Here is a 138,846-nt window from a genome sequence, read left to right as displayed (position 1 = left end):
GTCATTGTCAAGAAAAAGTATCTCGGAATTACTTGAAATTCACCATCATAATAGTCGGCATCGTCCTGAACAAGGATCTGTAGAAAATATTTGAAAATCTCTTAAGGAATAATTTTAATGAATATTTTAAAATCATGAAATGATCCATTTGTCCTGATGCACTTTGACAGTGAACTGACTTTCTTCTCATTTTAAGTCCATGTGAGTCCAGAGGTCAAAGGTCACAGAGAGGTACTTCAGTCTTTGCTGCTGACTGTTAAAATTGTCCAAGTAAAGTATGTCTTTAAAAAGTGTTGAAACATAAAGTGTCAAAATGTCTGAGTATAGTTTGTTTATGTCCAAGACTGTTGACACTCAATGTAATAAATGTGTGAGCAGAGAGTTTGATTTAGAGAACATTTAGTTATTTATTTACTGTACAAGAAACATTTCACAGTTCATTTGACTTCAATGTTTAACACCTTTTTTCTTTGTCATTGTTTCACAGCAGCATTTGGGAAAAGAGCAAAGAAAAAGGGGAAGCGTTGCATCATGGGAAGTGGAGGAATATCGCGCATCCCTAAAAATGTATTTTTTGCAGGTCAGGTATCTGATGAAGAGCCACAAACCAGAGAGAGTCTCACACATTTGTATTGAAGAGAATCATATCACACTGTGACGTTAGTCAAATGATGACTAAATACTAAACAATGACTCATAACTTGGTACGGTCCGCGCTCTCCCCTCTCAACAAATCCATTTGGAATCTTCCGCTGTCTGTTTGTCACCCGGAAGTTCCGCGCACGCGAGACTAGCAGGAGCAGGAAGAGGAGGAGGAAGAGGAGGAGGAGACACGCGGGAGCACGAGGAGGAACAGCCAGGACAAACACGTGGTGATAACCGGTGATGAAGAAGATCCACACATTGTTTTTAATGTTGAAAACACTGACGATGATCGTGTTTGTGTTTTGTTTAGGAAACTGTTGTTTAGTGTCTGAGAGACACGAGAGTTCATGGATGTTGTGACGATGAAGAAGAAGAGCCGCCATGATGAAGAGCCGCCATGAAGAAGAAGAGCCGCCATGAAGACTCGGTGAGTCAATGTCGTTTCTACACATTTATTTTGACCAAATCTGTACAAAAACAGACAGTTTAACACCATATTATTGCGATAACAACGATTAGAAAAGTAACTCCATTCAAATGTAATGTAAGTCTATGGGGAAATGCTCACTTTATTCAATTAAATCAATTAAACCTAATTAAAATGATAAAGATAAGATGAAATAGTCCTTTATTCGTCCTGCAGTGGGGAAATTTCCAGTGTTACAGCAGCAAGACAATAAAGAAGGATAATAAATAATAAACATGCATTACCAAAAAGAAATAGAATATATAAAGATATTTACACTGACTATAAAAATAGGTTTTTTAAAGTAGAATGTACATTATAACCGGTCTGCAGAATATACACATGGTATTTATAGTATAAGGAAACAAGGCTGAGCTATTAAATATGAATATTAAATGTATGTATTATTAAAATCATATATAATTAGTGTCACTAGACAACCTTAACCTGGCAAATAAAATGATTAAAGAAATGTTTTTATATACCATCTCCTTAATATTTAAAATAACTGAAATGTCACTTTCTACAATTTGTGTAAAAATAAAAATAAAAATAAAAAAAATGTATAAAATTGACTATGTTTTTATCACGTGTTTTTATCACATACAATTTTGCATCATTCAAACACAATAATCTTGTCTTTTAAAAATTGCGGAGTTTCTTGATTTAACATATTTTAACCAAGTATTCACAAAATAAATTTAAAACTAAGATAATCTTGGGGAGTTAATAGAGAACAATTTTGGAAATGCATAAAATCTTTATCGAAAAATGTAATTATAACGTATTCTATTAAAAAAAGTCAGTCATTTTAAGCGATTATTAGACCAGAACTAAATATTGTCATTTCCTCTTCACTGAACATGAACTGTTAACAGTTCTGCAGTGACTTAAGTTAAGATTTGGATCAATAATCAATAATAGAGTAATTTAACAGTTAAAGCTCTAACAACCAGAGACACAAGCTCAGTGTCACAGTCTGTGTTAGTCACCAAACTAAAGTAAATCAACATTTAAAAGAGAAATTAATCAATTACAAACTTGTTCGTGTCTTTAAACAAACAATCAATTGATCATCGAGGAGGAAACAAAATTAAGTCAGTTAATGAAATAAATGCGTGATCACAAGTTAAACTGTTAATGTAAAATAAAGTGCATTATTTATTAAATCATCTAAACAAGTCTCTTTGGGATCTATTTTTAAACTCATTTATTTATTTTCAAAATAACGTCACATTGTTCATCAGTCTAAAGAAAATGTTCAAAGTGAACTGTAAACTAACACTTGTACATGTTTACAGAGACTTTAACTTATCACTGAAGAACTTCTTTAATGATAAGTTAAAGTCTCTACAATTGTTAGTTAACAGTTAACTTAGCATTTTATTTTGTCTGAAACAGATGTTTGTTATATTGATTTTATTCTTGTAATGTGTCCAACTTGTCTTCTTCATTTAGTTAGTAATGTTTTCTCCATGTAGTTCTAATGTGTTCTTTGCTTGTTGTACTTAGTATATTTTTTGAAAAGTTTAACTTAGTTGTGTTTATAGTTAATGTTTCTTCTAATGTTGTTTACTTCCTTCAGCAGCTCCTCTGGTTCTTTATTGTGTTAAATATATTCTTCATCCTCAGCTCCAGTCTTCACTGGCTCATTGAATGTATTTTGTAAATGTTTTTACTTATAGTTTCTTTAAATAAATTTACTCATGATTTAAAAAAACAAATTGTATGTTTGATTTTTTGGAAAAAATATTTGAAACAAAGTATAGTTGAAGTTTTTATTTTTGAAACACAAAAACCCCTGCATTGCACTATCTAAACACATGTTTCTCTCCAGACATTTAGTGAAAAACGCTCGAAGGCTTCTTCTTCTTCTTCTTCTTCTTCTTCTTCTTCTTCTTCTTCTTCTTCTTCTTCTTCTTCTTCTTCTTCTTCTTCTTCTTCTTCTTCTTCTTCTTCTTCTTCTTCTTCTTCTTCTTCTTCTTCTTCTTCTTCTTCTTCTTCTTCTTCTTCTTCTTCTTCTTCTTCTTCTTCTTCTTCTTCTTCTTCTTCTTCTTCTTCTTCTTCTTCTTCTTCTTCTTCTTCTTCTTCTTCTTCTTCTTCTTCTTCTTCTTCTTCTTCTTCTTCTTCTTCTTCTTCTTCTTCTTCTTCTTCTTCTTCTTCTTCTTCTTCTTCTTCTTCTTCTTCTTCTTCTTCTTCTTCTTCTTCTTCTTCTTCTTCTTCTTCTTCTTCTTCTTCTTCTTCACCAGTTTTAACAAAAACAGAAAATAAAGACACACAAAACTCAAATTCCTTTGACCTTTTATTTAACTTAACAAATGCAAACAATGGTGAAGACTAACTAAACTAGGGAGTGAAAGGGGTTGGCCAGATCTCTTACTATTTGTAGTACAGCTTGGAGGAAACAATTGTTGCATGACTCCATCTTCATCCTGGAACACAAAGAACAACAAGTTCAACACAAACACCACTAACGTGGTGACATGCTGCAACACAACATACTCGCATGATGGTGCACTTGTCTCTTCAAGGAGCTTCTGGTTCTTCAGCCAAGTGGAGCAGCATCAACAGATCCTGCAGAAGACACAACATAAGTCACTCTGACATGGGGGCAATTTCTAAAGCAATTCAAGTTAAACATGGGAGATAAAGGGCTACAAGAGTCACTCAGCCAGGATATGAGATGTTAGCAGCAAACATTAGCAGCTTGTTGCATGAATGAGTGGAAGCTGCTCAAGGGTATGAGACACATGGACCCTTGTTTAGTAGAACACTAATAGAGATGAATGACAGTCATAGGGCTGAGTATTCACAACAAGTCTGCAGTCAAACAAATTTGACTTTCTTCAGATGTTAGCAAACATTAGCACTAAAAGATGAGTCTTCTAAATATCCAGCATGTTGCATGCATGACTCAAAGCTAATGGCCTTTTTGGATTGTTAGTAACAGGAAAGACACAAGGACTATAGTAGTGAAGGGAAGATGCAATTTACTCCAAATTTAGCAAGGGGATAATGGAAGACATTTAAAAATGGCATCTTCAGATATTAGCATTAGCTTCTTCCAAATTAGCAGCTGTTGCGTGAATGACTCAAAGCTAATGGGCTTTTTGGATTGTTGGTAACAGGAAAGACACAAGGACTATAGTAGTGAAGGGAAGATGCCATTTACTCCAAATTTGGCAAGGGGATAATGGAAGACATTTAAAAATGGCATCTTCAGATTTTAGCATTAGCTTCTTCCAAATTAGCAGCTTGTTGCATATCAAAGCAAATCACCTTTTTGGATTGTTAGTAACAGGAAAGATGCAATTTACTCCAAATTTAGCAAGGGGATAATGGAAGACATTTAAAAACGGCATCTTCGGATATTAGCATTAGCTTCTTCCAAATTAGCAGCTGTTGCGTGAATGACTCAAAGCTAATGGGCTTTTTGGATTGTTGGTAACAGGAAAGACACAAGGACTATAGTAGTGAAGGGAAGATGCAATTTACTCCAAATTTAGCAAGGGGATAATGGAAGACATTTAAAAATGGCATCTTCAGATATTAGCATTAGCATCTTCCAAATTAGCAGCTTGTTGCATGAATGACTCAAAGCTAATAACCTTTTTGGATTGTGACTAACAGGAAGGACTAAGTCACTCCAACTTCTGGACAATTTCTAAAGCAGTTAAAGTTACACTTGAAGCAATTTAAACCTAAATTTTGCAAGACTACATTTTAAAAAGGAGATCTTTACATGTTAGCCTACAGCATTAGCACTAATGTTCAGTGTCTTTTGGATTGTGGCCAACAGGAACGACTAAGGTAGCGAGTGAAAAATAGATTGCAAACTGCCTGACCTAAAATAAACACCAACAAGTAACTTTGTTTAAATGCCTTTGAGCAAATGTTTATTCAACACAACTGCAAACACTTTCCATGACATGTACCTGAGAGGGTTCACTTCCTGCATGACTCCTTCAAACATCAGAGTCTGAAATAAAGACAAAAAAGGTTCAAGCACATTTTGTCCAGGTCAATTAAGGTAAACAGAACATTACAATCTCTCCTCTGGCGCCATCTTGTGGTAAACAGATGAGTGATTTATCTGCTTCTGTCAGATTGTTGGCCAAGCTTCCACTGCTGCAGGAAAAGTCAGCACATGGATCAGGAATCCTGAAGAAAGACAAGTTTCAAAGAAAAATACATTGCAAGAGGAGAATGTGAAATTTAAAAACAAAACTGAGTTTTGCAGCTCATACCTCTGGCTGCAAGGACTTGAATAGATGGATTGTCTTTAGAATCATTCTTTGGCACCTGAATGAGATCAAGAGAAAAACATGAATACAGAGGAAATGTAGCTTAACCTGTCATTAAAATTAACTTTATTAAATGGTGATTTAATGCCGTTAAGGAAATCCCAAACATTTAAGTCACTATTCAAGGCAGCAGTGGATTAACACCTGTGTGCCATGATGTAAAAACAATCATTTCTCTGTGGAAAATGGTGCAGGGAGTAAGTTTAAGATGCTAAAAGCCACATTAGCTTCCATTGCTGTGAGCACATGGGAAATAGTCACCTGATGAAAGTCTCCTGCAGTGACTCAGGATGGAGCTTCTGAAACCTGTGAGAGAGTTAAAAACAAAGATAAAGGTTAGAGAACACACCGTTATGACAGCAAACGTGATTAGAACAAAACATGCAGACAATGCTGTAGTTACCTGGAGCTAGAGTTGAATGGTGGACCTTGTTTATCACGGCCTTCAGTTTAACCAGGATTCTGAAACTGAGCAAAGAGAAGACGTTAAAGACAAAGTTTAAGAATTATTACAATATAAACATTTTGTCATTCTCACCTGTGTGCAGTCCGTCCCTTGTTCAGGTTCACTTGAACAGGAAGTGACGCCGACTCTGGGCGGAAGCGGAATAAAAAGAACCGGAAGTGAGGAGGCTGGATTCAGGCCGTGTGTCATGGCGTCTTTCCTTCACCTGGTGAAGAATAATGATGTCAGTTAGTGACAAAAACACACGTAAACAAAAGTAATTCCACTAGTTTTCTATCTAAAGTCATTTTCTACACACCTCCTTCGTGAGTCTCGGTGTTACCGCTGGAGTTTGGACTGGTTCGTCACGCTAACCGAACCTGTTAAGAGATGAACGTAATAAAAGTTAAAATGTTCCTAAAAGGTGGGATTCTTTCACAAACGTCGAGGAGACAAATTGTTCAACTTGATCCAACGGAGCCGGAACAAATCCTAGATACAAGGTTTTTGGAAAGAAAGTCACTAATTAAAGCGGAAGTTGACAAAAGCGGCAGAAAAATATGAACGGGGTTTGGTTTCTCGCACTCACCGAGCAGACATCACGCCGGGTTGATGAGCAGTATTTCAGTCGCAGAGTCTGAGAAAACACAAAACGACACGTTAAAATGTGAAGAGGATTAAAGACAAAAGGATCAGATCAGTGTTTTTACTTCACCTTCAGTTCAGGCTCAGCTGCTCAGGTGATGCTTCACTGAGGCTCAGCAGAGAATGAATGAAGCATCTGAAGGAGTTGACTTATATACACACACCACACACACACACACACACACACAGGTGTGGGTGGTTGGCCTAATCACCTGCTCATTTACGTCACCTGTGACACCTGGCCGCCTGGGGGGGCGTGGCCTCCGCTCCACGTGACCTCACGTGCTTCTCTTTTTAAACTAAAACCACTTCCAAACAAAAACAATATAAACTCTATTTATCACTATATTGTAAACGTGTATGTTATTGTTGAAATAGTTCATTCACTGTGTAGAAAGTATCAGACTTTTTTATTCGGCTGCTTCCAAAACACAACTTTGTAAATGTGTTCAGTTTACAGTGATCTTCATGTGAGAAATGAGAAAGACACAAACACAAACTCTCATTTAAACACCAATTACACATGGTTTTTAATTCAATTTAAATAAATAAGCAGAATTGTAAAATTACAACATAATGAAAGAAGAGCTAGTGTTTATTTCTTGATGAACACAAGAAATAAACGAGCAGGGTATGAACAAAAGAGACTGTTATTTAACTCACGTTAAGAGCGCTGTAAACATTCGTACAGGAGTGAACGTTCGTACAGTGACGGCAGTTTAAGAAGAAATGACCTTATGTACGCGACAACATTTACGTTAATACATTTTCTGTTTAAAAACACGTAAAGTCACACGTGCAACAGTTTACCAAAAAGTCAACATTTACGTTTGAAAAATCATATATAAAGTAACATCTTAGACATTTCATTACAGCAAAAATAAGTTACAGTCAAATGAAAACACTCATTAATTTTGTACATTTCCCTTATACGGCCAGGAGGTGGCAGTACAGGAGGTGGGGGTCACGCGGACCCCGTGGCGTCCTGCAGCTCCTCTCTGATGTCCATGTAATGGAGGCTCTTCCCGATGTCCTGCAGGTGGACCGCCGGAGAGCCATCGTGGGTTCAAACGTCGGGAAAAGTGAGTTGTTAATGAAAACGTATGATTGCGCAGATGTAGAGACTACGTCCATACATGGGCGCGAATGCTCGGGGGCCCGAAACTGCCAGAGATGACGACTTTCTTGGAGCGTGACGATGGCCAGACGCAGGAACTCGACTCGCTCTGTGAAGACCTGGTGGAAGACGTTGTTCGTACATTCTTATTTACACACACATGTTCATTGTGTCTCAAAGACGAGGCATGAGTATGGTCATAAATACAGGATATCCCTCTGTTAGGGTCTTATTTATCTTATCTTATTAGTCTCTGGTTCCAGATGTGGGGAACGTGTCCCATCCTTAACGCCACATTGACTCATTTCAACAGTGATATTTGATCGTGTGTAGACGACTGTCGAATATGACGTCAACAAACTCATTTGTTGGGGGTTGAGGGTGCTAAAAACCATACTTCCCCTTTTAAGTCTTGAAATGTTCTTGCTATTCCTATGACTTGAAAGTCAGGCTGTGACTAAAATATAACTTTTCCAAATGTAATAATAAGTAATATAATAAGAGTATAGTAGAGTATAGTATAGTATGTTAGACTATGGTATAGTATAGTATGGTAGACTACAGTATAATATATTATAGTATAATTGACTACAGTATAGTATAGTATGGTAGACTACGGTAGAGTATAGTATAGTAGACTACAGTGTAATATATTATAGTATCATAGACTACAGTATAGTATAATAGACTACAGTATAGTATAGTATGGTCGACTACGGTATAGTATAGTTTAATATACTATAGTATATGTGGTACACCTTAATGTGAGTATATTTAGTCACCTTTTGTTTCATACCGTCCAGGTCTGTTGTTTACATGAGTGTTTAATATTACATATTATTTTATTAACCAGCTCAATGACAATTTAATTTCGGTAACATTTTATTAATTATTGCGGAAGATAAACCGCTGGGGGACCAAGGAAAATGAGGCGGAACCAAAGTATGGGTACCTGATCACCCCGGAGCTCAAAGGTGAGGGACCGCTCCCTCTGCCCTCAGATCTCTGTTTTCCCAGGTCGGTACTCGGTGAAAGTTTAAAAATGGGTCCTCCTATACTGTATGTAACTGTATGTTATATCTGTGAGAGGTCCGAAGTCGGATTCTCGAGGTGAAAAACCGGGTTTTAGAGCCACGTTTCTAATCGCGTTAGAGAAAAAAAAGGGTAAACGACGCGAGCGACCGTTTGTGTGTGTCTGTGTGTGTGTGTGTGTGTGTGTGTGCGTGTGACAGTGTAAGTGTAACTTTCTGTGCAGGTGTCCCCACCCCCGGTATTATTTATTTTGTTTTATTTACTAATTGCACATATTATGTTTATCCGGAAGTTAGGCAGGAGTAGATTCTGTCTGGTTTGATTTAATTAAATTGAACATGTTTTCCCTATGTGTAATATATTTCATGTCATTAATTTAAAGCGGGTTTGCTATATATTATATGAATATAATGGTAGATTTATTTTGTTTAACAGTACATGGGTATGAAAAATATAGTTATTTAGATAATACAAATATAATACAAATAAGGCCTAGTTGTTGCGGATTGTTGCACCTGAAGCAAGAGGGGTGTTTATTTTCATAAAATGATGGTTATTTTTGGCATGTGTGTGTGAGGAAAATGTCACCGACTGAAACAGAGACAATTGTTGTAGTGTAATGTTATATGAACCAGCTAACGGACATTGAAACGTGAAATGTGACTACATGAGGGAATGTTTATTGTTTATTCATTATGTTGATTTTGTAATGCATGAGATCAATATTCAGAGGAAAAGATGGTGGTTCGCTCTCTTGACTTATGACTCCCAAAACTCTGTTTTCCCAGACTGGAGAGAGAGCGGAACACTGAAGACAATTATCTTTTGCTGCTTCAGTTTCACAAGCTTGAAACTTGTAACATATATGGTAGACTACAGTATAGTATAGTAGACTAGGGTATAGTATAGTAGACTAGGGTATAGTATAGTATAGTTTAGTATGGTAGACTACAGTATAGTATAGTATAGTATGGTAGACTACAGTTTAGTATGGTAGACTACAGTATAGTATAGTATGGTAGACTACAGTTTAGTATGGTAGACTACAGTATAGTATAGTATGGTAGACTACAATATAGTATAGTATGGTAGACTACAATATAGTATAGTATGGTAGACCAGGAACCAGTCGGGACCAGGAAACAGAGTTGCAGTTTAACACGCTTCTCTGTGCTCCCACTCGTTCAGTCGCCCCCTATAGATAATGACTATGCTATATATAAAGATAAAGCTATATATGAACATAGATTTAGGATTAACACAGTGTCTGCCTCTAGGGCTCCATACATTAGACAGTCACGGAGAAACAGGAGAGGAGTCATTCATAGTAACCTCGTTAGAATAAACACGAGGACATTCTCCGAGCCGAGAACGAACAGTTTTAAGTGTGGTTTGTTAAATATTCGAATGAACTGATACACGAACAGGATTTTGACTTGCTCTGCTTAACAGAAACATGGCTTCAAGTGAATGATTATGTATCTATAAACGAAGCAACGCCTCCTTCCCACACCAATGTTCATACCCCTAGAGGAAATGGCAGAGGTGGAGGGGTCGCAGCTATATCTGACTGTATACTTTCGCTCACCTCTCGACCCACGTGTACTTATGAATCATTTGAGCACCTTACTCTAAGTCTGTTAGACTCAAGTATTAAACAGAATAACAGACTCCAGCTTATCGTTGTATACCGACCACCGAACTCCTACTCCGACTTTTTAAGTGATTTTGCAGATTTTTTATCTGATTTAGTTCTCTGTTCAGATAAAATCATCATAGTAGGTGATTTTAATATTCATGTGGACGTAGCCAATAATAGTCTTGGCTCGTCTTTTAAAGCTTTGCTTGAATCAATTGGCTTCAAGCAGCAGGTTAACAAACCAACACATCGTTATGGACACACACTTGACCTTATCTTGACGTATGGTATTGACATACGTAACTTGGTAGTATTTGATGAGAATCCTTTGATATCGGACCATTGTCTGATCTCATTCGAGGTTGTACTTACTTATGTTACTGATCCTAAACAGCAGCATTATTACAGTCGCTGTTTATCCGACAGTTCAGTTGAAAAATTCACTGAACAGCTCTCGTCTGCCCTCCAGCCATGTTTTATCACAGAGGATGACTATAGAAACATCACTCCCACGGAACTTAATGGAATAGTGGATAACACAAATTTAACCTTGCAAACAGTTCTAAACACTGTTGCTCCTCTTAAGAGAAAGGTTATCACCCGTGACAAGTCTGCCCCATGGTACACAGCCCAAACTCGAGCGTTAAAGCTCAGTACACGGAAGTTAGAAAGAACGTGGCGTTCCACACATAATGACAGTCACTATGTCTTGTGGAAGAACAGTTTTGATATATATAAAAAAGCTCTTAGACATGCAAGAACTTCTTATTACTCAGAGTTAATAGAGAAAAATAAGAGCAACCCCAGGTTCCTTTTCAACACTGTAGCCAGGCTGACGGAGAGCCATGATACAACGAATCCATCGATCCCTCGATCGCTGAGTAGTAATGACTTTATAACATTTTTTAACGATAAGATAGAAACGATCAGAGATAGAATTACCAACCAGTTTAGTACAGCGAGCCTAGACTTAATTGCGGCTCCAGCTTTACATGTATTGAATCATTTTATTCCTATAAGCCTCCGGGAGCTGACCTCACTGGTCTCCTCCTCTAAACTAACTACATGTCAGTTGGACCCTATACCAGCTAGACTCCTTAGAGAGGTTCTACCACAAGTTGGAAATATTTTACTAGATCAAATAAATATGTCTTTACTGAGCGGCTGTGTCCCAAAGGCCTTTAAGATGGCAGTAATTAAGCCATTACTTAAAAAGCCTTCTCTCGACAGTAGCATTCTGAGTAACTATAGACCGATCTCAAACCTTCCTTTTATTTCAAAGATTTTAGAAAAAGCTGCAGCCACACAGTTTTGTAATCACCTGTGTAGCAATAATGTATTTGAAAAGTTCCAGTCTGGGTTTAGAACCCACCACAGTACAGAGACTGCACTACTTAGAGTAAAAGATGATATTCTTATGGCCTCTGAAAAAGGACTGGCTTCTATACTGGTTCTGTTGGATCTCAGTGCAGCATTTGATACGATAGATCATGAGATCCTGCTACATAGACTAGAACAAGACGTTGGGATTAGAGGATCTGCACTTGTCTGGTTCAAGTCCTATTTATCGGACAGATTTCAGTTTGTTAGTGTAAACGAGGAATCCTCCATACTCACTAAGGTTAACTACGGAGTTCCTCAGGGTTCTGTGCTTGGACCTATTCTTTTTACCCTGTACATGCTGCCATTAGGCAACATTATCAGGAAACACAACATAGATTTTCATTGTTATGCAGATGACACTCAGCTATATGTATCTGCACGACCGGACGACCCAAACCCATCTATTAAACTCCAGGATTGTCTCATAGACATACAGACGTGGATGACTCGTAATTTTCTGATGCTTAACACAGAAAAAACTGAGGTCATGGTCCTTGGGCCAAAAGATATAAGAGCAGCACTTGGAGCTCTAAACCTAGGCAGTAACACTCCAGTCCCTTGCACTACAGTAAGGAACCTAGGAGTCCTGTTTGACCAGGATTTATCGCTGGATGAACATATTAAGCATATATGTAGAACAGCCTTCTTCCACCTTCGCAACATCAAGACAATTAGAAATATTATATCAAGACAAGACTCTGAGAAACTTATCCACGCCTTTATAACCTCTAGGCTGGATTACTGTAACTCCTTACTGTCTGGATGTCCTAGTAAGTCCCTGAGAAGCCTTCAACTGGTCCAGAACGCAGCAGCACAGATACTGACTGGAACCAGACGACGTGACCATATAACTCCTGTCTTGGCTTCTCTTCACTGGCTCCCAGTGAAAAGTAGAATCGATTTTAAAATACTTCTACTTACATACAAGGCCCTGAACAATCAGGCACCTTCTTACATTTGTGACTTAATCACTTTATATCAGCCGAATAGACCGCTGAGCTCCTTGAACTCAGGTCTACTGGTTATTCCTAAAATAACTAGAAGTAGAATCGGTGGTAGAACATTTATCTACCAGGCTCCTCTCCTGTGGAACCAACTTCTGCTTTCAGTCAGACAGTCTGACTCGGTCTCTGCCTTTAAGGTGAGACTGAAAACCTACCTTTTTAACATAGCCTATAGTCGAAGCTAGATCAGGTAGTCCTGATTAGAATAGTCTATCTTATGCTGCCATAGGCTTAGACTACTGGGGGAATTTCCCATCATGCACTTAGAATGAGCACACAGACTTTGCACGAGCCGCACTTTCTCTACCCCGTCCTCGATTTTTCATCCCTCACCACTTACCCGATGTTCCCCAATGAGATGTAGCACATAAATCTACATATAGCTCATCTCTAACTGATTTTAGTCTCTTACAGTTCTGCTGACACCAGTGAACGACATGAGGTCAGGACAGGAAAGAAGACTCCGTCATCCTCAAGTCTCTGACCACAACAGTCTTCACTACAGACTGTGATAAACCCAGTGATCCAGATGATCCTGGCATTTAAAGACTTTTTTTTTCACTTTTTATTCTTGTCATTGTGTATTGTATGTTTTGGGTAACATCTACTGCACGTCTGTCCGTCCAGGGAGTGGATCCCTCACCTGTGGTTCTCCCTAAGGTTTCTACCCTTTTTCCCTTTTACAAGGGTTTTTTTTTCCCTGGTAGTTTTTCCTTACCCTGGTCGAAGGTCTAAGGACAGAGGATGTTACCAACCCTGTGAAGTCCCGTGAGACAAACTATGTTTTGTAAACTGTGGGCTATATAAATAAAGATTGATTGATTGATTGATAGACTACAGTATAGTATAGTATAATATAGTAGACTATAGTATAGTATAGCAATCTATGGTATAGTATAGCATAGTATAGTACTTCAAATATAATGCATTATTATTATTATAGTATAGTATAGTAGACTACAGTACAGTAGATTTGGCACAGCAGGCTAATAGTTGTAGTGACAGCTTCAACAGGTAGTCGTTGTTGTTGGTAACAGAGCTATATAATAAGTATTGTTGTTGTTATTATTATTATTATTATATATGTTATATTGCTGTAAGCACCTAAGACTAAGTAAATCAGTAAAGATTTTTTTATTATTATTATTGCACATTTAAAAAACAACATAATCTGACCAAAGTGCTGTACCGACAACACAAACGCAAATAAAAACAACTATTAAAACTGAAATCAAATATATGCTAAGATTATTAGCTGCTGCTGCTGATGGTTGATCTGTGACTGCTGCAACCCTGGAGACACGCAAGGCATCTCGGGAAATGTTGTCCGCAGTCATAGTAGCAAACAGTGGTCGATGGGCGAGACAAGGAAGACGGAGGTTTGATGACTCAAGTCAACCACAGTGACCACAGTGATACCGGATGTAAGGTAATTACACCTTCAGAGTAAAAGAAAATACCACAGTCAGTAAAACTGATAGGATTATATTGTATTGTTAATTAACCAGACAATTATACATAGTTTTTTTGTCTGAGAATTGTCAAATAATAGTGAAATTATTTCAATGTCGTGACTGCTTCCATATATATATATATATATACATATATGAAAGATGTTTATACTGCATAGTATTATGGGAGCTGTAGGATTCAGTGTGTTTGAGGCACAACACAACTCTGTTGTCAGCTCAAACTGAACTCCTTTTTACAGCCTTAGGCAGCTCCATTCAAGGGAATGAGATCAAATAAGACGAGATAAGATTTTATTGATCCCCCACAGCAGCACAAAGGGAAGCAGTATAACGTAATGAAAGGTAAATAAAAAATAGAAATAAGACCAGGAACAAAGTGAAATCAAAATACAGGATAAATAAATGAGGCAACAATGTACAATGCTAGAAAAAGTGACAGCACATGTAGTAACAGACAGCACAGCAAGTGATTAATTGCTCTTAAAAACCTGTGTTAAAATAGGTCTATGCTGCTTTAAGGCGTGCGTTGACCATAAACTACATTTCCCACAATGCACGGCGATTGCGTTACCCGCAAAGTGACGGCATCCCTTTTGACATGTTCATTGTACTTTGTAATAAAATGCGTTGCCTTTATTTTGACATGTTCCGCTACTACACGGTGTTTCCGGTTTAGTTTGATCTCATTTTCTTAGCTTTACTCGCTGTCAGATGTTCTTCTAGTCTGTGATTGGTCACTTTCTACCTGGGGCGGTTTTTTTTGTTTATAAATACCCCCTGTTTACGCCCGCCTCCAGTCTTCTGGAGGTCTGCTAGCTGTCTCCACGTTGGCATCGACATATGAGCAGCTGTTAGCAGCGAATGTCATCTCTGCCAGCGACTTTAAACGAATTTGCAGACCGTCGTCATCGTGTGGCTCCGACTTCAGCAGCAGCAGCAGAGCAGCAGCATGAACAGCGGAGGAACTAAGGTTAAATCGTTTTCTGTCCTTAGCACGAGGCTCCAGGTGGCTAGTTAGCATGCTATTAGCTTATTAGCTTCACGTCGCTCCCCATATACGCGGTGAAAAAACACCAGATAAAACGATGTAATTGAACGAATCATTAAAAATAAGAGTGTGGCCGCTAGTCCTTAAAAAGTCGTCAATCTGTGTTCCTAAAAATAAGGCCTTAAATATGTGTGTGTCTTGGCTAAAGCGTCTACAGGTGGCGGTTAGCATTGATTAACCACTCGACAACATGGAAAAGTGCATGTTTAATCACAAATGGCTTAAAAATAATGAGTATTGTTGGTTGAGGTCGGTGCCTTGCAGCGCGTATGAAGCTAGCTGCATCATATGTCGTAAAAATGTTCCCCTTTTGATATGTATTTCCATTGTAAGTTTGGTCTTTCGTTTAGAGGTGGTATTAAAAAGGCTTACATTTAACTTGTTTATACCTGTAGACACCCGGATTTTAAATGACTGAAATGTCACTTTTTAAAATTTGTCAAAACATAAACATTTATAATCAATTTTACTATGTTTTTGTATATATACTTTTGCAACAAAACAACAAAATATCCAAATTAAAGTGTAAAAATGGGCCGTTTAATGTAAAATCGAAATAATGTGAGCCTCTAAACTATGACACAGTAGATGTAGACAAACTGATGTAGCGAGTCTGTTCTGACCTTTTTTACTTGACTTCTGAAAGAGCACAAGTTAAACCATGTCCTGTCTTCTCATCTGCAGAAACTGGAGACGTCCATCATCTTCTCCATGACGTCGGCTGCTTCTTCCACCGCTCTGAGACAATGAGTATTCACGTCCATTTATATTGTGTTTAGTCTGCTCCATGAGCGTGGAGATGTAGCCAAACAGTGGAGAAGAAACTCTGTTCTTCCTCGCTTCCCTACATCTCCATAAACTAATGCACATGTTTACTGTTGTAGTGTGATTTGTTTATCTAAATAAAGCTAAAAAATTAATGACAAACATTTCGTGTTGGTAATATTTTGTGCTAAAAGTCCATTTCTGTTTTATTAGCTATATTGATTTGGTTTAGTGAAGTTGTGTCTGTCAGCAGGTGAACACAGATTATCAGCTGAGACGACAAAGTTTAACCTCAAAGTAACAGTTGTAACCTTTGACAGAGACGTCTTCAGTGATCATAGTGACACAACTTCAGAGGTGGTGTAGTCTTACACTTATCACTTAAGTTGTGTCACTATGATCACTGAAGATGTCTCTGTCAAAGTTAACTGTTGTGGTTTCTTTGTCGTCTCAGCTGATAATCTGTGTTCTCTGCTGACTGACACTAGCTGTTTGTTATATTGAGCTGGTACTTAAGCTTTTTTTTTAACTCCGTCATTGTCTTTCTTGGTGTCACTTTAGTAAATGTTTACTTTATAATTTTTCCACTTTGTGTTTAACTTCTTTCAACAGATCCTCTGGTTGTTCTTTGTTAGAATGTATTCTGTCTTTAGCTCCAGTTGTAACTGGTTCATTGAATGTTTGTACTTATAATATATAGTTTGTCTTTAAATAAATTTACTCATGCATAAAGAAAATTGTGTGATTGAATTGTTTAGAAAGAACAATTGAAACAAAGTATAGTTGAAGTTTTTATTTTTGAAACACAAAAACCCCTGCATTGCACTATCTAAACACATGTTTCTCTCCAGACATTTAGTGAAAAACGCTCGAAGGCTTCTTCTTCTTCTTCTTCTTCTTCTTCTTCTTCTTCTTCTTCTTCTTCTTCTTCTTCTTCTTCTTCTTCTTCTTCTTCTTCTTCTTCTTCTTCTTCTTCTTCTTCTTCTTCTTCTTCTTCTTCTTCTTCTTCTTCTTCTTCTTCTTCTTCTTCTTCTTCTTCTTCTTCTTCTTCTTCTTCTTCTTCTTCTTCTTCTTCTTCTTCTTCTTCTTCTTCTTCTTCTTCTTCTTCTTCTTCTTCTTCTTCTTCTTCTTCTTCTTCTTCTTCTTCTTCTTCTTCTTCTTCTTCTTCTTCACCAGTTTTAACAAAAGCAGCAAATAAAGACAGACAAATCTCAACTTCTTTTGACTTTTTATTTAACTTTAAACACAAACACTGGTGCAGACTAACTAAACTAGGGAGTGAAAGAGGGGGTGTGGCCACATCTCTTACTATTGTTGCAAGAGTCCATCTTCATTCTGGAAGACAAAGAACAACACAAACACCACACAAGTGGTGACATGCTGCAACACAACAGACTCACATCATGGTGCACAGTTGTCTTCTTCTGGTTCTTCAGCCAAGTGGAGCATCATCTCAACAGCACCCCTGCAGGAGACAAATGGACCCTTGTTTAGCAGAACACCAATAAAGATTGTCCATGTGAGACAATGACAGTCAACATAAGTCTGAGTGTTCACAATAAGTCTGCATTCAAACAACATTAGCACAAGTACTTAAAGACTATGGTCTTCCAAATTAGCAGCTTGTTGCTATGACTCAAAGCTAACAGCCTGTTTGTATTGTGGCTAACATGAAGGACACGTGGACTATAGTATTTTAGACACAACATGAGTCGCTCCAACACTAAAGAGTTGAAACAATCACAAATCGTGTTTTAATCATGAAAAAAGCTTCAAACAATTATCAAAGTAGTTGGCGATTAATTTAGTAATCGATTAATCGTCTCAGCTCTACATCTACGTTATTCAGATACTCCAAATTTATCAAGGGCACAATGGAAGACATTTAAAAGTGACATCTTCAGGTGTTAGGTGTTAGCCTACAGCACTAGTGACATGGACAATTTGTAACACAGTTAAAGTTAGACCTGAGAGTCAAGGAGATGAAACACGACTAAAGCTCGATACACATTGAAGCAATTTAAACGCAACTTTGAGTCAGTTACTCCACATTTAGCAAGGAGACAATGGAGGAAATTTAAAATTGACATCTTCAGATGTTAGCCTACAGCTTAGCATCTTCCAAATTAGCAGCTTGTTGCATGAATTGCATTTGTGGCCAACAGGAAGGACTATGTGAGTGAAAAAAAACCCATCAGATTAAATATGAGCTAAACACTTGACCTCAAATCAAACACCAACAAGTAACTTTGTTTAAATGCCTTTGAGCAAATGTTTATTCAACACAACTGCACAACAGTTTCCATGAAATGTACCTGTGCAGATTATTGGAGGGTTCACTTCCTGCATGACTCCTTCAGACATCCTCAGAGTCTGAAAAAAGACCAATAAAGAAAAAAACAAGGTTAAAGCCCGTCCTCTGGCGCCATCTTGTGGTCAAACGAAACAGTGGATGGGGATTTACCCGATTTTCTGGCAGATTGTTGTCCAAGTTTCCACTGCTGCAGGAAAAGTCAGCACAGGAATCCTGAAGAAGAAATGCACATTTAAGAAAGTGCAAGAGGAGAATGAGCCATAAAAAGCTACGTGTTGCAGCTCGTACCTCAAACTGCATGGACTTGAATAAACGTACTTCCTGCATCACATCATTGGCCTGGATTTTCTCTCTTGAGGATCATTGTTTAGCACCTGAATGAGAGAAAGACAAATACATAAATATAGAGGAAACATAGATTTACCTGATCATTAAATGGTGATTTAATTATGTTAATGGAATCAAACATTTAAGTCACTATTCAAGGCAGCAGTGTCTTAACACCTGTGTGCCATGATGTAAAAACAACCATTTCTCTGTAGAAGTTGGTGCAGGAGTAAGTTTGGCAACCATTGTTGTGAACAAGTGAACACATGAGGAAAAAATAACATCAAATACCTGATGAAAGTCTGCTGCAGTGACTCAGGATGGAGCTTGTGAAACAAAACACCTACAGCTTAGCATCTTCTAAATTAGCAGCTTGTTGCATGAATTGCATTTGTGGCCAACAGGAAGGACTATGTGAGTGAAAAAAAAAAGAGCCAGATTAAATATAAGCTAAACACTTGACCTCAAATCAAACACCAACAAGTAACTTTGTTTAAATGCCTTTGAGCAAATGTTTATTCAACACAAGTGCAAACAAACAGTATTGGTGAAGCGTACCTGAGGTGGTTCACATCCTGCATTACACCAAACATTCACAGAGTCTGAAGTAAAGACAAGAAAAAAGGGTCAAGGACATTTGTAAGAGGTCAATAAAGGAAAACAGCAGATTAAAAATCTGTCCTCTGGCGCCATCTTGTGGTCAAACACAGTGACAGATTGAGATTTACCTGCTTCTCTGGCAGATTGTCCAAGTTTCCACTGCTGCAGGAAAAGTCAGGAATCCTGAAAAAAACACAAGTTTCTAAGAATAAAGAGCAAGAGGAGAATGTGAAAATAAATAAAGTGAGTTACAGCTCGTACCTCTGACTGCAAGGACTTGAATAGATGTACTTTCTGCATCATGTTCATTTGGCTGAATTTCTCTCAAGGATCATTTTTGGCACCTGAATGAGATAAAAAGAGAAGATAAATACAGAGGAAATGTAGCTTTACTTGTATTAAAGTTAACATTAAAACAGTCAAGTCACTATTCAAGGCAGCACTGGCTTAATGCATGTGTGTCATGACGTAAAAACAACCGTTTCTCTATAGAAAATGGTGCAGAGACTAAGTTTAACATGCTATAATCACCATTTGCTACAATTGCTGTGAGCAAGTGAGCACATTTGAGAATGTGGTTTTTAAAAAACATTCACCTGATGAAAGTCTGCTGCAGTGACTCAGGATGGAGCTTGTGAAACCTGTGAGAGTGAAAAAACAAAATGGTCAGAGAAGACTCCATTATGAAGCTAACATGTGATTAGCACAAAGGAAACATGCAGACGATGATGTGGAGAAGACGTTAAAAACACAAAGCTTAACAACTATTACAATATAAAGATGATATGAACAAAATCAAAGCCTGTTCTGTGTCCACTCTCACCTGTGTGCAGTCTGTTCCTCGTCCAAGTGACGCTGAACCGGAAGTGACGCCGACTCCGGGCGGAAGCGGAATAAGAAGAAGCGGAAGTGAAGAGGCTGGATTCAGGCCGTGTGTCATGGCGTCTTCTTTCAGCTGCTGATGAATAATGATGGAAGTTAATGGATAAAGTCATTTTCTACAAACCTCCTTCGTGAGTTTGGACTGTTTTGTCACGATCACTGAACCTGTTCAGACATGAAAGTAATACAAGTTCAAATGTTCCTTAAAAGGTGAGATTCTATCACAAATGTCCATGAGACCAATTGTTCATCTTGATCAAACGGAGCCGGAACAAAGTCCTAGATACAAAGGTTTGGGAAACAAAGTCACTTATTAGAGCTTTAGTTGACAAAAACCTTGAGAACATTGAACAGGGTTTTGTTTGTGTCTCTGACCGAACACACATCATCATCACAGGGTGGATGAGCAGTGTTTCAGTCACAGAGTCTGTAAAAAAGGAGGAAAAAACAAAGAGGTTAAAATGTGAAGAAGATTAAAGAGAAAAGGATCAAGTGAGTGTTTTTACTTCACCTTCAGTTCAGGCTCAGCTGCTCAGGTGATGATTCACTGAAGGAGTTGACTTATATACAGCAGGTGTCACAGGTGTGAGTGCTTTGGCCTAATCACCTGCTCATTTACGTCACCTGTGATACCTAACCTGGCCGCTGGGGGGGCGTGGCCTCCGCTCCACGTGACCTCACGTGCTTCTCTTTTTAAACGTAACTTTTGTCTTTCATAGTAAAACTACTTCTAAACGACAGTTACTATGTTTCTGCACTCATTTCAATATAATGCATTATAATTATTATTATTATTATTTCAAGTCATTAGGTCACATGACCTGGAAGCTATTGAGCTTTAATGCTCATATTTACTGTATCTTGTGTAAAGCATTAAAAAGCCATTTAAAAAAAAACGTGTTCTCCACTCGTTTTTAGCCAATAGGAAGATCATGAGGTAATATTGACATTATAATTTATTACAAGTTAACACAATAATTCAATAAAAACAATACAATACAAAATTTTGATAATAATTTTTTTTTTTCTTCTTTTTTTTAAAGCAGCATTAACTCTGGGTGTTATTTTTTGTTTTTATAATTAACCTATTTACAGAAAAAGAAAAAAATTTGGGACCAAAATTTGACAAAACGTTATTCTATAAATGTCATCTAAAATTTGACAATTTTGTGGGAAAAAAAATTGTTCCAAAATTTGACAAAAACGTCATCCTATACTATGTCTCCAAAATGTGACCATTTTTTGAAAAAAAAATAATTTGGTCCAAAATTTGACAAAAACGTCATACTATACTATGTCGTCCAAAATCTGACAGTTTTTTTGAACAACCTTTTTTTGGTCCAAAACTTGACAAAAACGTCATACTAAACTATGTCTTGCAAAATGTGACAATTTAAAAAAATTCCAAAATTTGACAAAAACGACATACTATACTATGTCCTCTACCTCAATGTCATTCTACACTATTTTATAATTAACCTATTTACAGAAAAAGAAAAAAATTTGGGACCAAAATTTGACAAAACGTTATTCTATAAATGTCATCTAAAATTTGACAATTTTGTGGGAAAAAAAATTGTTCCAAAATTTGACAAAAACGTCATCCTATACTATGTCTCCAAAATGTGACCATTTTTTGGAAAAAAAACATTTTGCTCCAAAATTTGACAAAAACGTTATTCTATACTATGTCGTCCACAATTTGACAATTTTTTAGAAAAAAAAATTTGGGACCAAAATTTGACAAAACGTTATTCTATACAATGTCATCTAAAATTTGACAATTTTGTGGAAAAAAAAAATTGTTCCAAAATTTAACAAAAACGTCATACTATACTACGTCGTCCAAAATTTGAAAAATTTTTAGAAAAAAAAACTTTGGACCAAAATTTGACAAAACGTTTTTCTATACAATGTCATCTAAAATTTGACAATTTTGTGGAAAAAAAATTTTGTTCCAAAATTTGACAAAAACGTCATGCTATACTATGTCGTCCAAAATTTGACAATTTTTTAGAAAAAAAAATTTGGGACCAAAATTTGACAAAACGTTATTCTATAAATGTCATCTAAAATTTGACAATTTTGTGGGAAAAAAAATTGTTCCAAAATTTGACAAAAACGTCATACTATACTATGTCTCCAAAATGTGACCATTTTTTGAAAAAAAAATAATTTGGTCCAAAATTTGACAAAAACGTCATACTATACTATGTCGTCCAAAATCTGACAGTTTTTTTGAACAACCTTTTTTTGGTCCAAAACTTGACAAAAACGTCATACTATACTATGTCTTGCAAAATGTGACAATTTAAAAAAATTCCAAAATTTGACAAAAACGACATACTATACTATGTCCTCTACCTCAATGTCATTCTACACTATTTTGTCCAAAATCTGACCATTTTTTGGAAAAAAACATTTTGCTCCAAAATTTGACAAAAACGTTATTCTATACTATGTCGTCCACAATTTGCCAATTTTTTAGAAAAAAAAATTTTGGACCAAAATTTGACAAAACGTTTTTCTATACAATGTCATCTAAAATTTGACAATTTTGTGGAATGTCATTCTACACTATTTTGTCCAAAATCTGACCATTTTTTGGAAAAAAACATTTTGCTCAAAAATTTGACAAAAACGTTATTCTATACTATGTCGTCCACAATTTGACAATTTTTTAGAAAAAAAAATTTGGGACCAAAATTTGACAAAACGTTTTTCTATACAATGTCATCTAAAATTTGACAATTTTGTGGAAAAAAAATTTAGTTCCAAAATTTGACAAAAACGTCATGCTATACTACGTCGTCCAAAATTTGAAAAAAATTTTGAAAACAAAAATTTGGACCAAAATTTGACAAAACGTTTTTCTATACAATGTCATCTAAAATGTGACAATTTTGTGGAAAAAAAATTTTGTTCCAAAATTTGACAAAAACGTCATGCTATACTATGTCGTCCACAATTTGACAATTTTTTAGAAAAAAAAATTTGGGACCAAAATTTGACAAAACGTTATTCTATACAATGTCATCTAAAATTTGACAATTTTGTGGAAAAAAAAAATTGTTCCAAAATTTAACAAAAACGTCATACTATACTACGTCGTCCAAAATTTGAAAAATTTTTAGAAAAAAAATTTTTTGACAAAACGTTTTTCTATACAATGTCATCTAAAATTTGACAATTTTGTGGAAAAAAAATTTTGTTCCAAAATTTGACAAAAACGTCATGCTATACTATGTCGTCCAAAATTTGACAATTTTTTAGAAAAAAAAATTTGGGACCAAAATTTGACAAAACGTTATTCTATAAATGTCATCTAAAATTTGACAATTTTGTGGGAAAAAAAATTGTTCCAAAATTTGACAAAAACGTCATACTATACTATGTCTCCAAAATGTGACCATTTTTTGAAAAAAAAATAATTTGGTCCAAAATTTGACAAAAACGTCATACTATACTATGTCGTCCAAAATCTGACAGTTTTTTTGAACAACCTTTTTTTGGTCCAAAACTTGACAAAAACGTCATACTATACTATGTCTTGCAAAATGTGACAATTTAAAAAAATTCCAAAATTTGACAAAAACGACATACTATACTATGTCCTCTACCTCAATGTCATTCTACACTATTTTGTCCAAAGTCTGACCATTTTTTGGAAAAAAACATTTTGCTCCAAAATTTGACAAAAACGTTATTCTATACTATGTCGTCCACAATTTGACAATTTTTTAGAAAAAAAAATTTGGGACCAAAATTTGACAAAACGTTATTCTATACAATGTCATCTAAAATTTGACAATTTTGTGGAAAAAAAATTTAGTTCTAAAAATTTGACAAAAACGTCATGCTATACTATGTCGTCCAAAATTTGACAATTTTTTAGAAAAAAAAATTTGGGACCAAAATTTGACAAAACGTTATTCTATAAATGTCATCTAAAATTTGACAATTTTGTGGGAAAAAAAATTGTTCCAAAATTTGACAAAAACGTCATACTATACTACGTCGCCAAAAATTTGACAGTTTTTTTGAACAACCTTTTTATGGTCCAAAACTTGACAAAAATTTGACAAAAACGTCATACTATACTATGTCTTGCAAAATGTGACAATTTAAAAAAATTCCAAAATTTGACAAAAACGACATACTATACTATGTCCTCTACCTCAATGTCATTCTACACTATTTTGTCCAAAATCTGACCATTTTTTGGAAAAAAACATTTTGCTCCAAAATTTGACAAAAACGTTATTCTATACTATGTCGTCCACAATTTGACAATTTTTTAGAAAAAAAATTTGGGACCAAAATTTGACAAAACGTTATTCTATACAATGTCATCTAAAATTTGACAATTTTGTGGAAAAAAAATTTAGTTCTAAAAATTTGACAAAAACGTCATGCTATACTATGTCGTCCAAAATTTGACAATTTTTTAGAAAAAAAAGATTTGGGACCAAAATTTGACAAAACGTTATTCTATACAACGTCGTCCAAAATTTGAAAAATTTTTAGAAAAAAAACTTTGGACCAACATTTGACAAAACGTTTTTCTATACAATGTCATCTAAAATTTGACAATTTTGTGGAAAAAAAATTTAGTTCCAAAATTTGACAAAAACGTCATGCTATACTATGTCGTCCAAAATTTGACAATTTTTTTTAAAAAAAATTTTGGGACCAAAATTTGACAAAACGTTATTCTATACAATGTCATCTAAAATTTGACAATTTTGTGGAAAAAAAAAATTGTTCCAAAATTTGACAAAAACGTCATACTATACTACGTCGCCCAAAATGTGAAAAAATTTTAGAAAAAAATTTTTTGCTCCAAAATTTGACAAAAACGTCATGCTATACTATGTCGTCCAAAATTTGACAATTTTTTAGAAAAAAAAATTTGGGACCAAAATTTGACAAAACGTTATTCTATACAATGTCATCTAAAATTTGACAATTTTGTGGAAAAAAAATTTAGTTCTAAAAATTTGACAAAAACGTCATGCTATACTATGTCGTCCAAAATTTGACAATTTTTTAGAAAAAAAAATTTGGGACCAAAATTTGACAAAACGTTATTCTATACAACGTCGTCCAAAATTTGAAAAAATTTTAGAAAAAAAATTTTGGACCAACATTTGACAAAACGTTTTTCTATACAATGTCATCTAAAATTTGACAATTTTGTGGAAAAAAAATTTTGTTCCAAAATTTGACAAAAACGTCATGGTATACTATGTCGTCCAAAATTTGACAATTTTTTAGAAAAAAAAATTTTGGACCAAAATTTGACAAAACGTTATTCTATAAATGTCATCTAAAATTTGACAATTTTGTGGGAAAAAAAATTGTTACAAAATTTGACAAAAACGTCATACTATACTATGTAGTACGTCATACTATACTATGTCTCCAAAATGTGACCATTTTTTGAAAAAAAAATAATTTGGTCCAAAATCTGACAAAAACGTCATACTATACTATGTCGTCCAAAATCTGACAGTTTTTTTGAACAACCTTTTTTTGGTCCAAAACTTGACAAAAACGTCATACTATACTATGTCTTGCAAAATGTGACAATTTAAAAAAATTCCAAAATTTGACAAAAACGACATACTATACTATGTCCTCTACCTCAATGTCATTCTACACTATTTTGTCCAAAATCTGACCATTTTTTGGAAAAAAACATTTTGCTCCAAAATTTGACAAAAACGTTATTCTATACTATGTCGTCCACAATTTGACAATTTTTTAGAAAAAAAAATTTGGGACCAAAATTTGACAAAACGTTATTCTATACAATGTCATCTAAAATTTAACAATTTTGTGGAAAAAAAAAATTGTTCCAAAATTTAACAAAAACGTCATACTATACTACGTCGCCCAAAATTTGACAGTTTTTTTGAACAACCTTTTTATGGTCCAAAACTTGACAAAAATTTGACAAAAACGTCATACTATACTATGTCTTGCAAAATGTGACAATTTAAAAAAATTCCAAAATTTGACAAAAACGACATACTATACTATGTCCTCTACCTCAATGTCATTCTACACTATTTTGTCCAAAATCTGACCATTTTTTGGAAAAAAACATTTTGCTCCAAAATTTGACAAAAACGTTATTCTATACTATGTCGTCCAAAATTTGACAATTTTTTAGAAAAAAAAATTTGGGACCAAAATTTGACAAAACGTTATTCTATACAACGTCGTCCAAAATTTGAAAAAATTTTAGAAAAAAAACTTTGGACCAACATTTGACAAAACGTTTTTCTATACAATGTCATCTAAAATTTGACAATTTTGTGGAAAAAAAAAATTGTTCCAAAATTTGACAAAAACGTCATACTATACTACGTCGCCCAAAATGTGAAAAAATTTTAGAAAAAAAATTTTGCTCCAAAATTTGACAAAAACGTCATGCTATACTATGTCGTCCAAAATTTGACAATTTTTTAGAAAAAAAAATTTGGGACCAAAATTTGACAAAACGTTATTCTATACAATGTCATCTAAAATTTGACAATTTTGTGGAAAAAAAATTTAGTTCTAAAAATTTGACAAAAACGTCATGCTATACTATGTTGTCCAAAATTTGACAATTTTTTAGAAAAAAAAATTTGGGACCAAAATTTGACAAAACGTTATTCTATACAACGTCGTCCAAAATTTGAAAAAATTTTAGAAAAAAAATTTTGGACCAACATTTGACAAAACGTTTTTCTATACAATGTCATCTAAAATTTGACAATTTTGTGGAAAAAAAATTTTGTTCCAAAATTTGACAAAAACGTCATGGTATACTATGTCGTCCAAAATTTGACAATTTTTTAGAAAAAAAAATTTGGGACCAAAATTTGACAAAACGTTATTCTATAAATGTCATCTAAAATTTGACAATTTTGTGGGAAAAAAAATTGTTCCAAAATTTGACAAAAACGTCATACTATACTATGTAGTACGTCATACTATACTATGTCTCCAAAATGTGACCATTTTTTGAAAAAAAAATAATTTGGTCCAAAATCTGACAAAAACGTCATACTATACTATGTCGTCCAAAATCTGACAGTTTTTTTGAACAACCTTTTTTTGGTCCAAAACTTGACAAAAACGTCATACTATACTATGTCTTGCAAAATGTGACAATTTAAAAAAATTCCAAAATTTGACAAAAACGACATACTATACTATGTCCTCTACCTCAATGTCATTCTACACTATTTTGTCCAAAATCTGACCATTTTTTGGAAAAAAACATTTTGCTCCAAAATTTGACAAAAACGTTATTCTATACTATGTCGTCCACAATTTGACAATTTTTTAGAAAAAAAAATTTGGGACCAAAATTTGACAAAACGTTATTCTATACAATGTCATCTAAAATTTAACAATTTTGTGGAAAAAAAAAATTGTTCCAAAATTTAACAAAAACGTCATACTATACTACGTCGCCCAAAATTTGACAGTTTTTTTGAACAACCTTTTTATGGTCCAAAACTTGACAAAAATTTGACAAAAACGTCATACTATACTATGTCTTGCAAAATGTGACAATTTAAAAAAATTCCAAAATTTGACAAAAACGACATACTATACTATGTCCTCTACCTCAATGTCATTCTACACTATTTTGTCCAAAATCTGACCATTTTTTGGAAAAAAACATTTTGCTCCAAAATTTGACAAAAACGTTATTCTATACTATGTCGTCCACAATTTGCCAATTTTTTAGAAAAAAAAATTTTGGACCAAAATTTGACAAAACGTTTTTCTATACAATGTCATCTAAAATTTGACAATTTTGTGGAATGTCATTCTACACTATTTTGTCCAAAATCTGACCATTTTTTGGAAAAAAACATTTTGCTCCAAAATTTGACAAAAACGTTATTCTATACTATGTCGTCCACAATTTGACAATTTTTTAGAAAAAAAAATTTGGGACCAAAATTTGACAAAACGTTTTTCTATACAATGTCATCTAAAATTTGACAATTTTGTGGAAAAAAAATTTAGTTCCAAAATTTGACAAAAACGTCATGCTATACTATGTCGTCCAAAATTTGACAATTTTTTTGAAAAAAATTTTTGGGACCAAAATTTGACAAAAACGTTATTCTATATAGTGTCATCTAAAATTTGACAATTTTGTGGAAAAAAAATCTTCGTCTAAAATTGGAAAATTTTTTGAAAAACAAAAATTTTGAAAAGAAAATTTTAGTCCAAAATTTTACAAAAACATCGTAGTATACTGTGTCGTTAAAATAAGCCGCGGTTATTTGACTCGTAATACGGCTTTCCGGGTTGGAAATTCCGACTTTTTACGACAACTGCGAGACTCCGCCTCCTCCGTGTGTGAATGGGCGGGGCCATTTGTGTGGATAACAATGACAGTTGCTGCTTTGTTGAATAAAACGTGTCGTTAGCCTCTTTAGCTCGTTTGTGTCTCTGTAGCTGTTGACTGACGGTGTCGACGTTGACGGAGTAAACAGAGAACAACATGAAAAGTTAACGACGCTCATGGTTTCATTAACGATTGATATAAGATCATTCATTCATTCATTCATTCATTTACAGGTGAACGGCTGCGTTCCTTCACTGTTCCGCGGCAGAGACAGGAGGAGTGATGTCATCACGAGGGGCGGAGTCACCTCAGAGAAGGAGGCGCTGCTGCTGGGTAAATATGATCCACCTGCAGTACCGTGTCCATCCACCAGAGGTCACTGTGGCACTGTTCTACATGATCTTCTTCTTCTTCTTCTTCTGCTCAGGCGTCATCTCCACTTTCCTTCACGTTCATCCTTTCGGTGCAAACCTGGAATATCTGGTGTCTTATATTCACAGACTGGACTCAAAGGTGAAGCAGGTTCTGGTTCTGGTTCTGGTTCTGGTTCTGGTTCTGGTTCTTTGTTCTGAGGCTAACACCTGTGTCCATGTTGTGTCTCAGGTGTCGGGGGCGGAGCTGGAGCTGGAGCGCCTCATGGTCCGTCTGCCCTCCATGTTCCGGCAGGAGTTGAGCGGCGTCGGCCAAGTGCACCTGACTGCAGCACGCAGATCGAGGAGTGGCTCAACGTGGGTGGAGCTAAACGTGAAGCTAAACGTTTGACTCCGCCCGTTGCGCGAGTGACATCTGGTGGCGGAGATCAGGCAGCACATACTCAAACGTCAATGCTGTATAATAACAATAAATATATATATATTATATTATATATATTATATAATTTATTATAGTATATTATATTATATATAATATTATATTTTATTATTGAATTATTTAAATGCAATATTATTTAATTTATTATAGTATATATATAGCGAGAGATAATATAATTATATAATTGTTGTTTTGTAAATCCCTTTTTAAACTACAAGCATTTATTGATGGATTAATACATAATTTACAAGTTGTTGATATAATTTCAATTTTTATTACCATTTACAACTGCAAATTAATAACATCTTGTATTACTTTTTCTGTGACACCTGCAGTCCTCTGTACTCACAATTCACATACTTCTTACGGCTTCTTACTTATGTATACAGTACATATGCACATATATATGTACTGTACATAGAAACATACACATATACACATGTTTTTTACACTCAATTATATTAGCTAAGTCAAATGAACCAAAGACAGAAGACTTTGCGTCTTTTTACCACGGTGTGCGACAATAATAGAGACGAATAAAATACTCGCTGACATTTATGAACACATAAGTGTACTTTGTATGCAATTTATGAATAATTAAAGCCACTTTGTAAACTATTAAATAATATAGCCAAACTGCTAAAATATATAAATGCAGATTATACACATACACATAATTATCACGTTTCTGATATAATAATCACGTTTACAAATAAAGTATCACGTTCATGAAATATAATTATAACGTTTATAAAATATAATGATCACGTTTATATATTACAGTATCCCATTATAACGTGATACTGATCCCCAAAAAACATTTCCACTGTGACGGCAATAGCTTCTGTAACATGTAACGTTTGTGAGTAATTTAATTTATTTCTGCAAACTTCCATGATCACAGCAAACTGTAGGTTATAAAAAGTTGTGTTTAATAGCCTACACTTTTTGAATGTCTTATTAGTCTGTTTGACAGAAAAAGTATTAGAACTATAGAAGTCTACTTGTTCTGTTTTTACACTCCCATGAGGTACAACAAGAAATCACTCAACAAAGCTTTCAACAAAATCAACAATAAACTAAATTATTGCTGATTATGTCATTAAGGAGTTGTTACCTATTTCCAGGTAGATATGTGAAACTCTGGTATCTGAATCAAACACAGTTGGACATCAGTGGATATTTTGATGAATGAAGTCATACAAAAGCTCTGAAACACTTGATTCTGCACAGAAAGTTGTATAATTTTCAAATCCATGTAATGAGTACAAGAAATTAATGATATATTATTTTTATTTGTGTAACACAAAATAAACTTTTTACACTTTTGTTTTTTGTCCAAAAACGGTCACATTTTGGAGACATAGTATAGTATGACGTACTACATAGTATAGTATGACGTTTTTGTCAAGTTTTGGACCAAAAAAACGTTTTTCAAAAAAAATTGTCAGATTTTGGACGACATATTATATAGTATGTCATTTTTGACAAATTTTGGACCAAATTTTTTTTCTCCAAAAATTGTCACATTTTGGGGACATAGTATAGTATGATGTACTGCATAGTAAAGTATGAACTTGTTGTCAAGTTTTGGACCAAAAAAATGGTGTTCAAAAAAATCGTCAGATTTTGGACGACATAGTATAGTATGTTGTTTTTGTCAAATGTTGGACCAAAACTTTTTTCCCCAAAAATGGTCACATTTTGGAGACATAGTATAGTATAACGTACTACATAGTATAGTATGACGTTTTTGTCAAGTTTGGGACCAAAAAAACGTTTTTCAAAAAAAAATTCAGATTTTGGACGACATATTATATAGTATGTCATTTTTGACAAATTTTGGACCAAATTTTTTTTCTCCAAAAATGATCACATCACAAAAGTGAAAAAGCTTCTCGTCGTCTTCATTTATTCACATTTCTGATTGTTTTTGTATCCTATCCTGACAACAGCGCCGTTCTCCAGACGTCACATGACTGGACCAACCCCAGCAACACAGAACCAACACAGAACCAACACAAGACCAACACAGAACCAACACAAAACCAACACAGAACCAACACAGAACCAAAACAAGACCAAAACAAGACCAACACAGAACCAACACAGAACCAAGTGTTCCTCATCACAAGCTTAGAGAGACGCTTCACAAGTGGACTTTAAGGTTCAAAAGTGCATCAATACATTTTATTTCTTAAATTATTTATGAATCAACCTGATAAACATTTACAGATAATAAGTTAATCAAACACAATGTAAAAAAAAAAGTTCAGATATATAAAGTTTATCTTGTGTTGCACTGAAACACATCATGTAGTGAAGCTGTGACGATGTTGCAGGGTCCTGGTCCTCCTGTAATGCTGCACGATGACCAGCAGAGGGGGCTCTGGCAGAATCAGTCAAATGTCCCAGTAACAGATGCTCAGTTTTCACACTGGTGTAAAAAGCATCGTTCCTCCTCCTCCATGTAATCGTTTCCTCCAAAGTGTCCAAGAATCTTCCAGTGGCTCAGACTCAGTCCTGAGAAACTCTGGTCAGTGACGACAGTGTTCGTCTGTAGCTGTGACGATGACGTCCATCCAAATCCTCATGGACACTGCGTTAGAGGCCACGAGGAAGAAGAGGCGGTCGTACGTCTTCACACAGAACGTCAGATTGGGCCGAGGAGACTGAAGACGAGACACAAAGTGACACTGTTAAGAATTCAGGAGTTTAAATGTATCTGTTCATATCAACGGGATTATAATCCCTAATGAAAACAATGTCATTGTCAAGAAAAAGTATCTCAGAATGACTTGAAATTCACCATCATAATAGTCAACATCGCCCTGAACAAGGATCAGTTGAAAATATTTGCAAATCTCTTAAGGAATAATTTTAATGATTTTTTTTTTTAATTCATGAAATGATCCATTTGCCCTGATGCACTTTGACAGTGAACTGAGTTTCTTCTCAAAAACAAAAAGTATCTCGGAATGACTTGAAATTTACCATCATAATAGTCAGTATCGCCCTGAACAAGGATCCGTCGAAAATATTTGCAAATCTCTTAAGGAATAATTTGAATGAATATTTGAAAATCAGGAAATGATCCATTTGCCCTGATACACTTTGACAGTGAACTGAGTTTTAACAGAGTTATTGACGGTTGTGTCTGTGCTCATGTGATGTGATGAGCTGTGATTCTACAGATTGAGTGAAGCTGATGTACGACAACTTACAGACGTGGCTGTTCGTAAATGGTCGTAGTAAACTTCCTCTATGGCCTGGAAGTAAATCACTCCTTTGAGCTTCCTCTCATCACAGTCTGCAGCAGAAACACAACAGAAAAGTTAGCTGTGACTTTGTTATGGGGAAAGGTTTATTAAATTATTATTATTATTATTATTAATGATTTACAGTGTCAGTAGAACAAAATACTAATTACAACATCGTTAGAGTGTGAAGGATAAAAAAGTGAAAAGTCTTTTGTACATTTGTATAAATGGTTGAGTGAATGTGACTCTGGTTCTGGTTCAAGCTGAAATAAGAACCATGTTTCATTAAAGACTGATATATATTAGATGTTTACATGTTGATGAAGCTTCATCCTCGAGGTTCATTAGGATTCATTAGGACACCAGGGAACTACCTTCACTTGGAGAAACAGGCTAATATGTGAGTCCTTTAGAAATCCTATGTTATGGTGAATATGTTTTTGTGAGTCATATAAAGACACCAGACAGGTTTCAAACAAACATGCATGCACACGCTGCAGCTGCAGCCGGTCTAACCTGTGTAGTAAGCCAGTCGTTTGTGCTCCGTGTCAAACAAGAACCATCTCTTCTTCCAGGTCTTGACCCTCCCTCCTCGTTTGGTCAGGAAACCGGCGCAACGACGAGATGTGAGCCTCAGGTCTGAGCAGCCGCTCACGCCGTGACCCAGAGACTCCACGTGAGCCCGGAGGTCAAAGTTCACAGAGAGGTAAAGGGCGTGGCTGCACGGCTGCACACAGGAAATGACTTTATAATGAAAGTAGTGACTCAGAGAAACTTTGATCATTTACACCATGACAGACACTGAAGTGAACAGGAAGTGTTGTGACTTTAATACTTCAGTCTTTGCTGCTGACTGTGTCTTTGTTTTATCAATGATAATCACTGAGTTATTCACTGTTTCAATAATAGAAGAAATATTTTGACAATTGCCAGAAAATAGAGAAAAAAACAATGTTTCACGACTGTTTCAAGATCCTAACTGAACAATGATAAATATGAGGTTCTTCTGTGTAAAGTGTACAGTCAGTGGTCTTAATGTGACATTTACTTAGACACACACTTATTTAAACACATTCTTAGATTAATGCTGAGGTTAATCAGCTCCACATGACTCTCTGTGTGTTTCTCAGATCACATGTTGCCTGGTGACATTCCTGCACTAGACAATGATGATGATGATGATGATGATGAAGACAAACCCAGAGAGGTGCTGACATGTCATACATTTGAGTGACAGCTCAGTCTCTGCTGCATCAACTTTAAAATGACAACCTCATCAGTCACAGAAACATGTGTTTTTATGGTGATCATCAGAACAAACCTCTTGAGGCTTTAGGGGAGAACCGGCCTGGACGTCCCCCTTTGGTTCTGGTTCTGGTTCTGGTTCTGGCAGTTCTGTGATGGAGGAGATGGTCTGGTTCTGCCTCCTCTCCTCCAGCCACTGCTCTTCCTGAGTGAACACATTCATCACAGAAACTCTTTATCTCTAACATCTATGTTCTAATAATCTTTATGAGAACTGTTCCAGTCTGGTGTTCAAACCTTCAATAGCACAGAAATATCTTTGGTAAAAGTAAAAGATTCTAGACGATCGGATCATGATGATGCTTTGACACAATCTCTCCCAGCATCCTTCACTCTCAGCCTCTGATGGAATCACTGCAGATCTCAGTCATGTCATCAGTGTGGTGTCGTCCAGGGTTTAGTTCATGATCATTTCCTCCTCTTTCACTTGAAGCAGTTGAATAAAGGATGAACAAAGTATTCCTGAGGTCATGTGACTCACCCTCTCTCTGATCAGCCTCTCTCTCTCTGCTTTAGCTTCTCTCAGTTTCTTCTCGATCTCCACCAGATCCAACAGACCTGGACTGTGAGAGGAAGAGTGATGTTCATCAGTCACTGTGTAGATCATCATGGTTTTACATGACACTATAACATTAACTCATACCGACGTGTTTACTAACTACAAATGTACGTTTTTAAAGGTCTGTCATGTTAAAAATAGAGATCTCTCCATCAAAATACGTCACATATGTGACACTGGGCTCAGAGTAACAACACTGAGCAGACGCTGCCTCAGAAGATTCTAGATAACAGTATGTTGAGGAGATGCAGTGTTAACGGAGGTCAAGGAGGTCAGGGAGGTCATGGAGGTCATGGAGGTCATGGAGGTCGTCCACAAAGCAAGGGCAAGCTCGAGTGGAACTTCATACAAAGAACCCAAACTGCTGTGAGTCTTCTGGAGAAGATCCCTGATCAATGATCAGTGTCTGAAGGGGTTTGGATCCTGAAACCAGGTCTTATTGCTGCAAGACAACAGTATTAGACACTCCTCCTCCCAACGTATTAGTGGCACCATCATTGTTTTTTAACAGGAATATGATCTCAAACACAACTCCAGGGTATGACAAAGATATTTGAGGAGGAAGTCGATGGAGGTCGATGGAGGTCGATGAAGGTCGATGAAGGTCTGCTGTGTCAGATGACCACATCACCAGACCTAAGCTCCTGACATAAACTGAGCTGGTTTGGGATGAGTTGGAGTTAGAGTTAAGGTAAAGCAGTAAACAAGTGCTCAGCATCTCTGGGAAATCCTTCAAGACTGTTGGAGAATCATCTCATGAAACTGACTGAGAGTCTGTCCAGAGTGTGCAAAGCTGTGGTCATGTGTTTTGTCTTCAGTATTAGAGTGACTGACCTGGCAGCAGGAGAGTGTGTTGCAGATGGAGTGAGGAAACTCTCAGGTCTTTGTCCACTGATGAAGCCATTACTGAGTCTGTGGGACACAGGTGAAGCAAAGAGCTTCTGAGTGTCTGAAGGTGGTCTCACCAAACCTGACAGAGGGAGGAGGTGGAGACACCAATGAGTCAAAGTCAGATATCACATCACATCAAGGATATACTGTTACAGTAGTTACAGCATTCTACAACGTTGCAGAACAGCCTGTTTTTAAAGGGATAGTTCACTGAAAACATGGCTGACAACGGGGACGTCTTAATAGGCCTCATGAGACTAGTTTCTATCAGTATCACATGTTTATTTGCAGCTGTATATTATAGTTGTGTGAAACATGAGCTAATGCTTAAATACACAAGTGCTTCTCTGGATCATCCAGTCTGTCCAGGTAACTCCTGCTTCCTGTTAACACAGAACAACCTGCTCACTCTGACACACCTTTGATTTGACTAAAAGGAGCTGAACACACAGTTGGACAATGAGGACATAGATGTAGAGAAAGAGAGAGTTTATTCTTCTCTATCACAGTCAGCAGGTTTGTAATAATCGTCTGTAATCGTCTGTATTCACCCTGAGCTGAGAGCGGTCTGTCGTTGTGTCTGTGGCTGCGATGTGAACTCCGTCGTCTCGGCAAACTGGAAGATTCTTTGCACGGTCCCTACAAAATAACATAGACACATCATACTGAAATAGAAACTGTCTTGGTAATCAGTACAAAAATCTATCTGAGATGTTTTAATGAACAAACAAATTAACAAATTTTATATTGTTCTAATAACAATAAAAACATGCTGTATTCATGTTACCAGGCTGCATACCTGTGGGGGGGAAAGTGACATCATGCAGGGGACGGAGCTAGTAATGTTCGACCAATCGGTGAACGGCTTCTTTTCTTTATGAACCTGTTCAAACACAATCATTTCCATCAGAAATACAAACAATAACAATAATAACAGAGTCATGTCTTCACAGACGTGAACAATAAGAGCTTCTGTGAAACACGTGACATGAAAACAGACCATAATAAAGTTAAAGAACTTGTTGCCTCATCGTCTCTCACTGTCTTCTCTCAGTTTGACTCACAAACACATGAGTGATTCACTCACTGTTCATTCACTACAGTCTTTAACTTTATTTAACTCTTATCTGAGTCGACACAGTTCTCTGACATCTGGACAAACTCTGAGTAAACTCTATCACAATGTGTGATAATCTGGATTATTACACTGTCAGTGGTTATAATCTGTGATGAGTGAAGATATGAACAAACATATGAAGTGACTCAGTCACAAATGTCACAGTCTAAAGCACATGTCAGTGTCTGTTCGTCTGTGCTGCCACTCCCTTCAGTCCTCTGAGCTCAAGCCTGGATTATTCTCTTCTTCTTCTTCTTCTTCTTCTTCTTCTTTATTAGCAGATGAACTAAATGTTCACAGCTCTTCTCAAACCCAAACCCTCATCACTCAGCTGTGAAAATCAATCTAAGTCAAAGTTCTTACCACTCGCTGTGAGGATGAGGGATTGTCTCAGTTCGTCTTCTCTCCTGGTCTCACATCAACACATTTCACATGTTCACACACTCACAGCTTAATCCCTCCCACCACTGACTCCTCCCACTACTGACCCCTCCCATCACTGACTCCTCCCACTACTGACCCCTCCCACCACTGACTCTTCCCTCTACTCACTCCCTCCCTCCAGTGTTAATGAAGCTCACTCACTCAGAAGCTTTCCTTCATATAACACTAGAGGGCAGGACAACGAGCAACAGTTGCCTTCTCACACTTCCTGTGATGCTTGGTGTGTGTGTGTGTGTGTGTGTGTGTGTGTGTGTGTGTGTGTGTGTGTGTGTGTGTGTGTGTGTGTGTGTGTGTGTGTGTGTGTGTGTGTGTGTGTGTGTGTGTGTGTGTGTGTGTGTGTGTGTGTGTGTGTGTGTGTGTGTGTGTGTGTGTTCTTACTGTTAATGTTCTGTGTAGGAGTTCCTTCTTCTCTCTCCTCAGAACATTCAGCTCCTTCTCATTGTCTCTCTCCATGTCCTTCAGTTGTTTCTCCAGCTGCTTGATTCTCTCCTGAGAAGACAAAACATCACTTACATCATCATCATCATCATCATCATCATCATCATCATTATTATTATTACATTATGATAAAGAATAATCTAAATCTGAATGTTCAGCATTTGTGCTACAGTCAAAATAAACTCAGTCTTGGTGCAGAAACACTAACATGAGGCAGATGTTGACACTGATCTGTAAAATACAGTCAAATAAAGTTGTTCACCTGTGATGTGTTCACCACATGCTGTTGACAAAGGATTTGCTTTTCCAGTTCTCCCTCATGTTCCTCATGTTCCTCATGTTCCTCCTCATGTTCCTCATGTTTCTCATGTTCCTCATGTTCCTCCTCATCCATACAGATCTCTTTCTCCAGGAAGTGAAACTCCCGGTCCTCAAAAGCCCGAACAGCCAGTTCCATCGTCTCTTTCTCCTGAAACAGACATTTAAACACTTAAAATCTCTTTTTTTCCACTTTTAAAATCCATCTTCGACTGCTTTATCCTCCACAGGGGGCGCTGTGATATTCGAGAGTTGTTCAGTGCTTTTCTTTTCTTTTCTGGTGGTTTCTCACCTGCTGCAGCTGCAGGATCATCTGTTGTCTCTGACTCTCTGGTTGACTGAGGATGATCTTCTCCTTCTCCTCACACCTCCTCCTCAGCTCCTGCAGCCTCAGACTCTCCCTCTGCAGACTCTCTAGCTCCTCCAGTGGTGAGAAAAGAGTGAAGACACAGTCACAACATAAAGTAAGAGCGTCACGTGTCTCTAGATTTCACTACATCGACGGTGTTTATTATTATTTCTGTGTAGTCACTTAAACCAGACTGTTGAAAAACCATCTCCACATTTAACTGATTGAACCAAAGAAAAGGCCTCAGAGTCTAAACATCAACATTACAATATAAACCTATATTATTCACATGTATTAATACATGATCTCTCACTCTAATCTTCTCTGTTCCTGTTCAGTAACACAACATAAGTCTATGATCACTCATTTTAATCTGCACATACTTCATTTAGAAAAATACCAAGAAGAAGAACATTGACTGAGGACAAAGATGCTGGAGAGGAGAGTTCTGCTGAGAACATCCAACAGTAGTTCACTAAGCTCTGCTATGTTCACCTGGTCGTCTACTGGACACAGATGATGATGATGATGATGATGATGAGCCCGTATTCAGAGAACCAGATAAGTGACACTCAACATGGAGAAGGTTCTGGAGCAGATTGTCCATGATGTGATGTGAACACTGAACACGAGGCAGATGGAAACTCTCTTTGTGAACATTGACAGTCACGTATTGTTCAGGTTCTGTTGTTAGTATAATGTGACTCATGGTGTTTTTCCAGCTGCTGACAGAGCAAACACTCTCTGACTGTCAGGACCATCTGCTCCACACTCCTAAAGGGTTCTTCTACAAGGGCTGAGGTTCTACCTGGAACCATTTGCTTCTGAAAAACCTTTTTCCCTAACCTTTCCCTATTCTATGTATAAATATATATAGAATATAGATATATATAAATATAAAGAATATGAGTAAGTGACGTGTTTACCTTCTGTCTGTTGCTACGTCTTTGCTGGTCTTTGCGTTGAACCTCCTGCTGCAGAAGCTGCAGCTTCTCCATGTGTCTGTTCAGCTGCTTCTGCTCTGTCTGCAGCTCGCCCTGGAGCAAGGCATTCTCCAGCTGCAGCTACACAACAACACACACAACAAAACACACAACTACAGCTGAATCACACTGAGCAGAGCTGGTTTATCACGACTGTGAATGGAGATAAAAAACTGGAATAATTTCAGCGTTTTACATGAAAGTTAAAATGAAAGAAGAAGAGAAACTTTCTCACATTAAGTCAGAAATATCTTAGAATATATCATCGTCATGTTTTGATGTAAAAAAGCAGCATTTTTCATCCATTGACTTGATGAATAGATAAACTCTACTTTATCATCATGTTTTTCTGTGATGATGTTCACCTCAATCTTCAGCTCCTCCTCCTGTCGATCCATCTCTGTTAATCTCTGTTGGAACATGGAGGATAAAGTCTGGATCTTCACTGAGGACACGTCCACATTTCTACTGCAACACTGATTTAAGAAGAAGAAGAAAAAGCCACTGAACATCTCAACATCTCAACATCTCAGTCTGGAAGTCACATAATAATCAGACTTTTCATTTAAAGGCGTTTTTCACGTACAAAAGACATAAAGATATAAATCAATGAAGAACAAAACTCAAGAGTCATCACAGTAAAACAGAATAAACTATATTAAAACAGAAGTGAAGTGAGACAGTGATGGAGATTCAGGTCCAGATTATAGTTGTTTTTATATATTTGTTCAGTGCTAAAGTCTCAGCTACAGATTTGTATTTCGCACAAAATACTTTTTTGTGAAAAGATATTATTTTAAATATGAATTTAAATTAGCATTATGCTACTTTACCCTTCATACACCTAACCCCACTGGATATCATCATCATCATCATCATCATCATCATCATCATCATCATCATCCTCATCCTCACCCTCTCACTCTCTGTGCTGCTGCTCTCTGTGTCTGACTCCGCCCCCGAGTGGGCGGAGCATGGAGCTCCTCCCTCTGTGGAGATCCATGGTGGTTGTCGCCGTGGTGACCAAAGGCTGCAGGAGTTCTCCGTGTTATTACGAGGCATTTTTGACCCTGTTAATGAAAGTTAGACTAAGTTAGACTAAGTTAGACTAAGTTAGACAAAGTTAGACTCAGTTAGACAAAGTTAGATAAAGTTAGACTAAGTTAGACAAAGTTAGACAAAGTTAGACAAAATTAGACAAAGTTAGACAAAGTTAGACAAAATTAGACAAAGTTAGACAAAGTTAGACAAAATTAGACAAAGTTAGACAAAGTTAGACAAAGTTAGACAAAGTTAGACTAAGTTAGGGTAAGTTAGGGTAAGTTAGACTCAGTTAGACAAAGTTAGACAAAGTTAGACTAAGTTAGACTCAGTTAGACAAAGTTAGACTAAGTTAGACAAAGTTAGACTAAGTTAGACTCAGTTAGACAAAGTTAGACTAAGTTAGGGTAAGTTAGACTCAGTTAGACAAAGTTAGACAAAGTTAGACTAAGTTAGACTCAGTTAGACAAAGTTAGACTAAGTTAGACAAAGTTAGACTAAGTTAGACAAAGTTAGACTCAGTTAGACAAAGTTAGACTAAGTTAGACAAAGTTAGACTAAGTTAGACTCAGTTAGACAAAGTTAGACTAAGTTAGACTTAGTTAGACAGCATGAGAGGGAGGCTGTGGCTCTCTTTAGTCCAGGGTATGGGTGTAATCTAATCTAATCTAATCTAATCTGAACGGTCTATGACAGTGATCATGTGACACAGTGACACAGTGACAGTGTGAGATACTGACCTTTAGCTCCTGTTCAAACCTGATCCTCTAGACTCAGTTTGGAGTTTCAATATTCAGCCGCTCTGAGATTATCTGTAATCTTAACATAATCTGAACATAATCTCCTCCTCCTGGTCGTCTGAGGCGCTGCATCAACAAAGACTGAAGGAGAAGAGACAACATTTAGTTTAATACACATCAATAATCCTGAGACTGTTTTAAAGTTAAGCTTCTGTTGTTCTAAATGTTAACATTTATTTAACTTATGTCTTACATTCACTTTTGTTTATATCTGTTTTCACATTTTATATAAATGTATTAATTTATTATTTATTTATCCACTTACTGGATGAATCGATGGAATACTCAGTAGAATACTCAGTAGAATACTCAGTAGAATACTCAGTAGAATACTCAGTGAGTAAAGTAACGTATACTTCTAGTGTGTATTATTTCAGCTGCTCTAAGTCTTTAACGACGTCTTTGTCATGAAGCTGTTTTTCCTGTTTCTTTGTTCTCAGTCAGACGAGAAGCTTCATGAGTCAGACTGCTTCAGTCAGTACTTACAACACATACAAGTACACACAAATACTCCAGAGTATTCCTTAGAAACATCCTCTCAACAACAACATCAACAACAACAAGCAGCAGGTTTCATTCTGAGGAACATATCTCAGTACATAGGAAGCAGCAGTGCATCATGGGAGAGGAAACAGGAGATGGATGGAGTTTGTGTTTCAGAACTTTCGATTGATGAAGGACTAATGATGAGACACATGAGAAATTAAAACTAATATATATATATATATATATATAGTAAATATAGTAAAGGCAAAGGAAAACTCTGGTGCTGCTGAAAACAGCTGTGATATATTAATAATGATGTTTAAAGAAAACTATAATGATGAAATATCAGAGTGATTATTATTTAAGGATCAAAACTCTCTGCTGGAAAATTCCTCATATTCCAAACTGCTTCATGATGTCATCACATCCCTCTTGTGGTTTAAATACTGTGCATTTCAGATGGTTTTGTTCAGCGTCTACAGTCACTTTCTCTAATGTCTTTATCTATAACATATATGTGTGTCAGTCAGCAGAGGTGACATGTAAACAGATAATTCAGCTCCTGATACAAACACTCTTTAAAAACACAGATACGTTCTAACATCTGCAGAAACATCAGCTCCTCTCTGATAATCCAACAGTCATTCAGAGTGTGATCCTCAGTCAAAGTCCAGTCAGAGTCACTTATCATCCTGAGAGTAAAGTCCATGTTTCATGTTGAACTTTGTCAAATAAAAACCTCAACAAACAAAGAACGAGTCAGAAAAACAAAGAGACGAGAGAACTTCAAAGTTTGACCTAAAAACATCAAGGAACAAAGATCTGCTGACACAATGGTTAGCTCTGTTAGCTCTGTTAGCATTGTTAGCTCTGTTAGCTCACAATAATGACAATAAAGATCCTTTCACTACATCTCAAAGCTAACACACCAACTCTCCTGAGGATCTGACGACCATAGATCGAGACTTGTGCGTGGGTGTGGGTGTGTGTGTGTGTGTGTGTGTGTGTGTGTGTGTGTGTGTGTGTGTGTGTGTGTGTATGTGTGTGTGTGTGTGTGTCAAAGTTATCACTGAAATACAGTTCATATTTCACAGAAAACATAAATCAGTGTAATTAATAATGAGTCATTTTCTAACAGTGATTATTTTAATCATAAATATTCTGATTTCAGTCCAATGAATTAGCTAATGAAGCTAATGAAGCTAATGAAGCTAATTAAGCTAATGGAGCTAATGAACTAAAGTCATTGGACTGAACATGAACCTCTTCATGTCAGTTTCTAACACACTCACTCTCACACACACACACACACACATGGATAAAGACTTAAAGAATACAACTGTTAAATTAGCAGAGGATCAACTATTGGTGCAGGGAGTGAGTGTTGACATATGAATGTGTGTACAGGTATGGAACACTAACGCATAATATATCAATACTACATACACATACTATGTAGTAGTACACACACACACACACACAGCAGAGATTGACACAGACTGAGTAACATTTACAGTTGTTTTGAAGCAGTTTTTTCACTGATTTACAACAACAACACAAACAGAGAGTAAACAAACAAACAGCTCACCTGTAAACTACACTTTGTTCCGTCAGCTGCAGCAGATTTGACTGTGATGACGTCACACTCTGATCCAGGAGCAGGAAACCACACTAACGCGCGTCTATTGACGATCAGATTCACTCTGAGGTTTTCTTCTTCTTCTTCTTCTTCTTCTTCTTCTTCTTCAAAAACAAACAAACAAACAGAGAAAAGAAAAACTGAACAACAAACAACAGGTGAAAGTGAAAGAGCTGCTGCTGTTACTGCTGTTACTGCTGCTTATGATTCTGCTGCTGTTACTGTGGAATAAACACGAGAGTCACTGACAGAGAGCGCCCTCTGTCTGTGTGTGTGTCTGTGTGTGTGTGTGTGTGTGTGTGTGTGTGTGTGTGTGTGTGTGTGTGTGTGTGTGTGTCTGTGTGTCTGTGTGTGTGTCTGTTAAAATAAAACACATTGTATAATAATAATAAGAATAATATATGTACGTATATATATATATATATATATATATATGTACATATGTATACATATGTTTTTGTTTTTTTAGGCTTGTTTGAGAAGAGATTTGTTGATGTTAAGAATAAGAAGCTATAATAATAAAGTGTTGTCTGTGCTAATGACAGAAACCTTTGATAAGAAGTTGATCATCAGTTAAAAACTCTTTCAGATCTGATGTAACAGTCGTCACTTCTGTATCAGCTGATATCTGGATATTGATCAGTGTGTCGATGGAAAAAGGATTTTAACAGTTTCATCTGTGAATGTCCTGTTTGTGCTGGTCATAGTCAGTGGTTAAGAGCTGAACAGCCTGGTTAGACTGGTTTAAACTGGTTAGTTTGGTTAGTTGAGTTAGTTGAGGAGTGTCAGGGTTTGTGACTCATGTGTCTGAACCAGAGAAACTCTATCATGTTACAGTGAACAAACATGAACTGACTCTCAAATCTCTTTAGAACAGCTGAGATTTTAAGGGTTCAGTTCAATACAGAGATCTGCTGAGTTAACGATGAACAGTTAAGTTAAGTTAAATTAAGACTAACCTAACAAACAGATTTAGAAAGACAGATTTTAATCTGAGGCTGTGATCAGAGCTCAGAGCACGTCTTCTCTCTCAGATTACATTATTAATGAAAGGTCGATTTGTGTTCATGAGTGTGAAGCTGCTGCTGCTGTTACTGTTACTCATGTTACTGTTACTCATGTTACTGCTGCTGCTGCTCATGTTCATAATAATCTTAGTCTGTCAGCAGTTCAGATTAACAGCTTTATTGGACAAAGCTCTAACTCTCACGTGTTCTCGTTGACTGACCATTGTTTTACATTCAAAACAGGAGGTGAGTGTGTGTGTGTGTGTGTGTGTGTGTGTGTGGAGGGGGGGGGGGGGTTGTGTGTGTGTGTGTGTGTGTTCACATGTTTCTTTTCAAACCAACACCTGATCACATTCTTTCAGAGCGTCTGTATCAACATTTACCTGCTGATTGAGACAGAATCTGTAAAGAGTCAAGGGTGTTAAAGGTCTCAGTGAGGAGGTGAAGGTCTCAGTGAGGAGGTGAAGGTCTCAGTGAGGAGGTGTGAGGAGGTGAAGGTCTCAGTGAGGAGGTGAAGGTCTCAGTGAGGAGGTGTGAGGAGGTGAAGGTCTCAGTGAGGAGGTGAAGGTCTCAGTGAGGAGGTGTGAGGAGGTGAAGGTCTCCTCAGTGAGGAGGTGTGAGGAGGTGAAGGTCTCCTCAGTGAGGAGGTGTGAGGAGGTGAAGGTCTCCTCAGTGAGGAGGTGAAGGTCTCAGTGAGGAGGTGAAGGTCTCCTCAGTGAGGAGGTGAAGGTCTCCTCAGTGAGGAGGTGAAGGTCTCCTCAGTGAGGAGGTGAAGGTCTCCTCAGTGAGGAGGTGTGAGGAGGTGAAGGTCTCAGTGAGGAGGTGAAGGTCTCCTCAGTGAGGAGGTGAAGGTCTCCTCAGTGAGGAGGTGTGAGGAGGTGAAGGTCTCAGTGAGGAGGTGAAGGTCTCCTCAGTGAGGAGGTGAAGGTCTCAGTGAGGAGGTGAAGGTCTCCTCAGTGAGGAGGTGAAGGTCTCAGTGAGGAGGTGAAGGTCTCCTCAGTGAGGAGGTGAAGGTCTCCTCAGTGAGGAGGTCTCACACTAACTCACCTCTGTGAACAGTGACTTCAGAGTTCAACTATGTCAAAGTGTCTTTTATCACTAACACGTCAACAGAACACTTCAGTGTCAGGAATGTGTTCATGTTCACACTGTTATCATTCAGCTCATGAGGTTAATAACAGTTCACTAACAGTCAATCATATAAGTCTAGATTTAAGTCAACGGTTTATACTTGAGTTTCCAGTTAGTAAAGACTAAAGAGTGATAAAGTCTAAGATGAAGAAAGTATTGAAGATATTCTTAAAACACAACTAAAGCTTCTGCAGCTAACTGTGAGGGAGGGAGGGGCGTGGAGCAGTGAGGGGGCGTGGCCTATGATGAAGGAGGTGTGGTATGTGGTGAAGGAGGCGTGGTCTGTGGTGAAGGAGGCGTGGTCTGGTCTGACACGGTGGAGAGAAAAAGGCGACAGAGGCAGGGGGAGGAGTCTGGGACGAGGAGCTTTGCACTGATTGGACGAGAGGATGACGACAGAGTTTTCAAACATGGACTCAAAGAGACGATTTTATCACTTTAACACTTTAACACTTTATCACTTTAACACTTTAACACTTTAACACTTTTACACCTGAGACTTTAACAAAACACACTCTGATTTACACAAGATATCATAGACACTAAAGTCTGTGTGTGTCAGTGTTTGATGATTGATTTACATATATTATAATTATCTTTTTAATCATATAGAGATTTTTCGGTCAGTAAATCAAACCTGTAAAAAGTAGGTGGAGCTTGTGGTCCAGGTGCATTGTGGGTACACTTCTAAAGACTGTGTGATGCCGTTTCCACAGCCTCACAAACAAACAAAAACACACATTTCCAACAATTGTTGTCACATTAATTTAATAAAATTAAAACTTAAAAAAATTTCATGACATAAATTTGTGTGTGGATTAAATCCACATTATATACACTCATTAACAACAGCCTCGCCCTTCACATAAAGCTCTTTCTGTTCAGACTCTAGTTCATGATAAATATCTCTGTGATCTGATGTAAATCATGTGATTAGAAATTAAAAAACCTTCAGCAGAAACTCAGACTTCATGTAATCCACACACCAGATTTGCAGGGACTGAGATATCTGCAAAGACAAAGAGAAAGATGTCTGTGATACGACTGGACAAACCCTGGACTAACTCTGGACTAACCCTGGACTAACCCTGGACTAACCCTGGACAAACTCTGGACTAACCCTGGACTAACCCTGGACAAACCCTGGACATGTAGTTCAGCAGGAGAGGAAAGTGTGTGTTTTCATACCTATTTTTTTAGGCTTGGGCAGATTCAGGTTCTCCATGATGTTGACAAACTCCTGAAGGTTCTTGGTCAAACGTGGGTTAAACCTACGTTCTTCACTGACTGTGGAGACTGTTTGACCTGAAACACAGAGATACAGCAGAGATACTGATACTGCAGTTGTTATAGACGATCCCAACATGGTTATCGCTCAGTTCATCGTGTGTTTAAGACGTTTAAGTCCTGATCTACGACACGTGACACAAACATGTACCTAAGTAGTCGTGAGCTGGATAAACGAGGCAGTGATCAGGCAGCGTGAAGATCTTCTCATGGATCGACTCGTAAAGTCTCTTAGCGCAGCCTGAATCAGAGAAGGAAGACAGTTGAACAACACTGCCCTCTTGTGTTCATGCAGCAGCATTACAGTAGTGTCAGTCCTGTGTCTGTACCCTGTTGGAAGTCTGTCCTTCCACAGCCTCTGATGAGCAGAGCATCACCAGTGAAAACCATGGTGTGGTCGTCCAACAGCAGACTCACACAACCATCAGTGTGACCTGGAGTTTCTCTGATGATCAGACGCTGAGGAAACAAGAGAAAGAGTCAGAATATTATCACTCACATTCTACAGTCAAAAACAGAACTATGTAGTTACAGACGACTGAAGCATGTGACTCAGTCCTTACATGTCGTCCAAAGATGATCTCATCTCCCTCTGACAGATGGACGTCTGCAGAAGCTCCACTGTGTTTGGAGATAGCACTTTTCACACCAGACAGTCGTCTCTTCATCAGTCCAGAGCTGGTGATGTGGTCGGCGTGACAGTGAGTGTTTACTGTCACACACAGAGACACAGACAGGGGGCGCTATGGTTTTCATCTCTACATTTGGACTTTTGTTTTTGAATGAAAATCTCCATTTAAAACGATGCAAATAACAGACAGTGAATGAATATCACAATATGAACTAGACTAAAACTCTTAAAAGTCATTTTATGTGGTAATAAAATGTGTTCAATATCATTTGTGAGTTTTCTTTTCTAATTTTAAATGAATGTGTCGTGTTTATTAGTTTCTCTGTGTTAGCAAAGCTTTGTGCTAACAGCAGCTATTTAACCTCTGAACCTCTGTCAAAGTGAGGAAACTCTGGTTAAACATTAGTGAGTTTTAGAGAGTTTATAGGTCACAGAATCAGGATATATTCACATTCCTGTTCATCTTCAAAGTTAGGATTCATTTTATATCAGGTTTTTAGAAGTGATATAAAGTAGAGATAATTCTGCAGAAGTTCATTAAAAACGAGCAGAGTGAACTTTGTACTGTGGTTTATTTCCTAATGTGTGTTTTATCTCCTGTACTTCGACTGAGGACAAAAACATGAGCGACTCATCTTTAATCACAGGGCGTCCACAGTCTCAAATATTAGTATTACAACGATTAAAAAGTTCATTTTGAGTAAACATTTGTTTTCCATCAGATTGACTCTAGGTTGTGGAGAAATAAAGGAAAGAAGACACTCTGTATATTTTATAAACTCTGTGTTTAAACACAGGAATGGAAAAAAACCAATGAAAATGCTGTGTTTTCTGAGGGTTAATTTAAGATAATGACATGAAGGTTGTTCTGAAATGATCATAAAATAAGGATAGAAATGATTGATTTGTCTTTTTGTTTTAACCACATTCTACCTTCTAAGTTTGGAACATATAAGACACAAATAACAATTATCTACTTGACTACAGGTAGCACTTTAGCTAATAATAATAATAATAATACATATGATAATAATAATAATAATGATCGTCCTGTTTACCATAATGAGGTAAACAGGACGATAACTAACACACATCCACATTCTTCAGATTAGACATTTATTGAATTATTAATGTAAATACGACTGTTTCACACAAACGCCACGTTTTCAGGTAAATCTTCTTTATAAAAGAGGCAACAATTAAAGAAAAGGTGAAGAAAACCAGTAAAAACCTGTGTCTGTGTTTCTAACTTTATTATTGGCATCAAGACAGAAAATATTACTGTAGAATAAGAGCTCAGGTGATCTATAAAACTAAATTATTATTATTATTATTATTATTATTATTATTATTATTATTATTAATAATAGATAATAATAGATAATAAAGATATTGTTGATCTATTTTATATGAAAACACATAGTTAATAATAACACTGTGACAGTTTGATCATGTGTTAAATGATGAGATGATTACCTGCCACCTTCAGACTGAGGCCCAGCTGTTGGATGAGCTTCAGGTCTCGGTCCAGAGTCTCCAGAACCGGATCAATGATCACAGCCTCTGTGCTCTGAGTGTCTGCTAACAGGTAAGTGTACGTGCAGCTCTCTGACTCAAACAGCTGCAGACAGACACACAACAACAACAACAACACTTCATCAGTTCACTGATACACAAGCTAAAGGCTAACAGGTAAGTGTACGTGTAGCTCTCTGACTCAAACAGCTGCAGACAGACACACAACTACAACACAAACACGTCATCAGTGTCACAGTTCTGATGAGCCTACAGTGCTAACAATGACAGTGTTACACAACAGTCTGACTACACTTCACTGATAGAGAAGCTAAAAGCTAACAGTGTCAGTGCAGCTCTCTGACTCAAACAGCTGCAGCACAGACACACAACACCAACAACAACAACAACAACACAAACTTCACCAATAAAATAACATTAGTTAAGTAGAGTAGAGAATAATAATCATTTTAAAAAGGTTAATAATGTTGTTTGTAGCTGGAATATTTATGAGTTCTGATGACACTACAGTGCTAACTAACAGTGACAGTGTTACACAACAGTCTGACTACACTTCACTGATACACAAGCTAAAGGCTAACAGTGTCGGTGGCTAACAGCACTTCCAGTTCACTTCCGTGTTATATTCCCGCGTTAGTGACGTGTTGGTCCTGACATTAGAACATTAGAACATACATTAGAACATTAGAACATACATTAGAACATTAGAACGTACTTGTCTGAACAGCGGTCCCTGGCTCACGCTCGTCCTCCGGGAACAGAACCGTCGACTTGAGGCTCGTAGCGGCTCAAAGCTGCTGCTCAGACCGGGACAGAAGCGTCTGTGTCCGGGGTGAGTTCTGAGGGAAAGAGCGAGAGTCTGATGAAGCTTCAGTCTGTTCACCACATAACACATGGTTGTTGTTTGTGTGTGTTTGTGTGTCAGTGTGTGTTTGTGTCACTAACTTTATTATTATTATCTGAAGACGAGGCCACGCCCACGGGCACGCCCACCAGCCCAGACTGCTCACACACACATGACTGAAGCAACCAGTGTTTGAACAACACCTTCCCTCAGGAAACAAGGTCACTTCAGTTCAGTTCCGCCTACACACACACACACACAGACACACACACACACACACTCAGAGGATATTACATTAACTTAGATTCATTTCCTGCAGATTTACTCTAACCTTAACCATAATTACTGACTAACCTAATCCTAATCCTAATCCTAATCCTTACTCTAACCTGAAACATTTCTTCACTTAAAATATATTCATTTACATTATTATGTGTACACTAATGTTCAAAAGTTTGGGCTCACTTATTTATGAAGGAAAAGCTCTTTTTTTTTCTTCAAATAATCTAACATTAAAGTAAACATAAATCCACTCTATACATTGTTAATGTGGTATAAACGTCTGTTTTTTAATAAAATATGTACATATGTGTAATCTCGTCAATGTCTTGGACATATTTTCTATACATTTTCTAACCCTTGTGATGAATAAAAGTCTGACTTTTAATGGAAAACACAAACAAATTGTATAGATGAGCCCAACACGTTTGAACGGGAGTGTAAACAGTTTTAAGTCCCCACAACATTAGTAATACATGGACACACACACACACACACACACACACACACACACAGTGTTGCCTACGTGACTGTTGTCATGTACTTTATCAAAGAAGGAACTTTGTTAGAGAGAATCATAAAAACCTCCTGTTACACAATCACACCTTTATATAAAATATATCATTATATGACTCTAACTGTTACTGTTACTGTTACTGTTACTGTTATTGTTATTGTTACTGTTACTGTTATTGTTATTGTTATTGTTCTCTGTTCTCTGTTACTGTTACTCTTCTCTGTTTCCTGTCTGATTAAAACTCATTCAGTGATTTATATTTGAGGATCCTTTAATAACAAAGAAAACAGCAGCAGATAATAGTTAATCTTTATTGTCTTTGGTCTCAGAGACAGTTGTGATGGTCTCCACGTCTTCTGCTTTGTCCTGCAACAAAGACAGGAACATGTAAGTGACACACACACACACACACACACACACACACACACACTCTCTCTCACACACACACACACCTCCACAGTAGCTTGTATCCAGCTCATGAGTTCAGTGACTCGACTGTAAACTCCAGGTTTGTTCTCTCGTCCACATCCTTCTCCCCAGCTCACCACTCCTGTTAATCTCCAGTGTCCATGGAGGCTCTGACAGAGCAGAGGTCCACCACTGTCTCCCTGACAACATCACAGAGTGTTCTTCACACAGCTCTTTGTGTTGTATGTGTGTGTATAAGTGTGTGTATGTGTGTGTACCTGACAGGAGTCCACTCCTCCGTCCATGTTTCCAGCACAAATCATCCTCGGTGTGAGATGAACTCCGTAGACGCTGGGCTGTGAGCAGATGGACTGAGATATCAGCTCCACCTGAGCCTCTCGTAACACGTCAGACGTGAAGCCTGGAAATAAGACATTTAAACAGGAAGTGGAGAATAACATTTTAATAATTCTCTAATTATGAGGAAGACAAAATATATCTTAGATCAAATTAAACAACTGGGTCTTTTCATATGAATTGTTCCTATAACGAGTTCTACTGAAGTGTTTTGTCTTATTATAAAATCATGATTCATTTGTTAAAGTTAGAGCTTTTATATCCACATAAAAGGTCAGGATGATAAACCTGCATTTAACAAAAGTGACATTTAAATCAAATGTGTTTTAATCATTTGGAACCTAAGAAAACTCAAATATATATATATATATATGTATATATATATATATATATATATATATGTGTATATATATATATATATAATAATACAATAATTACCCAATTATTCAAACACAAACCTCCTTCATGAAGGAATCCCCAGCCTGTGATCCAACAAACTGCTCCAGGAGGAAAGAAGTCGTTTGGACCAGGTAAACACACTGGACGCACAACATCTACACAACAACAACAACAACAACAACAACACACATGAAGAGTCACGCTGCATTAGAAAGACAATTTAATGAAAACAACTAAACACAGAACTGTGACTGATTCATTCACTTCAGTCACTAACACAGAGGTCAGAAGAGTCATGTGATCCTGCCCATATAAGGAGACTGAAGTCACCTGTCAGGTGTGTGTCAGTTGTTGTCAGGTGTGTGTCAGTTGTTGCTCTCACCTGTCAGTTGTATGTCAGTGATTGTGCGCAGGAGGCCGACGTCATAGTCGTTGTTGTCAGTGTTGAAGAGCGGGTGATGAACCACAGTCAGAGCTCGGTAACGTTTCTCCACAGAAGCGTCTTCGATGCTAACGCTGTCCACCAGAATCAGCCAATCAGACGCTTCCATCATGTCTCTGCACAAACACAGTCAAGCTTATGTAGTGTGCGTGTGTGTGTGTGTGTGTGTGTGTGTGTGTGTGTGTGTGTGTGTGTGTGTGTGTGTTACAGACATAACTGACACCTGTAGCAGCCAAAGAATGTAGAAACAGTTGAACTGTGTTAAAGGTCCAGTGAGGAGCATCTAGGAAAAGCTCATGCTTCATGTTATATTTGTCCATTCTGAGCTTCTGTAGAAACTTACAGTAGATCAACACGACCACACAGACCATGTGTATAAGACATAATGTTAAGAGGAAGTTTAAAAAACAACAATCAGCTTTAACTCATCACTTTCAACGGTCCATCTCTTACTCAACAAAGCAGTGTGCTGCAGTGATGACCCAGCAGGGGGCGATGATGGCCCCTCCACAGACATGTTGGCCTCTCCAGTGCATGCTGACCTGCCAGCCCCACTGTCCACTGGACGCAGTCGTCCCTCCAACAATACGTCGTCCATCTTTGACTCTGACTCTGCAATCTGAGAACCAGAGAAGAACTGAGTGACGTCCAGAGGATTGAGATGGTTTTCCCTCATGATGATGATGATGGTGTTTAAATAATGGTCATAAATGTAGATGAGATCATATTCACAGTTTCCTTCACCTGCAGTGATGTTTGCTGTTTGATTGACTGGATTCTTGGGCAGATGAGATCCTGGAGTAGGTAAACTGCAGTTGTCTTTAGCAGAACAGAGCGTCTGAGGTCGACTTCCTTCAGAAGGAAACACCAGGAACTTTACTGAAAGAGACGTGAAAGAGTCAATATCAACACACCCAGGAAGGTATTACTGTGATGTACATGTACCTGCGTGTATTATTAGAGTATTATTACAGGCTGTGAACACCAGTGAAACAGCAGATTACCTGATAAAGCTGAGCTGATGATCAGGACGATGATCAGAGGAAAACTGACGATCAATAACAAGTCACGAGGTGAACAAACCTGAGACGCTGCGTCTGCAAAATAAATCAATCAACATCACTTTCTTCACTTTTATCTCAGAGATGTTTTGTACGTAGTCACTACTTTGATATTAAGAAGTACTGATGAGTCAGGTTTAAAATTGCATCATTAAACTCTAGTTAAAACTAGTGAATATGGTTATTATCTAATATTATTCACTGATCCATCTCTCTTTGTCTAAAGTATGTCATGTTATGTCCTTCCTTCCCTGATAAACACCTCCCATTACATTTGCATCCAAAGTTCATGCAGAAAGACCCTCGTTTGCAGCAAGAGTTCGAACCCTTACACCAAACACCTCGTGGTCCTCAGAGTTCATGTTCTTAAACACATCATGGCTGCTAACATGCTAATGCTAACCTCAGCACCTTCAAAGCTCTCATAAACACACAGTGTTACCTGACTCTTGAACAGGTAGATCCTTGAGGAGCATGAGACCCACTGATCCGTCCTCCACTGGTCCAACATCAGACACTTTCCTCTGCTCAACATCTGATGGACCTTCTCCACAAGGACTTGGTGAAGTCAGGATGTTCTGATGTTGGGTCTCAGAGGACGAGGATGTGGACGTTTCCTGAACTTTAGGTTCTGTTATGAGTTCAGAAAAGGACGGAAACTCTGAGTTCTGTTTTCCCTGAACTGTGGCCTGAGAGCTGGGCATGAGAATGAGAGCTGAAGACGGCACCAGAGAAGATATGCTGAATACTTCATGACTGACTGGAGTCTGAGAAGATGTTGAAGACCAGTGTTGACCATCTGACTGCTGAGCAGTCTGAGCATCACTAGAGATGATACTGTCCATCTGGACCTGGAAGTCCATACTTCAATGATCAGGTTCATGAACGGTGGAGAATCTTGACGTCAACTTTGATAATCCATCGATATTTGGAGCCGAGCTGAGAAGAAACAGAAGGAAAACCTTCTTTCTTCAGCTGAAGAAACAACAAAGAAACTATTCACATTCATGCAGCTGAAAATCTGACTACAAATAAAAACACAACCTATTCATTCATTTAATTTGAGCCTAATGTGCTGCTAACTGCTGCTAACATTAGCTGCTAACTGCTGCTAACATTAGCTGCCTCCACCAGTCACACTCTCTACCAAAGCTGGATGAAATAAACCTGTGCTGTGTACTCAATCATCACAGTCAACACTGTTGTTGTTCTTCTATCAAAGCACTGAATGTTTTCTGTGAACCGTCCAGAACTCTGAGATGATCTGGATCATGTGTTGACGTCTCTTTTCTCTGCTTTTTAATGTTTTATGTAAATCACCTTGTAAACGACCTTGTTGTTGATGGTGTTACACAAATAAACTTCCCTTATTTTACTAATAAAAACTAAGAACATGTGATAAACACAAACATGTTTTCATGAGCCTTCTCCTCACCTGACGTTCACAGGTTTACATGAGACGACCTGAGAATGTGATTAACTCCATTTATTAAAGTGACAAAAAACAACCAGATCCTGAAGACGTGAAGACGTCTGCTCGTTCTGCTTCATCTGAAGAACAATCCAGAAACATCTCAGCCATTAACGAGAATCCATCAGGTTCCCATCGTCCTCCTCTTCCTCATCCTCCTCTTCTCTAATGTAACATCATTTAAAACCATTCTCCTTCATCTTTTTCCTCTGGTCAGAACAGAAACAGACGAGGTTCCAGTCACAAAGACAGTAACAGATACGTCACATCTATGAAATATGCATGTGGATTATTGAGAGTAAACAACAGAGTAACGTACACCTCTCTGCTGAGCTGCTAGAAAACTCTCTTCTTATATTACTACATAGTGAAGCTGCTCAGACAGAAGCACAGTGATGGTGTGAGATCAGACTCTTCTGGGTTTCACTGATGAATGAGAAACAAAAGCAGGTCATAGATGTGTTTAAGATTCTTCTGTTGTACAATAAAACAATAAAGACTGAAAAAAGTCAGGCTGAAAGTGAAAGAACAGAAAAGACATGAAGGAAAAACATGTGAAAGAAAACAAGTGGAAAAACATTGAGATTCTTTGGTAGGAAAGAGTCCAGACTTGTGCACCACCCAGTGGTGAAGTCAGGTACTGCAGGACCCTGACGCTCAGTGTCACGTGTTCAGCTCATAGATCTCTGCTGTTTTATATATATATATATATATATAATATATAATAAACACAGTTTCACGTGAGTCTAATCATAGAGAGTGTCCACAGACGATGTGAGCTGGGTTTAGAGTTTTCAAAGAGCTTGTGTTCAATTCTAATTTTCATGACTCACCTCTGAGCACAAGCTGTTCAGAGGCAGAACCACTGAGCAAGATCCTCAGTGTGGATTCAAACCACAGCAGCAGCATCATCATCATCATCATCATCAGCACTGACACCATGGTCATTCAAGCTGCTGTGTTTGGAAAAGAATGAATAAGAAGACAATGAGAGATCACTTCACCACATACATGCAACAAAACTCTGGCGGCCTCTGTTGGTCAAACTGGTAAATGCATGAGTGGAAGCACAGACAGAGCCATTAAAACAATAGTGAATATCCTCATCTATGAGACACTGGTTTCAGTTTGTAGCCACTTGTATATAATACATGATATAATTGTTCCAGCATGTGTTAGCTTCTGTTTTATATATTTATTTCTAATAAACACTGAACCAAACACCAGGAAACGTTTCAATCTAAAGGAGAACTTTTAGTCGAGTTCTTGTTGTTTGTTTTGTGAAGAATAAAAACTCTTAAGAGATATATAAGAAATAAGATTCTGTTAGTCTAGATTAAGAGAGATTACACAACAGTTAATAATCTGACACTGTTAATCTCAGTCACATCCTCAGTCCAGACTTTATTTAAACACATTCCACGTCTTCTTTGACATCTTTGTGTCTTTCTGCTCGAGCAGTTTCTTCATTTTCCTGTTTTTCTTCATGTTTCCATCTGAACTTTCTCCTCAAACTCCTGTGGATCAAGATCTCAGAGCCTTTTCTCTCTCAGTCTCTGTGAAGGTCAACAGTGCAGGATCTTGATGAAGGCTTTTCTAAACTCAATGTTAAACGTGGTGTAGATGATGGGGTTGACGGCACTGTTGAGGTAACCAAGCCAGGTGACACCACTGTACAGTGAAGGTGAGATACAGCAGCTTCTGCAGTGAGCCTTCAACACATGAGTCAGGAAGAACGGCAGCCAGCAGATGATGAACACACCTGAGGAACAGATGAAGAACACGAAGAACACCTGAGGAACAGATGAAGAACATGAACACACCTGAGGAACAGATGAAGAACAACTGAGGAACACCTGAGGAACAGATGAAGAACACCTGAGGAACAGATGAAGAACATGAAGAACACCTGAGGAACAGATGAAGAACATGAACACACCTGAGGAACAGATGAAGAACATGAACACACCTGAGGAACAGATGAAGAACATGAAGAACACCTGAGGAACAGATGAAGAACATGAAGAACACCTGAGGAACAGATGAAGAACATGAAGAACACCTGAGGAACAGATGAAGAACACCTGAGGAACAACTGAGGAACAGATGAAGAACACCTGAGGAACACCTGAGGAACAGATGAAGAACATGAAGAACACACCTGAGGAACAGATGAAGTACATGAACACACCTGAGGAACAGATGAAGTACATGAACACACCTGAGGCACAGATGAAGAACACACCTGACGTTCTATGTTCTAAGTTCTGAGACAATGTGAGTGTTGACTTCAAAACATAAACATAAAACTTTCCTTTTTGATAAAGCTTATGTTAGAGCTGACTCAGGGAAACCTGGACATCTCTGAGTTATGCTGCTGTAGACCTGGACATAGACCTGGACATAGACCTGGACGTAGACCTGGACATAGACCTGGTCCTGGTCCTGGATGTTTTTATCCATCTCTCATATAAGAAGTAAAACGTCTTTAAACCTGGTTCTTACCGAGCACGATGGCGAGCATCTGCGTGGCCTTCCTCTCTTTCTGCTGTGATAACCTTCCTCTCCTCTCCTTCGTCGTCCTCTCCTTCCATCCCTCAGGGGGGCGGGGCATCAGGACCGATCGCGTCACGGTGGAAGGGCGAACGGGGGCGGGGCCAACTGAGATGGACAGAGAGATCCTGGTCTGTCGTGTGTGGGCGGAGCTCTGTGGGCCAGTGGGAGGAGCCAGACTTGGCTCCATCTGTGGTAGAAAGTGACGCGGCTCCAGTTGAAGAGGATGAACCACGGCCTCCTTCACCAGAGTCTGAGGAGACAGAGACTGAAGCTGCTGAAGGTGAAGCAAACAGAGCTTTAACATTTAAACTCACCACTTTCTTTCTCTGTGGAGCTGCAGACGCAGGTCTAAGGATCAGGGTGCACAAGCTCACGTCCTCAGGCTGAGTGCACTGATTCTACAGGAGAAGGAGGTTTAAAAGAGAAGATGATGTCAGAGAAGAGTCTCACATGTTCTTCAGGTCTAAACCTTAGTGTTACCTTCCTAAGTCCACGACCATCTCCTGCCTCCGTCCTCCTGTCTTGTGTGTGCAGACGATGGCGTTGAGATGGTACGGTCCGTCGGCCTCGTTTACGCAGAACCACACAGATCTGGACGTAGACCAGTAACGTGACGATGAACGGGACGTAGAAGGACGCCACGGACGAGTAAACCACGAAGGCCGGGTCTCCAAAGCTGCAGGTGGTTCCTTCCTGACTGGCTGATGGGAAGATACACACCTTTATAAAAATAATATATTATATAGCTAAAAACACTATAATGCATGCATCAGATGACTGCTCAAACTTGTCTATGTTTTTGTATCTGTCCCTCTCTAAATAACCCTTATTTATAATAATAATAATAATAATAATAATAATAATCATCATCACCATCATCTCCTGGTTTATACAAACCTGTGCTTCCTTCTATGAACAGCAGAGTGAATCTTATTCAAAGTGTTTCCTTGTGATTCAGCTCATTTATCCTCACGTAGGAGGACGTGAGCCTCTGAACATCTTCACTGCTGCTGTCGTGAGTCCACATGTGATTGTGGGATTATGTGTTTCCACTCTGAGACAACACTTCAATCTACCTCTGACATCTGCACGTCTGGAAGCTCCATGGATTTATATATGTATATATATGTATACATGTATAAATATAAGAACGACATACTGATTTACTGCAACCAGAACTGAACCAGGAAATATATTCACTTTTAAAATAACACATTTATTCAGTAATAGCTACGTGAGCTCAGCGTCTCTGATCTGATTCTAGTCAAAGTCTGCAGATATAGAACCAACCTGAGAAAACTTTATTTCACAGTTTCCTGACCTTTAACCCTAACCCAAGACCCACCTGTTCAACAGAAGTGCACTCACAGCAGCTACACCAAAGTTCTAATCAAAGCCCAGATGTGTGAGCAGACACAGGTGAAGACAGAGGACTCTGAGTTACCTGTGTTGTTGAGTCCAAACAGTAAAGGACAGGAAATGGCGAAGGAGAGGAACCAAACCACAGAGATCATCAGGGTCACTCTCCTCCGTGAGCTGTACCTGGTGTTGTAGAGCAGAGGCATGGCCACAGCTGTGTACCTGCACACAGACAGGCATTAGCATTAGCATTAGCATGAGTGTCTCACACACACACACACACACACACACACACACACTTCAGACTGAAGGGTCTCACCATCATGGTCGTGCATTAAGTAACCGACACAGAAATGATGTGGATGTGGAATGATGTGTGACGCTCTTATTAAAAAAATTGCTGTAGAACCATATAAGGTTCTTCGACTTGTCTTCATAGGAGAACCATTTAGGAACGTTCCACCAAGAACCCTTTTAAAACCCTTTATTCAGAAAAGGGCTTTTAAAGGGTTCTCAGGATCAAAATGGTTCTTACTGGAACCATTATGTTACCAATAACCTTTGAAAATCAAATTTCCAGATAGAACCCCAGCCCTTGTAGAAGAACCCTTTTGGAACCCTTATTTCTAAGAGTGTACCTGGAGAGAACCCTCCCCCCCCCCCCCCACACACACACACACACACTAGGAGAATATGTAAGCTCCACCCACAAAGGCCCTGAGTGTAAACACCTGCACAGGTACCAGTTAGTCTTTAACCAGAGTTAAACCACCTCACTGATCTCCAGGTGAGTGCGTACCTGTCGATGCTGATGGCACACAGGTTGAGGATGCTGGCCGTGCACATCATGACGTCCAGAGTCAGCAGGATGTCACAGTGGATGAGACTGAAGCGCCACTCGCCCACAACCTTCAGTCAAACACAGCTCACGTCAATGGCTAATGTGCGTTCTCTTATGCTAAGCTATTAGCCTGTCCACAATACACATCACTGGGTTGTAATGACGTCACAATAATGCTAACATTGTCGTATCAAACAACTCACAACTCTGAACCATAAATATAAGAGAACTCTTCTCCACAGATATAATGAACAGATATATAATTAAAGCACTGACCTCCAGGTAGACGCCCCAGGGCATGACCAGTGTAGCTAACATCAGGTCAGAAACAGCCAGAGAAACGATCAGGTAGTTTGTCGTCGTCTGAAGAGAACGTTCTCGAGAAACCGCCACACACACCAACACGTTTCCAAACACCACGCAGAAGATGAGGAGAACCAGCAGAACCGCGTAGAAGTTATAGGGAGGAGAGGAGGCCAGAGGAGACGTGGTGCAGTTAGAGGAGGAGGAGGAGGAGGAGGACGTGTCCTCTGACATGTTATAGAAGGTCATCGTCTCACTTCAGTCGTCATGAGCTGAAGATTAAAGACAAATCAAACACAGATTTACATGATTTATCTGCTGTCATTCAGTCACATGGTGGTGAACCATGTCTAAACCATCATGTGTCACAGCTGCTAACCCTGACCTCTGACCTTTGACCTTTGACCTCTGACAACCAAACAAATCAATCACTGACCTCTGACCTCAGACCTCAGCACTTCAACTTTAAATCATCTCCTGTAGGACTCAGTAAATCAAAGACACGTCGTCACATTGTGATTTGAGTTGATGGAACATTGAACATTGAGGAGGAAAATAAAACAGGTTCAGTCTGAGAGTGAAGGACATTAAAGAGAAGCTTTCAGCTGTGAGAGCAGAGATGATTGTGATTGGACAATAATGATAATATATATAATGATAACACTGATAAAACTACAACTACTCAGGAACATTAGTAAAAGGATCTTTGCAATTGGTTAGAAAAACAATTCTCTTTCTCCTCCTGGTTGGTAGAGTGTCGCCCAAATCATCCCTTTACATTTACATAGTCTCAGTATTTTCTAAAGCTTTAAAATCATCTGCAGTGAATCTTTGATTTGTTTCACAGAGAAAAGAACTGAGCTGCAGCTTCTGAAATGATGTTGAATGTTATTTCACTGCAGTTTCTCATCCTCAGGTTTGAATACACAGAATCATTATGAATATTTCTGCTATCATTTCCTCTGCATATGTCAGCGTGTACCTGCTGATGATGATGATGATGATGATGATGAAGATGATGAAGATGATGATGATGCTGATGCTGATGCTGATGCTGATGCTGATGATGCTGATGTGTTCATCAGGACTCTGACATTCACACTTTTCACAGAAATCTTCAGGACATTTGCAGCTTCTGCAAAAATCAAACCAGGGGAGAAGAGTTTTGTTTGCTTTAGAATGATGAAGGATGATGATGATGATGATGATGTTTATCAATCACTGTTTTTATCAATGATTCTTCACTTTTTCATCGTCATATAAGGCTTGATATATTTAAGTGGTAATGTAAGGGCTTCATTAGAAAAGATAAATACATACTGTTTTAGCCTGTATTTAAAAAAAAATAAACATATTCATATAAAATACAAATGTAGAATATTGCTCCCATGTTGAAGCTCTATAAACACAAAGCAAACAGTGAATATATGTATATGTATATGTATATGTATATGTATATAAATATATAAATATATATATTTATTTAAAAAACAACGTACCCTTTCTAAGAGCTGCTGCTGCAGAATCAGACAAATATCCAGAGTTTACCTCAGTGAATGTTCTTCACACTGAACACACAACACTTCTGCTGCTCAGGCTGGGTCAGGAGGAGGAGGAGGAGGAGGAAGAGGAAGAGGAGGAGGAGGAGGAGGAAGAGGAGGAGGGTAAGTGAAGGAGGAGCAGAAAAGGACGTTGGAGATGTGACCATCACCTCATTCCTGTGATTCCTTCTATTGTGAAATGATAAATGTGAGAACATGAAGATTTCAAACTCAGTCGTGATGATTCAGTTTCTTCTCACACAGAAACATCTGCAGCAGGAAAGAAAAGATTAAAGACTCTTGTCTCATTTAATGTTAACAAAACACTTTGAACACATAGTTAAACTATTATTTTAACAGTTAAAAGACTGATTTACAACAGTATTTCACAAATATCATCAATGTAAAGAATGGATTGAACTCTTTCAGCGTTAACAGCGTTAGTTTGACGTATGTAAATGTGTGATGACATTAAATCTCCTTCAATCCTCGACTGAAGAGAAGAAGAAACTAGAGACGTAAATTAGAAGAGGATGAAAAACGATTCTCCATCTACAAATACACAGAAGTTATTAGTTATTAAAAATCTTTTTATTTCAACAAAAATAAAAACATCAAGTCAAAACAAGTTGAGACTGAACACACGTCAGTAAAGTTCTGTATTTCTTTATGTGGAATTTAATGAATGCAAAACACAGACATAATAATAAGTCCATAATAACACTAACAGTTTAACACAGAAGAAAAACATCTCATGACACACAGACCTTTCCCTGAGGAAAGATCATCTCTTATGTCAGAAAAGACAACATATTATAACATATTATAACATATTATAACATTAACATCCAACTACAACGGTTTATTGCTTCTTCAATGTCAAACAAATACATTTTGAAAAGTCTGTGTCTTTTCACCTGAGTGTGAACAGAGTCTCAGGGCACCACGGTGTACGGCTGATAGGGAAGAATCTTCTGTCGCTCGTTGATCGCATAAATCCACGAGGGTTTGACAAAGTTCAGATTACCGTTCTCCATCAGAGCCTGAAGAAGAAAAGGGTTCAGTGAGAAGAGGAAGTTAAGATTCTACCACTGAGAGGAAACATCAACATGCATCGATGGTTCCACTCTGTTCACCTTGGACACTGAAAACCTGGCTCAAGGCCACATCAGCAGAGCTGCAGCCTCTTCAGCCTCTGATACACTGATATATATACAGATTTATAGATATACAGATATATAGATATACAGATATACAGATATATATACAGATATATACAGATTTATAGATATACAGATATATAGATATACAGATATAGATATATACAGATATAGATATACAGATATATAGATATACAGATAGATATATACAGATATACAGATATATAGATATATAGATATACAGATATATAGATATATAGATATACAGATATACAGATATATAGATATAAAGAGTGAACTTGCGTCTTCAAAAGAATCATGCCATCCTTCACTGGTCACCACAAACTGAACCTTCTCAGTCATGTAGTCCTCCATCACTCTGTGGAACACGAGAGATTCACAGGGATTCAACTCTCGTCCGTCATAATCTGACTGAACGTTAGTGAAGTAAAGTTTGTTTCTTCAGTCGTTCTCACCCGTTAAAGGCAGCGATGTATCGCAGCAGCAGTCGTCTTTCATCAGGAGCAAATTTACCGTAGAGGAAAAAGTGTCGTCCACTCAGGAACTCTGGAAGAAACGATTTACTGACATGAGAGAGGACAACTGAGGACATCTGAGGAACATCTGAAGAACATCTGAGGAACAACTGAGGAACATCTGAGGAACAACTGAGGACATCTGAGGAACAACTGAGGACATCTGAGGAACAACTGATGAACATCTGAGGAACAACTGAGGAACATCTGAGGAACATCTGAGGAAAATCTGAGGAACGACTGAGGAACATCTGAGGAACATCTGAGGAACAACTGATGAATATCTGAGGAACATCTGAGGAACATCTGAGGAACAACTGAGGAACAACTGAGGAACATCTGAGGAACATCTGAGGAACAACTGAGGAACAACTGAGGAACATCTGAGGAACAACTGAGGAACAACTGAGGAACAACATGGGCTGGTGGTTCTGGTTTGGGGTTAGAACTGGGTTTAGGATGAAGCTCTTAGATGTTAAGGTTAGAGTCTATGATGTTGGTGTGTCTGTAATGGACGACATGTTTACTGTGACAGGACAAAGAGTAGAGACACAGATGAAGACACAGATGAAGACAAAGAGACACAGATGAAGACAAAGAGACAAATATGAAGACCTGGGAGCTCAGGAATAGGATGATCTTCTTCAGCCTCAGCGTCTGTGTTTTCGTCTGTATAGCCCAGATACAGATCTTCCTCCTTCATCATCTTCACTTCTGCTGGTTTTTTCCGTCTGTTGTCCTTCTCCACTCTTTACAAGGACAAAAACATCTTCATCATCATCATCATTCTTCTATTGTTTGTCATCTCCACATTAGAGATGGTCCTCACAGTTCTATAGGCAGGTATTTAATGTTAAACTTCAGTATAGTTCACCTCTGCAGCTCATCCTCAGTGTCCACATCATCATCATCATCATCACGTCCTTTTAAAAAAGTGGACATGAGAAAATGGTGAGGACAAACTGACACATGGAGCTCATGTGACTGAGTCATGTGACTGAGTCATGTGACTGAGTCATGTGACTGAGTCATGTGACTGAGTCATGTGACTGAAGGTACAGTGGTGTTTTTACATGACAATATAAAGACGATTAAAGCAGATACAAACCTGGTTGATCCAGGTCAGTGGAGCCAGCGTACTCATCATCATCATCTTCTTCATCTTCTTCCTTCCTGTTCTCTGGTGTTTTTGCAGTGACTTGAGTTTCTCTCTGAAACACAAACATGGAAAGACTGTTCAAACTAACTCTGACACAAACAGAGAAGATGGATCTTTCTTCTTAGACGACCTTTGTGTTGGTTTCCTCTTCACTCAGGTCGTCCACTTCCATGTCGCTCTCTGAGCTCGACTCAGCTCCGTCCATCAGATAACTGAAGGAAGATCGTTTAAAAACAGTGAATAAAGTGTATCAAGATGATGTGATGATCAAGGACCAGAGGGCAAATGACACACACACAGTATTTATTACAGCTTCAACTGTCCAACTGACAGAAGACGGTGAAATACATTTTAAAGCAAACGTGCAGCAGGATCTTAAAAACACAACCTGTGGACATGAGCTGTGCTGAAGTGAAGCAGAGTAAAGTCACAGAGGTTTTAGTAAAGACATGTTGAGGTGTTCTCTGGTTCGGCACAGTTCGGCACAGTTTGGCACCATCTGTGCCATTTGAGATTTCTTAGGAACCAAATGATTAAAAACCCATTTAATTTCACATCATGTTTGTGTGTCTGTGATGTCACAAACTCATTAGTATACACTACACATAATACACAGCGAGGACACCATAAAGTGCCAATGCGAGGGTTGAAGAGTGAAGAGTGTGCTTATGTGTGTGTGTGTGTGTGTGTGTGTCCTCATCCTCATCATCATCATCATCATCAAAGTAAGTGGTTGCTTTAATTACCCATAGCAGATGCAGCTTTTAAATAGAGGACATCATCAAAGCTGCACAATAACAAGTGTGTGTGTGCGTGTGTGCGTGTGTGTGTGTGTGTGTGTGTGTGTGTGTTTTTCAGTAAACTGCTGTATTTTTAAAACGTGTTGATAAAGCACTGATTCACTGATAAACTGAAATATTTTCACCAAGATTTATATTTAAATATATTGGTTAAATATTCAAGAAAAACTGAGAGAGCGAAGCACATTTTTCAAATAAACACTGCTGCTATTCCAGCAACACAGTAAATCAGTGAAGTAACGCTTTAATGAGACGGTGTGTGAGACACAGATGTGTGTGAGACCCAGATGTGTGTGAGACACAGATGTGTGTGATGTAATGAACATAATAATAAGACAGAGACGTGATCAAGGTCACAGTGAAGTTAGCATTCCTGCTAACGTGTGAATGCAGGTGTACTTTTTCAATCAGGCTGATTACTGTGTTTTACAGTCTGTACACACTGTGTTTTACAGTCTGTAAACACACTGATCTGAATGTACTTCATCACAAGTACTAAATCACTTTCTTACCGTTTATGGGAGATCTTCAGTTTTCTCTTGTGACAGTCCAACACCCACTCCTTACGTACGATAATGCCCCCTGCTGACTTCACCTGGCTGTACTTGGGGGTGTTCGCAAAGGCACAGCTGGAGGTCACACACACACAGACACACACACAGACACACACACAGACACACACACACACACACACACACGGTTAGATCTAAAACAAACTGAATCAGTTAAAAACCCTGATAATGGTCTGACTGAAGATGATATAAAGGCACAAACACTAAGTATGGACTCGTCTATGATCTACAGCAGCAGAACAGCACACTGAGCTTCACTCCCTCGTCTTATTATCAGCTCAGATAATAATAAGTTCATGTTAAGATCTACTCACATGAGGTGAGTAGAGTCTGGTGTCCAGTCAGGTCTGTACTTTGCTCCCATATCCACAGCCTTTTCCCTCAGGTCTCCTCTGAAAGGGTTTTGGAAGCCGCTGAGGACAAACACCACGCCCTGCATGAGCTGCTTGAATGGAACCTGCTGAGTGACCTGGATCTTTGCTGGTTTAGGTTTAGACTGAATCTCCTTCTTCTTCTCTGAAGACTTCTGTACCAGAGAAGCTGCAGACACAGTTCAGACAATGAAGGATGTTTTAATAAGGGACAGCTATGCTACGCTAACACTCAGACACTTCAGTGGTACCTTTAACAGCACTGGGACTGGAGGTGCTGGATGAAGTTGGCTTCTCTTTGGTGATGGTAGCTTTAGCCTCTGGTGACGCAGCAGGACTAGTCTTTTTCAAGGGCGGAGAACCAGAAGACAGACGCTCTTTACTGAACTCAAATTTTCTTTTTGCTGGTTGCTATTAGAGAAAAACATTCATGGAACAAAAGGAAAAGTGTAAGTTCCTGTTTATTATGTGATGTTGCCTTTAAAGCCTGCTCTTGTCATGTGGTGTCATACACACAAACACATGTTCAGACTGATTTAAAGCATGTTATATGTTGATATTTCCTGCTTTAGCGTGTTCTACCTGTGCTGCTGAGGCGGAGGTGGAAGAGGAGGCAGCAGACTGAAGAGCAGCAGCAGCATACGTCAGCTTCTCTGTCTGTGGAGACACTGAAACAACAGGAGACAACATGAGCTGACAGCAGGATAACTCTATAAATGATGTTAGTACGATCAAACATCAGACAGTCTATAATGACCACAGGGTGTGAGAGTGTCCAGGTCTTTGGCTCCATGTAAACTGGGATTATAAATTCAAATCAGTGAATGTACCTTTCACTGAAGGGCTTGATTTGGTTGTAACGTCTCGACTGAAAAAGAGACTTCCAGGCTGAAGATTTGCTCCAGAAGACGACGGAGACTCTTCCTTCACTCTGAACTGACCCAGCTTTGTCAGCTTCTGACAGAGAGAGAGAGGGTTTGTCAGGTTCACAGGAGGACACTCAATCTGTGATGATGCTGAGAGACAGTGGTTTTACGAGCGTCAGTGAACGCATCACAGCCCAGCAGAAACACAGCTGTGATGCGTTCACTGATGACACAGTGGTGCAGCGTCTTATAACCAAACCTCAGCCATTTATTGGTAAAAGCACACACTTTTTTACGTCCATAAGTCTGAATATTCCACTGCAGCCACTGTCACAGTGTACACGCTAATCAAGAAGACAAGTGTTACTTACTGGAGAAGCTGTTGGAGGAGGGTCATCTTTGTCAGGTGGTGAATGGAACTTGACAAACGCCAGTCCATAGGCAATGTTCTGTAAAGTACAAAGAAAAGTAATACTTTTTAGTGGCTTTACTTGAACTTAAATCTTAAAACAGCTCTGTTACGTCTCTGTTTCCACAGAAAAGCCTGAGTGATGCCTTCAGGTCACTGTGAGCGATGCCTTCAGGTCCCTCTGAGTGATGCCTTCAGGTCACTGTGAGCGATGCCTTCAGGTCCCTCTGAGTGATGCCTTCAGGTCACAATTAAAGGCTGTTCTCGTACCTTACTGTAAGGCTGACTGCAGACGATCTTCACTTTGTCCCACTTCTCCTGTGATGTGCTCTTCTGGAGTTGGTTTGGTCCAAAGAATCGTACTCGGTTCAGGTTGGTGCCATTACGGCTCTCCGTGGGTGACATGAAGGACGATGTTACCAGAAGAACCTGGAGGAAACATTCAAATGAGAGAAGAACATCAGTTCACACTGAGACACGTTTATGAAGAACAGCTTTGATTTTACCTCATAATCCTGGTCTCTGACCGCAGACGAGTTTCCAACCAGAACCTCCACGAACGCTGAACCTTCATTCCCGACGTCAATGCTGTGGATCTGCTCCTCCTTCTCCAGCTGAGAGAAGAACCACAGAACCACAGAACCACTTATCATCAAGACAACATCTAACAATAGATGGAAGCTCTGTGACAGGAGTTCTTTTTGTTTTACAAATAAACTATTAATTATTAAACAATTATTTTAAGAGAGTAAAGGATCAAACTATGGTATCCTCCGTTACAGAAACACATTCATTTCTATTCCATAAAACTTCTGAATCCTGTTAATACTTTGTGTGTATTTTTGAATGCTCAGCTGTTGCTTGTTTATTTTGATGTGAGTTTTCTCCACGGAGATGAATAATAAAGTATATTTATTTAGCTCTGAATCACACGTGGAATAACTTCAGGTAAACTGTACATCATTTAGAGCAAATGCAGTATTATTTAGAACCAACATTATTGTGTAAAGAAATGTGGAAAACCTTTAAGATATTCACTTCATGGGCTGTGGATAAGACAATTGTGTTGATGCAGTGACATTTAAACCCTCACTCATAGTCTTGTTATGACGGCGATGGCAGACGGCTCTTTTTAAACCTGTATTTGTACATCAGACCAAGATGAATCCAAAAAACATCCTGTTTTAGCTTCTTCTTACGCAGGAACGATAAAAGACAACGACAAATGTGACGAGAAGAGTTGGAGAGAGGAGGAAGTGATCGATGTGTAGCTGCACAATGACTGACCACTGCTTCTCACTGCTTCTTGTATATAATAATACTATAATATATATATATATATATATATAATACCTGCAGAATGACTGACGTCTGCTTCTCCCCAGTTCTCGCTGCTTTCCACTTCCTGTAGGTGTCAGAGCTCAGCAGGTTTTCTGCTTTGTGAGTCTGTGATAAAAGAAGAAGACACTGATTCAGATGATTTAACTCATTTAAAAACACACAATAACACAATAACAGACTTTGTGAGTCTGTGATAAAAGAAGAAGACGCTGATTCAGATGATTTAACTCATTTAAAAACACACAATAACATAATAACAGACTTTGTGAGTCTGTGAAAAAAGAAGAAGACACTGATTCAGATGATTTAACTCATTTAAAAACACACAACAGACTTTGTGAGTCTGTGATAAAAGAAGACTCTGATTCAGATGATTTAACTCATTTAAAAACACACAATAACAGACTTTGTGAGTCTGTGATAAAAGAAGAAGACACTGATTCAGATGATTTAACTCATTTAAAAACACACAATAACAGACTTTGTGAGTCTGTGATAAAAGTAGACTCTGATTCAGATGATTTAACTCATTTAAAAACACACAATAACACAATAACAGACTTTGTGAGTCTGTGATCAAAGAAGAAGACACTGATTGTACTCATTTAAAAACACAATAACAGAAGACAGACTTACAGAGTCCTCGGTGCTGCACGACACCACATGTTTGACTTTGATTTCCGGCATCTTCTCGATCCCTCACTCTTTAGTGTTCAATGATAATAAGTTTAGTGGTAAATTCGTGGTTAATTTAACATAAGACACGGACACAATGAGTCCTTTAAAGCACTTTAAAGCAGCAGAGCGACTAAACTGCTTTGTTTAGCGTTGGCTAGCGTGTTAGCATGCTAGCAAACAATAGTCACTTCCGGACGAGCTCGGTGGATTTACGTCTGTGAATGCTCTCGTGAAGGCAGCTGTTCACGGATAACCGCTCAGTCTGCTCGTTCAGGAAACTTTAAAGTATAAATATGTCAGTTATTAGAATTATGACACAACTGTGGACAAAATAAACTCATTTTCACACCAAAGGGTAGCGTGTGCGTGTGTGCGTGTGTGCGTGCGTGTGTGGTGTTGTGACGCAGGACGTCACCATCCACTCAGCGAGTCCCTCTTCTTCTTCTTCTACGGTGTTCTGAGCGCGTCATTAGATGGTGCTGCCCTCTGGTGTTCATCACATGCACTGTTCCGTTTATCTGGTACAACCGGCTGAAATCATTCAGTGTATGGAGGACGAGACCTGACATATCAAGATTAATAAATAAATACATACATAAATACATACATAAATAAATAAATGTAATGCTTTTATTAACTTATTTATGTTTATGTCAGGTCTCGTGCTCCATATCAGTGAAATCATCAGAGAAATGACAGAAAGACAAAGTGTCTTCATCACCGTTTATTCTGAAGAAAAGTCATCGTGTTATGAATGAAAGGTGTTAGTTAGTTAGTTAGTTACACGTTTACAAAACATGAAAGACTTTTCCAAATACCAAAACTCATTTACAAAAGTCACAAAGAAGACACAACTGTAAAAGCTGTGAAACACTTACAAGAATATACTGAGAATATGTGTCAATATTCTCTCATTTCCTACATCTGAACCAAGCAGTCCTGTTTCCTGTTTTCAAAATAAAATCATTCTGAAAAATAACAACATACTGCAAAGAAAAATGTTAAATTCTAAGTGAAAACACTGATATCTTTTCATTGTGATTACATGTGAAATAATGATGGCAAATATGCTGTAGCTATATAATGTACATGTTTTACACGTTTCTTTGCATATATTTATTAATAATAATAATAATAATAATACCTTATTTCTATTTTTCTTCTAATTCTACCTTGTTATGATTTTTGGCTGCTGTGACAGTAACATACTGTTTTATGGAAAGAATAAAGGTAAATCTTATCGTGTCTTAGTTTATTCTTCTAAATCATTATTAGTAGTTTATGATTTCAGTTTTTTTCGACTAAGTACTTTTTGTACTTCATGCACAAGCAATATGAAGTACTTTTACTGTATGCATTACTCAAAAACAGTAAATACTCTGAAAAGATCACAAAGACATAAAGATAACGCACCTGTCCACGAGAAACAGCGCCACCTAGGCATCACTTTGTGTTTGTGTTGTTGTTTGTGTGTTTGTGTCTTTGTTTGTGTTGTTGTTTTTGTGTTGTTTGTGTGTTTGTGTTGTTGTTTGTGTGTTTGTGTTGTTGCTTTTGAAGGTGAATGTAAGCGGTGCATGAAGGTCAGAGGATCTCCAGGTAAACAGCAGTTTCAGCCTCAGAAGAACCCTGATGGTCTCCTACAGCAGCTCCTCTGTCTGAACTCAGTGATTCTTCTCTTCTTCTTCTTCTTCTTCTTCTTCTTCTCTCTCCTCCTCTTCTCACCACTGGATGGATCTGGAAAGAGATGCAGGAAATGTGAACACTCACAAATGCCAGATGTTGAGATTTAGGACAAGGTCGTTGAAAAGGATCCATACATTGTGAGTGTGGACGAACAGAGGTGTGCAGTTCTGATAGATGAGCTGGTAGCTGCCGTTGGTGTAGATGTGAGTGACTTCAGTGCAGTTAATGTAAAGAGGCGTCCTGTCAATCACCTCAGGGTAAACTGACAGCTGAGTCTTCAGGACGTCTCTGACAGGAGAACAGAAGCAGCACCGTGTCAACACTGAGATATTATTATTATTATTATTATTATTATTGTTATTATCAATAAAAGGTTGTGCTTCACATACTTTGCAGCTCTCTTTCTGCAGCAATAGACGAGAATAGAGAGGAGGAAGATGACGGAGCTGACGACCACAGCAGGAATCACCAACCACCACAGATGATCTGACACTGAAGGTCAAAGGTCAACACGTCGTGTTAGACTGACACATATATACACATGTCCTTCATCATCACTGACACTGAAGGTCAAAGGTCAACACGTCATGTTAGACTGACACATATATACACATGTCCTTCATCATCACTGACACTGAAGGTCAAAGGTCAACACGTCATGTTAGACTGACACATATATACACATGTCCTTCATCATCACTGACACTGAAGGTCAAAGGTCAACACGTCATGTTAGACTGACACATATACACATGTCCTTCATCATCACTGACACTGAAGGTCAAAGGTCAACACGTCATGTTAGACTGACACATATATACACACGTCCTTCATCATCACTGATCACTGAAGGTCAAAGGTCAACACGTCATGTTAGACTGACACATATATACACATGTCCTTCATCATCACTGACACTGAAGGTCAAAGGGCAACACGTCATGTTAGACTGACACATATATACACATGTCCTTCATCATCACTGACACTGAAGGTCAAAGGGCAACACGTCATGTTAGACTGACACATATATACACATGTCCTTCATCATCACTGACACTGAAGGTCAAAGGGCAACACGTCATGTTAGACTGACACATATATACACGTCCTTCATCATCACAGCCTTGACTTATGACTTGTCTCCTCAGAGTTCGTGAACCTCTGCTGAACGTATGACCTTCAGATGTTTCTCATCAGAGACTCACAGCACAGACACCATCTGATACAGACACTGTAGTGTTGGTCAGTGTGATGCTAACCCTCTGAACACACCTTCACCTCCCTGCAGTAAAACCACAGAGTCGTTTCCCAGCGCGTTGACAGTGAAGCAGATCACTGTCAGTGGACGGAGCATCGGACCCTTCAGAGAAGATGTTTGCAGGTGAAGCTCTGAAGTCACAGAAGTGTTGTAATCCAGAGGTGGAACAGTCCCGTTGATGCTCCAGGTCACCACAGATCTGGGATTAGAGTCGACTGAACAGCGACACCACAGCGCCATCTCCTGGACTGAACAGGTGGACGACACATGGACGATGGCTGGTTTATCTGGAGGACAGAAGAAAACTTTTAGATGAGAAGATGGAGAACTTTTTTTCCACTGAGTCTTTGAGTCTTTAAGACGAGTCAGTGCTGACTGTGTGTTAGGGTTAGTTATAGTCCTCAGTGTCAACTGTTATTTTGTCAATGACCAACAGAGATGATGGAGATGAAAATGCCTCTGTATCAATGTAAGAGCAGCAGAGACTGTGTCAACAAACAGTTATGGTTATGTTATAACGGCGTTAAAGGTAAATGTGATTGGATTAAACCATCCTCTAGTACACCAGGAGAAAAAAACATCTGTGATCAGTTTCCCTTTGTCGTGAATCTGTAGTCGGCTGAATCGACGTCCTCTCTAGATCAGACTAATGACTGTGGGTTCTGTGGGTTCTGTGATCAGATCTGACCACTCAGATCCCTCAGAACATAGATCAGTACCAGGTCTAAACAGGGTCATGGTGTCTCCTTGATGCACTCACACCTACGGTCAATTTAGAGTGACCCATTCACCTAATCCGCATATCGCATGTTTTTGGACTGGGAGGAAGCCGGAGAACCCTGTGAAACCCACGCACACACGGGGAGAACATGCTAACTCCGTGCAGAAAGGCCCTTGTTCTGAAGCTATTCCAAACGGGGCACGAACCTCGAACCGAACACCCAGGAACCTAGGTGTTCTTGCTGCAAAGGCAAGAGCTAACTAAACTGACAGAGAACCATCATCAAGTATCAAGCTAGTTAAGAACTTTACCAATGGAGCACAATGGTGAGCACAATGGTGAGCACAATGGTGAGCACACCCCCAGAGTCACAGTAAAACAAATGTGACACAAACCAAACTTTCCATCTACAGACAGAATAATCTACAGAATAATCTACAGAATAATCTACAGAATAATCTATGTATGAGCAGCAGCAGCAGAAATTACATTGAATGTTCAGCAGCGTCAGCCCAGACTCTCCACGACCAATCAGGTTGAGCGCTGAGCAGCGGACTCTGGTGTCTCGAGTGACGTTGTACAACCTGACGGTGTGAGTGCGCTGATGGAGGTCGACTGTGAGACCGAGTTGACTGACGGACCAGTGGTACTGTGACACCGGAGGGTCAGCTTTACATGAGCACAGCAGCAAGGCATTTCCTCCCTCATGGACCTGTAACGACAGGATCTGAACCCGCACCTCTTTTGGTGGAACTGAAAAGAGCAACAAAAAGAGACGGAATGAAGTGTGAAAGTGTGAAAGTGTGAAAGTGTGAAAGTGTGAAAGTGTGAAAGTGTGAAAGTGTGAAAGTGTGTAAACAGCTGTGCTTACACGTCACATGCAGATCCTTGGTCGTAGACAGTGATTTGACTCCTGGGTAAACGACCTCACACCTGAGCCTGGGCTTCACCTGCTGTGTCACAGTGAAGGTCAGAGGAACCACCAGCATCTGTCTGTGAGGCTCCACAGAGACGCTCTGAACCTGCCCTGCCTTAGTGCCGTTGAGCAGGGCACCTCTTCCCCACATCCACTGCAGTGTGGGAGGTGAGGACGGACAGTGATAGTTGACCGAGCAGTTGAAGGTGAGAATCTGTCCTTCTGTGGCAGCTGACATCTCACTGATGACAGGAGCTTCAGGAGTGTCTGTCAGTGAGGAAGGTGTCATCATCATCATCATCATCATCATCATCATCATCATCATCATCATCACCATCATCACCATCATCATCATCATCATCTTCATCATCATCTTCATCACCATCACCATCACCATCATCATCATCATCATCATCATCACCATCATCACCATCATCATCACCATCGTCATCATCATCGTCATCATCATCGTCATCGCCGTCATCATCATCATCATCATCATCATCATCACCATCATCATCACCATCATCATCATCATCATCATCATCATCATCATCTTCATCATCATCACCATCATCACCATCATCACCATCATCATCATCATCATCATCATCATCATCATCATCATCACCATCATCATCATCACCATCATCATCATCATCTTCATCATCATCTTCATCATCATCATCACCATCATCACCATCATCATCACCATCACCATCATCACCATCATCATCATCATCCTCGTCATCATCACCATCATCATCACCACCATCATCATCACCATCATCATCATCATCATCATCACCATCATCTTCATCATCACCATCATCATCACCATCATCTTCATCATCATCATCATCATCATCACATCATCTTCATCATCTTCATCATCTTCATCACCATCATTATCATCATCATCTTCATCCTCGTCATCATCATCATCATCATCACCATCATCATCATCACCATCATCACCATCATCATCATCATCCTCGTCATCATCATCATCATCATCATCATCACCACCATCATCATCATCATCATCATCATCATCACCATCATCTTCATCATCATCATCATCATCATCATCTTCATCATCATCATCATCACCATCATCATCATCTTCATCATCATCATCATCACCATCACCATCATCTTCATTACCATCTTCATCACCATCATCATCATCACCACCATCATCATCATCATCATCATCACTCACCAACCACCTCCAGTCTGAAGCTCCTTGGTTTCCCCCACAGTAAATCCTCTGGTGTTTTCAGAGTGACCTCAAACAGACGTGAGTCCTCCAGCTTGATGTTCTCCATCTTCACTGAACAGTCTCCAGCTGTGATTTGACCAAAGAGAGACGTTCTTCCTTGGAAATCCCTGCTGACCTGATTCCCATCTTCACTGTTAAAAGCGACGCCTCGCAGAGGAAACAAATGGCTGCCACTTCTGAACCTGATGCGAACATTCACCCTGTTCTTCCTCCCTCTGAGAGGATGAGGAGCAGTGAAAGAGCAGGGGACGACCACACAGGAGCCGGACAGAGCTTTGACATGGTCAGGAAGTGAAGGTACAGGAGATACAGTCTGGACCACAGTCCACAACACTGATGCTGCTGCTGCTGCTGCTGCTGAGACACAACAGATCATCAACAAAAACACTACAGAGGAATTCTCTTCTACACATTTGCTGATGTTGTGTCAGGAGCTTCAGACATGTTTCCCGACAGACTCAGGATTCCTTCTGTCATTTTAACTTATACCAAATGTCAAGAAGACATTTAGGACTTTTGCAAAAGCTTGTTCTGAAAACATCAGCAGGAAGAGGAAGACGATCCAAACATCTGGATTAATGATGAATTAATGAATCTTTTACACCTGATTATAAAGTTTGAACTCTTTTTGATGGACACAAATCAAACGACTTCCCTGAGTGTTGAGGATTATAGGAACATCATCTCTGTGCTTCATGTTCTATTATAAACGTTATGTTCTGCTCATGTGTTCTTTAATAAAGTTACAGAGGTTTATTTACAAGTCAAACTACATCCACAGCCTCAGATCATCACATCAGCTCCTCTTCAGAGTTCTTAAAATCCACTCTTGGTAAAAGAGCCTTTTTTCTACGTTCTGCAAAATCCACTAAAGCTTCAGAGTTTTATTTTTGTAATATAAATAATGCATTGATCCAAAGTCATCATAAAACATGAGAATAAAGAATAATGATAGAATGACTCACCAAAGAAGACGGTGTCCAGCTGCATGACTGAAGGATGACGCTCTCAAAGACCAGGAAGTGGAAGTTATTTCATGATAAAAAGTCTCTTCTATAATCAATCACTGAAATGTAAATCTTATTTGAACGTTTTAAGGGTCTTCATTTTCAGGTGGTGGAACTGACAAAGAGGGAAAAAGAGCTGAGATGGATTTAGAGACGTCTTATGACAATGAGTGAGTCACTCTCATGATGTTTGTTAGTTCCTTAAAAAGTGAAGATGAGAGGAAACGTCTTTTTGAGCTAAAGCAGAGTTTGTGTCAGAAATGTTAAGTCAGCAGCGTTCGTTCACTCCTTCACTCCTGCAGTATTCACTGATTTACTCTTTAAACACTGTGTGAAAACACAACGACCAGAGGAAAATACTGTGACTAAAATACTTTAGTTCATGTTTTGACTTTTTAAAATGGACTTTATTTAACAGTGTTAATCACAAACACATGAATAAAAACAGACGCTTTCATTTATCTTCAATAATCTCATTCACTTCCTCCTGATCAGTGTCATGACATCACACTCTGTCTCTGCACTCTATAAAATATATATATATATATGTACATTATTCATCCTCAAGTGCATATTATAATAAGTACTATAGTACTACACAGAAACACTGTGAACACAGCAGAAAAAATCACAAAATCTTTATGACCAATTGCAGTTATTTATTATCATTATCATTAAATGTATTTGTTACCATTTCTTGTTTTACTGTGGTACATTTACACACAACAGACTTTGACACATACAAGTACACACAATGTTAAGTTCATGTCAGACACACACACACACATCGTTGGCTGCACTCAAACTGAAAAAGGTCATGATTGTGATAATGATTAATGAAAGTGAGTGTAAAAGGTTAAACTCGTCTTCATTAATGAGCTTAAATACTTATCTTACATCACCACCATGTATTTACTCATGAGTGCACGTCTGTGTCAAATATCACAATATGGATTCATGATCATGTCAGAAACCCCAGCACATGAGAGCTAGTGTGACTAATGCAGGCTTCAGAGAGCGTTGAGCTTAAAGGAGAGGCAACATTATAATCTGGTGATATTTAGCTGTGATAATGCATTCCACCGCTCTTCATCCTAACATGAACATTAACTGAATTATTAAAACATGAACACATACACACTGCTCCTCACACCCCCCCCCCTTAATAACGATGAGTCAGTTAACAGATGAGTTAACTGTGATTTCTCTGTGAAAATATATAAATATAGTATATCATTAGTATATAAGTATATACACATCACGTGTTGATCACCACATTACTTCTCTCCAGTATGAGCTCTCATGTGCATTTTCAGGTGCCATCTTCTTGTGAATGTTTTTTGACAAACTTCACAGGTGAACGGTTTCTCTCCTGAATGAACCATCATGTGTCTCTTCAGATTACTTTTCTTGGTGAACTTCTTCCCACAGATATTACAGTCCTGTGGTTTCTCTCCTCGGTGAACTTTCATATGAGCCTTTAGAGAACTCCTCAGGGTGAATCTTTCCCCACAAACATCACAAGAACATGGTTTCTCACCACTGTGGACTCTCAGGTGTTTGATAAAGTTACACTTGTACGTAAACCTTTTGCCGCAGACGTCACAGCTACACGGCTTCTCTTCTGAATGGACCATCATGTGTCTGGTAAGAATAGACTTCTGTGTAAATCTTTCCCCACACACATCACAGCAGAATGGCTTCTCTCCTGTGTGGATCATTTTGTGCCTCTTCACATCACTCTTCTTGGCAAATCTTTTCCCACAAACATCACAGCTACACGGCTTCTCTTCTGTGTGGACCATCATGTGTCTTTTAACCACGGCCTTCTGAGTAAATCTCTCCCCACAAACATCACAGCTGAATGGCTTCTCTCCTGTGTGGACCATTGTGTGTCTCTTCACGTCACTCTTCTTTGTAAAGCTTTTCCCACAGAAATCACAGGTATATGGTTTCTCTCCTGCACAGACCTCCTGTAGCTGGTGTTTATCAGGAGCTTCACTCTCCTTACAATCATCACCACTGTCTTCAGTCTGAGACGAGTCATTTCCATCAGCTTCTGTTTTAATGTCTGGAGAAACCATCTGTTTGCTCTCCACACTCTGACTCTGACGAGGGTCCTCTTCATCATCCTCAGTCTTCACATAGATAATGTTGAGTAAGAACTTCTTACCATCAGTATCCTCCAGAAGATGCTCTCCCTCCTGATTGGTCCAGATCTCTTCCTCCTCCTCCTCTTTGACGCCAGTCTTCTCTGGGTCCTCCTGATCAGGGCTGGAGATCAGCTCAGTAAGAACTTCTTCTTTGATCACCAACAGATGCTGGACATCTACAGGAAACAAACAACATTTAACTTCAGTATGCCAGGGCTGTCAACGTGAACACATCAACACAAACTCATTTTCACACAACAATTTTTAAATGCCAAAATACTTTTTTATATATATATATATATATATATATATATATATATATATATAAACACACACACACACATGTACACAAAAATAAACTTCTGAAAAAACAAGTGATTGTGAGTTATGTCGTCATTATGAGTTATTCAAATGTTGACTAAATTATTTATTGATAAAAATGTGTATTGTCTACAATCTTGAGTGGATTACAAATTGCTCACATAATATAATCTATAATCTATCTGGCTGTTTTACAGTCTTTGGCCAGCAGGGGGGTTTGTGTGCACATGAACATTGTTGTGAACATTAAAGGTCTGAAAGGTAACTTCCGCTTCAGCTTTATCTGACCATCACGAGCTCTCGGTGTATCGTGTGTGTTTGGCTCTTACCTGCCGAACAGTCCGCTAGAGGGCGTCTGTCTTCAGTCCGCCTCTCTGAACACACTCTGTCCTGTTTCATCATCTTTACCGTTTACTGTTTACGTGACGCGTCGTTAGCGCTGAGCCTCGTTAACGACCAACGATTAACCGGGAGTTCCTGTTCTGCGGCCGTTGTGAAGCTGCACACCGGCGTTAGCTAACAGCGCCGCTAACTTCAGCTAACGCGGAGCAAACGCACTGATGCTAACAGTGTTAGCCGATGTTCGTAGACAACAGACGCGCAGAAACATAAGCGGCGGTTCTGGAGTCGAGTGGGAAGAATGAACCATGGATACCGCGGTTACCGTGGTAACCGTGGACGACGATTTGTTGATAGCGCAGGACTAGCATTCTCAAGTGTAAACAAGGAAGTGCCGCTCAGACTCACTTCCGGTAGGGTCCCTTCACCAGCTCGTATGGCAAGTCACCAGGGACAATCCTGCGCGAGTGTGTATTTCTACTAAACAGGGTTTAAACAACAATCCCTTTACCTGTAAAGTGTCATTCACCACATTTCTCACCACATTTCTTTGACCTCTTCATGATTTCATCATATTTTCATAAACTAAAGTGATTTCTATGCAAATAAAAGCCACGTCAGCCTGCATGGTGTTTTGTTATTATTATAATAAATATGTGTGTGTTTATTTGATGTCTGTGGTTATTGATATTACTGTATATGACTTGTTATTGTGTTCAAACTCATAATGCTATTTATAGTTTTATTATAAATCATTATTATCATATTAGTGATAATAATATATCACTAATAATATACTTTTCTGATTCAATTACGACAGGCCCTGACTGGCCCACATTGTCCAGTACAAACGCTGAGGAACACTGTTAATGAGATGTTCTCGCATCGGAGATCCATTTATTGTGAAGAGGTTTGAGACCAGGAACCTAGGGGGACAGTTTGTAGTATTTCTGGGGCTATATGAGCACAAATCTAATTTCCTGTTTCCTGTGACACCAGTTTTGTATAATCACTGTATTATTTTGTAGCCTTAGAATAATCCCTTTATAATAATATAATATAGTCACAGGCCGTTACTCCAAAGTCAGTTTCTACAGGAGCCTGATGAGGACAAACTGTGGACAAAGGCGTTGGCTTCAAGGTTCCACTGAAAAGAAGGAACTGAAGCATGTGACAGATGTGGAAGTTGTTGTGAGAGGGAGAGAAGTTAAATATGACATATTTTGTAAGGGTTTGACAATGAAGGATCATATTTGTTGTGTTGCTGAAGAAAAAGCAGCTGAATCTGCAAAGAAAACACCAGTAAACGTCGGTAAACGTTAGCGACGCTAACATCCTCCTGTTTTCTGCTGAACAGGTCGTTCCACATACTTAGAACTTAGAACACAGGGAAGTGTTTGTCTTTGTATTTCTTCAGCTACATCACCATGGTGACAATGACAATGGTTTGTAGGTCATTACAGTAACATAATGTGGTCTGTGGGTAAACACGAGTGATTAAAGGTCGTCCCAGAAACAGGTTTAGGTGAAAAACCATGTTTGTGTGCACGCAGAGACGACGTTCTACGACCTGAAACTTCATCTCTCTCTGAATCTCTTTAATGTACACGGAGAGAATACTCTGGGAAAACCACTGGGGAATACTGATGACGACAGTTTACATCCATCCATCTTCTACGACTTGGGCTGCCTTATGTCCGCTGACATAGTCTACATGCCGATGTGCCCTTGAGCAAGACACTTAACTTCACTTTGCTCCTGAAAGTTCTCATTTTGGAATAACCACTCATTGCTCTATCAGCTGATGTTAGAGGTCTGGTAAGTACCAACTTACATCTCTGAACTAAATATAGTCTTACAGCAGTCATGTAGCTCAGAGGTTTGGTGGAGGTTTGGTGGAGGTTATGTGTAGGTGTGTGAGGGATTGAGGGGAAGTGACTGTGCTGCTGGGACAGTGTAGAACACAGTGAGAGTACAACAGTCTAACAACAGCATAAGAACAGCAGCAGCAATAGTAGGGTTAGTAGCAGCAGCAGCAGCAGCAGCATAAGAACAACAGCAGCAGTAGTAGTAGCAGCCTAACAACAGTAGCCTAACAGCAGCATTAGCAGCATTAGCAGCATTAGCCTAACAACAGCATTAGCCTAACAACAGCATTAGCCTAACAACAGCATTAGCCGAACAGCAGCAGCAGCAGTCGAACACATCAGCATCAACTTAGAAACAGACTCTTCACATGAGAGAAGAACACGGTTTTTGGAGGAAATATCGACTGTTAACAAACTCTTGTCCAGCTGAGGAATAAAAACAGCATTTACGGTAAGATTAAAACTCTATTATGTTGCTAATACTCGTCACAAAACGGCACCGTGTGTGTGTGCGGGTCATCGCTAGCTAGACAGCTAACCAACGTTATTCCTCCGCAGCGGTTAGCTCATGTTAGCTCATGTTAGCTCATGTTAGCTCAGCTCGGCTTAGCTAGACTTGTATGTAGAGTTTATCCGTGTCGGTTTAGTTTTGGACCTTTTAAAGTCTGTTTGTTTGTGACTAATTACTTTAGAGAGGAAAATAAAGCAGAAGTTTCTCTTTAAAGTCCCGTGTTTTTCTTCTTCATCTTCTTTTCTTACATGAAGAAACAAAGTGAGGACACACATTGTTCTCTTTAGTTAATCACGTTAATTAGCGTTAGCTAACAACAGCTGTTCTTATTGACTCATCAGTTTGTACTTTAACAACGTGTATTTAGTTTGTTTACCTTTGAAAGTTAACTGTGTGTGTGTGTGTGTGGGGGGTGTTAGAACAACAGCTGTGAGGTTATTAATAAACCGAAGTAACGATGGCGACAGATAACACCGTTAACACACCAGGGAAACTACCTGTACTAATACTGGAGTAATACTGGAGTAACTGAAGGAAACTGTAGTAATACTGTAGTAACTGAAGGAAACTGTAGTAATACTTTAGTAACTGAAGGAAACTGTAGTAATAATGTAGTAACTGAAGGAAACTGTAGTAATACTTTAGTAACTGAAGGAAACTGTAGTAATACTGTAGTAACTGAAGGAAACTGCAGTAACTGTAGTAATACTGTAGAAACTGGAGGAAACTGTAGTAATACTGTAGTAACTATTCCACAAGGTTTGAGTATATTTCTGACGATGGACGATACTTTTCACATGTGTCAGATAGATGTTTCTCTCCTGAGTAGAAACTGTGGTTATATGAGCTACTGTAGAACTTCTTAGAAGTTATGGAGTGTGTTAAAGTACAGGTCTGAATGCTTTCACAGCTGCAAACATATCCACACAGAAACAGAAGGTAAACAATCATCATCTCAAGCCTCTGTACATAGACTACATCACACAGAGAAACACTCGAGGCATCAGTGGAGAGAAACAACTCCTTTTTAACAGAAGAATAAATCTGTGACAGAAGCAGACTCAAAGATGTGCAGCATCTGCCTGGACAGGTTGGGGTGAAAGAGGAAAATGGGGGACAGAGAAAGGACAAGATGGAGGTAGAGACATAAACTAAACCCTCAGAATGACTCATGACTGGTTCAGGGATTAGGAAAAGAGGACGTTGAGCATATTTGCAAACAGGATGTGAACAAAATGTTATATTGACATTATTATGTATACAATACAATCACAAACAGAGACTGAATGAACTAAGGAAATAAAGTCAACACTGTAATAAAGTATATAATGGGTGTGTTATTTGTAGAAGGACAATACAAGGCCAGGCCTTGTAACACGTCTTTGTTTACATTAAGATTAGATTAAGTGAACACACACAGTGAGGTGAAGTACAAACTAACCCGGAGCAGTGAGCTGCCTGCATTCAGCGGCGCTCGGGGAGCAGTGAGGGGGTTAGGTGCCTTGCTCAGGGGCACTTCAGCCGCGGACTGGTCGGGGATCGAACCGGCTACCTTGCTGTCGCAACTCGAAGCCCTAACCACTAGGCCACAGCTGCCACAGCTACATATGTTTTACACTGAAATGACATGAGAACAAAGTCATCACACAAAAGCTGCTCTATCAGTTTTAGTTTTAGTTCAAACTTTTATACCAAATTACACCTGAGAAAATAAGTATTAGATCTTAAAGTAACACCATCACCACATTAATATATGTTTAAAAACATGTGTTATGGTTTCACAGCCACAGGAGACCTTCTGTCTCTATGGTTGTCATCGCTAAGCTCGAGTGGATCAGTGAAAACAGAGACTGACACAATGGAAACTGCAGGAGCAACAAAAGGATTAAACTAAAACATAGAAGAAAGTGTCATGAATAATGAATCACAGCATGTTATACCTGTATCCTCAGGTGAGCTCATGTGACTTCACTGCTTTGTCATGTGTGTTAGTGTTGACAGAAGAATCCTGCTTAGATACACAGAATCAAGTGTTTAGTGTATTTCTTATCCAGCACATGTGACGGTACTATTTGCATCCTGTACAAAAACATGGGATGATGAAAGACAGATTTGCAGTCAGTGTCACAGCATCTTTCCAGAGGTAGAATGGAAAAACATCTACTCTCAGACGCTTGGTGATTCTGCATCGATTCACAAATGTCCAAATTCAGATGAACGTAAAATAGAAGGTAGAAAAAGGACCTGAGGAGCTGAGAGGAGCTGAGAGGAACTGAGAGGAGCTGAGAGGAACTGAGAGGAGCTGAGAGGAACCGAGAGGAACTGAGAGGAACTGAGAGGAGCTGAGAGGAACCGAGAGGAACTGAGAGGAGCTGAGAGGAACTGAGAGGAACTGAGAGGAACTGAGAGGAGCTGAGAGGAACCGAGAGGAACCGAGAGGAGCCGAGAGGAGCCGAGAGGAGCCGAGAGGAGCCGAGAGGAACTGAGAGGAACTGAGAGGAACTGAGAGGAACTGAGAGGAGCTGAGAGGAACCGAGAGGAACCGAGAGGAACCGAGAGGAGCCGAGAGGAACTGAGAGGAGCTGAGAGGAACTGAGAGGAGCTGAGAGGAACTGAGAGGAGCTGAGAGGAACCGAGAGGAACTGAGAGGAACTGAGAGGAGCTGAGAGGAACCGAGAGGAACTGAGAGGAGCTGAGAGGAACTGAGAGGAACTGAGAGGAACTGAGAGGAGCTGAGAGGAACCGAGAGGAACCGAGAGGAGCCGAGAGGAGCCGAGAGGAGCCGAGAGGAGCCGAGAGGAACTGAGAGGAACTGAGAGGAACTGAGAGGAACTGAGAGGAGCTGAGAGGAACCGAGAGGAACCGAGAGGAACCGAGAGGAGCCGAGAGGAACTGAGAGGAGCTGAGAGGAGCTGCAGCACGTCTTCACTCTGACACTTTAGAACCTAACAAAGAGGCTGAGATATAGCTGTGTCACCTTCACCGTCCTGACTCTGGACAACAAAACAAGTCACAGCTCACAGGTGAAAGAGTGAGAGAGTGAAAGAGTGAGAGTGAAAGAGTGAAAGGGTGAAATAGTGAAAGAGTGAGAGAGTGAAAGAGTGAAAGGGTGAAAGAATGAAAGAGTGAGAGAGTGAAAGAGTGAAAGAGTGAAATAGTGAAAGAATGAAAGAGTGAGAGAGTGAAAGAGTGAGAGTGAAAGAGTGAAAGAGTGAAAGAATGAAAGAGTGAGAGAGTGAAAGAGTGAGAGGGTGAAAGAGTGAAAGCCTGTGCTGCTGCTGGGAAATCATAGGTCAGGGTTTTCCCTCATAGTGACACATGATTCCTGAGAAGACTTCTGCTCGTGTACTTGAGAAGTGGAACAGTACAGGAGTACGTACAAGTACACACAAGTACACACAAGTACACACAAGTATGAGTATTGATAAACGGCCTTGACCTGGAACAATGCTGTGTTTACAGAAATGAAAAAGATTGTTCTGTGGACGAGGTTTAGCAAAGTCAGGCCTGAGAATCCTGACTCTGCTGTTGAGTCTTCATGGTTCCAAACATGTTGCCTTCATGTTGTTTGTTTGTTGTTTGTTTGTTTGTAAGTGAAAAATGACAGTTTCACTCTTTGTCTTTCAGAGTTGGTCTGTTCCTGTCCTTCAGCTCTGAGAGTGTGGACGACATTGTTATGGAACAATAGACGATCAAAGCTCCTCCCCCTCATAATAAACACACCCACACAGCTGACTGTGATTGGTCCACCCCCCCCCCCCACTCCCTCCAGAGCTCCTTCATGCAGATGTTGTTGCTGAAGTTTCTCAGAAGAGAAGATGAAGGAGAAGAGAGATCAGCAGACAAGAGGAGACAGTGATTCACCTTCAGGAGAATGAACCTCATGATGGTCCTTGATGGAACTCAGTGGTGAAGAACATCATGGACTGGCTTTATTACACCGAGCCAATGATGAATTGGACCAACAGTTAACTTTGGAAATATTTGCCACTTTCAATTTTATAATTCTAATACTTTTCTATTTGCACTCTTCCATTGTAGCTTACCAACAGTGCCTGCATGTGTCTTTATTTTTATAACTCTTATTCAGAATATTCAGAATCTTACTCTGATGTGGCTTCTCCTGTGTAATGTAGTCACATCAGCAGCTTCATCATCACCTGACAATCATCACTGAGACTTCCATTATTGACTGGAGTTAGTTGAGTTAGTGACGGTCATCACCATGGTTACTATCCAGTCCAGATGGCGTTATTTCTTCATGTTCCTGGGCATCCAGCTGGTGGTCATGGCTCTGCTGTCCCGTGAAGGTTATCAGAAGAGAGTCAACTACTTCATACGCATTTTCCGTAAGCCAGACGTGACGAGTACATCAGGACGTAACCACAGTGCTGGAGGAGATGTGTACGCTAACCTGTCTCACCTCCTCAAAGCTCACAGTCCTGGAGATGATATGCCCTACTGTCCTAAAACATCTCCTCTGACAGGTGACAAGTCTGAACTTTGATCTCGACTTCCAATTACTATCTTAACCTCAACGTTCCTCAGCTCAACCTTATTTTGTCACTTAGAAATGGGACACCCCTTAAATGCAGATACGTCTTCAGACTGTAGGGGGCAGAATAACGCCAAAGCTGCGTCCAGTCTGTCAACTCCAAAAAAGAAGAAGAAGAAGAAGAAGACATTTACGTCAGGATTATTTATTCTGATCCGTTTGTCAGTCAAGTTATTAGGTTGTCAGTTAGTTATAAGATGATACTCATACAAATATTCAGCTGACAGTTACCACACACCACGACTTATTGAAAAGTAAACCACACCGGCCGACTATTGACAAAAGATGGTCAAATAAAAATAAATGTTAGGCAACAATGACGTCAGTAATCCATAATAAACTTAAACTTCATTTTTCTGAGAATCAGGACAGAATTTGAACTAGAGAGAGAGTATTTATGAGATTGAGGATTAAGCAGGAATTGGAATTCACTCTTTGTCTCATGACACCTTTAAACGTGTTGTCATAGCAACATTAACACTGATCACAAACTGGATCTTAAACCGTGTTTTAACATCTTAGTCTCTTTGGCCAAAAGAGTGAACGTTCTCCAGGTGATGACAGTGATCTGTGTTCACTCAGGTGGACCAATCCATGTGGGCTTTCCATCAGGACTCAGTCTAGCAGAGGTGGAGAGGAAGAATCCCCTGGTGGTACGAGGAGGGCGTTACAGACCTCCTGACTGTGAGGCCAGACACCGGACAGCCATCATCATCCCTCACAGACACAGAGAACATCACCTCAAGTTCCTGCTCTATTACCTTCACCCTTTCCTGCAGAGACAGCAGCTCAGCTACGGCGTCTACATCATCCACCAGGTGAAGAACGCCTCATTTCACATAGACTGTGCTAATGCTAATGATGTTAGCCAACATGTTAGTCAGTGGCCTATTGTTAGAGTCAGGGCCCAAATCAGGAAGTCACTGGTTTATCATAGAGAGTCATCTGTATAAAGTCTTTCAACTGGAGGGGTGTGGGTTTGATTCCTGCTGATGCCGATGTGTCCATGGGCAAGGCACTCAACCCCATGTTGTGTCTGATGGCTGTGATGACAGCGTGTGAACGGGTGATGAGTGATAGGAAATGTGCTGCACATACATGCTCTGTGTGAATGTGTGAGTGTGAATGTGAGTGAATGTGAGAGTGTGAATGGGAGTGAATGTGAGAGTGTGAATGTGGGAGTGAATGTTTGTGAATGTGAGTGAAAGTGTGTGAATGTGAGTGAATGAGTGAATGAGTGAATGAGTGACCCAGGTTCTCCCTAAACATGAGTTTTCCTTGTTACAGGCCGGTAACTCCACCTTCAACAGAGCTAAACTGATGAACGTAGGGTTCCGTGAGGCCATGAGAGAAGAAGACTGGGATTGTTTGTTCTTTCATGACGTGGATCTGATTCCTGAGGACGATAGAAACATCTACGTCTGTGACGCCAACCCTAAACATGCAGCTGTCGCTATGGACAAGTTTGGATACAAGTAGGTACAAGTAAAACAAGGTTCTCCTCATAGAACAAGGTTCTCCTCATAGAACAAGGTTCCCTTCGTAGAACAAGGTTCTCTTCATAGAACAAGGTTCTCCTCATAGACACATACAAATACAATCTGCTGAACAGTTTTTCATGCTATTTCCACACAGGCTTCCATACAAGATGTATTTTGGAGGAGTTTCAGCTCTGACTCCACTTCACTACCTGAAAATGAACGGTTTTCCTAACAACTACTGGGGCTGGGGAGGAGAGGACGATGATATCGGCCAGAGGTGAGGAGAGTTTCCTCTGATCTGTCTGATGATAGAGACTCTGTGAGCTCACTCTTCTTCTTCTTCTTCTTCTTCTTCTTCTTCTTCTTCTTCTTCTTCTTCTTCTTCTCAGAGTGACTCTGGCAGGGATGTACATCACTCGTCCATCACTGAAGGTCGGCCGTTATAAGATGATCAAACACAAGCTGGACAAAGGAAATGATGTGAACCCTAAACGGTAAACTCTCATAAGTGTTCATGTGTTCATGTGTTCATAGAAAACATGAAGAACCCTAAATGGTAAACTCTCATAAGTGTTCATGTGTTCATAGAAAACATGAAGAACCCTAAACGGTAAACTCTCATAAGTGTTCATGTGTTCATAGAAAACATGAAGAACCCTAAATGGTAAACTCTCATAAGTGTTCATGTGTTCATAGAAACCATGAAGAACCCTAAACTCTTTCCCTTCACAGGTTTAACATGCTGACTAAGACCCGTCACACCTGGAAGATGGACGGCATGAACACGGCTGAGTATGAGATCATATCCAGACAACACCTGCCTCTCTACACCAACATCACCGTCAACATCGGCACTGAAGAAGGTCTACGTCCTGCAGACAGAGGAGCAGCTCATCAGTGACCTCCAGAACCCTGGAGAACCCTGGAGAACCCTGGAGAACCTGTCTCTGTGGACAGGAGCTTCTTCAGCTCAGTGGATAAAGATTTATTTATTTAGACTCTGCAGACAGTCGACGTGTTTGTGTCAACATGACTCAGCGTTTCTCCTGTGGATCACTGACCTACAGGTGATGAGGCAAAAAAGAGGAGGAGACAAAAAAAAGAGGAGGAGACAACGCTCAGAGTCAGTCAGTGCTGCTGATCCTGAGTCAGTGCTGCTGTTCTGTTGCTGCAGTAAAAGTTGCGTGGCCTCAGATCACATTTCTTCCTCTGCACTATGAAAACGACTTCTGCCAAATCCATTTGACCCACATGTGCCCTCTGGTGGTAGAAAACATTACTACAAAGCATCTGCAGAAAGGACACACATTAAATGAAGGACATTTTTGTTTAAATTATTAATGACAATTCTGCCTCAACACTTTAAGATCACATTATCAGTCAGTGATGAGGTCACAGAGAACCACTGATGACATCATCTTCACTGACGACATCATCACTAACTTGTGCTTTACATTTGCTTCGTTAAATACAAGTTAATTTAAAGACCTTTGTTTTCTTCGTAAACTTCCACCTCCATCAAATCTTTCTTCTCCTCTGGGCTCAAGATGCTTTGTGAATATGTTTGAGCTTTACCACAATCTAAAGCTGATCTAATCCTGATCTAAAGCTGATCTAAAGCTGATCTAAACCTGATCTAAACCTGATCTAAAGCTGATCTAAAGCTGATCTAAACCTGATCTAAACCTGATCTAAACCTGATCTAAAGCTGATCTAAACCTGATCTAAACCTGATCTAAACCTGATCTAAAGCTGATCTAAAGCTGATCTAAATCTGATCTAAACCTGATCTAAACCTGATCTAAAGCTGATCTAAAGCTGATCTAACTGTAAGTGACTGTGCTGAAAAAGAAGATATAAAGCTGCTCTTTGTACAGAATTCTTCCAAAGGAAACTGCAGAAAAAGACATTGGACTCTGTGAGTTTCTCTAACGCTGCAGCAGTTAAACCTCGTGATGCCTTAAAACTCTGATTCATATGCAGTTCATCGTCGTTTAGTTCTGACGGTTAGACTTTTGTTTTGTCTCAAAGTCAATAAAGATGTTTGAGTTTGAAGTTTGGAGCTGAAGCTGAACTAAAGCTGAACATGTGGATCTTTGTCTTTGAACGTCTGCTTTTTCTGTGTCTTATTGAACTCAACATCAGTGGGAAGTGAATTCACGTCTCTGTAAAACCACGTGTTGATGATGTGATTACTATTGATGTTCTACTGTCACCACAATATATCCTTATATTATCCAAATATATCACAATATTTTATATCATCATCATGTGACTGGACTGTTGATGATGATGATGATGATGATGATGATGATGATGATCTGTATCACGCTTCATGATTTCTACAGAGTCTATTTTTTATCTGGTCTACAGTACGATGAGGTGAATGACACCTGGTCAGTCACTGGTTAACAACAGTAACACACACACACACACACACACACACTGAGAGCGTAGCATCTTCATATCACGACTCTTCACTAAGGTCCAGTCAGAGAAGTTCATTAACATCACTGTTAGTTGTTTTGTCTCAGTTTTGATGTAGAAACAGAACGTCTTCATCACAGTCCACAGCTGCCTTACATTTATCAATAAACAGATTCTATCAAAGTCAATGTTTCTGATGTCGTTTGTTCTTCTCAGCAGAGATAATGTTGTTGTACAGTCCATGTGTCAGTGTTGTTTATTATTAACTATTCCTAAAACACGTCCAAGTCAACGTTCAATACACTCAGAAATAACTGCTTAACAACAACAACAAAGAACTGCTTTGACAGGGATCGTCCTGACACCATGGTCCGCCATGGACCTGCATGGACCTGCATGGACCTGCATGGACCTGCATGGTGGACCATTTAGCTGCAGCTACATTAGCTACATGATGATTCTGTCGAGGACCTTTACAGATCTATGATAACGTCTGCTGCTCAGAGAGCGTTAACCTGATGTTTCACATACTCAAAGTCCAAAGAGTGATGAACTCAATCATAAGATAGATTAAATCATCTCAGAGAAACTCTCTGCTCTGCATGATGAAGTGATGAAGAGGAGAACCAGGATGGACGATAAAGAGACAGAATAATAATCAGCTCTAACCTAAATTCATCCATCTTCATGAAGAACAGATGATTGCAGAAGAAGAAAAGACTGAGAGGAAATAACAGCTGTGGAATAACATCAGTGTTAGCTTCTCTGTACAGTTTACATTTAAAATGCTCCTGGTTTCTCTTGAGCATTAACAGACTGTGACTGTGTGAGTGTTTGTTGAGATGTTTGTTGAGATGTTTGTGTAGTCATCAGTCTCAGGTTACTAACATCTAACATGTTTTTTAAAATACCCACAGTCAATAAAAAACACACACAGTAAATACCAATATCCAATAATGTAACACACAATCAAGGCAAACACAAAATAACTCGACTGTATTCATGAAAACATTATATTCAAAGTTCAGCGATCATCAATAATCTCATTAATCTCAATAATCCACACATTAAGTTCACAGTAAAGTTTAAAAATAAACAACTCTGTACCTGAGAGCGACAGACAGGCTGTCTGTCTGTCTGTCTGTCTGTCTCCACGGGGAGGGGAGGGGGGGGGGGTTCTTCTCCAGGAGGAGGAGTTCGACCCGGAAGAGAATCCAGGAAACACCGTGGACACGGAGAGGAAGAGGAAGTGGAAGAGTGTTTGTGTTCCGGTTGAACAGAAGAGTGAAAATGTTCAGAACAAAGACTTTAATGATGTTATAAATATATCTTTATCATCACGAGCCACAGAAGTGACGCTGCCGTCACTCACTGACGAACACGAACGTCAGCGGAGGCGGACGCGTTTGTAACGGACGTCATTGACGTCAACCAATCAGTGCCGCGAGGGGCGGGGCCTGAATACTCCATCAAAACCACGTGGGGCTCGGGCACCGCGGTGCATTCTGGGACGTGGCGGCCATGTTGATGGCTTCTTGAACATAAACAAACAGCAAGTGAAGGAGAAGTTGTGAGGAAAGTTGGGAGAAAGAAAGTAACTAAATAAATAAAGAAAATATTTTTAATTTACCAGGATCTTAAATCTTAATAAAAAGTGTTTGTGTGTTTTAATGACTCTGTTTGTATCCTATTGCTTTCTTTAAATAAAGTTTTATATTTAAAAAAACAGTTGTCTACAGTTTAAAGTTCTTTTAATTGATCAATCCTCAGAATTTGTATTGATCAAACATCAGCACTTGAGCTGTTACCATGGAAACATCTGCCCCGCCCCTCACTGTGTCATCATCACAGAGGCTTACAAATATATCATATCATATAATATATAGATTTATGTAGAAACTATAAAAATACAAACACAAGTCCCGCCCCCACCTTTCAGATTGACAGTTTCTGATCCAGTTGATGGACCTTCTCTGTGGTCTTCACCTCCATCTTCAAAGATGACACAGGACCAAACCATTCACCCTGAGCTGTCCCTGGATTATACCATCATCTGTAATCCTGTCCATGTTGCTCACTCCCATCTTCATCTGTGACACCTGCAGCGCCCCCTGTCTCTGAGACAGTGACACTGTTCCTGATTCATACATCATCACGCTCTCAGTAGCTCGACTCCGCCCACTCCACCAGACTGTCTATGGAGGAGCAGGAGACTCCGCCTCCTTACGCCAGACCTAGCACTATAAATATAATATAATGTAGAGATTAAAAACCTGAAGAAACCTGAAGAAACCTGAGATCTTCGTTGTAACATCACACATTCACTCCCAGAGAGGGGGCGGAGCTTGTGCTATTGAGGTGGAGTCTAAACTCAAGATTCCTCAGCGTGGGATTGGACGGTGTCCTCAGCGTGGGATTGGACGGTGTCGTCAGCGTGGGATTGGACGGTGTCGTCAGCGTAGGATTGGACGGTGTCGTCAGCGTGGGATTGGACGGTGTCCTCAGCGTGGGATTGGACGGAGTCGTCAGCGTGGGATTGGATGGTGTCAGCATGGGATTGGACGGCGTCGTCAGCGTGGGATTGGATGGTGTCGTCAGCGTGGGATTGGACGGAGTCGTCAGCGTGGGATTGGACGGTGTCGTCAGCGTGGGATTGGAAGGTGTCGTCAGCGTGGGATTGGCTCTTGACGTTAGCGTGTTTGAACATGAGGATGGAGTTGTAAATCTTGAGGGCGGGGCCGAGTTTGAGTGACATGATCCTGATCATGTCACTCTGTGTCAGCAGGAGGAAGGCCCGCCCATCAATCTGCTAAAAGGCAGAGATACAGCCACGAACCAATCAGATCACACCAGGTTCACTGTGATGTCATCAAATCTACAGCAGCTGATTGGTCTCACCTCGTCTCTGAAGAGAGACGCCTGAGCTTCACAACCAGGAAGTGACTCCACGAAATCTGACACCTGCAGAGAGACAGACAGGTCAGAGAGACAGACAGGTCAGATACAGACAGGTCAGATACAGACAGACAGTCAGACAGACCTGTTGTACGGTCCAGTGTTGGACAGCAGCAGCGTGGACTCTAGCGACCCCTGGCAGCAGTTTACGGTGTTGCTCCCAGCAGAGAGACAGGTCACGACCAGGCTGAGCTGACATGGCTGACAGGAAGACAGACTGGTGAAGAGCAGCATGAAGACTGGACTCTGAGAGACAGACAGGTCAGAGGGACAGACAGGTCAGAGAGACAGACAGGTCTCTGATAGTGAGCCGTTACTACGGTAACACCAGTACCTGCTCCTGGAGCTGTCAGGTGAAGCTCCTCCTCTTCCTGTTTCACACGCAGGAATTTGGTCGTGTGAGACAGTCTGGGGGCGGAGCCAGAAGAGAGACAGACAGACAGACAGACAGAGACACACACACACACACACACACACACACACACACACACGTCTTTATGATCTCAGCCGTCTGTCTGTGTTTGTTGACATCATTCACCCTCTATTTCTTACCTGTCTGTCACCTGTCTGTCTCTTACCTGTCTGTCACCTGTCTGTCACCTGTCTGTCTCTCACCTGTCTGTATGTCTCTTACCTGTCTGTCTCTGTTCTGTCTGTCTCTCACCTGTCTGTATGTCTCTTACCTGTCTGTCTCTGTTCTGTCTGTCTCTTACCTGTCTGGCTGTTCTGTCTCTTACCTGTCTGTCAGTCTTCTTTTACCCAGTGGAAGCAGAACAGAGTTATCGTTAGGCTCCGCCTCCTCCTGGACTCCTGCCCTGCTCATAAACACACAGACAGGTAAACACAGGGTCAGAGGTCACAGAGGTCACTGAGGTCACAGAGGTCACAGAGGTCACTGAGGTCACAGAGGTCACTGAGGTCACTGAGGTCACAGAGGTCACAGAGGTCACAGAGGTCACAGAGGTCACAGAGGTCACAGAGGTCACAGAGGTCACAGAGGTCATAGACGTCACTGAGGTCACGTCTGTTATGTCCACGGTTGTCATTGGTTACCTCACAGTTACAGGTACAAGGGCACCTGCTCTGTCTCCTCCCACACGGTCAGGAAGGACCGCCTCTTTACGCATATTAATGTCCGAGTATGGACAACCAAAGGCACTGGGCGAGAGAGAGAGAGAGAGAGAGAGAGAGAGAGAGAGACAGAGAGAGACAGAGAGAGAGAGACAGAGAGAGACAGAGAGAGACAGAGAGAGAGAGAGAGAGAGAGAGAGAGAGAGAGAGAGAGAGAGAGAGGAATCACATATTTGTAAAAGATTTGTAAACATGACTCAGCAAAAAGAGAAAATGTCTCCAGAGACGAGTCATGAGCCAACATGTAGACATGTGTGTGTGTGTGTGTGTGTGTGTGTGTGTGTGTGAGTGTGTGTGTGTGTGTGTGTGTGTGTGTGTGTGTGTGTGTGTGTGTGTGTGTGTGTGTGTGTGTGTGTGTGTGTGTGTGTGTACCTGTGATGTCCTGTGTATTTGGAGCCTTTGATGTGTCCGACTCCTCGACATCCTGGAGTAGGACACACCCCCTGAGAAGGTGAGGACATGGGGGAGGGGCCTGTCTCACACACACACACACACAAAGAAGAAGAACCAATGTTAGCTACTGTCTGTCTGTCTGTCTGTGTGTGACCTGTCTGTCTGTGTGTGACCCGTCTGTCTGTGTGTGACCTGTCTGTCTGTCTGTGACCCGTCTGTCTGTGTGTGACCTGTCTGTCTGTGACCCGTCTGTCTGTGTGTGACCTGTCTGTCTGTGTGTGACCTGTCTGTCTGTGTGTGACCCGTCTGTGTGTGTGACCCGTCTGTCTGTGTGTGACCCGTCTGTCTGTGTGTGACCTGTCTGTCTGTGTGTGACCTGTCTGTGTGTGTGACCTGTCTGTGTGTGTGTGACCCGTCTGTCTGTGTGTGACCCGTCTGTGTGTGTGTGACCCGTCTGTCTGACCTGGCGGTGGTTCCAGTGAGTGTCCAGTGCGTTGACACCAGCCAACAGGGTGAAGGTCACAGAGGTCACTGTCACACCACACGTCAAACTGTGACGACCAGCCGTCAAAGTGAACCTGCACACACACACACACACTGATGATGTCATCACTACATTAGGTCACACACACACACACACACACACACACACACACACACACACACACAGACACACCCTGATGATGTCATCACTACATTAGGTCACACACACCCCCCCACACACACACACACACAGGTGAAGTACCTTCAGTCTGAAATCCTCTGTTTCTGTTACCGTGGCAACACGGATCAACATAGGGTTCCTCCTGTCGACCACCTCCAGCCTGTGGTTCACCTGGAAACCATGAGGAGCTCTCTGATTGGACAGGAGCAAAAACACAGCTGTCAATCACTGTATACTCCCAACACACACACACACACACACACACACACACACACACACACACAGACACACACACACACCCCCCCCCCCCCCACACACACACACACCTGTTTGAAGGCTGATCTGGGAGCAGCAGTTGATCCAGTTTCCTGCAGATACTCCTCCCACAGGAAGTTCTCAGGCTTGGGATGACCTGTAACACAAACACCGTGTGTGTGTGTGTGTGTGTGTGTGTGTGTGTGTGTGTGTGTGTGTGTGTGTGTGTGTGTGTGTGTGTGTGTGTGTGTGTGTGTGTGTGTGTGCATGTGCGTTGTACTTACCCTGTGGAGAGGTCAAAGGTCGTCCCTGTTCTTCACACCATCCAACAGGATGAATGTATGGACTGTCACTGTAACACCTGACAGATCAGATCAGTCATCAGATCAATGCGACACAAAAGTCAGGGTGTAATTCTGATCCTGATCCTGATCCTGATCCTGATCCTGATCCTGATCCTGATCCTGATCCTAATCCTGATCCTAATCCTGATCCTAATCCTAATCCTGATCCTAATCCTGATCCTGATCCTCACCAGTAATCATACGTGTCGTCCCAGTTATCAAAGTGAACAAGAAATCGATCTTCAATGACGTCAGTGACTGAAGCAACACACACAAGTCCTGGATTCTTCCTGTCGACCGCCTCCAACTTCATCCCCACATCAAAGACACACTCCTGAGAGACAGACAGGTTACAGAGAGACAGGTGAACAGACAGACAGGTGAACAGACAGACAGGTGAACAGACAGACAGGTGTACTGACAGCAGTGCGACAGGTGAACAGAGTGGGCGGAGCAGCATGAGATCCTGTTGACTGAAGGTAGAGCTGCCAATCAAAGGCTGTCTCACTGTAGCCTGCAGAGAGACAGACAGGAGGATGATGTCACAGTGATGTCACAGCAGTCAGGTGGTTACCTGTGATGGGGGCGGAGCTAGACGAGCTCACCTTTAGGTGGGTGGAGTTTGTGGTTGTTGTCTCGACACCAGCCCACTGGTCTAATATCTGCTGAGTCAGCGTTTACCCAGAAGTCATAGCACTCTGAGTATCCATCAATATGGAGACGCAGACGGTTACCAATCATCTGTGAGAGACAGACAGGTGTGTGTGAGAGAGACAGGTGTGTGTGTGAGTGAGACAGACAGGTGTGTGTGTGAGAGAGACAGGTGTGTGTGAGTGAGACAGGTGTGTGTGTGAGAGAGACAGACAGGTGTGTGTGTGTGTGTGTGTGTGTGTGTGTTACCTCAGCCACAGTCATAACACAGATCATTGATTGATGTAGAGGATCAATTCCCTCTAACTTCAGACCAACTTTAAAACCTGATCTTCTGCTGGGAAACAACTGACACTGACAGACAGACAGACAGACAGACAGACAGACAGACAGACAGACAGACAGACAGGCAGACAGACAGACAAACGCATTGTTAAAGGCGCCATATGTAAGAATGTGGTCAAAAACAGTTACTACAGGCAGTAGGTGGCGCCACATGACACCAAAAAAAGGAGAATAAAGTGAATATAAATCTGTTATAAACAGATGTTACACAGACTCTGAGTTTGTTCTGTTTTAACACTTTTAAAACTAAACAATCATCTCACTGTTGTATGTGTGTGTGTTATCTGTGTGTGTGTGTGTGTGTGTGTGTTACCTGTGTGTGTGTGTGTGTGTGTGTGTGTGTGTGTGTTACCTGTGTGAACAGTGACACAGGAGCAGCTTCACATTTCTGTTCCTTCAGATACTGATGCCACGACCACGAGCGTCTCTTTACACTGACTGACACACACACACACACACACACACACACACACACACACACACACACAGTGTTGTCGTCACCATGGTAACGTCCTGCTGCTTTAATGAACCTTCAAAGTGTTTTTACCTTGAGAGACTTTGTTCTTCATCTTTGTTTCTGTTCAAAGGACACACACACACACACATTATTCATCATCATCATCTGTATAGCCCTCTGTGTGTGTGTGTGTGTGTGTGTGTGTGTGTGTGTGTGTGTGTGTGTGTGTGTGTGTGTGTGTGTGTGTGTGTGTGTGTGTGTGTGTGTTTGTGTGTGTGTGTGTGTGTGTGTGTGTGTGTGTTCATTGTTATTGTGAATGTATGACCGGAAGTTGTGTTCTCTCTTGTCTCTTGACGTAACTTCAACCAGGAAACAACAAACATCTGAGAGCGGCTCTCTCTGCTCTCTGTGCCGGACTAAGAGCTCCTGACAGCGGCTGGAGCTCCACAGAGGAGCCGCTGAGAGGAGCCGAGCTCCGGGCTCACATGAGCCGCACTTTATTCACTAACTTACCGTGAGCGTTGATCCGCGTCAGACGGTGACAGCTCCAGCACCCGGAAGTAATGCGAGACGACACTGCGCATGCGCTGAGAGAGAGAGAGAGAGAGAGAGAGAGAGAGAGAGAGAGAGAGAGAGAGAGAGAGAGAGAGAGGAGGACCGACCAATCCAAAATGGAGATCTGTGTGTAATTCACTTCACAGCCAGAGGACACAAACAAACAAAATAAACATCAGAAAAACTATTTAGACTTTGGAAGAAAAAATATTCACAAAACTCTTTAGGAATAATTTTAATGAATTTTTGAAATTGAGGAAAGACAAAAAGTATCTCAGAATGACTTAAAATTCACCATCATAATAATCAGCATCGTCCTGAACAAGGATCGGTTGAAAATATTTGCAAATCTTTTAAGGAATAATTTTAATGAATTTTTGAAAATCATGAAATGATCCATTTGTCCTGATGCACTTTGACAGTGAGCTGACTTTCTTCAAAAAAACTAAAAGTATCTCGGAATGACTTAAAATTTACCATCATAATAGTCGGCATCACCCTGAACAAGGATCCATTGAAAATATTTGCAAATCTCTTAAGGAATAATTTTAATGAATTTTTGAAAATCATGAAATGATCCATTTGTCCTGATGCACTTTGACAGTGAACTGTCTTTCTTCTCGAAAACAAAGTTTCTCCGAATGACTTGAAATTCACCATCATAATAGTCGGCATCGCCCTGAACAAGGATCTGTTGAAAATATTTGCAAATCTCTTAAGGAATAATTTAAATGAATTTTTGAAATTGAGGAAATGATGTCAGAATGACTGTATGTTTACACACAGAAACAGAACACAGTCAGATGAGCTGCAGCATCAGTTTAATATAAAGAATAAATGGAGGACACACACACACACACACACACGTATGTTCATATATGTTTACATTTAAAAAATCCTCTGAACCTTCACAGGTTGCTCTCGTCCTCCTCAGCTTCCTGTTTCCCTGCTGATGACGTCACTTCCTGGCAGAGGGGCGGGTCTGAGCGCTCATGGCTGCAGAGGAAATGACGTCTTCATCGTCAGACATTTCAGAGTAAAACAACACAAGCTTCAAATTAAAAGTCGTACCTGGCTGCGTCCAGCGCAGCGCCGCCACTCGTCTCTATGATGATGTCAGCGACTGGGTTAGTGTAAGTGTTGTGGGAGGGGCCAGCCTCCTCTAGCCCAGCCCCCTCTAGTCCAGCCTCACAGTCAGGGCCGCCTTTAAAGGGAAAGTGGGCGGAGTTAGTGACAACTGTAGCTCACTTTAAACATGTGTGTGTTAGCTTGTGTGTTGTTAGCTTGTGTCTGTGTGTCATATGTGTGTTAGCTTCTGTGTTAGCTTGTGTCTGTGTTAGCTTCTGAGTTAGCTTGTGTCTGTGTGTCATATGTGTGTTAGCTTGTGTGTTGTTAGCTTGTGTCTGTGTGTCATATGTGTGTTAGCTTGTGTCTGTGTGTCATGTGTGTTAGCTTCTGTGTTAGCTTGTGTCTGTGTGTCATATGTGTGTTAGCTTGTGTATGTGTGTCATATGTGTGTGAGCTTCTGTGTTAGCTTGTGTCTGTGTGTCATATGTGTGTTAGCTTCTGTGTTAGCTTGTGTCTGTGTGTCATATGTGTGTTAGCTTCTGTGTTAGCTTGTGTCTGTGTGTCATATGTGTGTTAGCTTCTGTGTTAGCTTGTGTCTGTGTGTCATATATTTGTTAGCTTGTGTTTGTGTGTGTGTTACCTTGTGTGCTGTTAGCTTGTGTGTTAGCAGCTCTGGATCGTACCACAGCAGGATTGTCTCCTTTGATGAAGTCCTGCGTCAGCTGAACGTAACGCTGACAAAAACAACATCAACACAAGGTTAAAAGGTCACTTCAGGTTTTTAGTGTGATTGTTCTACTAAAGACTAATAAATTTAATAAAGTCTACTTCAGTATGTTAAAATGAACATGATCACGTCTTTATCTCACTCACACGTTTCCCTGTGTAAACTGAAGTTTGTAAACCACTCACTCTCCCACACCAAAGTCACTCACTCTCCCACACCAAAGTCACTCACTCTCCCACACCAAAGTCAATAGAGAAAACCAGTGATTTTAACATCACAGCACACAGGAGTTCACAGGAGTTGTTGATCCACTGCTACCACACGAGGCAGCAGAGGAGCTCCTGTGTCCCTGAGTCTTTTGTTCAGTGGCTTCAGTGTGTGTGTGTGTGTGTGTGTGTGTACCTTGTTGTGTTCATCATTCAACATCTTCCCCACAGAAACAACCATTGAAGAGAATGATGGTCTGGACTGAGGCTCCTCCTCCCAGCAGCTAGTGATCAGCTCATAACTGCAGTGACACAACAGATAATGTGTTAGTGTGTTGTGTGTGTGAGCGTTTGTGTTGTTGTGTGTTGTGTGTGTGAGCGTTTGTGTTGTTGTGTGTATGAGTGTCTGTGTTGTTGTGTGTTGTGTGTATGAGCGTCTGTGTTGTTGTGTTGTGTGTATGAGTGTTTGTGTTGTTGTGTGTATGAGTGTTTGTGTTGTTGTGTGTATGAGTGTTTGTGTTGTTGTGTTGTGTGTGTGAGCGTTTGTGTTGTTGTGTGTATGAGTGTCTGTGTTGTTGTGTGTTGTGTGTATGAGTGTTTGTGTTGTTGTGTGTATGAGCGTCTGTGTTGTTGTGTGTTGTGTGTGTGAGCGTTTGTGTTGTTGTGTGTTGTGTGTGTGAGCGTTTGTGTTGTTGTGTGTATGAGTGTTTGTGTTGTTGTGTGTTGTGTGTATGAGTGTTTGTGTTGTTGTGTGTATGAGTGTTTGTGTTGTTGTCTATCGTACATTGTCTTGGGGGCGTGGTCAGGGCGTGTCATTCTGTGTCGTCTCTTCAAAGCAGAGTAAAGGTCTTGAGTCATGGGCAGGTCAGGGTACGGACTCGCACCTGCGACACAAACACAAACCAATCAGAGTGAAACAAGTTCTGGTTCAGACTGGTTTTCACTGGTCCAGACCAGGTTATAGCAGGTCAGGATAGTTCAGGCTGGGTTGTGTAGATATGGACTGGTCCAGACCGGTTTACATCATTTCAGACTGGGTTGTTGTAGATGTTCTGGTTTACGTTGGTCCCAACTGGATCACACTGGTTCAGACCGGTTCAGGCCGGTTCAGACCAGTTCAGACTTGCAGGATCTGCTCTGGTTCTGCTCTGGTTCTTCAGGCTTACCCAGTGAGAAGACCTCCCACAGCAGAACTCCATAGGCCCACACGTCACTCTGGGAGCTGTAGATGCTCTGGAACACGCTCTCTGGCGCCATCCACTTCAGCGGCAGGAAGTTCTGAAGCACAACAGGATAATATGTGAGCGGTTTACCTTCGATCACAGCTGCTGCGTTCATTCATGAAGCTAACTGACGTTTCCCCTGGTAACGTAGTTCTGGTCCTTCCTCAGGTCTCGGACCAGACCAAAGTCACAGACCTTCACCAGCTTCCCCTCACACACCAGCACGTTCCTCGCCGCCAGGTCTCTATGGACGCACTAAGAGACGCCACAGGACACGCCCACATCCACGGGATCATACGCAACATGGTAACAAACATGTAAACAAACATGTAAACGTGTCAAGACAACACAACCAAACAACTAAATACATGCAACAATAAAAGAGGACAACAAGGAGCATGTGCTACGTTTCTGGAGGAGAGAAAGTCCATGGCCTGACAGATCTGGAAGGAGAAGCTGAGGAGGTCATTGAGGCTGAGGACAGGAGAATCACTGAGGAGGACAGGAGCTGCTGCCTCCTGCTGGCCTGGAGGAGAACCACAGTACATACACTGTAGTACACTGCAGTACTTTGGTATTACAGGTGACATCGTGGCCGTCCTCTCACCTGACGATACGTACGCTGTCTCGTACACAGAGGGTTCAGTGTCGGTGTAGCTCAGCGTCTCCATGGCGACGTACTGAGCACACGCCTCTTTGTTCATGTCCATGTAACCACCATCACTGTCACTGTGGGCGAGAGACACTCAGCACACAGAGAGAGAGAGAGTGTGTGTGCGTGTGTGTGTGTGCAGACCTCCTGGTGTTGGTGTCTCTCTGCAGGAAAGTGTGTTTGTTCTTGTGTAAGTAGTTGAGCAGGTCTCCATGACGACAGAACTCAGTGATCAGATAAACAGGACCTGAGCACAGAGATCACTACTTTAGGATTGAGTTAGAATTAGATTAGCCTTAACTCATGGTTAGTTAAGTGTTAGTTAAGTGAATGTTTACCTGGTGAGCCTGTGCAGGGTTATTTAATGGTTAGTTAAGTGTTAGTTAAGTGTTAGTTAAGTTAATGTTTACCTGGTGAGCCTGTACAGGGTTAGTTAAGTGTTAGTTAAGTGTTAGTTAAGTTATTGTTTACCTGGTGAGCCTGTACAGGGTTAGTTAAGTGTTAGTTAAGTTATTGTTTACCTGGTGAGCCTGTACAGGCTCCAAGCACGTTGACCACATTCAGATGAGGACCAAGATGAACCAAAACCTTCAGCTCTGACATCAGAGACTGGACTGAACCACTGTTCCCTGAACACACACACACACACACACACAGAAGTCAGACAGGTGCAGACAGACAGACAGGTGCAGACAGACAGACAGGTGTAGACAGACAGGTCCGTACGTTTCACCATCTTCACAGTGACTTTAGTGGTAGAATCAGAGTGAATCAGGTCAGAGACGTTTGCTTCAACAACACGACCGAACGCACCTGAACCCAACACCTGACCTGCAGACAGACAGGAGAGAGACAGACAGGTGGACAGAGAGACAGACAGGAGAGAGACAGACAGGAGAGAGACAGACAGGTGGACAGAGACAGACAGGTGGACAGAGAGACAGTTATTAATGAAAATATTTATGTTACAGAGTACTTGATTGTGACATTACTGCATTCTGGTGGTATTAAATAGCACTACATTCTTGTAGTATTACCTAGTACTATGGTGTCACGTGGTATTTCCCAGGCGGAGTCATAAGGCAGGTGGGCGGGGTCGACGTAGCTGCACTGCTGTCCGTCACAACTCACAGACTCCATCACTTTCCAGACAAATTGGTAACGAGGCTTCTGGGAAACAGGAAGAGACGACAGGAAGTGATGTCACTGGTGCTGAAGGAAACCACTCACACACTCTGTTTAACACTGACTTTTCTCCACAGGACGATGAGGACGATGAGGAAGAAGACGGCGATGATGACCAAGACCAGGACTGAGGACAACACTGCTACCTGAGACAGGAGCGCTGTGAGACAGGTACAGACAGACAGGTACAGACAGACAGGTACAGACAGACAGACAGACAGGTACAGACAGAGACAGAGACAGACAGAGACAGACAGACAGGTACAGACAGAGACAGAGACTTTAACAGAGTTTCAGTTTATATTCCAGATTGTGATAACACACTCTCACCACAAAACTCCCAGCATGCAGTGCAGAGAGAGAGAGAGACAGACAGTACTACAGTGGTATTCCAGTAATATTACAGCAGTACTACAGTACTTGGTGTACAGTACATACATGTGGTCAATACTCGCAGGTCTCGTACTCTTCGTCCAGCCGAGTTTTTGACTTCACAACGAACAAACGTCACGGAACTGAGACTGAGGAGTGACATCACACTGTGTACCTGCACACACACACACACACACACACACACACACACACACACACACACACACACACACACACACACACACACACACACACACACACACACACACACACACACACACACACACACACACAGGTGAGACTGAGGAGTGACATCACACTGTGTACCTGCACACACACACACAGGTGAGACACAGACACACACACACACAGACACAGACACACACACACACACACACACACACACACACACACACACACACACACACACACACACACACACACACACACACACATCATCATCACAGGTTACCTGGGCGACGCCTCTCTCCTTCAGATCAGTGATGTTCTCTGAGGTTGCTGATTGGCTCGTCCAGCCGCCTGTCACATTACTGCACCTGCAGACAACCCTGTTACTATGGCAACACCTGTGTGTGTGTGTGCGTGTGTGTGTGTGCGTGTGTGTGTGTGTGTGTGTGCTGTTACCTGTGTGAGCTGTGACATGTGTACCAGGTGACAGTAGGGGGCGGAGCTCCCTCGCCGACACACATAATGGCGGTACTTCCAACCTCTGATAGAGATTTGATCCTAGGGGGCGCTGTCCACAAACATACACACAGGTAAGAGCACGCACACACACACGCACACACACAATAAACTCTCTGTCTAACCTTTGACCTCCAGGTTAAAAACGACCTCTGCAGCGTCGTCGTCATTGGAAACAGTCGCCATATAACTTCCTGTCTGATCCATTTGGACACGAAGCAGCATCAGCTTGCTAAGATACCTGCCAATCAATCAATCAGTCAATCAATCAGTCAATCAATCAATCAATCAATCAGTCAATCAATTGATCAATCAATCAATCGATCAGTCAATCAATCAATCCCCAAACTAATCAATGTGAGAGTGTCAGACCTGCTGCCTGTGAGGTGTGTGGTGGTCACTGAGGTGGTTTCCATGACAACAGTCCTGTTGTCTCTGGTCCAGACGGCGGTGGGGGGGGGGTGGGCGTCGATCTGCACACTGAACTCCACCGTGTGATGAAGCAGTGACGACACATTAGTGTCAGCTGACGACCACAGGTCAACGTAACCTCGCTCTGTCACAGAGAGAGAGGTCAGAGTGTGTGTGTGTGTGTGTGTGAGTGTGTGTGTGTGAGAGTGTGTGTGAGTGTGTGTGTGCTGACCCAGAACTGTCACAGTCACGTTCTTCCTCACTCGTCTTCCTTGCGTTGGCTGAACTTCACACACATACGAGCCTACAGAGAAACACATGGAGCAATAAATGACTTATCGTCACATATAACCAACAATCCTAGACTAAACCAGACTAAACCAGACTAAACCAGACTAAACTAGACGAGTCCAACACTAACAGAACCATCTGTGCTAACTGAGTAGCTCGCCTCGGCTGGGACCATAGGTGGAAAAGGGTCTTATGGTAACACACAGTTAGCATAAGTTAGCTTGGTTTTCCACTAGCACACTACCTACTCAACGTGGGCGGAGTCATCACTGCACAACTTTGTGAGATTAACCCACGTTTTCAGGATTGTTGTTATTTTAACTGATCTATAGTTCAGCACTGTGAGGCTTCATTCTTGTGTTAGAAATCACTTCCTCTGACACTCTGACCAATCAGTGGCCGGCAGTCTGGTGATGTCATGCATAGTATCGCCTCAGTTGGCTTGGAAGCTCACCAGAGCAGGTACTAGAAAAAGTACCCGGTATCAGGTACTAAACTGTACCTGAGTCAGATCAACAGAACTGTTAAACCAGAGTTAAACTGTTAAACCAGACTTAAACCCTACCTGAGTCAGCCACTGTTGCCGTGGAGATGTTGATGAAGGACAGAATCTTGTTGGGCAGGAAGTCTGTGAGCAGCTCCACCTCCTAAAGTATGGCAGTGTAGAGTTAGACAGTACTACTTATACTACAGTATTATTACCTATATTACCTATTACAGGTACAGGTACAGGTACAGGTACAGACGGACAGACAGACAGACAGACAGGTACCTGTCTGCGGGGAAAGTCCCAGGTGAAATAAACCATGTCAGTATCAGTGACTGAACAGTTGACTGTGAGAACTTCACCCTGTTTCAACACAACACTGGAGACAGACAGGTCCACCTGTATCACCTGAGGAACTGACAGACAGACAGACAGACAGACAGACAGACAGAGACATCATTCAATCAGATTGGATTTGATCATATTACTGGATGATGACGTTCAATCTGATCAGATTAGATCAGCTCTTATCAGAAGAACTCACCTATGATGCTGAAGACATAGTACACCTGTGACTCCCTCTGCTGGTCACCACGAGCAGCTACGCATACGTACGACGTGTCGTTGAGGCGACCTGTGAAGCCTAGTGCAGGGTCAAAGGTCGTGGTGGTGACGGGCGTCCTGCCTGGACGCTCCAACAGCGAGACGTTAAGCTGCGGGTCAGACACCACACAGGGAATGGTATCTTCCTCCGCCTCCTTCATCACCACACCTGAACCCAGTGGGACAAACCATTCCTCTGGACCTGCGGGGGGGGTCAGGTGACATCACACGTGTCACAGCTCAGACAGACAAGGTCAATACAGGTCAATAACTGGAGGATTAACTCTGTCACCTTGTCCTGGTATGAAGACGTCAATGTCTCTCCTCTGATTGGACGACGCCTCCTCACAGGTGTATCTCCCAGAATTCCTCCAGGTGGCGTTAACAAGCTGCAGGACGCTACTGGAGCCCTGGTTCTCCACCAGGACGCCATCTACTGGTGAGTCATGAGGTAAACGCCATGTCACCTGACTCCAGCCCGAACAGACCTGAGAGAGACAGACAGGTACAGGTTAGAGACAGACAGATGTACCTGAGAGAGACAGACAGGTGAGAGAGACAGACAGATGTACCTGAGAGAGAGAGAGAGAGACACACAGACAGGTACAGCTGAGAGAGAGACAGATGTACCTGAGAGAGACAGACAGGTACAGCTGAGAGAGACAGACAGGTACTGACCACAGTGAAGTTGGTGTTTGGATCATGTAGAACTTGTGAGGACGATGGCAGCAGCTCGAGGCCGACGCCCCTTTCAGGAGGAACCAGGAACACACCTGCAGACAGACAGACAGGTACATGAACACACCTACAGACAGACAGACAGGTACCTGAACACAGCTGCAGACAGACAGACAGGTACCTGAACACACCTACAGACAGACAGACAGGTACCTGAACACATCTGCAGACAGACAGACAGGTACCTGAACACACCTGCAGACAGACAGACAGACAGACAGGTACCTGAACACACCTGCAGACAGACAGACAGGTACCTGAACACAGCTGCAGACAAACAGACAGGTACCTGAACACACCTGCAGACAGACAGACAGACAGACAGACAGACAGACAGGTACCTGAACACACCTGCAGACAGACAGACAGACAGGTACCTGAACACACCTGCAGACAGACAGACAGGTACCTGAACACACCTGCAGACAAACAGACAGGTACCTGAACACACCTGCAGACAGACAGACAGACAGACAGACAGGCACCTGAACACACCTGCAGACAGACAGACAGACAGGTACCTGAACACACCTGCAGACAGACAGACAGACAGACAGACAGGTACCTAAGAGGAACAGGAAGTGCTGTGGATTCAAACTTCCTGTTTGGCCTCTGGTTGACGCCATCTTTCTTCTGAGCAATAACAAAAGAGAAAACAGAGATTTCAAAATAAAAAGAGTACTTTTCCTGAACTAAGTACCTTTGAAATACTTGTACTTCACTGGAGTATGAGGTAACACTATAAGACTTGGTACAATCATTAATCAATAAATGATCATATAAAGTTTAAAAGTCAGAGAATACTTCACAGTACTATCTCAGTCCATAGTAAGCACAGTACTCATAAGTACCCTCAGTACTATAAGTACTCTGAGTACGTATGTCCTAATGTGTCAAACAGACGTGGACACACATTCCTGTGACTGTGGTCTCTGGACCAATCACAGCCCTCGCTGCAGAGTCTGGACCAATCACACGCCTCACTGTCTGATTCACCGCAGCAGCAGAAGCACACACAGTTATTTCCTGTGGGCAAGGCCTCGACCAATCACAGCACAGCAGTGATGTTACTGATGATGTCACCTGTGTCTCACTCCTCCATGATGAAGTCTCTCCTGATTGGCTCAGACCAAACGAGTGACAGCTGTCAATCATGGACAGACAGACACAAGTCAGTCATCTTTAGATTTAGACGTCACAGAGTACATCAAAGTTACTTTTACACACAGTACACGGAGAAAGACAGTACTACACCAACACAGTACTACACAGAGAAAGACAGTACTACACCAACACAGTACTGCACAGAGTACTACACAGAGAAAGACAGCACTACACAGTACTACACCAACACAGTACTGCACAAAGTACTTCACAGAGAAAGACAACACTATACATATTCATGGTGTTAGTCCTGTGTGTAATCATGTGTTAGTACTGTCGTACTGTGTTAATGCTGTGTGCAGTACTTAGTTTTAGTCCTGAGTGTAGTACTGTGTTAGTACTGTTAGTCCTGAGTGTAGTACTGTGTTAGTACTGAGTGTAGTACTGTGTTAGTACTGCGTTAGTACTGTCATAGTGTGTGTTGTGTAGAAAAAGCAGACTCAGCAGAATCAGTTTCAAAGTCAAAAGAAAGATGTTTTGGTTTTTCAGACCTGAGGATCGTCTTCTTCTTCTTCTTCTCCTCCTCCTTCACTTTTCTTCCTCCTGTTTTTCTTCTTCACCCTTTTCTCCTCTTCGTCTCATTCCAGACAAACTAATGGAAACAGACTGACTCACTGAGAGAGAGAGAGCAGAGACAGAGAGACTGAGAGTCTGAGAGAGAGAGAGAGACTGAGAGAGAGTCTGAGAAACTGAGAGAGAGAGACTGGGAGAGAGAGACAGCCAACGTCTGTTTCCAATCTCTCTCTGCCCCCCCAACAGGAAATGAGCCCACTCCAACACACACACACACACACACACACACAGTCTTTATGTAGGTTTTCCACTCTTTTCCAATGTGAAGTGTGTGTGTGTGTGTGTGTGTCGCTGATTAAATGGAGTAGAGAGAGCGAGTGGTAGAGAGACATCAGAATCATCAGTCTGATCACTGATCAATAGATCAGGTCAAAATCAATCAGCAGTTTGAGTCTTCATGGCGCCCTCTGCTGGAAGAAACGTGTGTGTGTATGTGTGAGGGAAACTTGTCTTTCACTGCGATCACATTCAAAATGTTTAATGTGATTCAAGTCTCCAAACTTTTGACTGGAAGTGTGTGTGTATATGTATATATATATATACATACATACATATGTATATATATACATACATATGTATATAAATATACATATATTTAACCTAAACTATAACCTTTCCAGGTGAACTGAATGTGACCTTAATAAAATATAAAACATGAATATACTCAGCTCAATGACATTGTTCCATATTTGATCTTCACCAGAGTTTGTGCGTCTGTCGGCAATAGAACTCCAAAAGTCACCGAGGGATTTGGATCAAACATCAGGAAACGTCCAAAATGGGACGAAGAACAAGCGATTACATTCTGGCTACAGAGCAGCAGGTGTATTTTGTATGTACTGAGCTGCCTTGGTGGAGGTCTGCGCTCCCCGAGTGCTTTTCTAGTGTATTGATTGATTGGATACATGTGGTTTGATGATTGTCTGTAGATTTTAAATTGCACATCTTTGGTGATAAAGTTATTTTTCTGTTCATATTCTTTCATAGTTATTTGGGATTTACTTTGGGGGAAAAATCAAAGACAAAAACCCTCAAGGCAGAAAATGACCTGAACATGTTTTTAATGAGAAGCCTTAAAGGTCATGATGTTCATCCACTACACACAGATTCAAATATTCTGTCCTCGCTACAGTAAGAAATCATAAAAAAACACACCAAGACTAATCTGACATTAGACCGTGTTCTGTCCAAACATCTATGCAGTGAAGACGCACACAGACTCACAAACCAATAACAAACGTGTGTGTGTGGACATGCAGTTTGTCTTTATTTGTAGAACTCGTGCTCCTGCTCGTCCTTCTTGATGACGGTCTTGTAAGCCTTCTCAAAGTCTTTGGCGAGGACGATATAGCGGTTCTCACGCACAGCTAACATGCCAGCCTGCACACAAAACCAAACATTCATTTTTCCAGCACTTTTCATTTGTACTGACTGAGAAAAAGCCCAAACAACCAGCCGTTAAACACGTGACTTACCTCCTGGCAGATGGAGTTGATATCAGCTCCAGAGATCTTGTCTGGTCTGGCAACATCTGTGCATGACTTCAGGATTACCACAGATTAATGAAACAGCAAAATAAAACCCTCACACATCAGCGCTCCCTCATTTGTAAGTAACGAACAAACATTAGAAACTTTGTTATTTTGTCCTGTTGATGATATTGACCCGTCACTCCAAAACTCAGCAGCCAATCAGCAGGCAACTTCCTAAGGCCCGCCCACAGTCAGAATCACAAACAAAAACCCACGACACAAAGAACAAATCAGAGCAAACAAAACCTGTACTTTCAAACAAATTAAATACAACATTTTTGATCGACTTAATCAACATCTTATTTGCAATTTGTGTATTTTGATGTGATTTTGACATTTGTTTGCTCCATTCATAAAGTGGGACTTTCTTCAACAAAAGTGTTGATCAGTTAAAAGAGTTTTTCATTCGTTTCTTAGTTTAATCTGTAATCTCGGTTTGTTCTGAGTGTTCTATTATTTTACCTGGTCTGGCCCTGGACTTCTGTTCAACACCTCTGCTTTAAATTGGCTGTAGAGTAGAGTTGGCTGTATGTTGCATGCTCCAACATGTGTAACACACACACACACACACACACACACAGATGAAGAGAAGGATACAGTCCTCCAGATCCACCTCCTCAGAGAGGTTCATCTTGCTGGTGATGGTGGAGAAGATGAGGCGTTTCTGTCGACGGTCAGGCAGAGGGAACTCGATCTTTCTGTCCAGACGACCAGGACGTAACAGGGCGGGGTCAAGAGTGTCGGCTCTGTTCGTGGCCATGATCACCTGAGCACGAGGTCAAAGGTCAAAAGGAGGCTGTTGTATGTTCATAATACACTCAACATAACATTAAAGCAATGAACTGCAGTCAAAGACGTAGATTAGCAAGTAGAAACCTTTACTACAATAATCTACAATAATCCATGCAGCTGTCAGGAGAGTCTTGGAGTTAGCATCCTAGCAACACATCTGTCACATTCAAAAACAATCTGTTCCTCTGTTACATACTGAAATTCATTTCAAGGAAACAATAAAATACAATATGAAGATTAAAGTTGCAAGCAGCGTTGTGCGTGCCCTCGCCAGCACCAGCAGATTATAGGAGTAAAGGTGTAGTGCTCACTAATTTGATTTGAACAAACCGTCGGAGCATATTTGAGAGAAATAAGCGTTGGATCACATGATCTGTATATATACTGACTTTATACTGCATCTATACTGTCTTCATGACCAGTTCAGTACCTTTAGCACATATAAAACTCATGTAAACCCAGAGGAAACAGACCAAAGGATGAGGCTCACCTTGACATTGACGTTCTGGTCAAAACCGTCCATTTGATTAAGAAGCTCCAGTAAGATTCTCTGCACCTCTCTGTCAGCTGGAGATGAAACAAGAGGAAACATTATCACCACCATGATGTTACTGTGTCTACAATGTTGGCACAAACGACATCATCAATAATACTAATCATTTTGATCATAGGCTCATGTGCTCACACAAGACCTGATACTGTGGGGAATAAAACAGTTCATCATAATTAACACGAGTCAATCTGTTGGTCAATGGTCACACTGCACATTGTGCACATTGTGCAGATTGTGCAGATTCTTACCTCCAGTCTGTGCATCAAAGCGTTTGGTAGCAATAGCATCGATCTCATCGATGAAAATGATGGCAGGAGCATTTTCTTTAGCCAGCCTGAAGACGTCACGCACCATACGAGGACCTTCACCCAAATACTTCTGTACAAATTCTGAGCCCACCACACGGATGAACGCAGCTGGAGAGAAATAAGAGAATATTATATAATGTATTATAATAATAATAAAATAGTTTTTCTGACTCTTAGTGACATCTATTTAAGTCTGTGTCGTTTGCACTGATGAGATGCTGCAGGCCTTGGAGCTACAGTATAACAGGTGGGCCTCATGCACTCACACACTCACACACAACGTTAGGTATATTGAACAAGAAAATCCCTATGAAAAGTTGATGCTACAGTGATATTCTTCCTAGCATGATGACTTACCTGTAGTATGGTGAGCAACAGCCTTGGCCAACATGGTCTTACCACAACCTGGAGGTCCGTACATGAGGACACCTCTGGGTGGGTCAATGCCAATCTGCAACAATAGACAGACAAGGGTTGGCAGAAGAGTCAAAGCCTTATTTTCCTCCATTCTGATAATCAGACGTAGAAAAGTGTCTGCTGAAGAACATCTGACCTGTTTATAGAGTTCAAAATGAGTAAGTGGCAGCTCCACTGCTTCTCTGACTTCCTGCTTCTGGATGTCCATACCACCGATGTCAGCATACATCACATCTGGCTTCTGGTCTAGAAGCAGCAAAAACACAGCGAAAAGTAAGCCTTCACCTGTTACTCTATAAACGCATCAATGAATACGTGTTGCTTAGAAAATAGGACTTGAATGATGTCTACTGTGTATACACATCCTGTGAGGGAGAGTTCATACCTGATGTCAGCATCATGATACTGCTGTCAGCTTCAGGAGGCAACACATCCACCAGAGCATTGCTGTGTTTGTGTAAGGCCACTGAGGCATTGGGCTTCAGCAGCTCTCGGTCAATGGTGCTCAGGATACGCACATAGTAGTTAGACCCTGAAAGAGAAACAACGGTGAGTAGAAATAAAAACACAGGAACAGGACTCACCGAAGATTCATTAAAAACTGTAATCTTCAACATGATTAATGTTACCTGTAGTGGAGCCAACGATGGCTGTGTTCTGGTCAACAGCTTCCAGAAACTGTCCAATAACGAGGGGGATGCTCTGTATCCTCTTCACCTCCTCCTGAGCGTGAAGGAACTCTTTCTTCAGGTTCTTCTGCTCATCTTTGATGTACTCCTCCTGCACCTCCAGGAACTCCAGCTCCTGCTGCAGCTTCTGCAAACAAATACCAGGAGAGGAGAAAGTCATGAATGTGAGAGGCTGCTGCAGTGAAGACCTCTAACAACCAGACAAGTCACCTCTTAACACATTACATTTGACATATTATCAAAGTTCACAAATTCAACCACATGTTTTACATTTTGAGTTCAATAGTAACTGAAAAAGCAGCCTTTATGCCCTAGGTTCTAAGGGTTAATAACATTATCATAAGTCCTGATGATGGAACAAGATGAACCCATAGAAGAAAAAAAGATATTTTATATCAAAGATTTCATCAATTTCTCCCACCTTTCTTTAGATTGTTCCATTTATGATGATTTAAGTTGTCATTATTGTTTAACCATTTCTTTAATCATATTGTTCTGATGATTAAAAAACATTAACAACAGATACGCTCTACTCAATCAGCACAATATCATATAGATCAATGTTCTTCTGCCACACAGTACTAAATATTTGAAGTGTCACAAATCTCAAAAAAAACATTGCAATCATTTATGTATATTCCTTTTCAGCTGAGGGCTTCAGTCCTACTGTACAAAACATTCACGAGTGGTTTTTGCCAAAGTCAAATTGATCCATGCTCAATGACAGCTTTTCTCAGTTCTCTTACCTTATATCTACTGTACAGGTCCTCCAGATCTTCAGGTTCTGGTGCCAGGAAAGACAGACCTGTGTGCGGCCTGGAGCTCAGTACTGCCGGCATTTCCTCCTGTCAAAACAACATCAACACGGAGGAATACAGCGACTGTTAGTCTGTTTACAGCTAACTTTAACAGTAATACAACGACTGTTAGTCTGTTTACAGCTAACTTTAACAGTAATACAGCGACTGTTAGTCTGTTTACAGCTAACTTTAACAGTAATACAACGACTGTTAGTCTGTTTACAGCTCACTTTAACAGTAATACAACGACTGTTAGTCTGTTTACAGCTAACTTTAACAGTAATACAACGACTGTTAGTCTGTTTACAGCTAACATTAACAGGAATACAACGACTGTTAGTCTGTTTACAGCTAACTTTGACAAAAATACGACTGATAGCCTGTTTACAGTTCACTTTAACAAAAATACACCAACTGATACACCTGTTAGTCTGTTTACAGGTCATTTTGACAGGAATACAACGACTGTTAGTCTGTTTACGGTTGATTTTGACAGGAATAGAACGACTGTTAGTCTGTTTACAGCTAACTTTGACAGGAATATAACGACTGTTAGTCTGTTTACAGATCACTTTGACAGGAATATAACGACTGTTAGTCTGTTTACAGATCACTTTGACAGGAATACAGCGACTGTTAGTCTGTTTACGGTTCATTTTGACAGGAATACAGCTACTGTTAGCGTGAACATTGACCATCATCTCACAAACACTAGCTTAGCTAGCCAGAGCATATGAACGGCTAACTTTGACCGTTCACAATTCACACAAACACATTTTTTACAACAGTTTGCGACGCAGTGTGGACACAGAAATACACTGATGATGAATATTAAACACTTTCATTAAGTGTATCACATTCATAAGAGTTTCATTGTTCTTTAGCTGTACAAAGACATGCTAATGCTAGCAGCTAACCAGCGGAGCAGAGAATGAATAAGCATGTTTGGGTTTCGGTAATTTTAACGAAAAACAAACTCACGACAGTCGACCGCGACAGACACACGTGGAAAACACGTTCAACGGCTTCGATAAAGCTAAAGCTAGCACAAATATCGTGTCACTGTAATGCGGGAAACAATCGCACTAATTCATACCGAGCTCTTTTCTACAGCTATGATATCCTCCATGTTGGATTAGCTTACCGACGGGCGTGCTGACGTCATACGTTGACGAAAAGGAAGTAGGTCCGTTAAGAGCGTGGGTGTAATATAAGAACTGTAGAGCTCCGCCCCTCTGGCGCCGTTCTATTGGAATATGAAGCTGTCAGTCAACTGTACAAGAACCTACGGTGGCCCTGAGGTGCAAAACACAAACGCAAATTTAAAAAAAAAGTACTTTTTTAGTCGTTTTTTAAAAAACTGTTTATTTAAACATTTTTAAACATATTTAACAGATATATACATGCAACAAACAAATGACAGGCACTTTAGTACAATAACATTTTTACTATGTATATGTATATAATATAATATATATATATGTTTATATATATATATACATATATATATATTAAGAATAGTGACAACAACAATAACAACAGGCAGAGGAGTATATAAGATTAAATAACAGCAAAGCAACATTTTTCAGAGAGGACTTTAGATCGGCATCCCTTCACAATAGAACTGAACAGTTAATCACATTTTCATCGACGTCTCCCTCTGGGAGAAGCTGCCTCCTTATCGTGGTGGAGGGGTTTGTGTGTCCTAATAATATATATGAGGTTGTGGTGAGGGGCTCTAAAACAGCAAACCTTCACTGAATCATGGTGAAGATTTAAAATATGGTCTATTTATCATTTTATTATTTATCAATTTTATTTTGTTTGGACAGAAATCTATTAAATTAACGCTGGATGTTTTCTGAACCCATCCCTCGACCCATGATGGCTTTCTTTGTGTTTCTCTCTGGTCTCAACAGGATTATATAACACTTGGGTCCAAACAGCGCCACCAAGAGGCCAAAGCTGGAGGCCAGGATGGCAAAAACCTCCACAGCATCTGCATATTTGCCTGGTGAGTTGATGTAAGCAGGGACAAAGGCCACCCACACTGCACAGAAGATCAACATGCTGAAAGTGATGAGTTTGGCCTCATTGAAAGTGTCTGGAAGATTCCTTGCTAGAAAAGCTAACAAACAACTGAGGACAGCCAGTAAACCAATATAACCAAGTAAAAGTGCAAAACCAACTGTGGACCCAACTGCACACTCATAAACTATCTTGTCACTGTGATACTGGGTGTTTTTATGAGGCACTGGTGAAGCAGAGACAAGCCAGACAGTGCAGATTGCTGCTTGAATGCAAGTCAGAACCAGAACTGTCCCTCTCTGCTGCACAGCACCAAACCACTTCAGACTGGACTCACCTCCTGGTTTGGAGGCCCTGAACACAGCCAGAACCACCATGGTTTTCACCAGGATACATGAGACACAAAGCACAAAGCTGATGCCAAATGCTGCATGTCTTAGTTGACAAGTCCAAGGTCTGGGTCGTCCAATGAAGAGCAACGAGCAGAGGAAACAGAACTTTAGTGACACCAAGAGAAGAAAACTGAGTTCTGAATTGTTGGCACGAACTATAGGTGTGCTGTGATGATGGATGAAGATGCCCAGAACAACAGCACAGATACATGTGCCCAACAGTGAGATGGTTGTCAAGCAGATACCCAGAGGCTCATGGTAGGAGAGGAACTCTGTTTTCTTAAGAACACAGTGGTCACGCTGGGGGCTGGACCAGAAATCTTCTGGACAACTGGTGCACTCCATGGAGTCTGAGAAAAGAGGGTGATGAGATACATGTTTATACAACATCTGTGAACTGTGCTGTTTAAAAGTTTACACTCACCAGTTGTATTGCTGATCTTTCCCTCAGAACAAGGGACACAGTCAAAACAACACTCAGGTTCCCCCTTCTTTCTGGCCATGCGGGAACCTGGAGAACAACTGTCACTGCACACTGACCGAGGAGGCTGTGGACAAACATCACTGTCTGTTAGACTCATCTATAATGATTAAGGGAAAGAGATGGTCGTCTGAAAAAGTAAGAAGTTACCTGTTTGGATTCAAAGTTCCAGAAGATTTTGTCTTCATCCAGTGTGAGTTCTTCACCTTTGAACTCTGACCTCTTAACATCACCCACTCTCTGAACTTTAGTTCTTCCATCAGGAAGCCACACCCAGTTCATGATGTCATAAACAGGTATGGAATCACCATTCTCATCAAATGACACTTGATGACCAAATGTTGTGGTGAAGTTGACTTTTTCCAAGTAATAGATCATCTGTGACAATCCAGATTAGTGAAAACTGAAATGATTATTCCTGTGTTCATGATAAGTTATCACCACCTAGCACAACCCCAAAAAATGAGTTCTAATACTGAAAGTAGGGAAACAACGTTCCACCACAACCACGACTGCAGCACCTATTCCAAACTGACGTGAAGCAATGATTTCCCAACTCAGACAAGAGAAGACAGCAAGTGAGCAAGAGAAGAACTAAGAAGTGTGGAAAAGGCTAACGACTCTGCAGCGTTCGTCTGCAAACACAGGGCCTTCAATCACAAGACTGACTTCAAGACTTTCTTCAAGATCATTGCCAATCGCCTCAGAGGATTTCTCCTGAAGAACATATGTGGACAGACATGGTCTTGATATCTGGGGAAAGTAAGTAGGTGGTGATATTGGAGCTAACTGTCTCCTGGGAAGTCCGTATGGAGTAAGCTCAAGAATGGAAGAAGGTAAGTATCTGAAATGGTGGCTGACTGTGTGAGGGATGGGTGGAAGGCCAAGGGTTAGAGGGGATTTACAGACCAGTCTCTACACTGGTCCTGGGTTAAGGATGTGTGGACTGCACAGGTGAAGAACCATGAAGAACATCATGGAAGCTGCTGAAAAGGCTTCACATTGGCTCTGGTTGAGGAGGGGGATGGTGTTCTACCTGGACACAAGTCAGGGCCCGATCACCCGGGTGAGGGTGTCTCATTTAAGACCCTAAAAACCCTGTGACCCCGGGTACGTCACTGTGTCCAGGTTTCACCACAGAGCGAATCTCAGTACATTCTATTATTCTTTACATTCCACAAGAATATAAAGGTTGAAGTGTAAGGTGATATCTCACCTGCCACGGCTGCAGACTTTGTAAATGAGCACAGGTGTTGTTGTTGAAAGGTCCTCTGCCTGGTTCACACTGCAGCATGTCATCAAGAGCATAAGCCAGAGCGTACACAGCCTTATACACATTATAGTCAATCCTGAGGTCTGAAACGTCCAAGAACTCAGTCTCCACGTCCTCCAGAACTTCCTGTCCAGTGCATAATTGTCCTCCAGCTTCTGTCCAACCTGCAGGTGATGGTTCAAATCTACACTGAAAAGTGTTTTCCCAAAACTGATTCACCTGGAATGAAGTTCACTTTAAAATCAGTTCCAATATTTGATTCTTACAAATACCAAATCAGAGCGAAGTTCTCACCATGTCCTTCTCATGGCTGTCGTTGTGATGAAGGTCAGGTCGTGTTTGTAACAGGAAATCATGAAGCTCTGGGATTTCTCCTCGACGGATGGCGATGCCCAGAGTTCCCCCGAGGAACGGCATGAGCTCAGGAGTCTGGAGGACGGCGACTGAGGTCCAGTCTACACTAGCGATCCACTGAAGACCGCTCACATTCTGCCTCATCACCTGAGGTTAGTGATGAGTAAACAGTCAACACCTTCACATGATTCACCTGTGACTGCAGCAACAATTCAAACTCCATAATAAATGAAAGGAAATCATTTATGAAGCATCTTTCAAACGAGTGTTGGACTGACTTTGTCCCACAGAAACATTCACATGGATTTGATTTGTGTTCACTGGTTCTGTTAGTAACTTATTATATTAAGTGTCCATTTCATCATGATATTCACATTTATCATCAATAATTGAACATGCACATGAATTTGAAGTTCTGTTGTGGGGGGGGGGGGGGTCCAAAACCTTTGTCTTTCTATAAAACAATCACATATACTTTGACTTTACTTTTGTAGCTGAACACAGAAACATCAGAGCAGCAGTTACCTCTCCCAGCAGCTGGATCACATGACTCTCATGAGCAAACACAATCACCACTCGAGCTGTAGACGTTCTCATCACATCCACGATTCTCCTGAGCTCAGCAGGGTCATCACCCCAGGGAAGAACCTCAGTGTAAGCCAGACAACCTCCACCAGATGGACCCAGATCAGAGTGAAAGGACCGAGCTCCGTGGATCCCATAGTCATCGTCACTGATGAGCAGACCTGACCAAGTCCAACCAAAGTGTTTGAGAATCTGAATCATAGCATTCACCTGTGGACACAGAGCAGAGGGTTAGTGCACAGGAGTCATCTTTACTGCAAATCCTGATCAACAGCTTCACAATACACATATACACAAAATACACAAAATACACAAAATACACATAATACACATAATACACATAATACACATAATACACAACTCTGGAACTCTGGAAAGATGTAAAGTTTATACTCTGTTTGATTTTGCAGATTCACCTGAAAAGTATCGTTGGGGATCGTCCTAAAGAAAGATGGGAACTTGTGTCGGTCACCGAGGCAAGAACATGTGGCAAAATAACTCACCTGCACAAACATTACATCATAACAATGATTCATTCATTTCAAAGTGAATTAGTGAATAATGAATTTATAAAATTGAAAATGAAATCACAGTTTTTGAGTTGAGCTTACCAAGGGCACTTTGTACAAACCTAAGACGGTGGATATGGCTATAGTGTTAGTCGAGGTATAATCTCCCACAATCCCTAGCACCGGAGGAGTTCCTTCACAGTTCTGCTCTAACGTCACTCGTTCTTCTCGACCTCCGACTAAAGACAGAGCTGCACGAAATCCAATCCGTAGCTGAAGACAGTTATCGTACAGACTGAAGCCCAGAGTCACGTTAGGAAGCAGCTCAGAGTTTCTGTTGATCTCATCGATAGCAAACACCATCGTCTGAGCCTTTCTGAAGCCTGTGACATCAAACCTGACAACACAAGGTCAATACTTCAGTCATCATAACAACATATTTACATATTTACATTTCTCTGTGACGGACTCACCCAAAACACTCAAGCTGCTGCGGCTCGGAGGTGAAAGTCAGATCAGGATCTGCAGCAAAGAAGTGGAGTTTGAAAAGTCCACCGAGAATCACATCTCCACGTTTATGCAAACCATTTAAATGAAACTGTTCCTGTAATTCACAAGAGGAAGAACGAGAGGAGGAGGAAAGAGAGGAGGAAGAAAGAGAGGAGGAAGAAAGAGAGGAGGAGGAAAGAGAGGAAGAAAGAGAGGAGGAAGAAAGAGAGGAGGAGGAAAGAGATGAGGAGGAAAGAGAGGAGGAAAGAGAGGAGGACAGTGAGGAGGAGAAGCAGAACATCATTAGTAGGAGGTTGATGTTGAAAACTCTTGTCATGACTCTGCTCTGGTTCATCCTCGTCTCTGAATCTCATCATCACCACGTTTTATTGATGAGCAGCTGTTTATGTCTGATGTGAAACCACCCATCAGTGCTCAGGAGCAGGGGCAGGACACAACATATACATATACATATACATATACATATATGTATGTACATGTTCATGTTGTTACTTAATACCCTCAGGTTTATTTTTCTTATGATCAGAATTGTGATTTCATTTAAATCATAATAACAGTTTAAAGTCACGTTCTCCCTGTTTTTCATCATTTCTCTATGATAATAATCAAAGTTGCTGAAAACTGTGGGAAAAAAACGATGAAAAATACATTTTTAACTGGATGTTTATTCGACATCATCAAACTTAGTGTATATGTAATAACAGGTAAATACATTTTTAATATTTCTGCAACAGTTTGATTGTCCACAAATGCTGATTTCACATAACTCAGGGGTTTTATAAATATATTATTATCCAAGAAAATATTTCTATTATTATGTTGGTACAGTTACTGTCTTCACTTAATCACAAACATTGGGCCTCAATAATTAGGCTGGAAATGTGAAAAAGATGTAAAGTTTATACTCTGTCAAATTCATATGTTCATAAGATTCTTAATAAGAGGAAAAATCATTTTAGCTCAGACTCATGATTGTTGTTGTTGTTGTTGTTTTACTATGTGGTGCCTCGACCCATGATGGCTTTCTTTGTGTTTCTCTCTGGTTTCAACAGGATTATATAACACTTGGGTCCAAACAGCGCCACCAAGAGGCCAAAGCTGGAGGCCAGGATGGCAAAAACTTCCACTGCATCTGCATATTTGCCTGGTGAGTTGATGTAAGCAGGAACAAAGGCCACCCACACTGCACAGAAGATCAACATGCTGAAAGTGATGAGTTTGGCCTCATTGAAACTGTCTGGAAGATTCCTTGCTAGAAAAGCTAACAAACAACTGAGGACAGCCAGTAAACCAATATAACCAAGTAAAAGTGCAAAACCAACTGTGGACCCAACTACACACTCATAAACTATCTTGTCACTGTGATACTGGGTGTTTTTATGAGGCACTGGTGAAGCAGAGACAAGCCAGACAGTGCAGATTGCTGCTTGAACACAAGTCAGAACCAGAACTGTCCCTCTCTGCTGCACAGCACCAAACCACTTCAGACTGGACTCACCTCCTGGTTTGGAGGCCCTGAACACAGCCAGAACCACCATGGTTTTCACCAGGATACATGAGACACAAAGCACAAAGCTGATGCCAAATGCTGCATGTCTTAGTTGACAAGTCCAAGGTCTGGGTCTTCCAATGAAGAGCAACGAGCAGAGGAAACAGAACTTTAGTGACACCAAGAGAAGAAAACTGAGTTCTGAATTGTTGGCACGAACTATAGGTGTGCTGTGATGATGGATGAAGATGCCCAGAACAACAGCACAGATACATGTGCCCAACAGTGAGATGGTTGTCAAGCAGATACCCAGAGGCTCATGGTAGGAGAGGAACTCTGTTTTCTTAAGAACACAGTGGTCACGCTGGGGGCTGGACCAGAAATCTTCTGGACAACTGGTGCACTCCATGGAGTCTGAGAAAAGAGGGTGATGAGATACATGTTTATACAACATCTGTGAACTGTGCTGTTTAAAAGTTTACACTCACCAGTTGTATTGCTGATCTTTCCCTCAGAACAAGGGACACAGTCAAAACAACACTCAGGTTCCCCCTTCTTTCTGGCCATGCGGGAACCTGGAGGACAACTGTCACTGCACACTGACCGAGGAGGCTGTGGACAAACATCACTGTCTGTTAGATCCACACGTTCACACACACATTAGTCTGGTGTTGTATCGTGTGGGCGTTGACAAACCTCCTGACATAAACTCAAACATCATCACGGTGTCAAAGTATGAATCAAGAGTAGAATAAAAACCCAAAGTTACCTGTTTGGATTCAAAGTTCCAGAAGATCTTGTCTTCATCCAGAAAGAGTTCTTCACCGTTGAACGTTGACCTCTTAACATCACCCACAATCTGAACTTCAGATTCCTCGTCAGGAAGCCACGCCCAGTTCATGATGTCATAGATGGGTAAGGCGTCACCGTTCTCATCAAAAGACACTTGATCACCAAACGTTGTGGTGAAGTTGACTTTTTCCATGTAAAACAACAGCTTTGAATATAAGAATTAAACAGAAGGAAATACAGGAAAAAGAATATAAAGATACAACGACATGAACAAGAGGACGATGTGATGTCAAAGATCATCATGTGATACACGGTGAAATAACAGCATTATTTTGTCTGAGTGTTTCTTGTCCTTTTAAAGTACTGATACATGTGAAAGTGCAATAAAAACAGCATCTTTATTTCTCTAAATGTGTTTGTTTATCACTCAGTGATGACAAAGGTGTCGTTACACAGAGACAACAACTAAAACAACAAAAACCTTTGACTTTAAGTTCATTTAACTCAGTCCAAGAGAAGAGGACAAAAGACATCTGAAACAAGAACTGTAGACCAGTTATGTGTGTACATACTGTATTTATACACACATACAGTATATATATGTATATGTATATATACACACATACAGTATATATACGTATATGTATATAAACACACACATTATTATTATGTCCCTGTTAAAGATGTTCATTTCTACATCTGTGCTCTTCCTGTTGTTGTTGGGAGATAAAAGTCATTATATATTATATCAGGAAATGTTATAATACAATAATGATGACGACAGCCTAACCCTAACCAAAACCTCACCCTAACCTAACCTAACCTAACCTCACCCTAACCTAACCTAACCTAACCTAACCTAACCTAACCTAACCTAACCTAACCTAACCTAACCTAACCTAACCTAACCCAAACCTAACCTAAACCTAACCCTCATAAAGCCACAGCAGCAACTAAATATAAAGCAGTTTAAAATCTTTTTATTCTATCAGCAGATTCTACAAAATGATCTTTGAAAGAATTAAAATCTAAATCATATTTTTAAACATGCATTTAGCTCCTGTATATATTCATATTTCCTTTGTCCATGCATTTGTAAATGTGAGAGTTTACAGAGTGTAAGGTGATATCTCACCTGCCACGGCTGCAGACTTTGTAAATGAGCACAGGTGTTGTTGTTGAAAGGTCCTCTGCCTGGTTCACACTGCAGCATGTCATCAAGAGCATAAGCCAGAGCGTACACAGCCTTATAAGCATTATACTCCGGTCTGAGGCCGGAAAAGTCCAAGAACTCAGTCTCCACGTCCTCCAGAACTTCCTGTCCAGTGCATAATTGTCCTCCAGCTTCTGTCCAACCTGCAGGTGATGGTTCAAATCTACACTGAAAAGTGTTTTCCCAAAACTGATTCACCTGGAAGATATTGAAGAACTGATGGTTGATATTAATATTACAACACAAATATCACATTTGATTACAAAGTCTAAAAACTCTCACCACGTTCTGTCCATGAGTGTTGTTGTGATGAAGATCAGGTCGTGTTTGTAACAGGAAGTCTCTGAGTCCTGGGATCTGTCCTTGACGGATGGAGATTCCCAGAGTTCCACCGAGGAACGGCATGAGCTCAGGAGTCTGGAGGACGACAGCTGAGGTCCAGCCTTCACTGGCGATATACTGTAGACCAGACACATTCTGCCTCATCACCTGTTCACACATGAGTCAAACACTTTAGCTTCAACAGATCAACAGTTCCTCTAAAAACATTATCAATGAAATCTCAGGATTTTCTGACCTCTTTCATGAGGTTGATCACATGACTCTCGTGAGCAAACACAATCACCACTCGAGCTGTAGACGTCGTCATCACATCCACGATTCTTTTAAACTCAGCAGGGTCATCACCCCAGGGAAGAACCTCAGTGTAAGACAGACAACCTCCACCAGATGGACCCAGATCAGAGTGAAAGGACCGAGCAGCGTGGATCCCATAGTCATCGTCACTGATGAGCAGACCTGACCAAGTCCAATCAAAGTGTTTGAGAATCTGAATCATAGCATTCACCTGTGGACACAGAGCAGAGGGTTAGTGCACAGGCTGCATATGTATATATATATATATATGTATATATATGTATATGTATGTATCTGACACCACACACCTGTCCCTGACACATATAAACGTTACCATTGTTAAAGATTACAGTTTAAATGGAACATTCTTAAACACTTGATGTTTTGGTTTCACCTGAAAAGCATCACTCGGGATCGTCCTGAAAAAAGATGGAAACTTCCTGCGATCGCTGAGGCAAGAACATGTGGCAAAATAACTCACCTGGAAAACATCACATTCACACTCATCATCACAGTCAGGACACTTTATTTAAAACTGCATTGAAGTGAACTGACCAGAGGAACTCTGTATGAAGCCAACACTGTGGACATGGCTATAGTTCGTGTAGAAGAAGAATCTCCAACAACTCCAACCACTGGAGGCGCTCCTTCACACGTCTCCTCTAAAGTCACTCGTTCCTCTCGACCGCTGAGTAAAGACAGTCCTGTACCGACGCCGGTCTGAAGACAGTTATCGTACAGACTGAAGCCCAGAGTCACGTTAGGAAGAAGCTCAGAGTTTCTGTTGATCTCATCGATAGCAAACACCATCGTCTGAGACAGTCGGAACCCTACGACGTTAAAACTGACACACAAACACAAGTGTTTACCACTGAAGATGCAGGTGGTCACTGTGTAATAGTATACAACACAAATATCAGTGCATCAGCACACACACACACACACACACACACACACACACACACACACACACACACACACACATACACCAGAGAGGTCAAATAACATGATGTGACATTAATAACAAGACTTTAAACACTTTAAACACATGTTTCTGTCACTTACTCATAACAGGACGGCTGCTCTGGTTCTGAGGTGAACGTCAGCTCAGGATAAGCAGCAAAGAAGTGGATCTGAAAAATCCCACCGAGAATCACATCACCAGGTTTATGTAAACCATTGAGATCAAACTGACCCTGAGAACGACAAGAGGAGGAAGAAAGAGAGGAGGAAGAAAGAGAGGAAGAAAGAGAGGAGGAAGAAAGAGAGGAGGAGGAAAGAGAGGAGGACAGAGCAGAGGAGAAGCAGATGAACAGAAGAACACAGTGTAAAATCACCATCATGACTTCAGTCTTTAAACTTCATCTCTTTTCTGACTTCACTTTCTTTACATCATCCATTTTATTAATGATGACAGTTTTGTTTATTCGTACACAACAACCTATCAGCGTAGAGTAAGGAAGTGCAGGGGCGTGTGTGTGTGTGTGTGTGTGTGTGTGTGTGTGTGTGTGTGTGTGTGTTATTGGCAACAATCATCTGTCATAACTAAACACTTTTTAATCATAATTACATATTTATTTGAATTTTGTTAGCGCTCTTGCCTTTGCAGAAAGAAGACCTGGGTTTGAGCTCTGGTTAGAAATGCTGGAGTTAGCATGTTCTCCCTGTGTGTGTGTGTGTGTGTGTGTGTGGGGGGGGGGGGGGTTCTCCAGGTTCTCCAGGTTCCTCATACAGTCCAGAAACATGCAGATTAGGTGATGAGGTGAAGTGGTCACTCTAGATTGACTGTAGGTGTGAGAGTGTGAGTAAATGTTTGTCTCTATGTGTGACCCTGTGATGAACTGATGAACTGATGAACTGATGAACTGATGAACTGTCCAGAGTGTGACCACATATCTCCAAAGACACAATCACCCCCCCGACCCTCTGGTGGAGGATAAATGGATGGACTTGATGCCTTTAAAAAACATCATCAATGTAATTGAGTGTAAAATCTCAAAGATAGATCAATAGAACAACAGCATTGAAGGACTATGTTCACATTGTTGTGAAGTATTGTTTTTAGCTTGTGGGGAAGGAGAACAGTGAGGTTCTTCATCTTCTCCAGTGTGTCTGACACCATCATCATCACCATCACCATCACCTTTACCATCACCATCACCTTCACCTTCACCATCATCATCACCATCACCATCCAGCCCTCCTGTGAGCAGAGAAGCTTCATGCAGGTGGACCACAACACTGTGTCCTGGATAACGGACTTTACTTATCGTCAGACTGATAAGGTGACAGGAAGTACAGGAAGTACAGGAAGTACAGGAAGTACAGGAAGTACAGGAACATCCAGGTTCCTCTTCACCATCTACACCTCACACTTCAGACACAACTCTGGAAAGTTCCATCTCCAGAAGTTCTCGGGCGACGCCACTGTCAGCTGCATCAGTATGGACCCTGAGGACTGTGGAGAGAAGCTTTGTCTGCTGGTCCGAGCAGAACCTCCTCAAACTCTATATCGCAAAAAAACAAAGAGCTGGTGATAAACCTACGAGGAGCAGGAAGTCACCAACCTCCATGACCTCCATGACCTCCATGACCTCCATGACCTCCATGACCTCCATGACCTCCATGACCTCCATGACCTCCACGACCTCCACAACCTCCATAACCTCCATGACCTCCACGACCTCCATGACCTCCATAACCTCCATGACCTCCATGACCTCCATGACCTCCATAACCTCCATGACCTCCATGACCTCCACGACCTCCACAACCTCCATAACCTCCATGACCTCCACGACCTCCATGACCTCCATAACCTCCATGACCTCCATGACCTCCACGACCTCCATAACCTCCATAACCTCCATGACCTCCACGACCTCCATGACCTCCACGACCTCCAAGACCTCCATGACCTCCACGACCTCCACGACCTCCATGACCTCCATGACCTCCACGACCTCCATAACCTCCATAACCTCCATGACCTCCACGACCTCCACGACCTCCACGACCTCCACGACCTCCATGACCTCCACGACCTCCAAGACCTCTATGACCTGCATAACCTCCATGACCTCCATAACCTCCATGACCTCCATAACCCCCATGACCTCCATGACCTCCAAGACCTCTATGACCTCCATAACCTCCATGACCTCCATAACCTCCATGACCTCTATGACTTCCATAACCTCCATGACCTCTATAACCTCCATGACCATCCAGAGAGAGGAGGTGGAGACAGTAAACTCACATTAACAACAGGCCGTGAGGACAACACACACACACACACACACACACACACACACACACACACACACACACACACACACACACACACACACACACACACACACACACACACACACACACACACACACACACACACACACACACTGTGATGGATCCTGAACATCAGAAAACAGAGACTTCATAGAATCATTGTGATCATAGAACTGAGCAGAAACAGTTGGCCAATAGTTATTGAGGTCAGCGAGGACCAATATACCAATACCATCTCAGCTGACATAGGGCGATAGGCCCCCGATAGGTGTGGTCACACCCCCGATAGACAGGGTCACACCCCCAACAGGTGGGGTCACACCCCTAATAGGCGGGGTCATACCCCCTATAGGTGGGGTCATACCCCCTATAGGTGGGGTCATACCCCCTATAGGTGGGGTCATACCCCTGATAGGTGGGGTCATACCCTGGACAGTTTGTGGACCATGTTGTGAGTCTTTAATGCAGTTTTAAATTTAAAAAACAAAATGTCACGTGTTGTTTTGACTTTATTCCTTCATGAATAACACGATACACTGAGGTGAAACACACCTGGGAAACACTTAACACTTGTTGTTGTTGATGAACTCATCATCACAACATCTTCTTAAAGTGTCTTTTGTCCCAGGACACTGAAGCTGGAACAAAGAGCTCGGCAAGAAAAGACAAGCAAGTTTTCCCAAAACAACTGAAGCCGTGTGAGCCTGAGGCTGCAGAAACAAGCCGATCACAACAAGATAATCAATATTCACCATCAGTCTTACTTTACTACAGATGATCAAACACTGATGATTATTGAAGAAAACACAGATGATGTGATGTCAATACAGAGCTTTAAAAAGAATCAACAACAAGCTTTTTTAAATAAGAACAATCACAGGTTTGTTTGCAGCGCTGCAGTCAGACTGACACGGACTGAACCATCTGTTCCTTTAACACTGAGCACTTTAGGGACCAAATAAAAGAATGGATCATCTCCTCCCTCACACAGTAATAGTCAACGTTGTCCTGAACAAGGATCTGTTGAAAATATTTGCAAATCTCTTAAGGAATAATTTTAATGAATTTTTGAAAATCATGAAATGATCCATTTGTCCTGATGCACTTTGACAGTGAACTGAGTTTAATCTCAAAAACAAAAAGTATCTCGGAATGACTTGAAATTTACCCTCAACTAAACTAAACTTAACTCAACTATTCTGATCACAATCCTCGTCAACTCTCACAAACAGATCTGATGTAATCCTGACGTAATCCTGACGTAATCCTGACGTAAACCTGACGTAATCCTGACGTAATCCTGACGTAATCCTGGCGTAATCCTGACGTAAACCTGACGTAATCCTGACGTAATCCTGACGTAAACCTGACGTAATCCTGACGTAATCCTGACGTAAACCTGACGTAATCCTGACGTAATCCTGACGTAAACCTGACGTAATCCTGACGTAATCCTGACGTAATCCTGACGTAAACCTGACGTAATCCTGACGTAATCCTGACGTAAACCTGACGTAATCCTGACGTAATCCTGACGTAATCCTGACGTAATCCTGATGTAATCCTGACGTAATCCCTGAAAACACATCACCGTCACCACGTTAGCACAGAGACTCACTGAGGAAGTCATTTATTATTAGTCTTGTTGTTCTTATTCTTCTTGTTATTGAGTGAGAAGAGTCTGAATTATCGCTCATGGTCACAAGACACTTCAAACTCAAACATCTCCCAAAAGACAAAGAACCTCCAGAGAACCTCCAGAGAACCACGACTGAAACAACATCCAAACAACGTTTTAATTAAAAAGGACCTAAGAGGTTAAATTTGCTCAATATTAATTATCCCTTTGGCTGAAAGATAAAATAATATCAAATTAAATCATGGTTCACTGACGTGTTCATTGTTTTGATCCGTTTCCATAAACTAACGCAGAATAGTAGAGTATAGTAGTAAAGAGTATATATTATTATATTATAGAGTATAGTATATTGAAAGTAAAACATCATTTTAAAATGACGTGGTAATAATAATGACATCATGATTCTATAAGATACAATAAACATTTACAGAACATTCTGAGGACGAAGATCTGTCTATGTGATACAAAAATACAGATGTGTGTTTTATATATATTTATTATATATATCTATTTTTATCTATTCTATATATTATATTTATTATATCTATTCTATATATTATATCTATTATTTATTGCTGTTGTTGAGATGAGATTCGTATGCTCTTATATTTCTGCTCATATACTGAGGTCACATCAGTCTGTAGATACAGAACTGGTCCTAACACGTTCAGACTGTGAGGGTTCAGAGGTCAGAGGTCAGAGGTCAGAGTTCATCATTGAGATCTTTACTGAAACATAAATAAACTCATCGTGATGAGTTCACATTCAGTCACTGAAGTTAAAGTAAAAGTACCACTACTGACTGTGTACTCAAGTATAAGTCATGGTGTAAAAAAAACTACAGTTTTATTGTTTTTAATGAACTTTTACAAATTAAAATAACATTTCTGCTGTGAATGATTGATTTAAATGTAGTGAAGTTCAGTAAAAACAGACTTTAGTGGTTAAGCCTAACCCTCAGTTCAGTTAGTGTTTAACTAAAGCTGGGATTAAATAAACCAGAGATGTTTGTAATCACCAGAGTTCAGATTAAACTCATTTACCTGAAGGAAACATGGGAACACTTCCGCTCTGGAGCTGTAGCATGTAGCATGTCGGTCATCACGTAATGACGTCACTTCCACTACGACCGGCGTCAGCTCCTGATGTCCAGTCAAGTGTAAATGTGAGAGCGCCCTCTGCTGACGAAGATCAGTTAAGCAGCACTAATATCACCACATCTTATTATAATAGACTTCCGTTTCCTGACTTTAGCTTCAATAAAACAATGATCTGTGTTCAAACTCATTTAAATTAATAATATATTTGAATCTAGAATCTGAATTAAATCATGAAATCAAACTCAACTCGTTTTCAGTGATTCTGAGAAAACAATCCAACATATTTGAGTGATCACAAACACTGTGGACAGGAAGTACACACATACATATATACACAGTATATATACATATATATGTATATATACTATGTATATATACATATATATGTATATACACTATACCTATTATAGACGTTTAAAAACACCAGGCTTTCAGTTTTAGTGAGGACATCAGACATGAGACTGCTCAGCTGCGCCCCCTGTGTCCACAATCTGCTATTACTGCAGAAGAAGAGGAGGAGGAAGAGGAGGAGGAAGAGGAGGAAACAGTGCTCACATGATGATGATGATGATCCTGTGAATGAGCAGCTGTAAACAGGACTGAGGGAATGAGGACGTTAGCATCATCTTCATCATCATCATCATCCTCTTCATCATGGACGTGCTGTGGAGGATCATCGCTGCTCTGAGCTTCGACTGCTTCAAACATTCATCTTCGTCCAGGTGAGTCATTGTGAACCAGATTATACAGATATATGAGATTATATTTACATTTATCTGTATAATCTGAGAAACAAAGGTCTCCTTTAATCTGCTCGACTGTCACATGATCTCAGTTTGTTCTTCAAACATCGATTATCTTCAAACATCAGTCGTCATGACAACAGCTTTTTAGTCGTCAGTGAGATCAGCTGATGTTACACAATCTGATCAATCAGATTATATTCTGATAATAATCTGTGTGACCACGAGTCCACTGATGTTCTATATGATCAGAATGTAACAATGTTATTGTAACAATGTTATTATAATGTCATTGTCACTGCAGCTGTTTTCAGGGACACTTCAGTAAAGGCTCTTTGAGTTAGTCCTGGTCAGAACGTGTGTGTGTGTGTGAGTGTGTTTATGTGTGTGAGTGTGTGTGTGTTCTCTGAAAACTGAGCTGCTGATACTCGTTTGTTTGACATTAGTTTGTCGCTCTCATTTTAAATATGTTTTAAAAAAGCTCTAATCTACATGTAGAGTACATGTACTCTACATCTACATGTACTCTACATCTACATGTACTGTACATGTAATCTACATGTACAGTACATGTAGATTACATGTACAGTACCTGTGTGATGTTCACTGATGTTCTGACTTGATCTGGATCATCGTCATCATCAAACCAAAGCAGATGATATAATCTCGTATAATCCTGTGTCCTCTGTCGTCTCAGGTCTCCGACCAAGATGAACTCAAACAGCAGCAGAAACAGCAGCAGCAGCAAAAACAGCAGCAGCAGTCTGTACGGCAGCAGCTCACTGACAGGCTCAGCGTCTGTGTCTGTGGGTCGTGACCTTCCTCACTGTCAGTGCTGTATCACGTATGAGAGCCGTCTGAAGCGTCTCTCCTGTGGTCATCTCTACTGCAGCTCCTGCTGCGACCACATCGTCAACCTGGCCTTCGAGGACATCGAGGGTTTGTCCGATTATCCTTGTCCCATCTGCAAGTCCACGCGCCAGCTGGGGGTTCTGGAGGTTCTAGGGGTTCTGGAGCCCTCCACCTCCTCAGGGTTCCTCTGTGGATCCCACAGCACCCTGGAGCATCATCATCATCATCATCATCATCATCAGCATCATCATCATCATCATCAGCGGTGCACAGAGGAGTTTGAGAGTCCCTGGGGCTGAAATGAAAGCTCCATCATGGATGTTAAAACTAAAGAGCGACTTCAGACGACGACTAACGATCATCTAATGAAAGTTTGTTTATGAGGAACCAAGAAAAAGACGTGTGTTACTGAGCAGCAGCTTCGTCTGATCATGACAACCTGAGAACAACGTCATCACTTTTCCTCACATTCAACAACATTTACTGCCTGAAAACTAAAGTTTATAAACAGCAGTGAATCATCTGTGATGATGTAAAACTGCTGAGTTTTCTAACATATTCTGAAATATTCACGTGTTCTTTCCTGTTGTCAATGAAGTGTCTTCAGTATCTGATTCAAGCAAAACGTGAAAAACATCCAAACTCAAGTGTTTTTATCTCTTTTCAGAGTTTCTGTGACGTCTGAGCTTCTGACACCGTTTATATGTTCAAGTGTCAACAAGAGACTTTGTTATTGTGCTGATTCATCAGGTTTTAATGAATGTGCAGCGACTCGTCTACGAGGAGCTTTAATGTGAAGTCAACTGTGCAGTATTTTGATTTGTACAAGTATTTTGATTTGTACAAGTATTTTGACTGTTGAAGTATTGAAGCATTTTTGCACTTTTTATTCTGAAGAAGCAGGTTTGTATTTTCCGTGTTGATGCTGTTGTTGCGCTGCCATGCAGACCATAACGTACAGTACTTTGATTAAAAAAGGAAATAAAGTTTGTGTATGAGAGCGGATTGTGTAGAGTTTATGAAACTTGATTTATTTATCAGGATAAAAAAACATGCTGATACAAAAAGAAATATGTACATCAGGCAAACACTGACGTGACAATCGTACCAAAAACATGAACTCTGTGGATACAGAGCAGCAGGAACTACCATGAAGAGGCTGAGACTCTAAGCTAATATGCTAATATTAATATTGATAAATATTTACAACCATTTCTAATCCAACCCATCATCATCATCATCATCATCATCGTCGAGGGGCTGAACCACAGACAAAGTCTTTGACTGAGACGTAAACACTGAAGCAGCAGTTTGTTTACAACACTTTTACCTTCTCAAGGTACAATAAGAAAACATCATAAAGCAATAATAATAATATTAATAATAATAATAATAATAATGATAATAATAAGAAGAAGAATAAGAATACGTAATAATAATTCTTCATTGCACCGATCACATGAATACTAAATGTGGGCAGATATCAGACGATGTCAAAAATACCTTTAACACGACAACGAAAGCTTGAAATGATGTAAAAGTGCAGAAATATTCAGCGACTGAATCTAGACCTCAGAGATCTGAATCTAGACCTCAGAGGTCTGAATCTGGACCTCAGAGGTCTGAATCTAGACCTCAGAGGTCTGAATCTAGACCTCAGAGATCTGAATCTAGACCTCAGAGGTCTGAATCTAGACCTCAGAGGTCTGAATCTAGACCTCAGAGGTCTGAATCTAGGCCTAACCAAACTAAAATAGCTCATGTCCTAAATTCCAGCACAGACGTCACAGCGGCTGAAGTTAAAAAATAAAAACGATAATCTACTTCACTGTGAGATTAGAGCAGAAACCATGACAGGTTAAAGGTCACAAAAGGTTAAAGGTTAGTTCAAACAATCAGCTGATGACACTGATGTTTTTTTTGTTAAACATTATTATTCTTACTATCAATAAGTATAAAAAGTATTTTTTACTCATGGACTTAAACATGAAGACGACGTAAACATCGTAGTAAAGAGCATCTTTCTGATGGACGTCTTATAAATATATTCCAAATCTTTATATTTACCTGTAAATCCTCCTGCAGTGTTCTGTGTGACTTCATATCAACCATCGTCTTTATTCCTATAGTTAGGGTTCGTTTTCTCTGGTCTTGTTGTGCAGAATGTTTCATAATTAACTATAAAACCTTCTAAAATACTGAGATAATCACGACATCAAAGATCCTCAAAGTTCATTCATCATTAAATCAATGTTTTCAGTTGTTGTTTGAGTCGATCTCTGATTTTTCAGCTTCTTAAATTTGAATATTTTCTGGTTTCTTTGCTCCATATTTTAAAAAAGGAATCACTTTTTTGACATTTGATCAGTTTGTGAAACACTGATCAATATTTGTCAATATTTTCTGAGTTTATGAACCAAACAATTCATCGTTTAAGAAAAGAATTGTTCGTTACTGTTTTTTTCACCTGGTCTTTAGAATTCGTTCACACTTAACGTGGAGATTACTGACGTCACTGATGACGTCACTGATGATGTCGCTGACGGCGATGACATCACAGAGACTTTGCTCAGGTTGAGTCTGTAGAAGAGAAAAGAGAAGAACAAACATCAGGAAGCTAACGATCCGTTGCTCTTGGGCAGCTTGGCGTTGTTTGGAGCTGGATAATAACGTTGTTCTGGACGAGCCTCTGTTGATGAGGAGGGTCCAAACAGGAAGGTGTGTTTGTCTCTGTGGTTTGACCGGGGGGGAGTGGCTAAGGTCGGGGGCCGGCCTCTGGAGGAGGAGCTGTGGTGGTTCATGGACGTAGGAGGAGCAGAAACCCTGGACACAAACATGAGGCCATGAGGCCTGGAGGCTGGAAAGAGGAAGGTGCCGTTGTTCTGGTTCAGGTTAGCGTCGGTCAGCTGACGCTCTGCGCTCTTCGTGGTCGACTTGACGTCCGAGGTCGTGGACGCCTGAGAGAGTTTGTCTTTGAGCTGCTGAACCTCCACAGACAGTCGGTCCACAGGGTGGAGGTGGTTTGCAGAGATGGGATGTGAGAAAGCCTGAGGATGGACAACAACATGGTTACAGCTGTCCATCAAAAGCTCAGACTAATCTGCACATCAGAGGCTTTTCTGGAGTTATGTGATCATCAGAATTTGTTTATTTTTATTTTTTCCTCACATACCTGTGCATGGAGCGCCCCCCGCAGGTAGCACTCCTTCCACAGGCCCAGGCAAGGCCCCATCAGGACGGGCAGTAAAGGCTTAAAGGGCTCCACTGGTCCTTGAGATCCAGAGTTTGAAGTGAGGCTCTGGGGAATCTCGGTCAGGGCCCAAGCTTTTAGCAGCCTCTCCAGGCCGGGTACGCCCTCAGAGGACGGCGCCCTCCTGTGGCTCTTTTTGTAAATGCCTGAACTTGTGCTGCGCCAGGGAAGCAGGTTAGACGGACAGGAGAAGGTTCCTCTGGAGAAGAGAAAGACTGAGCCTGGGAGGACGTCAGTCAGCTGCTGGACTCAGTGAGAAGAAGTTTGTTAGTTCATTCATCAAGAAACATCTGAAGAACAAATACACAAGTGACACATGGAGCCTCACTGCAAACAGAGAGGCCAACAATGGCCACAAGAGGGCATGTGACACCATGACAGAGCAGTGGGTTGACCTAACCTCTACCTTGTGAGTGTCTGTGTTAGTGTTGAGGTTTCCATTGAGCAGAGGTTGTAAACGAGGGCTGGAGGCGACGGGCTGAGTGAAGCCGTCTCGTCTGTGTTTGCTGTACTGAAGAGTCCAGTCCCAAACAGGAGGAAGAGGAGGGTCACATGGGTCTGAGGAAGAGTCGGGATGAAGCACGTCTGTCCAGCCGTTGACAGGCGTGTAGGACTGTCCATGGTTCTGAAGAAGAGGACGAGTCAATCAATTGATCAATACTTTACATTTAACAAGTGTAAATGTAAAGTGTCATTCACTATAACTTCAACAAAAGGCTCATGATTATTATCTGAATGAAGACATTGAGCTGCTCTCCGGCGCCCTCTACCTGTGAGCGTTTGCATCGCTCTCGTTGACAGTTAGCCAGAAAGCTGGAGAAGATGGGCAGCTGGACGCTGTCGTGAAGAGCTAACAGGAAGTCCTCACTCAGCTGGAAGTCAGATGGAAACTGGGAGAACAACTGCCAACAACAGTCCAAGAAGAAGAGGAAGACTGGAGCCTGCAAGGAAAGGAAGGAGGAGGAGAGGAAGTCCAAGGAAAGGAAGGAGGAGGAGAGGAAGTCCAAGGAAAGGAAGGAGGAGGAGAGGAAGTCCAAGGAAAGGAAGGAGGAGGAGAGGAAGTCCAAGGAAAGGAAGGAGGACGCAGAGACAGATAGAAGACGGACCAGAGAGACGAAGGGAAAGTGATTGAAATATTATCAGAAAAGAAGGTTGATTCAAATGAAATGTTTAAGGTTTCATCACAAACTTGTGTTAATAACACGGATGATGAAAGAGTGAATCATTATCTATGGAAACATGTTGACGTATAAACACAGAGCAGATTAGCTTTGACCTCTGACCTCCTCTTTGTCGTTGTCACGGTGATAGTTGATGCGGCTGTAGAAGCGATGACCGGCCATCATCCACTCCTTCTGAACCAGACTCTGGAAACCATGCTGGGTCCGACAGTGAGGGTCACACATCAGCTGGACCAGACTGGACACAACACAGTTCATGTCTCTGTCCTCTGTCTCTGCAACAGGACAAAGACAAAGACATCAGTCTGTTACTATAACACCACACAGTCCATGTCTGGGTTTACCTTCAGTCCATGTCTAACCCTAACCCACGTTCATGAAGGCTAACTGAGCATGTAGCATGAAGGCTAACTGAGCATGTAGCATGAAGGCTAACTGAGCATGTAGCATGAAGGCTAACTGAGCATGTAGCATGTCGTCTGAGGCTCTGAAAGCTTCTTCACAACATGTTCTAACCAGGGTCAATGGGACGGAGGAACCCTGAATAATGAATGTATTAATAATATGAGCTGCAGTCTGGAATCACATGACTCACCTTGCAGAGCCACAGTCAGGTGACCAGCACTGAGCAGACAGGACACTTCTGAAGCTTTCCTCAAACATGACCTACAAGAAGATCCAGATAATAAAGAGAAGACGTTCAGTGAATTCATCCTTCAGTCATGTGAGATAATATTAGATAAAGAGAACCAGAGGTTTAAGGTTTGGACTGAACCACTTTTCTTCTTCAGTCTTAAAGGAGAGCAGACCATCTTTGATGATGTTTACCTGGTGTAGTCCAGCCAGTGAGTGCTCTCCAGAGTAGATAACCATTTATCATCAGGAACTGAAACAGATGTGGAGATATCTACAAAACAACAACCAGACATTTTATAATCACACAACATGAAAGAGTTTTTTAAACATTTAGACACAAGCAGATGAAAATAATCTGAATAAATCATTCACGTGTCTATGAAAGGGTCACTGTTGAAGAAAAGTCTTAATATTATGTTTATTGTAGAAGATGTAAAGTCATGAGGTTATTTCTGAGGAGACAACAGCACAACTGACAACACACTTATTTACATTTATATCATTAGAAAGGTTTGTTTGTGGATTATAAACAGGCTTTAGACTGAGATTATTCACACAGTCTACGCTCCAGCTGACTGTGTGTGTGTGTGTGTGTGTGTGTCACTGTGTGTGTGTGTGTGTGTGTTTTAACCCACCTCCTAAACACAGAGCCCTCAGACGACTGTGTGACAGCTGGATGTCAGCAGGTGACGGCAGCTCATCTCCCAGCTCCACCACCACACACAAAGACGACTGACAACCAAACAGGATCATCTCCAGGTTTCTACAGAGCAGGACACACACACACACACAACACACACATGATTCTCACTGAGATGGTGGCCTCATTTCTATCATTTCTACATGAGAAAACACTTCCTATAAAGCTTTACACACACACACACACACACACACACACACACACACACACACACACACACACACACACACACACACACACACACACACACACACACACACACACACACACACACACACACACACACACACACACACACACACACACACACACACACACACACACACACACACACACACACACACACACACACACACACACACACACACACACACACACACACACACAGACACACACACACACACACACACACACACACTGACCTGATGTCGTCCTTCTCATGGTAAATGTTGTTCTGGAAGCTGGACATCCTCAGTAGATCACTGCCTCGAGGATGTCTCCAACACCAGCGCTGCTCACAGGAACAAGTCAACATGTCTTTATACAACTTTATATTTATTCATAATAATGTTTGTTCAGCTTCTTCTGCTGTGACAAAGAAAACATGTTTGGTTGTTCAGAGTCTAACAGATGAATAACGTCAGGTTAACTCACAGATGAACTAACTCACAGATGAACTAACGTCATGTTTACTCACAGATGAATAACATCAGGTTTACTCACAGATGAACTAACTCACAGATGAACTAACTCACAGATGAACTAACTCACAGATGAACTAACGTCATGTTTACTCACAGGAATACGTCCTTCATTGAAGTGAGCAAAGCTTTTCTTCAGCTCTGTTTCTAAAACCTTCTGAGGAACCACGATGAACCTGGACAGACTGAGCAGAAGAAAAGAGAATCTCAGATTAATGAAGACAGATATCGTAGATCGTTTTATATTCAAATCACCAACAACTTTGACCTGATTTACACTGTAGTCTTTGTATGGAGCAGTAAGGTCAAAAATAAAGATAGACTGATTATTAAGCCACTATAAATCATCAGATAATATCTCTCTCTCTCTCTCACTATAGATTTCATATTGCTGAGCTAATCTCAGTTGACACAGAGTGAACGACTGTCAGTCCTTAGTTTTTGAATGTTGTAGATATCACACACAGAGAAGTCTGTCTGTCAGATCAGTCACAGAGATGTTAACGTTCTCTCTGATCAGTTTACATTTAAACACAGATTATGAGCCATGACGTGTTCTGACAACATGGAGCAGCTTTTCAGGCTGGATTTAGAAAGTAGTTCACGCTGAGTTTGACCCACAGACACTGAGGGTTAGTTCAAGGTAAAGATGGAAATACATTCTGCATCAGACTGTGTGTGTGTGTGTGTGTGTGTGTGTGTGTGTGTGGGGGGGGGTGTGTGTGTGTGTGTGTGCTATGACCTTGTGGACATCTCAAAGCGGTCATTGACTGAGCTGACCCTCCATCCAGTAGCTCCACACCTCTGCAGCTCCTGTTCCCACTCAGACGTGGACTCAAACCAGTTCATGTTGGCGTCTCGACGACGGTTGCTAAGAAACTGCTTCATTTCTGGAGGAGGACGGTGATTCAAAGACATCAGTTTACATGAAGCTAATCATCAGTCTTTAGATCAAGTGCAAATATTCTTCTGATTCTAGTTTGTAATAAAACGAGCTCAGATTCAACTCTTTCCTGAATGAATAGCTTCATTAAACTGAATAACATTCATTAAAATGAGCAGAGCACACACACACACACACACACACGTGTTAGCAGCTTAGCTTTGTCGTAGCATCATGTACAGTATAGTACAGTGCACTCATATTTTCATATATTCAAAGGTTGAGCAGTTTGTTGACTTCATTCCTAATCTGTGATGAGTTAGGATTAGTAATCTCTTCTGTTCTCACTGAGACTCAGATATTTCCTCACATCTGGACTTGGTTTCAAAGTCAATATTTTCACTGCGTCAAAGTGCCAATCAGAGAGGATTTATGTTATTATGGTCTGTACGCAAACATGAGGGTCCTCTTTAATATTCTCCACTAGCAGCAGAAGGAGGAGGAGGAGGAAGAGGAGGAAGAGGAAGAGGAAGAGGAGGAGGAGGAGGAGGAGGAAGAGGAGGAGGAGGAGGAGGAGGAAGAGGAGGAGGAGGAGGAGGAGGAGGAGGAAGAGGAGGAGGAGGAGGAGGAGGAAGAGGAGGAGGAGGAGGAGGAGGAGACCCACAGAAAGAGTCTCTGAGCAGCAGTGATGTCAGATCTGGATGTGAAACATGAAGAAAAACAACCTGATCTTCAGCTGTGATTCACATTCTTTCATGTGGGCGTTTCTCTCTCTCACTGAGCTGTTGTTCTCATGAATATTCATATAAAGTGTGAAATAAGCACAACAATAAACAGAGTGACAGACAGACTGAATGACCTGATCTGAGTACACTGATCTGATCTGAGTCCACTGATCTGAGTCCACTGATCTGAGTCCACTGATCTGAGTCCACTGATCTGAGTCCACTGCATCAGGTGACAGAGTCATGTGACTGTTGATCATCTACACTTTTGTGTTTACGTCACTGTTTTAAAACAGACGTGAATCATGTTTACATCGTCATATCTTGCACTGTGATGCACATCGTCACTGTGATAAT

General features: G+C 40.6%; 13 protein-coding genes across 18 annotated transcripts in view; 1 reads left to right on the top strand and 12 right to left on the bottom strand.

Moving 5' to 3' along the window:
* Window positions 1-31,565: 31,565 nt before the first annotated feature.
* Window positions 31,566-40,828, bottom strand: phldb3 (pleckstrin homology-like domain, family B, member 3). Its single transcript, XM_083906684.1, has 15 exons — window positions 40,709-40,828; window positions 39,843-39,997; window positions 39,293-39,403; window positions 38,871-39,008; window positions 37,888-38,016; window positions 37,540-37,746; window positions 37,218-37,328; window positions 36,078-36,161; window positions 35,830-35,917; window positions 35,222-35,357; window positions 34,229-34,391; window positions 33,845-33,973; window positions 33,040-33,250; window positions 32,488-32,573; window positions 31,566-31,935 (listed from the first exon to the last, which is right to left on the bottom strand). Exons 2-15 carry the CDS (start codon window positions 39,987-39,989, stop codon window positions 31,801-31,803), a joined length of 1,875 nt encoding a protein of 624 aa, XP_083762810.1. The 5' UTR covers window positions 39,990-39,997; window positions 40,709-40,828; the 3' UTR covers window positions 31,566-31,800.
* A 4,875-nt stretch (window positions 40,829-45,703) lies between these two features.
* ethe1 (ETHE1 persulfide dioxygenase) lies at window positions 45,704-49,403 on the bottom strand. Its single transcript, XM_083907329.1, has 7 exons — window positions 49,201-49,403; window positions 48,426-48,570; window positions 46,882-47,030; window positions 46,648-46,777; window positions 46,470-46,559; window positions 46,220-46,336; window positions 45,704-46,040 (listed from the first exon to the last, which is right to left on the bottom strand). The coding sequence occupies exons 1-7, from the start codon at window positions 49,378-49,380 to the stop codon at window positions 45,994-45,996; spliced, it is 858 nt and encodes a 285-aa protein (XP_083763455.1). The 5' UTR covers window positions 49,381-49,403; the 3' UTR covers window positions 45,704-45,993.
* Window positions 49,404-55,828: 6,425 nt separating this feature from the next.
* drd2l (dopamine receptor D2 like) lies at window positions 55,829-59,571 on the bottom strand (the record flags this gene model as incomplete). The annotated part of the gene is made up of 7 exons (XM_083906683.1): window positions 55,829-56,025; window positions 56,769-57,069; window positions 57,134-57,217; window positions 57,300-57,520; window positions 58,264-58,400; window positions 58,978-59,087; window positions 59,296-59,571. The coding sequence occupies 7 exons, from the start codon at window positions 59,569-59,571 to the stop codon at window positions 55,829-55,831; spliced, it is 1,326 nt and encodes a 441-aa protein (XP_083762809.1).
* A 2,147-nt stretch (window positions 59,572-61,718) lies between these two features.
* On the bottom strand, window positions 61,719-69,110 carry xrcc1 (X-ray repair complementing defective repair in Chinese hamster cells 1). Its single transcript, XM_083907188.1, has 17 exons — window positions 68,714-69,110; window positions 68,090-68,182; window positions 67,243-67,350; window positions 67,007-67,165; window positions 66,699-66,776; window positions 66,292-66,418; window positions 66,044-66,129; window positions 65,713-65,872; window positions 65,405-65,630; window positions 65,031-65,147; window positions 63,849-63,930; window positions 63,668-63,770; window positions 63,434-63,482; window positions 63,175-63,308; window positions 62,500-62,590; window positions 62,327-62,402; window positions 61,719-61,906 (listed from the first exon to the last, which is right to left on the bottom strand). Exons 1-17 carry the CDS (start codon window positions 68,762-68,764, stop codon window positions 61,799-61,801), a joined length of 1,848 nt encoding a protein of 615 aa, XP_083763314.1. The 5' UTR covers window positions 68,765-69,110; the 3' UTR covers window positions 61,719-61,798.
* A 1,226-nt stretch (window positions 69,111-70,336) lies between these two features.
* LOC310941495 (sialic acid-binding Ig-like lectin 14) lies at window positions 70,337-75,611 on the bottom strand (the record flags this gene model as incomplete). Its single annotated transcript, XM_083906682.1, has 8 exons — window positions 70,337-70,489; window positions 70,573-70,726; window positions 70,828-70,930; window positions 71,714-71,986; window positions 72,910-73,173; window positions 73,292-73,603; window positions 74,562-74,978; window positions 75,587-75,611. The coding sequence occupies 8 exons, from the start codon at window positions 75,609-75,611 to the stop codon at window positions 70,337-70,339; spliced, it is 1,701 nt and encodes a 566-aa protein (XP_083762808.1).
* Window positions 75,612-76,406: 795 nt separating this feature from the next.
* Window positions 76,407-78,814, bottom strand: LOC310941658 (uncharacterized protein). The gene is made up of 2 exons (XM_083906860.1): window positions 78,432-78,814; window positions 76,407-77,957 (listed from the first exon to the last, which is right to left on the bottom strand). The coding sequence occupies exons 1-2, from the start codon at window positions 78,502-78,504 to the stop codon at window positions 76,906-76,908; spliced, it is 1,125 nt and encodes a 374-aa protein (XP_083762986.1). The 5' UTR covers window positions 78,505-78,814; the 3' UTR covers window positions 76,407-76,905.
* Window positions 78,815-80,414: 1,600 nt separating this feature from the next.
* Window positions 80,415-89,429, top strand: LOC310941659 (beta-1,4-galactosyltransferase 3). 3 transcript variants are annotated; one of them, XM_083906862.1, is made up of 8 exons: window positions 83,796-83,843; window positions 84,133-84,192; window positions 84,448-85,307; window positions 85,958-86,193; window positions 86,663-86,850; window positions 87,011-87,133; window positions 87,246-87,350; window positions 87,589-89,429. In XM_083906862.1, the coding sequence occupies exons 3-8, from the start codon at window positions 85,046-85,048 to the stop codon at window positions 87,755-87,757; spliced, it is 1,083 nt and encodes a 360-aa protein (XP_083762988.1). In that variant the 5' UTR covers window positions 83,796-83,843; window positions 84,133-84,192; window positions 84,448-85,045; the 3' UTR covers window positions 87,758-89,429. The 3 variants fall into 3 exon arrangements, 2 of the variants coding, with proteins under 2 accessions (XP_083762987.1, XP_083762988.1); XR_014593084.1 differs by lacking the exons at window positions 83,796-83,843; window positions 84,133-84,192 and adding an exon at window positions 80,415-80,760 and having other exon boundaries at window positions 87,246-87,412; window positions 87,589-87,601; XM_083906861.1 differs by lacking the exons at window positions 83,796-83,843; window positions 84,133-84,192 and adding an exon at window positions 80,415-80,760.
* A 1,685-nt stretch (window positions 89,430-91,114) lies between these two features.
* LOC310941655 (lethal(3)malignant brain tumor-like protein 4) lies at window positions 91,115-96,593 on the bottom strand. Its single transcript, XM_083906855.1, has 17 exons — window positions 96,569-96,593; window positions 96,374-96,459; window positions 95,926-96,030; window positions 95,631-95,766; window positions 95,448-95,539; window positions 95,217-95,359; window positions 94,966-95,042; window positions 94,753-94,838; window positions 94,508-94,618; window positions 94,226-94,340; window positions 93,742-93,841; window positions 93,292-93,396; window positions 92,976-93,053; window positions 92,573-92,646; window positions 92,324-92,484; window positions 92,182-92,244; window positions 91,115-92,092 (listed from the first exon to the last, which is right to left on the bottom strand). The coding sequence occupies exons 1-17, from the start codon at window positions 96,588-96,590 to the stop codon at window positions 91,655-91,657; spliced, it is 1,992 nt and encodes a 663-aa protein (XP_083762981.1). The 5' UTR covers window positions 96,591-96,593; the 3' UTR covers window positions 91,115-91,654.
* Window positions 96,594-97,880: 1,287 nt separating this feature from the next.
* LOC310941654 (platelet-derived growth factor receptor beta-like) lies at window positions 97,881-107,468 on the bottom strand. Of its 2 annotated transcripts, XM_083906854.1 has the most exons (28): window positions 107,357-107,468; window positions 106,785-106,845; window positions 106,267-106,334; window positions 105,642-105,736; window positions 105,256-105,451; window positions 104,905-105,165; window positions 104,646-104,776; window positions 104,439-104,520; window positions 103,815-103,886; window positions 103,544-103,727; window positions 103,297-103,412; window positions 103,112-103,223; window positions 102,939-103,023; window positions 102,533-102,641; window positions 102,160-102,254; window positions 101,947-102,079; window positions 101,636-101,740; window positions 101,431-101,538; window positions 101,054-101,156; window positions 100,865-100,986; window positions 100,665-100,783; window positions 100,390-100,512; window positions 100,201-100,312; window positions 99,819-99,918; window positions 99,231-99,336; window positions 98,742-98,835; window positions 98,105-98,237; window positions 97,881-98,029 (listed from the first exon to the last, which is right to left on the bottom strand). In XM_083906854.1, the coding sequence occupies exons 3-28, from the start codon at window positions 106,325-106,327 to the stop codon at window positions 97,942-97,944; spliced, it is 3,045 nt and encodes a 1,014-aa protein (XP_083762980.1). In that variant the 5' UTR covers window positions 106,328-106,334; window positions 106,785-106,845; window positions 107,357-107,468; the 3' UTR covers window positions 97,881-97,941. The 2 variants fall into 2 exon arrangements, with proteins under 2 accessions (XP_083762980.1, XP_083762979.1); XM_083906853.1 differs by having other exon boundaries at window positions 100,665-100,986.
* A 1,014-nt stretch (window positions 107,469-108,482) lies between these two features.
* On the bottom strand, window positions 108,483-113,694 carry psmc4 (proteasome 26S subunit, ATPase 4; the record flags this gene model as incomplete). 3 transcript variants are annotated; one of them, XM_083906857.1, is made up of 11 exons in its annotated part: window positions 108,483-108,818; window positions 108,914-108,969; window positions 109,568-109,736; window positions 110,253-110,329; window positions 110,564-110,731; window positions 110,981-111,074; window positions 111,177-111,286; window positions 111,426-111,572; window positions 111,670-111,856; window positions 112,476-112,574; window positions 113,674-113,694. In XM_083906857.1, 11 exons carry the CDS (start codon window positions 113,692-113,694, stop codon window positions 108,705-108,707), a joined length of 1,242 nt encoding a protein of 413 aa, XP_083762983.1. In that variant the 3' UTR covers window positions 108,483-108,704. The 3 variants fall into 3 exon arrangements, with proteins under 3 accessions (XP_083762983.1, XP_083762982.1, XP_083762984.1); XM_083906856.1 differs by having other exon boundaries at window positions 113,626-113,689; XM_083906858.1 differs by lacking the exon at window positions 113,674-113,694 and adding an exon at window positions 113,511-113,665.
* Window positions 113,695-114,373: 679 nt separating this feature from the next.
* On the bottom strand, window positions 114,374-119,145 carry LOC310941494 (extracellular calcium-sensing receptor-like; the record flags this gene model as incomplete). Its single annotated transcript, XM_083906681.1, has 10 exons — window positions 114,374-115,299; window positions 115,374-115,497; window positions 115,581-115,808; window positions 116,647-116,892; window positions 116,998-117,204; window positions 117,583-117,670; window positions 117,761-117,852; window positions 118,059-118,145; window positions 118,254-118,548; window positions 119,138-119,145. 10 exons carry the CDS (start codon window positions 119,143-119,145, stop codon window positions 114,374-114,376), a joined length of 2,301 nt encoding a protein of 766 aa, XP_083762807.1.
* A 511-nt stretch (window positions 119,146-119,656) lies between these two features.
* Window positions 119,657-126,012, bottom strand: LOC310941493 (vomeronasal type-2 receptor 1-like; the record flags this gene model as incomplete). The annotated part of the gene is made up of 11 exons (XM_083906680.1): window positions 119,657-120,564; window positions 120,639-120,762; window positions 120,920-121,147; window positions 122,078-122,353; window positions 122,438-122,644; window positions 122,733-123,002; window positions 123,186-123,272; window positions 123,347-123,635; window positions 123,857-123,987; window positions 125,167-125,298; window positions 125,359-126,012. The coding sequence occupies 11 exons, from the start codon at window positions 126,010-126,012 to the stop codon at window positions 119,657-119,659; spliced, it is 3,306 nt and encodes a 1,101-aa protein (XP_083762806.1).
* A 5,555-nt stretch (window positions 126,013-131,567) lies between these two features.
* mtmr11 (myotubularin related protein 11) overlaps window positions 131,568-138,846 on the bottom strand; it is a 14,083-nt gene continuing 6,804 nt past the window's right edge. Inside the window, exons 7-17 of the mRNA XM_083907292.1 lie at window positions 137,624-137,771; window positions 136,979-137,066; window positions 136,603-136,691; window positions 136,116-136,243; window positions 135,673-135,751; window positions 135,440-135,510; window positions 134,947-135,119; window positions 134,434-134,604; window positions 134,070-134,288; window positions 133,586-133,906; window positions 131,568-133,460 (exon numbers count right to left, since the gene is read on the bottom strand). Of these exons, the coding sequence (XP_083763418.1) occupies window positions 133,023-133,460; window positions 133,586-133,906; window positions 134,070-134,288; window positions 134,434-134,604; window positions 134,947-135,119; window positions 135,440-135,510; window positions 135,673-135,751; window positions 136,116-136,243; window positions 136,603-136,691; window positions 136,979-137,066; window positions 137,624-137,771 (1,925 nt within the window). The 3' untranslated portion in view covers window positions 131,568-133,022. The remainder of the gene's footprint in view (window positions 133,461-133,585; window positions 133,907-134,069; window positions 134,289-134,433; window positions 134,605-134,946; window positions 135,120-135,439; window positions 135,511-135,672; window positions 135,752-136,115; window positions 136,244-136,602; window positions 136,692-136,978; window positions 137,067-137,623; window positions 137,772-138,846) is intronic.

Source organism: Microchirus variegatus, assembly GCF_963457635.1.
Source record: "Microchirus variegatus genome assembly, chromosome: 20".
Lineage (NCBI taxonomy): Eukaryota > Metazoa > Chordata > Actinopteri > Pleuronectiformes > Soleidae > Microchirus > Microchirus variegatus.
Note: the sequence above shows the minus strand (reverse complement) of the source record. Positions and strands in the feature narration are given on the sequence as shown.

Excerpts from the sequence above, each read along its gene's own strand:
- phldb3 (XM_083906684.1), bottom strand. The coding sequence starts at position 39,989 with ATGCCTCGTAATAACACGGAGAACTCCTGCAGCCTTTGGTCACCACGG. Across the intron at positions 39,404-39,842 it reads GCAGCACAGAGAGTGAGAGG|TGTTGCAGTAGAAATGTGGA; the intron begins GTGAGGATGAGG and ends TTCTTAAATCAG. Across the intron at positions 38,017-38,870 it reads GACGTAGCAACAGACAGAAG|GAGCTAGAGAGTCTGCAGAG; the intron begins GTAAACACGTCA and ends TCACCACTGGAG.
- ethe1 (XM_083907329.1), bottom strand. The coding sequence starts at position 49,380 with ATGTGTTATGTGGTGAACAGACTGAAGCTTCATCAGACTCTCGCTCTT. Across the intron at positions 46,778-46,881 it reads AGATCATCTTTGGACGACAT|CGTCTGATCATCAGAGAAAC; the intron begins GTAAGGACTGAG and ends TTGTTTCCTCAG. Across the intron at positions 46,041-46,219 it reads GCCCAAGCCTAAAAAAATAG|ATATCTCAGTCCCTGCAAAT; the intron begins GTATGAAAACAC and ends TTGTCTTTGCAG.
- xrcc1 (XM_083907188.1), bottom strand. The coding sequence starts at position 68,764 with ATGCCGGAAATCAAAGTCAAACATGTGGTGTCGTGCAGCACCGAGGAC. Across the intron at positions 66,419-66,698 it reads CTCCTCCAACAGCTTCTCCA|AAGCTGACAAAGCTGGGTCA; the intron begins GTAAGTAACACT and ends TCTCTCTGTCAG. Across the intron at positions 61,907-62,326 it reads GGCATGATTCTTTTGAAGAC|GCTCTGATGGAGAACGGTAA; the intron begins GCAAGTTCACTC and ends TTTCTTCTTCAG.
- LOC310941658 (XM_083906860.1), bottom strand. The coding sequence starts at position 78,504 with ATGATGAAACAGGACAGAGTGTGTTCAGAGAGGCGGACTGAAGACAGA. Across the intron at positions 77,958-78,431 it reads TCTAGCGGACTGTTCGGCAG|ATGTCCAGCATCTGTTGGTG; the intron begins GTAAGAGCCAAA and ends TGTTTCCTGTAG.
- LOC310941659 (XM_083906861.1), top strand. The coding sequence starts at position 85,046 with ATGGTTACTATCCAGTCCAGATGGCGTTATTTCTTCATGTTCCTGGGC. Across the intron at positions 85,308-85,957 it reads TAAAACATCTCCTCTGACAG|GTGGACCAATCCATGTGGGC; the intron begins GTGACAAGTCTG and ends GTGTTCACTCAG. Across the intron at positions 86,851-87,010 it reads ATGGACAAGTTTGGATACAA|GCTTCCATACAAGATGTATT; the intron begins GTAGGTACAAGT and ends ATTTCCACACAG.
- LOC310941655 (XM_083906855.1), bottom strand. The coding sequence starts at position 96,590 with ATGAAGAACAAAGTCTCTCAAG. Across the intron at positions 94,341-94,507 it reads CAGAGGATTTCAGACTGAAG|GTTCACTTTGACGGCTGGTC; the intron begins GTACTTCACCTG and ends GTGTGTGTGCAG. Across the intron at positions 93,054-93,291 it reads CTTGTACCTGTAACTGTGAG|GGCAGGAGTCCAGGAGGAGG; the intron begins GTAACCAATGAC and ends GTTTATGAGCAG.
- LOC310941654 (XM_083906853.1), bottom strand. The coding sequence starts at position 106,327 with ATGGCGTCAACCAGAGGCCAAACAGGAAGTTTGAATCCACAGCACTTC. Across the intron at positions 104,777-104,904 it reads CTATGTCTTCAGCATCATAG|TTCCTCAGGTGATACAGGTG; the intron begins GTGAGTTCTTCT and ends TCTGTCTGTCAG. Across the intron at positions 98,030-98,104 it reads GCTGCGCTGGACGCAGCCAG|CCATGAGCGCTCAGACCCGC; the intron begins GTACGACTTTTA and ends TTTCCTCTGCAG.